Source organism: Rhyacophila brunnea, unplaced genomic scaffold (assembly GCF_057557595.1).
Source record: "Rhyacophila brunnea isolate RB1 unplaced genomic scaffold, BYU_Rbru_1.0 scaffold_11, whole genome shotgun sequence".
Lineage (NCBI taxonomy): Eukaryota > Metazoa > Arthropoda > Insecta > Trichoptera > Rhyacophilidae > Rhyacophila > Rhyacophila brunnea.
The window spans coordinates 34726684-34870862 of NW_028232763.1; the positions used below are offsets into that span (position 1 = coordinate 34726684).

The 144179-nt window shown below is 35.2% G+C and overlaps 5 protein-coding genes across 8 annotated transcripts in view; 3 read left to right on the plus strand and 2 right to left on the minus strand.

Moving 5' to 3' along the window:
• The window catches only part of Alg7 (Alg7 dolichyl-phosphate N-acetylglucosaminephosphotransferase), a 7849-nt gene extending 7712 nt beyond the window's left edge, over positions 1-137 (plus strand). The window contains exon 5 of the mRNA XM_085960314.1: positions 1-137. This exon is cut by the window's left edge and continues 1452 nt beyond it. The gene's annotated coding sequence lies outside the window, so the exon portion shown is untranslated.
• A 6227-nt stretch (positions 138-6364) lies between these two features.
• Positions 6365-30192, minus strand: crp (transcription factor cropped). Its single transcript, XM_085960320.1, has 3 exons — positions 29757-30192; positions 7852-8014; positions 6365-7684 (listed from the first exon to the last, which is right to left on the minus strand). The coding sequence occupies exons 1-3, from the start codon at positions 29840-29842 to the stop codon at positions 6773-6775; spliced, it is 1161 nt and encodes a 386-aa protein (XP_085816446.1). The 5' UTR covers positions 29843-30192; the 3' UTR covers positions 6365-6772.
• Positions 30193-31727: 1535 nt separating this feature from the next.
• On the plus strand, positions 31728-37166 carry Dpit47 (DNA polymerase interacting tpr containing protein of 47kD). 2 transcript variants are annotated; one of them, XM_085960319.1, is made up of 4 exons: positions 31728-31879; positions 32845-33038; positions 34859-35244; positions 35986-37166. In XM_085960319.1, the coding sequence occupies exons 1-4, from the start codon at positions 31868-31870 to the stop codon at positions 36426-36428; spliced, it is 1035 nt and encodes a 344-aa protein (XP_085816445.1). In that variant the 5' UTR covers positions 31728-31867; the 3' UTR covers positions 36429-37166. The 2 variants fall into 2 exon arrangements, with proteins under 2 accessions (XP_085816445.1, XP_085816444.1); XM_085960318.1 differs by having other exon boundaries at positions 31728-31874.
• Positions 37167-37300: 134 nt separating this feature from the next.
• Trim9 (E3 ubiquitin-protein ligase Trim9) lies at positions 37301-68041 on the minus strand. Of its 2 annotated transcripts, XM_085960317.1 has the most exons (9): positions 66990-68041; positions 63142-63237; positions 61769-62002; positions 59725-59884; positions 55832-55971; positions 54860-54998; positions 54557-54781; positions 53508-53680; positions 37301-45365 (listed from the first exon to the last, which is right to left on the minus strand). In XM_085960317.1, the coding sequence occupies exons 1-9, from the start codon at positions 67704-67706 to the stop codon at positions 45246-45248; spliced, it is 2004 nt and encodes a 667-aa protein (XP_085816443.1). In that variant the 5' UTR covers positions 67707-68041; the 3' UTR covers positions 37301-45245. The 2 variants fall into 2 exon arrangements, with proteins under 2 accessions (XP_085816443.1, XP_085816442.1); XM_085960316.1 differs by lacking the exons at positions 53508-53680; positions 54557-54781; positions 54860-54998; ... (3 more) ...; positions 63142-63237; positions 66990-68041 and adding an exon at positions 46329-49297 and having other exon boundaries at positions 45247-45365.
• Positions 68042-68557: 516 nt separating this feature from the next.
• LOC147078671 (uncharacterized) lies at positions 68558-79142 on the plus strand. 2 transcript variants are annotated; one of them, XM_085957564.1, is made up of 6 exons: positions 68558-68692; positions 71431-71558; positions 72127-72242; positions 74501-75220; positions 76301-76438; positions 78909-79107. In XM_085957564.1, exons 2-6 carry the CDS (start codon positions 71507-71509, stop codon positions 78972-78974), a joined length of 1092 nt encoding a protein of 363 aa, XP_085813690.1. In that variant the 5' UTR covers positions 68558-68692; positions 71431-71506; the 3' UTR covers positions 78975-79107. The 2 variants fall into 2 exon arrangements, with proteins under 2 accessions (XP_085813690.1, XP_085813697.1); XM_085957571.1 differs by lacking the exon at positions 76301-76438 and having other exon boundaries at positions 78909-79142.
• Positions 79143-144179: the final 65037 nt, after the last annotated feature.

Sequence of the window (144179 nt, forward strand, 5' to 3'; positions counted from 1 at the left end):
TCCAAAAAAGAATTCTCGAGCTATGGAAATTGAAAAAAAAACCTGTAAAAATCCTAAAATCTGTGTAAAAAAACAGACGAATTCCAAAAAAATATGATTTTTTTTTATTTATGTAAGAAGACAAACAGAATAGAAGTAAAAAAACAAAAATAATTCAAAACATTACATTAAAATGGAATTTCAAAAAACACAGACTGTCAATCGCTGCATCTGACAATCGCGTACGCTTTTGAGACACAAAATTCCCTGATGTTGCAAAAATTGCGCTCATTTTGAGTCGACGTTGGGTTAATTGTGTTAAATGCCCTGATCAGTCTTTGAACGTTTTGTGTTTTCTGTCCACTTTTTTCATATAGAAAATCGTTTTTTCAATTAATATTTGATAATAAAGAAATCCCGAGAAAGGAATCTCGAGATCCGGGATTTTCCGAAATGTTAAAAATTTCAATTCTCGAGATTCGGGATGGAAAATCTCGAAAATTTCTCGAGAATTCCCGAAACCCAACTCTAGGCATGTCCAACTTCAAAAGTAGGCTATGATCTATATACTTATTATCCAGTATCAAAACCGGCAGTGATCTATGTACTACTCTCCTATTGTCATTCTTCAACAATAAAATTTTCTTTTGTTGACATTTTTTTATAAAAGCAATCGTGCTGGGCCGCAGGTTGCAATGCATCTATTTTGATAGAAATAACCTGAAATCAATCATGTTCAAACCTCTGCAGATTCGGATATTAAGAGTGTTTTTATATAAACCATATAAAAACAAAAGTATCAATGTTTTTCACATACCTAGTAATGGATGATCTTTTGATATTCTTTATTATTTTTAACTTAAATCTCTTTTGAGACCCATTATTATGAACAATTTTGTATTGAATTTGTAATCAACTATTTTAATGCAATTTGTACATCTTTAGTATTTCAATAATTTTATAAGAATGTCGACATAAGTAGCCTGCTATCTGTGGATTTTATCTTTTTGAGTGTTTGTGTTCTTTTTAATTACATATCTACAGCAGAACCTCGAATATCCAAAGTAATTAGTGCTGAAGACTGGGTAAATGATAAATCGGAATAAATAAAATTCTTTTATCCAGACAACAAAGGTTTCACTGTAGTGCGATTGTGTTCATCATATTCCGGCTTACATTAATATTAAATGAGAGAATTATGATCTGTGTGTATTTAAGTGTTGTTTTTTAAGTTTGGCCATAATTTATATGTATAATATTGTAATCTTAAGAAAGTCCTATACAGTATACTCGATTATCGGAGCATAAAATGACGTAAGGTTTTATACTGATAGCGGCGTTACACGTGCGTAAACTTACTTATTGTCGACAATACTCATTGTTGCGATAAAAATGCATATGTATATATATTTCTGCATTAATGCATAAAATGCACTAGCGCCTGTACATGTCCATGTTTTTACTTTGCACCAACAGTGTGTATTTTATACTATCACGATAATACCTGTTAACACGTAAAAGTGCTGACCGTCTCGTCAATCTCATTCTTCAAGAGTAAACGAAACGCAATGTTGTCATTTTATGGTACTATTTGACAGGTAGTAAAAATTGGTTAACCTCAAAATGAGTGTTTCCGAGGTGTCATTAATTTTTTTGCTAGCAGGTTCACCTCTATTCTACTGCGCAGATATCGAACAAATCCCAACTGTCGCGTGAAAATTTAGAAGCTTCCCGACTTTTGATTTATGCATGCAATCTTGCTACTTGCAGGATGATACATCGCGATTGGAGAACTACAAGGTCCTAAGTGTTTGTCCTTGGAGAAACAAAAGTAACAATGAGGCAGCTTAGAATACTACTTCTTTGTTGGGTTTGTTTTTTCAAGGACGAACACTTTAGACCTTGTAGTATTAGGCTCACGACATGTTTACACATGCATTTTTTTGTTATGGCAGCGATAATATGTACTGTCAGCAGTAAACCCATGCACGTGTAAACGGGGTATAAGTTTGAAACCTTCTTAGTTATTTACTCACAAAAGTAAAATGTAAATTGTCTATAAATGGTTCATTTTATCGACAATGAAACTATGTATGTGTAAAGGGGTGTCATATAAACCTGTATATCGTATTATCCGTGCCCCCACTCCGATAATCGAGACTCTATACTGTACATAATATTTTATATAAGTTTATTAATTATTGTAAGTTTTAGCCTATGTACCTTACATTATATGTTTTAAGCAAGAGGAAATCTGTCTTACAATAATATTTATTAATGTTTTCATGACAAGCCATTTCATCGGCATGGGATTTATCAGATTCCTTAGCCATACGCCGTGAAAATATATTTCTACTGTGAAAACAGTGCATACAGTGTATCACTATGAGTTCCTGAACAGGGTATGTTAATATTTTTATGTACCAATTCTTTTGTTTTCGAAAAAATTACCAAATGTATATTATTATATAACCAAAGCCTAAAAATTATGTCTTGACAAGCATATTATTTTGTCTATAGATTTTATTAAAAAAATAAAAAATATATATTATCAAATTTTTTAATTTTTTTTTTCAACCATGTCCGATCCTAATAGGATTATAATATATGGGCCTCCACAGAGTAGAGATTTGTATTAACAGATTCTGTTCTTTACGAGAAATGGATGTCAGTCACTTGCTCAACCTATTCGGTCCACGCCCTGACTCACACAAATTGAAAAACAATATGTGTACTTGCCAGACCCCAGGATTCGAACCTGGGACCCACGGTGTTATGGTCCAACGCTTAAGCCGCGCGACCACCGTGGGCGTTTTTAATATTAATTACAATTTTATTTCATTTCCTATTTTGCAAACAAAATTTAATAAACGTTTCAACCACAACATTTTCAAAGGCACTGAATAAATTGTGTATGAGTAGCAGTGGCGAGGGGTGGAGGTAGGCTGTTAAGATTTGTCATAAACAGTGCACACTAAAGTTTGTCAGGCAGGGTTTAATTGAATTTTAAAAACTAACCAGCACCATCCGCAATTTTTATTAGTTGTGATAACAATGAAAACAAATAAGTACGACAAAAATATTGAACACCTTTTGTCATATTTATTTGTTTTCATTGAACTAATAATACATACAGATAGTGTTGGGTAGTTTTTTAAAACTCATTAAGCTGCCTAACCAAATCGTAATCGATAAAAGAATATTTTATGTATAAACAAATATTTTTTGCTAACCTAACCCACACTATCAACACATTGTGGTCTTGTTCAATGAAAACACAAATACACAAGACTGACAAAGTTTAGTGTGCACTATCTATGTCAGATCTTGATAGCCTACCTCCACCCTTCGCCACTGAAGAGTAGATAATGGATATTTCCCAATGATCTTTTACTATAATACTAAATTAAATACTTTGTTTTTCTTTAGTCCATGTTAGCTTCTCTGTCAGAACATATGGACAACAGGCAGCACCGCCAAGAATCTCTGTTGCTCATCGGTCTTCCTGTGTCTTCCCAGGTCATTCATGCAGGCATCTTGTAGTTACACCATATACACCTTGTGGATGGTATTTAGCAGACTTCCGGGATGCCGGAATTCGGTTCACTTGAAGAATAAGCAGGCCAGGTCAAAATTATCTTGAGGCAAGTGTGCGGCCGAGCCGGCATACTTTGTTCTGGACAATGGTATTTATATCTGTTCTTTGGCTACGAATCAATGTAACTCCATATATTAAACATACATAACTTGAAAACACCTAAGATACCCACTAGAAGAAATCACATTTGAAAAAAATACAATGCTCGACGGGATTTACAGGGACGTATTTTTTTCAATTGTGAATTTTTCTAGTGGGTATATGAGGCGTCTAATTACAAAAGGCGACAAGTCCACAATTCAATATTTTCGGGAAAAAACGTTTTTATGTTTCAAGCTTCAATTATTTTTTCCGTTGTATTCCATGTCGAAATTAAACCAAATGGCAATTTGTTTCAGCCGATAAACCCGAACGTGCCCTTAGAATGCTACGCAACGATATATCGTTGTTTTTGATAATGGCCAGAAATGCTAACAATGATCGTCGTTTTGCTTTTCATGCCTGAAATGTTAAGTTGATTTGGGAACATACTACTGCACCAGTGGTACGAAACTTTGTTTTACCATCTATTTAGTTGTATTGTTGTGTAATATATCCCGATTTATATATGTTTTGTGACTGGGTAAGTTTTGAACTTATAACTATTGTATTTTTTTCATGGCATCACCCTTTTTACAATAAAAACATTAATTCCAAATACAAATTACAGTTTACAATGTAAAACTTTGTTTACAGTCAAATTCTTGGTGGAATGACAATGTTTTATTTTATTTTATCCATTTGAAACAATGGGAAAGTCTTTTACTCAACTCAGTGTTTAAAGTAAAGTGGATTTGTGCTATATAAAAAAAAGTTCATTTAGGTATAAAAAAATAATGAAATAAAGTCATTTGCAATACATATTTTAAATGTTCCAATAAACAAACACCATAGCAGCCAAAGGGTAAATAAAATAAATAAAATTGGACGTAGCGCTATTTGTACCTCACTTTTTAATTTACTCCCCATAAGGCACATATTTCCGTGGCACTCTCATGAGTTTACCAGATGCTACAGCATGGGAGACACCGTTTTCAATATTGAACGTTCCCTTATTGGTTGACTTAAACACGCGCGAAATCAACCAAGCTTTAAATAATATGAAACACGGACTTGGCGCTTTTTGTAATAATTCGAGACTTAAAATATTTTTTTTCGTAGGGTTATGTAGCGTTTTGGAATTTATAGATCAATACATATTGTGTAAAATTATACAAAGAATACGTGAGTTTACCAGATGCTACAGCATGGGAGACACCGTTTTCAATATTGAACGTTCCCTTATTGGTTGACTTAAACACGCGCGAAATCAACCAAGCTTTAAATAATATGAAACACGGACTTGGCGCTTTTTGTAATAATTCGAGACTTAAAATATTTTTTTTCGTAGTGTTATGTAGCGTTTTGGAATTTATAGATCAATACATATTGTGTAAAATTATACAAAGAATACGTGCGTATTTTTGACCAAATGTGGACTTATCGCTTTTTGGAATTAGACGCCTCATATATCTGATGTGTTTTCAAGTTATGTATGTTGAATATATGAAATATTACATTCCCAAATCTTGTGAATTATTCATTGAATAAAATAAATGGTTTATTCAATAATACAGCAAACATATGAGGTGTCTGTTTTCAATATCTGACCAGTCTATATAATATAGCTGAAATCTAGCAAAAAAAATACATATATACCACCAATACGTGATATTTTGATAGCATAGTGGTTTTATTAAAATTGCTGAGGGGTCTATTCTATGGCCGGTATTAGACTATCAAAGACCTCTTCTGAAGAATATTTTACAGTGTAAGTCTATATTTAATAAATATGTTTTTCATAAAAGATGGCACATTACCTTTTATCAAAGATTACTCTACGGTAAAGTGTTTTCATCACTTTTGTTTTGACAACTCATTAGAAAACACAAAAAATATGAAATGCTTAATAATAATAATCAGTAATCACCATCCAGATTACAAAAATAGAAATGAAAACATAAACGTACAAGCCAAGTACATTTTCTACCTAACCTTTATAAAATGTTTTACGCTTAGTGTTTTATAAAAGAAATGGTATAAAGCAGGGGTGTGTCAATAGGTTCGATAACAAAATGATTTTTGGTCGATCGCCAAAATATTTTATTTATTTATTCATAATATAAGATAAAGTATGAGATTATATTTATTATACATATTTATTATCCAAAATTTTAAATTATTTAATTCAATCAACACAATAATTCCGATAAAAGGAAAAACACGAGGTGAAGATTTATTAACCAGTTTTAAAAACTTCAATAAGACTGCTCAAAAATTGTAGACAATCTTACAATGTAGGATAAGTAATTCAAGCTCTGTAGTTTTCGGAAGCTCAAGATAAAATATATGTATTCATAATAATAACCACAGTTATGTAAATAATTTTTTTTTATGTACATACAATGCTTAATTTAATTTTCTTAATAAGATTCTATTTTGGTTTAAAAATATATCTATTATAATATACTTATGGAAACATTAGTTGACACCCCTGCTATAAAGCTTCTTTGTCAATCTTTTATAGTGTAATACCGGCCTGATGGACAAAAATATTATATTATAGAATTACATTTCTGAATTTTGCAGATGTAAGTCTATTTTCGACAAATTTGACAGAAATTCATTGTATACAGGGGTAACCCCGGATGAGCATGGTGTGGTGTTCCTTGCTGTTTGGAACCTATGGATTTAATAAAACACAGGCATCAGACTTTTTGGGTATTTTAATTAAACCAGTCATAATCATAAGCATAGATACTAAAGTCTCCAGTCAATATCATACATTCTTGAGTCAAATTATAAAATTCAATTTTAAAAGCTAGAACTCGATCACTTAGGAAAATTCTGCAAAAACGCGAGCGACGAAACGTCCGCGGGGCGACAGGAGGGATTCCACTCTCCCCTGACCCCGCTCGCTGACGGCCCGCGTCCTAAACAATAAAAGGTAGTACAAGCACTATTATCGCAGAGCGGCCAATATATATAATATATATATTATAATAAATTTAAACAGTCACGATTTCGAATTACACGCGAGGACCGTCCCTCGACGGCGGACACAAAATAAATACGGGCGGTGGCTCACTCGACGCGGGCGTCGCCCCGCCCTCCGCATCACGAGTGTTTCACAACTATCACACCCGGCCGACTCTGGCGGTGGAACTTGAGTAGGTCGTCCATCTCGAGGCCGCACGAGTCCGCCTTTCCGGTGGTGAGTGCCAATGGCAGCTCCTGCTGCTCCTCCTCGAATAGGTGGTCACCCTCTAGGTGCCGGATGGCCTCCACGATGGTCTCCAGGTTTTGGCGCGAATGGCTGGCGCCCGCCAGGTACAGTCGTGACCGCTCGCCGGGGGACACCGGCCCCGGCAGCGTCTCCACTTCCACTTTCGGCTCTGCTTTCATGGCCGCCTCCAGCAGCGCGGGTAGGACGAGGGGGGAGGGGGAACGCTCGCCCTTAATGACCATGTTGACAGGGCTGAGGGCGCGCGATGAAGGCTCTGACTCGCTGTGGGGGTCCTCGCCAGCGTGGCTGACAGGGGCATCCAGGGAGGCAGCATCGAGCCGTGAGTCGTCATCGCCCCGCTCGTCCTCGGTGGACTCGTCGGGGAGGAGGGCGAGGGCAACGGCATCCCGGAGCTCATCGGTGGGGTCGGCCGTTTCGTCATACTGCAGGGTGATGTGGGAGTGGACGCTCTCGGGATAGAGCTGGGTTTCGTAGGTGCGCACCGTTTCCTCGAGCTGAGCGCGCTTCCGCCGCTCCCGGTCTAGCTGGTTGCGGAGTTCTCCCGCTTCGGATCCCAGCCGCGCGAGGTCATCGGTGACCGCTGCTAGGGCATCGGGGGTGTCATCGGCCGTCTCCGTTACGACAGGACAGTCGACGGGTTCTGTTTTTCGTTTCTTGACAGGGATGTCTCCTCCCTCATGCTGGTTCAGCAACCGTTTCAGCTGACAGTTCTGCGAGAGAAGTCTGGTTTTTTCCTGTTCGAGGGCATATATGTATTCGGCGGTCTGTTGTAGTATAGCAGCCTGGAAAGAAAATTGTCAATAATTATCATCATTAGTCAAGAGTAATTTTAATTCGCATTTACACAAACGAGTGTTGTGATTTTGTTGAATCGGATTTGAAACAGAATACATTGTATTGTATCATCATAGCCAGGGTTGATAAAATAATAACAAGTCAGTCAAATCACCTTGCTGAGTTTTTCTCCTTCGTGTCGCGGCAGGAGAGTCCGCAGGGACTGGAAACCGGCGTTGATGCTCTGCATCCGCCGTCGCTCATTACTGTTGGCGATCTCTCGCCGGATTCTTTTCTCCGCCTCCATTGTGCTGCCTGACGACTCCTCTCCGCCCACTCTGTGGACAAAAATAACAACGGAAGGTGAGCAGACGAATAAGACATCTAACACAAGAATAATTAGGTGAAGAACATGGATATTAAGATAAGATTCATTTTCTACTTACTAACTAGACTTTGATGTTTAGTTGATTTTGGTTTCAAAATAATAATTATTGAATTGTGGAATATTAATCTATACAAAATAAACTTAGAACATTTTTGCCCGAAAAGCAAAGGTTGTGTCTTTCCATTCCATTCAATGAACATAATTCATAACAAATACCTAATTTTTAATACATGTAAATGATAAAATGATAGGTAAGTCACGAATCATGAATTTTAAACTAATAAAACCAAATAAAAATATTTGTCATGCCAAAGAGGCTAAAATAAAAGACCATTATTATTTAAATTGACAGCTTGGAGTCACAAGCCATTATCGGCAACGTAAACAGCAAAAGAGGAAGAACACCTGCTGGATCGAATCAAAAAGGATTTTTGAAATTAAGAAACTGCTCACAAAGACTACAATTCTCAGTGATGAGACAATGACAAGAAATCCACAAGACTATTTACTTAATTCAATATTAGCAGAACTATTTCATTTTAACACCATAACAGGCCATGAAGCCGCAATGACAGTTTGTTAGTAGAAACAGTAAAACAATCGCAGAACCACAGACTTTTAGAAAATCACATAATTAAATGTATTGTGACCTTACTGGGAATTGAAACCCAAACCACAGATAAAAAGTCAGTGCCTTACAATTTGGATTACGAGGGCTGCCCATAACCCGACAGTGAATCCGATATGTCGTATTCAGGCAGTTAATTATCCCGGGAAGTTAACAGTCAAGCGTGATATTTTTTAAACACGGGACTAACCATGAGCTGTCAAATGTCGTTGACTAACACAGTTAACACGTCTTACTTAATTCCAAATGCATTATAGATGTGCAATAGTGTGTGTACTACACCAATATTAAATGAGCGTCAATGCATAAACCAAGAGCAGTTGTCAGTATTCAACATATGACGTATTCTTGACACGTGTTTAAATTTATCCCGTATTCTTCCTTACTCGAAATCGGCAACATGCTCCTCCTTACCCGTTAGGTATTTCAGTTACCATTATTTCTGAGTTCCGTGTGCATCCCATTAGAATCTCTAATTGGCCTTATACTAGGATGCATTCGGAATCAAGTAAGACGTGTTAACTGTGCAAACAGTTATTATAGATAGCCGCCATACCACTAAGGTTAAAAGTAGCCTGACGCTCTACAGTGGCGTTTTCTAAATGGTGTTCGAGGTCAATAAAAATGTTGTGTATTTTTAGCGATTTTTAACACATTATGGAGGCGAATTATGGATAACACACGATAACTAAAATTGCATCACACGACCTATTATAAAATGGTAATAACTTCAAAGTAAAATAGCGCCGCAGGCAACTTTTTTACTATTACAGCAAATTTAAGATGTCAATTATGTGGTCGACCCGCCACGCCGGGCCCCCCCTTAACCGGGCCCCTAGGCTAGAGCCCTGTCATCCCCCCATTTCTTTCATAGGCCGTATTTCCATTGAAAATGTAGTTTTACTTTGGCTCGTGAGCCACAGTTTGTCGATATGTAGTCCAATAAGACCAAAATACGAAATGGCGCTAAAGCATTTCAACGACATACGTACCAAAAAGAAAGTGGACCTAATAAGAGTAAACTAATTAATTTTGATGAAAATGTGTGATATTATTATATCCAGCTGTAAGTGTAAAAATGCGGAACCACCCGCGCCCGCGGTCGCCGAATTCTTTGCGCGTTCCGATAAATAGGTCCGCGAATTCCGGCGCGATGAGGCCGCGCAAAAATATTTCATTTTCATACTTTGTTCGTTCAATTGCATGAGGTGGCGTCACCGGCTTTTGCTTCGGACGTTGCTACGATCACCTCTTTGCGATTACTCTCGCTACCCCGTTGGCTTACATCACGGTTACATGTAAATTATGCGTAAAACATTTCACCGTGAGCTTTCTTATCGGAAAGAGATGACCGTATGCTATACGGTCTCCAATTTTATTAGATTCGATATGAACATTAATTTAATTTTCATAGCTGATTTTGGCAAAATTCATGAATTCAAGAATGAAAACCTAACCTAACCTATAATCCAGTATATCGGCTATTTTCAAAATTAGTTTGCTGCTGGATTCCTGTAAAGTGTAAACCGACATGAATCGTGTTTTATTTAGACATGAATTTTATCTCAGTACTATACGACCCAGAGGTTGGACGGTCTTTAATATACGGCCATATTATATTTCCGATACAATATTTCACGGTGAAGTGTCGTCGCTGTAGGATTGGTTTGTCGAATAGACCAAATGTCAAATGTTCAGAAGACGAAAAACAATTTCATTATCCTATATTTAAATACATGACTGTATTTAAACTGTTGTTTTTACATCATATGAATGCTGTATTCATTACAAAGTAATTTATAGAAAAGGATGGTTCTGGTCCATTGAGATACAAAAAATCATTCAGCATTAAAAGGTCGATTTCGACAAAACGGATATTCGACAAACCAATCCTATAGCGACGGTGTGATACGGCGAACTGCATATTATTATGTACAAATTTCCGGACACGTCCATCACGACGCTCACATATAAAATCTCACATTATTATTCTAGTACTCACTCCTCCACATAGATTTCATACGCTTTAACAGATTTCAGGTAACTGGTCATTATTAAATTATGTGAAAGAAGTATTATAATACATTGTTTTATTTTCAAACAGTTAATAAATAGGCTGGACACATGGCTGGCTCGAAGAAGGGACAATCGCTGGACAAATCTAGTCATCCAGTGGTACCCAAGAGGTACAAAACGTCCGCAAGGTGGACCTAGAGACCGCTGGATCGATGAAATGATTAAGTTCTGCGGAAGTACGTGGCAACGCAACGTACAAGACCGAGAGAAGTGGAATCAGCTTGGATGATGATGATAATGAGTTAATAAAATATCCATGCTTTTATATTGTGCATCCACATTTGCGCTAATGCCACGAGCCTTGAGTGCTGCTGTAATCTTTGCCTCCTGTCTGTATTGACCTTTATAAATATTATATTATTCTAATCTACGGCCCTTTGTATTAAAATAATATGGCGAGTAGTATAATTCGTAATGGTAAATAATTAAGTACATCTTTCCTACAACATATTTTTGACCTGCATTGACTTATTTCATGATAACAATCATTGTTATGACTGAAAAGATATTATATGACTAAACTTGACATCATCTGTCGGGGGCCGGTCCACTGGTGGATGAAGACCCCCATTAGCTCGTTCCACTAAATATTCGCTGCCTCGTACATCCACAGCAGTTAATGATTTCTTATATCCATCGGGTCCATATGGTCGTTTAGTGCCCCTTAGGTAGCACCACAGAACGGGTTAATAAACAGAAATCCGATAAACTATAGGTACCCCAGTACGCTGCATTTTTGACGCAGGGTTTTGAATGTGTGAGTGTCCTACGAATATGAGGCACACATTATAGACGTGCAAAAGTGTGTTGCGACCTTCAAATACACCAATATTGAACGAGAGTCATTGCATATGCATAAACCGAGAGCAGTGGTCAGAATAAAAGACAAACGTATACTTGACACGTGTTTAAGTTTATCCTATGTTCCCTGGATATCACTGCATGGTGACATTTGTCAAGTGACTCGTCCAGCCCATTACCATACTGTGATAAAATGGCCTAACTATAATGATGTATTATTTTATTAATTATAATTTACCATGCCATTGGTCAAGAGGTCGCAGATAGGCGTTTTTTCAGTTTGTTGATAGGTATATTTTCGTGAATTTTACATGTCATTTACATTACATTGCTTTCAGAGAACAAAATTGTGCCTAACTACTAAGAAATGATGTAAAAAGATGATAATATATAGAATAGCCGGACAGAAAATGACACACATGACAAGCTATAGTTTAGGGAAAATACAAGTAAGGTGACTGGTGATGGTGTGCAATATCTTTACATAATATTGGTGACTACATGTACTCGTAGCCGTCAGACAGATATGATTTTTAAGATGTTAAAGAAGAAATCTAGAATTCTAAAATGACTGTTACATCAGAAAGCCGTTTTTATATAATTAATTCAGTTTTTAAATGAAAGAAAATCCATCCAGTGACGTATTACTTTAATATGGGTGAATTGATATCACTTGATAATATAAACTGTATCACAACCACAGACGAAAGTGGTATGCATAGATGCGCACAATATATCGGTTAAAATATAAGCGATGTAAAATAACAGTTGATAAGTGAGAGGTAAAATTAAAATATTTAAAAAAAATGTTGATGTATTCTATTATGCTTCAATGATAGAAATACAATCTGTATGTACTTCCTTGCTATAAAAGCTTGAATACAGCGCAGTTCATTGGTTGTGAGAAACCAAAAATAGACTAGCCTTTGTAATGCTTAATTTATGTTATCTTAATTATTGTACCCTATGTGTAGAGTGAATGGATACGTTCCTAAAAAATCAGATATTATACCTAACCTCCATTCTGCAGACGCCCGACAAAATTTGGGTAGAGGCTTACTGCTATTTCCATAATGGAAATAAATACCTACGTAGTTTCGTATTGTAAATTTATCCAATATGAAAGTTAAAACCGAGAGCGGTTACCGCGAAACCGCAGCGCCGTGATCGCAGCGACCGGCCGGCGAAATTATTATTACGGGGCAGAATTGCGCGCGTGTTTATTTACGCGGCGAAATCTCCAGCGCGGCTGCTCGCAAAGCAGAAGCGAGGCGAGCGAACGGCTGGCTGGCATGACGTCGCCGGCGCCCGAGACGGTCAGCTGATCCGCCGCCGCGCCGGGCCGATTACATCGCGAACCCCGCCTGGTTCCCGCTTCCCACCTCGCACACAAACAAAGCCGTCTCATGCACACACACAGTTCTTCCGATACTGGGTCGGCGCTGTTTTTTGTTTTATTATTTTTTCATGTTCTTTTTTCGAATTTGAATTCGTATTTCGAACGAGCTGAAAACGTGGGCGTGCCGCTCAGCCGATCCGGCGCGCATGCAGCCAGCGAAATTTCAATAATGGCGGCGGGGTTTTTTATCTCTCTCTCGCTCGCTCACTCTCCCTCGATCGGCTGATTTGCAAAATGCATGACAAATAGATAATTTTCGTTCTCGGAATGCACTTCGTCAAACGGATACAAACAAATACCTCGGCTTACGCAACTACGTAGTAAATAATAATAAAAAATAACACCAAATCGAAAAACAGCAAGACACATTTTTATGCAATCTTTATTATACCTACTAGTCCACACACAATATCTGGGAATTTATCATCATCAGGCTGGATCACAACTTTCCAAGCTGATTTAATTTCTACTTTTGACCACTGAATGACTAGATAATAATTTTGTAGTCCATCGAATGATTTTTTTTAAGCCACGTGGGAAATGTGCATTGAAATTAAAAATCGACTATGTTTACTACATTCGAATTCAGAGAATTTACAAATAATTTTGTCAGAATTTCGGCGATATTGAACAGTCAAATTCATTAAATACGACAAAAATATTTAATGAAACTTAACTAAGTATACAATTCTACACCTCTAATAATTATTATCGTTCCTCTGCAAAATACACGAGGTTGGGTCTGATAGAGGGGTTCTCTACCTACCGATGGAAATTGCATGTCATTGCCTATGCTCCGAGACTGGAACTGTGATAGGGCGATATTTTTATAAATAAATTCGAGGTCCAATGATTAGAAACATAAAGCACAAGTAGTAAAATTGCAAAACGGATTTCATTATAAGACTCCTATTTACAATCTATACAGACATCTCGAACGAGTGGGCTCGCTCGATAAAGAAATCCACAATCAGGCGTGCAGTGGGCGCAGTAAAAAAAATCAATCAGGATTATCGCAGAATTGATTTGCGATGTGACATGTCATACGCGGCAGCCAATCGGCGCGAGGGGATATCAGCTGTCGAGTTGAGCGGCCAGACGTCACGTGACATCCAGAAATACACCGCCGTTTCACGAACATGTGTATATTCATTCGGATCGTGTGTAGTGTAGTGTGTACCACTCACTATCGATATTTTGATTATCCACCAACGGCTAGGTGTTATTTATTAATACTACGATGAGTACATACGCATGCTTTAATAATATATAACTGGTTACGTTAATCATATTATTGCCATAAAAACACTAATAAATACAATATTGTACACAAGCGATAGTCTCCAATTTCAACGAAGCAACAAATAAATCTAGGTAGGTATGTAGAAAGTTCAATGAACAATGTCAATCATGTTCACTGTTCCAATTTTAAAAATACTACAATCTGAAATAGTTCCAAATATACCTACATTCGACTTGTACAGTAATTAAAATCAGGTCAACACCAATTGACATTTTGTTAATGGGCATTTTCGCCAAAGTTTGTACATGTTTGAAATTTGGGTAATATTATTTTTTCACTCAAATTAACCATTTTTATATAGCTAGCAGATTCCTTGTTCTATTGCTGAATTGGTGATAGCAATTTTTCAGCAAAATATTGATTAATACAATATTTATATCATTTTTATTATGAAATTGGGCATAATAAGTTTCCGTTCCGTGACTACGAAACTTAGCTTTTAAAACATGAATGAAACACTTTTTATCACTTAAAAGAGCTCTATTAGATTAAAAAAACCATACACTTCAAAATAAAACTACAAATAGTCAAAAAATATTATTGAATTTTAATTCTTGGGCACATTTCGTTCCCCTCCGTTACCCTATGTCTATAATGGCAGAGCATTTTTCCTTTAGTATTTGAAAAAACCAATCAATGTTCGTTCTGCTATTTTTTTAAAGACAATAATCACTTTTACTAAATTTTATTGGAAAAATAAATAAGTTTCGTTATTTAATAATCAAATGAAAAATAGTTAACGTTCAACTTTTTTGGGGACATTTTCGGAATGGAACGAAATGGTAACGGAGTGTAATTTGTAAAGCTTAAGTTACATGTTACCATAAAAACAAATTTTTGTTTTATGAAATTTATTTGAATTTTTTGATAGACAGATAAATATTCAACGTGCGTCAAAATAACAAAACAAATCAAACTTAATCACTAAAATAGATATATTTTATAATAAATTTCACAATACTTGTAAAATAAGGTAGGTAATAATTTTGACACACTATACATTACCATAACTTTATTTGGCATTTATATTATTTGTAACTCAGATAAAAAATATTTTTAAGCAAATTAACAATATATGAAAAAAAAATCAGCAAGGGATTCAGACGCGAGTTCCTAGCGCGGCACGGAGTATATAACTTTTACGAAAATAATTATAGTCAAACTCGGTTATTACGATCTCGGACATAGCGAGATCTCGGATGTAATAACGAAACATTTGTTGACAATTGGTTTATGATTTTCGCCATACATTTAATTTTTTCACTGTTATAACGAGCAACTTATCGGATATACCGAGCTAAAATACTGTTAATGTGTCGACCGTTTTAAAACATTTCGACCCTAAGCAATAAAATCCGATTGGACAGGATGCCGCCGGGGTCGGATTACGTTTATGACACTAGTAAAGTGTCTAAGTACCTACCTTATTGGTGTTTCACCGACAATAATAAAAAAGTATCCACGCATATGGTTGAAAAATCCAAGGTTTGTGAAGTCCGTAGGTACCTACCAGCGTTAATTACAATAAACAACTTCTTTTGTAGTTTATGAATGCCATGCTCGTTTCGGGGATTTTTACGATGGTTTCCAAATTTTTTATTTTCGACTTTTTGTGTAATGTGACATGCTCATTTAAAAATACCTATTCTCTGATATAACGAGTAACGCTTATAACAAGCAAATTCAGTCGGTCCCATCTTCCTCGTAATAACCAAGTTCGACTTTATGTTGTCTTGAAATTTAATTGTATTCATCAACATAAAATGTAGCTATACAGGTTGATTGTAATCAAGACGTACTTTTCTGACATTTCGTGAATACCTACAGTTCTAGGTATTAAATCTAATCGAGTACACATTTCTGTTAAACGTGACAAAAAAATACTTTTTCATACATTTTTATAAATTTCTATGCCTAAAATGTATGGAGAAGTTTTAAAATTTTGGTGGCGTATAACAGAAAGAGTATGACAGAGCCAGTGCCTGTCTCGCAATTATTTCAGTCTGGTGTTTTTTCTTTTCCTTCTGTTGTTTTTTTTTATCTCCATACTTTTATGTGCGCTATTTTTGCGTATTCAGACATATCACATACTTTTTTAATCTTTATTATATTATTATATTATAGTCAGGTTATTTTCTATATTTTTTAATGAAAATATTTTTGTTTTTCATACGAACAGACAAAATAAAATTTTTATAATCTATGAAGAACTAAACACACACTGTAAACCCAACTTTATGCATGCCATTTCGTTACTTTTACATTCCACATATACGTTACCACCAATATAGTTTCGGAATGGAAGTAACGGATTCTGTTTCAGAAGTGTTTGAAGCCAAAATTTAGCTTAGTTTTATTGTTAAACCTGCGATATGTTTTATTATATCTGTAGTATGAAAGATAAGCTCCATATGTGTAGTATGTGAAATAGAAATATGTGTTTTCTTACCTTATAAATCGTGGTAACAGTAGTGGAACTTCTTAAATGACCAACCCAGAAAGCAACCTGTTCCGATAGCGATACCGACACACACCAACAATTTAAAGTGTACATGGCGATCAGTGTTATACAAAAATGTTGCTACATTAAAAAAAAACATATTTATAGTGAAAATTTTTCGCCTTCATGCTAAAATCGTGGTAACGGAATGTGGAGTTCCACTTTTTCAAATATCCTGGGACACACTTTAAACGTGATTTTTTTTCAATATTGGTACAAATTTACGAAAAAACTATATATTTTCCAAAAATATATAATGTAAGCTGTTGAAAACACTACGAATTTAATTTTACACACTCAAAATTAATGACGAAATCAGACTTTGTTTATTTGAATTTATGGGTGGGACATGGTAAAAACGCACTACCTTTCGATCTAAATAATCAATTAAAAATATATACAGGTCAGATAGTTGTATTTAACTGATTGAATAGAGTAAATTAATAAATTTGCATGTTAAAAGTACATAACTTTCCAACATTTTATAATATAATAACTATGAAAAAATCAATCAAAGTCATGGGACATGCCAAAAACGCAATGTACAAACTTTGGCGAAAATGCCCTAATACACATATTATGTACCTATGTAGGTATAAACGTAAATTTAAGTAGTGAGTTGCAGTGACGCAATTAAAAAGAAACGTATCAATTTTTTAAGAATTTATACCAAGTGATCATCACGTCTTCAAAATTAATCGAAAAAAACAATACATAATATCAATTGGATTTTTTAAAAAATATAATTCACTTGTAAGGTTTTTGTGTGAGTTTTAGAGATTGCTAGGGTTTCAACAAGGAGCATGCTGAAACACCTGACGACCTCCACGCCACGCCACCTCCAGTGTGCTTTGCCTACATCAGATGTCCTAATTTTATTTATTTTCTCCTAGCAACCTTGAGGTTTTCTAATAATTTCAATTAATGCCAATGCATTTGTGTTCTCTGCCTCTTTTACTTGCCAGAACTGTATGTATTTTTAAAGGTTTTCAGGTCTTCAGCGTTTGATGTATCTAAAAAAACTGTACAGACAAACAGAATAAAGTATTCTACAGATGTTCAGCTATTGTAATATTGATCTATCAGTTCTAGTTCCAGTCCATCCAACCATGCCTTCAGTAAGCCTTCAAAATACTTCCGATCATTTGTATGCCATAATAAAGCAACGATTTTAACAACAACATTCTCGTCGTACTCTGACGATATCTGATAGAATGAACACATTTATCAGTCATTTGCAGATGGTGAGATCGAAAACAATTACAACGCCCGGCGGGACTCGAACCCGCATCCACTGGATTCGCGCCAATGTGCCAATCAATCGAATTTCAAAAACTAACAAATTATTTGCAATTTATATTCTAAGTTCAATAAAAAGAAAATATAAGTGTGACTAACAAAGTGTGTACTATTTACGTCAGATCCCCATAACATACCTCTACTCTTCGCCACGAATATGCGGTAAAAAAACCCCGTGGAATTAAAATTTCATTCGGTTTCTAGTAGGTATGTGGTCAATTGACGAAGCGGTCAATTATCCGCAGACAGATTCTCATAGGCAGGTTCTTATCTTGTGGTAAACACAATAAACAATCTCTATCACAAATAAGCGTATTTTCCTTATTTTTGTAACAATTTTACGCAACCCATCCCACATACCTATTTTAAGATTGTTAAGATCAGACATAAATAGTGAATTGTCAGTCAAACGTATTTGTTTTCATTTAACCAAGTCTACAATGTGTAGATGGCGTTTGTTAGTTTTCAAAATTCAATTAAAATTAAACCCTGCCTAATCCAATGCCATAATTGATAATAGTAAAAAAATATTCGTATTTCAATTAAACCATACATAATTTTAGATATTATTTATAGATACAAGACTATTTTTTATCGATTATGGTCTGGTTATAAAAAAAAACTAACCAACACCATATGAATTCTTAATTCAAGGAAAACCAATAAGTATGACTGAAAAAGTGAGCACTATTTTATCGGATCGCCCATAGCATACCTAAACTACTATGGTTTGGTTTAGGCAGGGAAGGAACTGACCAGCACCATCTGCAAATTGTATTTTTAGTTCAATGAAAACAAAATGAGTATCGACTGACAAAGTTTAATGTGCACTATGTATGTCGAATCTTAACAGCCTATCTCCACCCCTTGCCACTGCCAACTATCTTACAAAAAATATTGCTCGGTTGAAAATAATAGATACTATGACATCTAGATCGAATGAATAATTAATTACTATGCACAATTTTATTGTAAATTTGTGCAATTCACAATGTTAACATAATTGAAAACAAAATAAGATAACAAATGCAAAGTATATCTGGCACGCTTCGACGTTGTTAACCCGAATACAATATAAAACCCAGGAAAACAATACAAGCTGAAGTTATTTTCAGTTGAAACTGTATTAATATAAATAATATACACCACGGCGATGTGACACGATTTATGCTAAGTATGAATGATTATAATAATTTTATATCGCGATAAATTCAGTATGTACCTACTTACATTTTATTTTACTCATCGAAATAATAGTATGGCAAATGAATGAGTAACGCCGGCGCAAGGGCATGCCGTGTTTACATTCTCACTACAAGTGTGTCAAACGTTTGATGTCAACGCCCCCTGAGCCGACAAATACACTATGTTTTATTTGTTTACCCCTGGCTTTTTAGAGTTGAGAGTTTTCAGGTATTGGGCATTCAACAAAACATTCGTGAGACAAAAACGGATTATACGGGTAGAAAGAATACCAGGATAACCTGTATCCGCCGGATTACGGCTAGTGTGCTTTATCAATTTAGCCACCAGCGTTCTACCTAATTACGACGAAATTAACTAATAGTCATGTAACGGAGTCGCCTACGAATTTCGCCGATATTGGCGACTAACTTTTGTGGTTTGAATCAAGATACGAATAATAGGTAACTTGCTTATTAGCCAGCGTCAGGGATGTCAGGGATCTCCTGAAATTTTATTCTTAACGTACTTGCACTGGCAATTTAAAAAACTATTTTGTTTTATTCAACGAATAATTCATAATATTTTAGAATGTCACATTATTAATTATTGGGAAACACCTCATACCTCCGAATCAAACATTTACGCCTGGGAATGTCTCAGGAGCAGTTACCCAAGACTAAAGTCGCTACGCACTCTAGTGTGCTGACCATCGAGGTATTGTGCCAACTGAGTTTATTGACTTATATAATAAAATGTGCCCATAGGAGAGAGGAGCACGAAGAACTAACAAAAATAAAAAATATAGATACCAAATAATATAAAAAGTACTTATTACAAAACAAAGCTAATTCAATACTGACTAAGATTCTCTATGAAGAGATCTTTACGTTCGCAGTAAGCGCCGTAAAATTTCGATCAGAGACAGGCGAAGCTCAATGTAATCTGGAGAATTGACATATTGTGTCCATGTGTGTTTGTATCCAGACCATGGGTTAATAGGTCAAGGTTGATGATCCTCCCCGGGACTTTGCACAGAAGTTCTGCGAGGAAGACATGATAAACAAATAAAGTATTTTGAAGTTTAACTTGGTTACATAAGAGTATTTGTATTTATTATTTTAAGAATTGAAGACAATGCCAATGTTCATGTATATAAAAACAATCGTTAAAAATAATTCGAATAGAAAGGGAAAAGGGCGTAACCGAAGTTTTTCAAAATAGGCTTAATTATTGCACAATAACGTTGTACACGACTAAATACGTAATGTTGTGTCCAAGGATGTAAGCTGTAAATGCCGATTGATTATCTAAATTTAGCTAACAATAAAAAAGTGGCGTGAGAAAAACGAATTAACAATCATTTTTGTTGGTTTTTTGTAATTAACTGAAGATTAGGGATATAAAAACCAAATTATTAATTATCACGCACTTCAAGGTAATGTATATTTTGTATTTTAACTTTGACCGAAAACAAAACCATAATAAAAACGTTTTTGTGCCTCCTGTAAAATTTGATTTGTGTGGATTACGCCCCTTTTCCTTTCCAGTAGAATACTTATATCTCAGTAAGCCAGACACACGGTGAAAGCGAAACGTATTTTTTATCCCTTCGTCAAACAGGTAGGGATTCCCCGAAATTTCACAAAATGTTTCATGGGTTCCCACATCTAAAAAAAGGGAATCACTGTGCCAGACACTAGACAGACTGGCATTGAATTTTATTAATCTAAACCACGTAAACATTATTGAAGACTATTTAGCATTATAATTTTGCTTAAAAATAATGCTGGACAATTGGAAAAATATTTACCTACTTACGAGGTATGATCATTATCATTTTGTATCACGTAAGTAATCTACATAATATAATTATAATACATACGAATTATGTATGAGAATAAGGCGCCAGAAGATAGTGATATTGAATTTACGTAATTATTGCGATAATAAAAATTATATATGTAGGTATTTTACATTTTCACCAGCTGTGATTAATCTAATCAATATTTAAAGCAATTATCGGAAGTGTCACGATCGGCAATATAATAAATAAAACATGTAGGTATGGATTATTTACAGTATTCTCTATAAAACAATGAGTACAGCATAAATTTCCATACCACATGAAAAGGTACAATCATTAATCATAGAAACATGTACACTGCAAGGACTCCATCCGAAATAAAATAATAATAAAACCATCAGATCAAAACAGCTCGATTCGGAAACGTAAAGAAAAAAATGAGGTGATAACACGCACTAAACCTAAGGCTTAGGCCACATAGACAGGTGCCTTGCTTGGTGGCTACGTGCTAGGTGACATAACCTAGTGAACGAACGCACACTATTCTATCGCAATGGCCACACTGCACGCTTCGCGCCTCGCTACGTGATTATGAGTCACCTCGTGAGTCTCCCGGCGAACAAACGTGTTGATTATTTTTATTGTCACCTGGTGATTTTGCCAGTGTCTATGGATTTTGCAAGATGGCGGACGTTTCTTCAGTATGACAAACGTCAAACACCCTATATTTTGAGGTTATGAATGGGCCGTAGTATGCCCATAGACGACAGAATATTGCGAGGCAGAGAGATGCAAAAGGATTTACCCACCTTAATGTTACAAGATGTTCCTCAGGTGTTATAGAGCACCTGAAATGCGTATCAACCTTTTGTAACGTCTCTTTTAATTTGGTCAACAATAAGTCAAATGTTTCCTGGTTCATACTCAAATAACCAAAAAGCTTTCATCGTATTGCCGAAATTCTTTGTAGAGAAGTTAAAACTCTCCCAAGCTTCGAGATGCATTGCCATTATGCACCCAACAACTTCGAATTTGCGACATTCGAAATTTTTAACTTAAATTCTCTGTGAGTGCTTTCTGGTTAGTTTTAAGTGACATAATATTTTTGTTGACTTGAGCGCTCCTAAATGTCAAATGAATTTGTACCTAAGCACGTAGCGTGCAATGTGGCAGTAGTGTTTTAGCACTAACGAAGCACCTGCCTATGTGGGTATGTTTTAAGGTATGTAAGGGTGGAGGAAGACTGTTATGATCCGGAATATATAGTGCACATTACACTTTGTTAGCCAGACGTATTTGTTTGTATTGAACTAAGACTACAATAATTCACAGATGGTATTGGTTAGTTTTTAAAAATCAATTAAACCCTGCCTAAACCAAACCATAATAGTTTTGGTATATTTTGGGCGATACGACAAAATTGTGCAGTTTTTCGTCCATACTTATTTGTTTTCGTTGGATTAAGAATACATACCTATTACATATTATATTGTTAGTTATTTTTTTTAAATTCATTAAGCATAATTCATTAATTATATAATTTTAGATATTTTATAGATCGACGAGTATTTTTTTTACTATTATCTATTATGGCTTGATTTTCGCAGGGTTTAATTGAATTTTAAAAACTAACCAACACCACATGTAAATTGTAGTATTATTTCAATGAAAACAAATACGTATGACTGACAAAGTTTAATTTGCGCTATTTATGTCGGATCTTAACAGTCTACCTCCACATTTCCCCACTGATCTCTGGACGACCCGACGCATACGACTGAAGATTTAGAATGGCATATTATTATCATTGAAGGCCTACATCCAACAATGTATGATAACGCGATAATAGCCAACCCGTTCATTTGTAGCTATCAAACAAACTCAAGCAAACGGCAAGTTAGTAAAGTGTCTACGTTGGCAGGCATAGATGGAATGATCCAAGTCAAAACCACTCGCCGCTCTCGCTGGCTGAATGAATCCTTTCCGCCGCGTCACCGCACACGAGCTAGCATGGCATCCACCGGCTGTTTACGAGTCGGATTGATGACGTGTTACATTTTTTTTCACGAAGCGCTGATTAGGGATTGACCTTGCCGGGCGCCCGACGAGACGAAACCTCAGAACAGCTGAGCGGCACCGTACGGTTTTCAATTCAATAATAAAACCTTACCCACCGACCACCAATAGCGCAGCGCCAATAGTGCTGCGTAGTAAAATATTATACCGGAAGAGAAAAACTTACAATAATAAACAAAATAGTAATGATTACCATATTATTATTATTATACGCTGCGGGCCTTTAGCCAAACAAGGAATTTAAACTAGTAAATTCATTCGATACCTCATACGATTTGATACGTTACGTTATATTCGTATTTTTAGATTCATAATAATATATTTTCAGAAGATTCAGTATACCTACTAAGGTTCCCAGACTTTTTTTTTAGATTAATGTCCGTGTCTAGTATCTTTTCTTTATTTTTACTAATTCTTGTTTGTTAATAAATATAATTAGGTATGACAATACGTCTATTCAATTCTAAACTATCCTAAATGCCAAATCATAAAATGTGCAGGAAAGCGAAATTTAGAAATTAGGAACCTATACTTAATTCGATTTAGTTCTGTAATATCGAAATATTAAAAAATCGTTTTTTGTGTTTCAAATTAGAATAAATTTTGGGGAATTTTTTCCAATTTCAAATTTATGAAAAATTCAATACATTGGCAAATAATGTCACTTAGGATACTTAAGTGGCATAAAAATAATTGTTTCTTAAATTCAGTATAATCCTATGCATTTAGGTTTATACAGAAATGTTGGAAATTTCATAGAGAATCATCGATTGATCTAAAAAAACGTATTTCGAAAAATTGGCGTTTAGGATAGTTTAGAATTGAAAAGACGAATACATGATTGTAAAATAATTACATTTCGGGGTAAATTATGGAGATTTAGCAATTATAGGCATACCAGTGGCAAAATACAAAACGGAAACACTCAAAATTGAGAAAAACACATTTATGTATTCTGCGATCATCGGGAATCGAACCCGGAGGCCCCGTAAGACATTGGACTATGTGGCGGCCGCTAATTATGAAATATATTCTCTTTTTATCATTGTAAAATATGGGAACCCTAGTATTTATATGATAATATGTAAAATAAATCAGTCACTTTACCATTTACCAGTTGCGTAGGGTGGAGGTATGCTGTAGAGATCCGACATAAATAGTGCATACTATATTATTTGTCAGTCATACTTATGTTTTCATTGAACTAAGAATACAAGTTGCATATTTATGGTATTGTAGAATATTTTTAAATATTTGAATTTTAAAAACTAGCCAATACCAACTAAAATTTATACGTTTAGTTCAATGAAAACAAATAAGTATGACTGACAAAGTTTAGTGTGCACTGTTTATGTCGGATCTCAATAACCTACCTCCACTCTTCGCCACTGCCTGTTCATTTCTCACATTAGGTACACAGCTCTTTAGCTCACACAATGTGACAATAATAAATATGTACTTTTCTTCTTTCGTTATGTCTGTTTCTTCTGCACTACGCGTCGTTTCCAATAAACCTGTGCCGTTTTACAGTGTTCTTGGATCTTCCCGTCATGCCAGTATCCCGTAGCTCCGCCGTATGCCTAACCTAAAGATGACATTTCGCGGCCTTTCAAGACGCCGGAATCTGGGAGACTCTAGTATAGGTTTTACCCAACTCTACAACTGACACGTTATTGTCTATGCTCATGTTTAGAGCATAGACAATAGCGAGTCGGAAATGACAGTGTTGTCTAGAGACATTCAATATATATTTTAGAGGTTACGAGGGCACTCAGCCCTTTTCGAAATTATCAACTTGAAAAGACCATGATAAACCTTTACACGTAAAACACAGTTTAATACCTATAACTTCATGCTATCTGCCGTGTAATAACACTAGTGTATTTGTACCATATAAATAAAAGACAACACACGATATAATATGTTATATATACCCACCAACGCGTGTTTTCCTTGAACACTGCCCATACAATATTACATGTCCCATACAAAAGCAACCGTCTGAATATAGGGTAGTTGACTAAACAAATAACAACTACTCCCCTTATCAGTGGCGAATGGTGGAGGTAGGCTGTTAAGACCGACACCTCCACCCTTCGCCACTGCCCCTTATACTCTTTTAAGGCTGAATCGTCCGATTTTTTTATCTTCTCGTTAATTGGGTTTTCCCTACACCATTTCCGTTGGCATCTACTGGAGTTTGGATGATTCCTAATCTATTATCGCCAAGTCTTGGTGTTAGAAGACGTCGCCAGCCAGTAAGTCGCCGCACACTTTTAGAAAGCTGAGAAATTTCCAGATAGAACTGACTTGAGAAGTCTTCCCATTTCAACTGACACATGGGGACACTCCCGGAGGATGTGATTGGAATCATGCAATTCGCGACGGAAGCAAGTGGAAAATTTTTCACAAGGCTTTATAAACATAATGAATCTGTCCACCATCACTAGAAATTTCTTGTATTGAATCTGCCAATTTCAATGAGAAATAAGTTCTGCAACCCTGCGAAGTCTTGCCCTTAGTAAGTACTTATGCCTGCATGAAGAATCTGTATTATATAACTAAGTTTCTACATCGCAGTAATGATAAAGGGGTAGTTATTAGTAATTACTAAATATGTTAGATATTAAACGACTTCCTCTATAGATATGGAGCCAAAACATTATGAAAATTAAGCAATAAATACCTCCAATAATTTAAGAGCGTACATAAGTAAAACGGCAAATAATTCTTAACAGTATGTGGAACGAAATTTCGCAGTCGTCGCCAATCGGAAACTGACAGTCGAGGTGTGAGCACGTCAATTTGTTTTGTGATGGCGTCGGAGGAATATATTCTTAAATCGTGTAAAGATGACTAAAAAACGTTCCGCATGTACTTGAAAAAGAAAACATGCCAATGAATATACTATTATTATTACGAATATAATAATAAACATAACATTAAAAGGGCGCATGTTGAATTTTTATGACAAATTATATTTCGTTCGGCTCGCGTCATTTGCACAATCCGCACATCGCCTAGTCACGATATTTTTGGACAATGCATGAAGTATAAGCCTTAATACTAATTTTCATACGGAAACCACGGAAGGTCCATCTAACTATCAATAAAATGTTTCTTCATCATCTTTGGTAATTATGAACTGCGAAGCTATATCGAGTAGATTTCTGATGTAATACACATAAAGATACATTCGTTTTTTTGTATGTAACTAACTTTGAATAAAAATGCTTGATAATGGTGTAAAACCCGATATAGATATTGAGTCAAAAGAAATCTGTAGAAGCCAATCTAATTCACTGAATTTATTAACAAATTGATCTTTAAATCTATAAAAATACATATTATTATTAACTATTCGGAATGAACCCTACCTACATTGCAATAAGCTTCCCACAAAATGTTATTGTACAAAAAAATACGCAAGTAGTTAAAAATGAACTCTAATCTATGTTGCAATACGGGTGATTATGGCAATGTTCAAGTCTTTGATCTGCTCTTCTAACGTGTCTAGTTTAATATTGAGATTTTGCATGTGAGTGATTTTGTATCCTGGTAACTAGGTACCTATATCAATGTTCGTAACATTTCCACTGTACCCTATCTCACATTCTGACAGAAGGCTAGGCTTACCATGCCATAACCATAACGCGAATATCTTGTGCGAATTGTTGTCACAGAATGCGCTATCCACCTTCGGGCACCGCATTAAAATTCCACCAGACACCCTCATTCAATATATTGATATATTCCACTTGCGTGAGTGTGAGTTGAGCTTAGATGAACATTGATTTATAAATTCTTAATATAATATGGTCTACTTAGCTCACAATATGTACTTGTATATAATTTTGTATTATAATAATATGTATGTACGTATTTATTTATTACGCATTATTATGTACGTATTAACACACTGATTTTTAAATAGTTATACGTATTACTATATTTTCACTATTTTCATTGTAATACTTATTTCATTATGTTACATATCATGTCATGAATGACTTAAGGCTATATATACCTCAGTTGAGGCACGGTCTAAAAAGATCGTGGCTAGGCGATGCGCGGATTGCGGGTGCAAATGACGCATGTCAAACGAAATATAATTTGTCATATAAATCCAACATGTGTCCATTTAATGTTTTGTTTATTGTTCTATCAGTAACAATAATAATATATTCATTGAAATGTTTTCTTTTTAAAGTAAATGGGTAACGTTTTTAGTCATCTTTACACGATTTAAGAATTAATACGCCCGTCGCCATCACGAAATAAATTGACGTGTTTCCAGCTCGACGTTCTCTCTCCGAATGGCAGCGATTCCAAAATTTCGTCGCGCTTATAGTTGAAAATTATTTGCCGTTTCACTGATGTTATCACCTTTGTTCAGTCGTACACATCAGTCTACAAATAAAATAACGATAGTGGTAAAGCTCTATCCCGATCAACATACGTCTGTCCGTAAACAATATTATACCTACAAAGATTTTTAACCTTTGTAGTAAAGGGTTAAACATACACTCTGGCTTGTGTATACATAGGTATTATGAAGGTCAAAAAACAAATATGTATTGTGTACCTAATTAGGTTGCAGATACCTAAACTCATTGTGGAAAATAATATTCACAATATTTAAAATTACTATTTACAACCCATCTTAAAGTTACGGTCATCGTTGCCCTTGCAATCTGTGGGTCCGGATCATATTATTATCACACCCTCAGTGCAGAATAATAATAATATTTGTAATGTATAAATTATGAGTTTTGTATGTGGGTATTGCTTATTCTACGTACAAGGTTAGCCTGTATAATATATCATTAGCGAAGGATTGAGGTAGGCTTTTAAGATCAGCCATAAATAGTGCACACGTCATACATATTTTTGTTTTCATTGAAATAAGGCTAGGTACAATGGACAGACGGTGTTCGTTAGTTTTGAAAATCAAACCCTGCGAAACCAAGCCATAATAAATAATAGTAAAAAAATACACGTACATACCTATACCTATCTATAAAATATCTAAAATTATACAATTAAATCATACCTACATAACTTATACGATATTTTATAGATAGAATAATAGGCAGGGTTTAAAGAATTAAAAAAAAAAGAACCAACAATATGGGTACTAAATATTATGTAATAGGTATGTGTTCTTAATCCAACGAAAACAAATAAGTATGAATGAAAAAACGTGCACAATTGAGTATACCAAAACTGTTATGGTTTGGTTTAGGCAGATTTTAATTGATTTTTAAAAACTAACCAACACCATCTGTAAATTATAGTCTTAGGTACCTAGTTCAATAAAAAAACAAACACGAATGACTACAAAGTGTAATATGCACTTTATGCCGGATCTTCAGCCTACCTCCACCCTTCGCTAGTGATATAATATATTATACACAAAAGTCTGAAGATGCCTAAAGACGAAACACGTCACTAAAACCGATTCTAATGGAATAGTGGAAAACATCTGTAAATTAGAATTAAAATTTAATTTACATTAAGTAACATCTGTATTTACGGTATTTTACATTAAAATAATGTTACATAGGTATCACAGGAATCCACGGCGTACATAGTCCTTATTCTTACCACTGAATTCGGTTAAGAGAACGGCTAACAACCGATATCCGTAAAAACTCTGCTAAGAAACTTCCCATATTACAGAGAAATAATAATATTATGCGCATTTAAAATAATTATTTAAATTTAATTGAAACGATCTATTAATAAAATTCAAAATATATCAAATAACATTCATGTTTAAAGTCAGGTAGGTATTATCTAATAATACAGCGCAGTTGTAAGTAAACAAAAATGCATTTGGCTATTTATAAACATTGTATTAGTCATCGCAGGAAAAAAGTTTGTAGGTACTTCGTTGTTATGATGATAATATCTATTCGGAAAACTGAATAAACTCGGCAATCAGTCATATACTCAATAGATTATGAGCGAGTCATACAAAAACGTGATTGGCAATGAGATATTATAGATAGCGCGTAGTATGCAAACAATGTTTTATAATACAAACTCTGTAGAAATACATATCATCGGTTGTTTATCACAAGGGCCCTAGGTTGTACACACATTCCTGTAGTGTACGGGACACGGGTTGGCGCGAAATAGTACTCGAGGACGGTCGCAGCGCGGAATTTCCTCGAGTGTATACGTGCCGCTCTGTCGTAGGCTTTGCATGTAAGCACTATGGCTTAATTCATTCAGTAAATGGGCGTTATACTATGACGCGCTATGTAAACATGCTAAGATTACTAGTTATTGCCGTAATGCAATGAAACCGCACAGAATTATCGGAATTCACCAGATTATGAAACGCTCCCGTGCCGCACATGTTTATGAATGACCTACACTCACTACAAATACGGCAAAAGCCGACATCTAAACATGGCGACTCAACAGCTGACGAACAGACCGGTAATTAAACGCATCACCAAGTCGTCAAAACTGACACTTTACCCGACAAAAGCGACGTAAAAACGTCTCCGAAGTAAGGAGTTATGCGATACGTAGTGTATTGTATTGCGAAAGCTTCATATGTGTGCATATAATACAGCAAAAACGGCGAAGCCCGCCGGGAAAATGTACCTGGAAATCCGATGATCTCCACCGCCCTCGCTGTCGTTGTAGTCGTCGATCTCTAGGAACTCGATGCCACCGCCGTGTAATGACATAACTATGAATTTATGGGTCCTCAGTAGTCGTAATTTTTACACAAACGACAGTCAAACAGTTCAACACTACGATTCGACATGAAATTCACATAAGGGCCAGCACCCACAATGGCGGGAAACAACAATGGATCCAGTCAGATGACGCTTGTCTCAAATATGAGCGCACACACTGTAATTTACGAAGTAACACGGTAAAACACTTCGACACTGATGTTAGGCGTTTGAAAAATATGATATATTCAACTCTGCACTTGTTTTAATACGATTTTCACACAATTACCGAAATAAACATCAACGATACAGCAGGCCCCACACCATTGCTCGCAACGTAACCATAGATTCACTAGATTGCGCAAATCATAGATGTGGCACACCACTATTCTGTTTTGTGTTCATCTCTTAATACTTAAACATACGGTATATATGAACCAAAATTAATTAAGCAGGGGTTACAAACAAATATTTTTAAATCTTTTTGTTTCTCGATTATATTACGCAGGTAAAACTATTTACACTAATAAATATTCTCTGATATATTTTATACACAAAATACTATGAAATAAATAAATATAATGATATAAAGTGAGTTAAGTTATATTAAAAAAATCCCCGCTTTAACGGTAAATCTATATGAATTATATAGGTAATATTATATTGCTGGTTATAATGAATCCTTTTTCCATTTTATTTCACTTATAGTATACATCATGGCCCCCACATCTGAAACGGGCCCCCAGGCTAGGATCTTTGAAGCAGTGTGACGCTCCACAGTAGCGTTTTCCAAATGGTGTTCGATTTTTATATGTTTAATACATCCACTTGAATTATGGAGTATCGACACACAATTATCAAACATTGCATTGCACAACTACAAATAAAAATATATTTACAGTTTTTAAGTCATTTCACAGTCATCAGGCGACTTTTTTTATTATTGCAGCATTTTTTTATGTGTGTGTTTATCTCACTTATCTGATTAATCCGTCACGCCGGCCACCCTATAAGCCTGGGCCCCAGGCTAGAGCCTTGTCAGCCCCCCTTATGGGGACCATGATCTACATAGAGTCTGTATTCTATAAACTGGCATACACATCACGTCGTTTGCCTACGGAAAGCATTGTGCCATCGCGTTTGACTCTTGCAAGTGTGAGAGAACGAGAGGGAATGCAGTGCTGAATACTGAAGCGGAGGGGAAACCGCACGCCAGCTTATAGAAGACAGACCCTACATATTATAGTGCTCTGTTGTATTGTCCAGAATTACGTAGATATGTACCTATGTTAATATGAGGTTGTTATAAATTAGTCTACAATTTATAAAGTAATAACGTGGATTCAATTGTAATAATTTACAATGTAGTAGGTATCTATTGCGGGTTAATCATTGTGTGGGTCCTAGGAAAACCGAAATTATGACACCAACATTGAATTCGTTAATCTGCCATAATTTATTATATAGTGATTTTGTTAAAAGTGCTGTTTTATTAAAAAAAAAAATGTTTTAAGTTTTATTGGTAAAACTATTTTATTATAATATTAATATGAAAATTTTATTATTAAGTAATTTTTAAATCAACTTTAAATATATTGACATACAAACTCATATAACCCTTATTATTGAAAACTCGATTGATTTTTTTTTTTATATCTAAAATATTTTTTTACCGTATTAGGATAATAAAAGAAACTTAACTTTCTGTGTGATCTTTCTATCTCTTAGAACAAATACCTAATCTTTCGCTTTCTTTTCGGTACAGTGTACTTCGAAGTTAGTTTGAGCTTACCAGTCTACGTTCCCATCTATGGTTTTTACACCATGATAGGACGCGTGGTTGCCATTTTGTTGATTACGTCATTGGGCTTTTTGTGTGCTTCCAAAACCGCGTGCCATCAAAATGGCGTCGCCGCAACCAAGTATGTCAGATGAAGACAGAGTGGCTCTTGCAGCCAAATTGGACAAGGAACTCGAAGATTTTATCGATGGTTTGGAAAAGAAACGATACACCGATGGCTGGCCAGAAGATCGATGGGAGGTTGGGTGCGAGAACTTATTGTATTATTTACATTTAAACACATGTGCCAAAAATGTCAAACTGTCAAGCCATCAATAACATTGTAATAACGTGTTCTCAATAATATGTTCAACGTATTTTTTTTTTACAGCATATTTGTTTAGAGACAATTTGCTTGGATAAAACCGCTAATCAGATATTATAATCTAATTTCTTTACTTGTTATATATTTCTAACAATTTTAAACAGCTACGGTTAACACATTGCTAACCAGCTGTTTTTGGCATTTTGAATTTGAATGTAAAAAAATAACTATACATATGTGAAAGAAAGAGGAATACTTACACCACTTAGTTGCTTGAGATTTACATATTTATTTAGACATTATGATTATTTTATTTATTATCTGATGAAAAAAATTATAAAAATATTTTTGATGTTGGTAAACAAAAATAAGCCAAGAACCTTTTTTTATTACCTACTTCAACCATTTAGAATTATACCCCGTTTACACGTGCATAGATTCACTGTGCACAGTAAGAAAATGTATGGGGAAACATGTATTATCCTGCAGTTGGCAAGATTGCGTGCGTGAATCAAACAAGTTTGGAGGGTTCCAAATTTCAGCGCGCAAGTAAGATTATTTTCGATCTGCGCCTGCGCAGTAGAGCGATTGGGGTGAACATGCTGGTAAAAAACGAACTACTCATTTTGGGATTAACCGATTTTCAATGCGACCTATCAGATAGTAGTATAAAATGACAACCTCGCGTCTCGCTTACTCTTGAAGAATGAGATTGGAGAGACAGTCAGCACTTTTACATGTAAACAGTTATTGTCATGGTGGTTTAAAATAAGCATGATTGCTGACAGTAATTCCATGCACGTGTACAGGCGCTATTCGATTTTAATGACTATTTCTGATCACCGCAGTGGAAGGTGGGTTACAGGATTGAGTATATTATAATCCAATCACGTTTTCATATATCAGGAGGAGATGGCGAAGCATCCATTCTTCATGAAGCAGTCTCCGGAATCATCTGATGAACTGTCACCACTTATGGAAGGTTTGCAGCGTTTAAAATATGACCCCGAGGAAAATACAGCGACGGAGCTCGCAGTCAATTACAAGGAAGACGGGAATTTTAATTTTAAACACAAAAATTACAGAATGGCAATTCTTGGGTTCGTAACCTTTTGCTATATCGTGTATTTGCTAATATTAAATATAAATCTAAAAAAAGCTAAATCTGTCAGACCTTCATATTTAATATTCTTCTTAATACTCTCAAACTTCTTAATACTAGCAACCAAATTCCAAAAAATCTCCCTATCCTCAGCCAGTCATATCAGGCCTTTGACATGGAACTTGTACATTGAACCCACTTACAGGGTTTTCTTAGCAAATACTCTTTTTGTCCACATCTCAACCTCTCCTCGCATTTAATATTATGTTTTGTTATATTAACAAAGAAGTTTTACTCATTAATTTAATGTATGTAACAAGCAAGGCCTGAACAAAAACGAACCGTGAGTGCGAATGAGAAAGAATTTGGTACGCTTATATCTCCGCAATGTGCGTTGAGTAAGATATAATTTCTACGGCTGAATTAAATATTTTTTGGAAACGTAGCTAGTAAATATTGATTTGAATGATATTTAACTATGTTGTGTTTAAATTTGGTAGCCGTACTGAGAAGCAACATGATGGTATAACGTTTCATAGTTAAGTTAATAATAATAATTGAGGTTCTACTGTGCGTTATATGCAAGAAACACAGCTTCATTTTGCTGAACAATAGCCATTCTCTTTATATTATTACAAAAAATGACACTCACTTTATGTCAGGTCTGGCCGAATGGCATAATCTGTTCTAACGCCATTACAATAAAGCAGTGGCGAAGGGTGGAGGTAGGCTGTTAAGATCCGCCATAAACAGTGCACATTAAACTTTTTCAGACATAGATATTTGTTTTCGTTGAAATAAGACTACAATTTACAGATAATGTTGGTTAGTTTTTAAAATTCAATTAAACCCTGAGAAACCAAGCCATAATAGATAATAGTCAAAAAATACATGTATATCTATAAAATATCTAAAATTATGCAATTAAAGCATACATAACTTTGAATATTTTATAAATAGAATAATATTTTATATATATTATAGTTTGGTTTAGGCAGGGCTTAATGAATTTAAAAAAAATAACCAAGAATATGTGCAATATGTATTTTTAATCCAACAAAAACAAATAACTATGAATGAAAAAGTGTGCACAATTTTGTCATATTGCCCAAATTAGACTAAAACTATTATGGTTTCGTTTAGGCAGGGTTTAGTTGATTTTTAAAAACTAACTAACACCATCTGTAAATTGTAGTCTTAGTTCAATAAAAACAAATACATATGACTAAAAAAGTTTAGTGTGCACTATTTATAGCGAATCTTAACAGCCTACCTCCACCCTTCGCCACTGCAATAAAGGTGATATTGCTATAAATTCCCGATGCGTGATATCGCATAATGGAAATTGCGAAATTTTGTCACATGACGTCTACCTGTACATGTGCAAACGTCGCTATGCGCGAATTTACTTGCTAGCTACTGTACCTAGTGCGTTGTCCATTAATAATGTCATTGCTCTGAGGTAACAAGTAATTATGGTTATTTCATGTATCGAAAAAAGTGAGTTTGGTTTCAAAATTTTTTTATGTTCTTAAACTCAGAAACAATGGTACCCAAGAAGCGTTAATTGGTCATAAGACTGCACTAAAATCCAGCATTTAAAAAACCTTTGAACATTTAATAATTATTTGAACTAAATTCGAAAATTATATTGACGGAATTATATGTCATTCAAAAGGATCCTATTATGGTTTATTCATTAGTCGTTTTTTATATGTAAATCGGGGTCCAAATGATACTATTATTAGTGTTTCAATGCAGCTTACTCTTGATAATAATTGGAGTTGTGGATTTGAAACATTATGTTTCTATTTACAGCTACACAGAAGGCATAAAAATCAAATGCAACGATCCCGAAGTGAACGCAAGTCTATACAACAACCGATCAGCCAGCCATTTTTTCCTGCAGAATTACAGATCGAGCCTCAATGACTCGCAAAAAGCGCTCTCATTTAAACCGGATCACCAGAAAGCCAGATTGAGAGCAGCACAGTGTGCTCTCCGAATATCTCAGTTTGACGTCTGCATTAAATATTGCGATGAAATTCTTGCTGAAGACGCCGCCGATGAAATTGCGCTGAATCTAAAGAAGGAGGCCACCAAAAATAAGGTTAACCACGAGAGAGATTTGCGGAAGAAGGACTTTTTGGAGAGGAAAAAAGATAATGCGGAAAAACAAATTTTTGAAGCCATCAAGGAGAGAGGTTTGTAATAATAAATAATTTTATTCTGAAATTGATAACCAGAACAGAAGATCCTAAATAGTAATGAAGATGTTTACAGCTGATCAAGTATAACTAATTATTGAATTACATACAATACTTATTATTTGGCTACACAATCCAATGTGTATCTCGGCCGCCTCGCAAAGATGTTTCGTTACATTTTTTTTTGCAAGAAATTGATGTTAGCCGTTTGCTCAACTTATTAGGTGCATGCTCTGGGCTCAAACACAGTGATAATCAATATTTGAATTTGCAAGATTTAGAATACAAACTTGAGACCCACGATTTAACAAGCGGGCACGTTACCATTCAGCCATCGTGGGCGGGGGAACAATAATTGAGGAAGAAAATATAATTAGAAAGTGGCATTGCAAGATCTCCGGTCACGTGAAATTAACTGATATGTAATGAAAAAGCGTCATAGTTGACTCGGAGAGAGAAAAACCCTCCGAGTCAACTTAAATCACCAACCTTTCGATTTCCAGTCTAATGCTCTTATCACTGAGCTCTATCCGAAACTACCGTTTGAATCTTGTTGTTTTATCAGAATTTAAAAAAATTACTTGTTTTTACCACCTATTTGAAAGTTTTTTTATGACGTTTGAAATGGTAGCTATATAATTAGACAGCTATGAACACATTGTTTTTAAATGAAACAGAAAATGGGCTATGTTGTCATTTTGCTTCAGTGATTATAAAATTTAATATTTCATTTTGCAGGAATCAGGCTAGAGTATATTCCCGGAAAACCTACCTTAAGCGTGTCAGATCTGGAGCCCGCGTTTCCTGCACTTGCCGGTTGCCACGTCCACTTTGACAATGCCCAGAAACAACTCATCTGGCCGGTCTTGCTCATGTACCCGGAATACCACGTCACCGATTTCATACAGAGCTACGAAGAAACCTCCATTCTACAGGAACACATCGAAGAAATACTTCAAACTACTCCTGAATGGGACAGAGAAGGATCTTATAACCCAACGAGTGTCAATATCTATTATGAGGGAGCCAATAAACGTAGCATACACAAAGTCAATCCAAATCAGAGTCTATTAGATATAATGAAAGATGTGAAGTTTGAATTGCGTTGTGGGACACCCGCGTTTCTTGTATTTGTACAAAATAGTAGACCAGAAGCGTGCATGTTAGCTACATATTCTTGAAACATTGATATGATCCGCTAAAGCTAAACAATGAAGACTTTGAAGAAATTATAACTAAGGAATACATTTTGCTAGGAATGTGACGATTCGGTGACACTGACTTGCTTCCGGGACAATGAGACATCTGGATGAATGAAATGAGCTAGTAAATGTTATGTTTTGAACCAGCAAGTAGACAAGCAAATGTAATTAAAAATATCTCCTTATAATAAAGCGTGGTTTATGGTTGTTGTAAAGACAGACTCATTGCGTTTATGGTGTGTAAAGTTTGTTGAATTATGTTGTGCAATATCGGCCACTCTGTAAATGTTATTGCACAATATCTCTACAGTTCAGTGAAAGATTGTAATATAAAAGCACTCCATTGAATACATGAGTATGTGCAATAACTATAATCATCGCTTTATTGTATTGCTGGTTAAAGAGAGATGTCACATACATGTATTTTATTATTTTGTCCATTGTGAGTGGCGCTGAATCATCCTAGACTCCATTTTGCTAATGAACTAAAACTATATGATGTTTTTGGCGGTTAAACTATATTGATGCTTGAATTGTGGGTTATGCTGTAATATGTTATAATTTAATTGTGGAAATAGTCATTCCATACGTAAATATCAACTCTACTATACAGCTATCAAACCAGGCTAAATATGTATGTTTGTTTCTTTGGATGTATTTTATGGATATTTGTTATTTTTTTATAAGTGTGGGCAAATAAAACAATATTTTATAGCATATATGCATTTTATTTATTAGAATTTTGTCATTTTCCGGAGAGAATCTAATGATTCAAATGAATTCATTTATAAATCGAAACCGCTTTTAAGGAATATGGGATCGACGATATTAAAATAGACATCAAATAATGTAAAAGTTATTTATTAGAAACCTTATTATACAAGGTGCAGTCTTGACAGTAAGTTTACCATACACACTAACTAGATTATATTTTAAATAATATTTCAAAAAACAACACAAACTCATATTTAGAAAACATCTTTTAGCTACCCTAAAATAATAAGAGATCTTTTGATTTTGGTTGTGGAAATTCTTTTTTAATGGATAGCTCGACGGAAACGGAGACAGATTGCAAAGCAAAACTGATCATTTACAAGCACCTTTCAGTAATAGATTCAAATTTTTAAAACTGATTTTCCAAATCGTTTTTTTTAATCCAAAACAGCAGCTATTCAATTCAAAGCTTTCGTGGGACTAATAAATCTGTGTGCAAAAAGAAAAGGGAAGTCTAAAAAAAATAAATAAATTGTATAACGACTAGTATGTGTAAATGAGAAAAAGGATGAGTCTAATCAAGGCTGCTAGATTAACAAATTTCATAAAGAAGCAGTTCTTATACAAAGTTGTGTGATACTGAATCTTCTTGTGATTTTAGACTTACCTTTCTTTTTCTTTCACACACATCCCAACAAAACAATGTCTCATTCCAATGATTACAATTAAACTACTCGGCAAGAAAATATATTTAAAGATAGATAATAATTAGAATTCATAAATTAATACATAATTATTAATCTAGTGCTGCCTAAAATAACTTAAGAACACAACTACATACATTATCACGGATATAATATGATAAACATAGCCTACAGAAAATATCAAAATGCTATATTATTAAAAAAACACAAAATAGGAATTTCATATAGAAAAATTGAATATCATACCAAAATCAAGTTAGACAAAATTTTACAATAACTTTAGGACGTATTCCACTTTAAATATTTCATATAAACACACTTCAAATCGTTGTTTTCCTACAAAATAGAAGTTAATAATTTTAATATTATAATACCCTATTTTCATAGTATGATTCCTTTTGAAAAATAAAAAGTCGAAATATCAAACGGTGATTTAAAACTAGTGTCATTGGTGGGCGCACCAGAGAATATAATAAATCCCTATAATCATCACAAAACAAAGTGCAATTTACAGCAAATTACTTAAATAAGAGAAAAATAAATTATCATAGTTAGTATACGAGGCTTGGCAAACAATAATATTTGAAGTTATCCAACTTTGCTGGCAAATTATGTTCTATTATAGTACTCATTAACAGTCAAAGTTTAGTAGAAACCTGCAATTAAAATGCAATATTTGAGATATACCGGTGTTATCATCATCAGCCTGAAGCCTCGTAATTATATCCATTAAATGGAAAAAAAACTGCGCACCTCATAAATACCAGGAATAATCACTTTATATTGTTTTATTTTTCAAAGCCTAGGTGTTTTACTTCTGCCATTACACTACTGTCATTGGGCCTCATGGTCGTAGTGTTAAAAAAAATAATATCTGCTCAACTTGCAAACTGCTTATCCAGATTTTAGAAAAACATTCCGCAGGCCTATTCATACATATCACTTAACATCCAAAAAGAGCTAATTGTGATAAATATATCACATTTATCACTTGACATATTCTGGCAGTTAATTATGTAAATAAGTTAACCGTTTAAACTGTTAAAAAGTGCTATCTTTTAACAGTCGCTCTCTTGGCCGTGTTAACATTGAGAACGAGACAGAGTACGTCAAATTTACATATTGAAAATTGAGATGCGAGATCCGACTGTTTTGAAATGTGATTATGTCATGGCTGCCGTCTTCATTTATAGTTCCCTGCGAGCTGTCAAATATCGAGTGGCTAGTAGCAGCTAGTCGGAACATAATATTTGTTTTACAATCGCAATGACATGATTAATAAAATTGCTGAGTCAATACAAAATTCTTGTGTTCAGCTCATTACTGACTAGATGGCGCTGGTTCGGCTTTATCTGCTTGTGTTCGGCCGTAACTGGCAGCACGAACATATATCCGAATTTAACTGACATGTCTATCAACTGAATAAATTCGGTGTTAAGCAATATTTTCCATTTAATTTCACATTCAAGACTTAACGATAATTTTAACGGTACCCCAAAAAAAGTTCTGATATGAATTATTCTCTCTCTCCTGCCAACATGGAGTTAAGTTTGAAGATAAGCAGTTTGTGAGTTGAGCAGACGATGTACATATTTTTTACAATAATATGTAAACATCGGTGTGTAAAAATAAAAAAATATATCAGTACCGATGTTTCAGTTATTAAATTTTAATTGCAATGTGCTACAAGTTTGCCTCATAGTAATTTAGTCAATATATTAATATTCATGGATGCTTTAATACAAAAATTGTAAGTCTACTAAACAGCATTAGTACGGCATATAAGTTGGTATTGTTGATTACAGTTTTACGACTTAATTAATAAATGTTAACAACTCTTTAACGATTTAGTACGTATACGCTAGTTTACAAAACAAATAAGTTTTTAAAAATATAATATCGAAGTCCTTAGAATTAGATGTACGATGGACTATTCACAATATTTAATTTAGTATAATATTAAGCACTACGGATGCATGGTAGCATCACATCACGACATAAAAGGTAAAATAAGCATGAAAATAATATAATAAATAATTGTTGGTAATAATTACAAGACCCGATAAAAAAGTTACATTCTTCACTTATGAAAGTCGGGTTCACAGTATTGTGATTCAGCTTTCAGTATGTGCGCAAGCACTCTTAGAAACTAGCGTTGGATGATTAGAATAACAATCAATTGAACTGCAGTGGGCATTAATAGACCGAGCAACTTATTCATGAATCATCGCACAAATACTGTGTACAGTTTTTTAATTTTTTTACATACAAAACTGGACATAACATTTTGTGTACTAACCCATTGAAAAAAAATTCAATACGAATACCATCTGCTGGTATAAAGTGCATTAGTAAATTTTAAGTAGGAGAAAATATTGATGTTACTTTTGAGTTTTGAAATGAACTGCCAGCTTCGCGGGCATGTCTTAATTTAAACACTCTGCGCTAATCAATAGAATAAAATTGTAGTCCAGCGATGGTAAATCTTTTTTTGCCCAATGTGCCAAAAAAACCAATTTATAACAGTGGGTGGCGTGCTAACAGTTAATATTTATTTTATTAGCGATCTCACCCCCCCAATAAACTAATACTGAGTAAAAAAACTGTGGTGCTTCTTATGTGGGCATTCATATGTGTTTCAGAGTCACATAAAATTATACATACATGCCATACACAAACCAAAAAATAAGCGATATTTGTTATACAAGCAGAAGTTTTGTCTACTTAAGATGTAATGCTGAAAATCCATTTAAATGCAATGTCTTTTCATATACAACAAGATTTATCCACTTAAAACACAAGAAATACATATCCTGAGGAAAAAACCACAAATGCGTGTTTGTGCATATACAAGCAGAAGGGGTATGAATACCCAAAAATAATTACTGGTGAAAAACCATTTAAATCAGATGCTTGTTCATAATGTAATGACGGTCATTCGGCCCGCGTCGTCACGATAACGCAGTATTACCAGTGTAACGAAGACTGAACATTCTTTTTAAAATATATAATTATATTTTATAATATTGATTTCATTATCTAAAATGTTGAGTGCTGCAGGTAGCACGTGTACCCTAGGTTCGCCATCGCTGTTGTAGTCTACCTTGCTCACCCTGAAACAATGCTATAAGAGCGATCTATATTGCAGGGTCAACATGGAAAGTTACGTAAGGTATAGTGCGACTTTTATACAGTGTCCGACACAACAGCGCTGTTTGCACATAGTATGAAAGGATGTGAAAGAGCGAAATGATTTTTAATTCCCTAATTGACAGTTACTATGTGTCAGCCTCTAAATATTATATAGAAGTCGTTCCACAAGTAACAATTACGAATGCATACCGCAGTTCAATTAAAGGACCGTTTAATCGTAATATCATTCTAAATATCGTCACGGTTCTGGCAGAAGACACTAATTCGAAAAAATGACATATTGAGTTAGTTATACCAAAATGTTTCTTATTTCAAACTTTACCGTCTGGAAACCTTCGTAATAAATAAACAGTCTTTATTTTAAAGTCATCCTTTTTACGATTACTTAATAAACTCACATGATAGACCATTTCAAACATTTTAACAATTTCAAAGTCAAATTACTCAAAACTAGTATTCTCCAGTTAGTGTGTTCTGCCAGAACAGAGACGATATAAGCCAATTTCTTTATCATTGTACCAAACAACGATCGATATTTAAAAAAAATTTGCTTAGTTAAGATATTTCACTATTTTATGTGTGCAGTAGACGGATTAATTGTTACTAATATTAATTGTATTTAATACTACAAGAATGGTCCAGTGACAATGTGCAGAAAATACAAACCACATGATTAGCAAACCATCTTTCCTTGATTATTCGAAGCCGAGCTGGCTTACGGCAGTATACAAACCCGAAACATTTTTTCTAAATATGTCAAGTAAACTATTTTTACAACATAAAAATAAAACATCTTCGTGAATAATGTAACATACATTCTTATACTACAACTACGGGGTGAAAAAGCTACCGAGTGAAACGATTACCAACTCTTTATAATGTATATTAGCAGTACTTTCTCGTATGGCTAACTCACGTACCAGTCTCATAATTTACCATGACTCATATAGACTACAACCATTTTACCCATTCCCAAAGTAAGGCTATCCCGCTTACATTCTAAATTACTGCATAATCTTAAATAATCAGAAATGTTTGCATATACATTGCCAAATTACACCACCAGTCTCATTTATATTTATATTCTATAGCTAAGAAACCTCGAGTTAAATATTGTGGTGTTGCTGCCAAAAGTTGGTAAGTCGACAATTTAGGTATTTAGAGTTAACAACGGATTATATGTCTATATATAAATATGTATGCTAGAAAAAAAATTCAAAACCATCCATTGTATAAAACATATACATAAAGCACAGAGGAATCAGCATTGTGCCTGATTTTATAGGGCATGTCAAACTTTCAAATTGCAATTACTCCATAACATGATTTCGAGACTTACCAACTTTTGGCAGTAACCCTACAATATTACGTTTTTGATAAAATATATGCCACCTTTACATCCCATTTGATCAGTGATAAACATTTCAAGCAATATTAATGTTAATACGAACACATTACAAATGAGCAAAATACGTGGATTTAAGACTAACAATATAAATTTATAATTCAAATAGAATTTAATCGAGACTGAAAGATTCTTGGACCAAGTGGGGTTCAAACACATCTTCGATGAGTGCTCGGTCTAGCCACTGATGTATCGGCCAAATCGACATAACTTAAAAGAATTGACAAACACTGCTTTAAACGATACCCATTGGAAATACAGCTGATATGTACTATTAAATCAAATTTTCAAACACTATATAAATAAGCTTAATTGTCAGCCATATTGATATTATGTAGTTGGGATGCGTGTCCGGAAACTTGTACGTATGCAGTTCGCCGTATCACGCTTCAGCATGAAATGTTGTATCGGAAATATATGGCCATGACATAAAATTCATGTCTAAATAATACACGGTTCTTGTCACACTTTTACACTTTACAGGAAGCTAGCAGCAAACGATTTTTGAAAATAGCTGATATACTGAATTATTTGTTAGGTTAGGTTTTCATTCTTGAATTCATGAGTTTTGCCAAAATCAACCATGAAAATTGAATTAATCTTCATATTGAATCTAATAAAATTGGAGACCGTACAGTTACGCCATACGGTCATCTCTTTCCGATAAGAAAGTGTGAAAGAAGACTGTGCCACGGTGAAATGTTTTACGTACAATTTACGTGTAACCGTTGGGATGAGTCTGGAGGTATAATTCAGCTACAATATAACACGTCTGAACCCGAGGGAATACTATTATAATAATGGTGATATTATGCTGTTCCCTTCAAAGAACCTTACAAAAACTAGTTACTCCTGTACCCACTAACACTTTATAATACTATGATTATGTCTCAAAAAAAGACTAAACATTCAAACATGAGAAAAATAAAATATATCACAAAAATGTAGGCGGGTGACAAAAAGGCTCTATCAAAATAATGAACTAGGTAGTAGATATAGACATTTTTTTTATGCTTCCACTGCACTTCCACCTAATAAAATAAGCACAAAGGCTAGAAATACTGCGATGTTTTGGTATTTACAGGTTTTATTACTGGATAGTTAACCAGAAATGAACTCATAATATCAATGGATAGTGTGTAGATATTTTATGTCCAGTTTTTATTGAAATTTAATTCTGTACCTGAGTCAGTGTACCCTATCTTCAAAATGAAGACTTGTTTCTGCCGTTTGATTGTCGGAATTGTATTGAATTTCAGGTTTCTGTTATGAATTGAAGCAAAAAGTAAATTTGAGCATAATTATGCAGAAAGCAGTCAGTTTGTGTAAACAGAGAAATAGCCAATTATCAATGATTATTTTAACTACACACCCCATACACGGCATATTAGCTTGTTTAATGATAAATACCACATATGAGTCGCTAAACCTGCTCTGGACGATTTTTCAATAAATTAGTTTTGAATGAAAGTATGTGCTATATCATCGATAGGTCTACCAGCCTATCGAGGTGCGAGTTTTAAATTCCACCCTGTTTCGACAAAAATTCAAAATGAATAATGACTTGCGTCGCCAAATCCGCTCTAGGATAAATAACATGTTACTAAATCCGCTCTACATAATCAGACGTCGCGATTTAAGCCATGATTTTTAGCATACGTTTGTTTAAATCGCTATATAAACATAAACGTCACCACGACTAGCATCAACATTATGATAAATGCCCAAAATAGTTTTTTGTGATTTACTCAAAACCCAAAAAAACCTCCATAGTAGGTTGAGCGACTCATACCATATTTATGAGTGTGAATAACTTATAAGGAATACCTATTTATATTTTTCAAGTGCATTTTACATTATTTAATGTAGTAATGTAATCAAACAAACAAAAATGTTAAAACAATGGACACATGGACTGGCTGCTTTCTGCATAACTACAATCGCTCAATTGACCGAAAGATGATAATATATGATATATAAAATCATCGGCTCTGAAGTAGAGTGATTATGTATACGGTATTTGAGATGATATTATTGTCTCATTCAAATTCATACTATGGCCCATTTCGCAGACCTTCGTTCGATTTGAATTAATCAAATTCAATTTTAATCAAAACTTACAAAACTGGACATAAAACGTCTGTGTACTTACCCCATCGAAACGTAGCTATAATTTGAAATAGTAGATTAATTACGTTTAATTATGAAATTAATTATGTTTTCAATATGAAAATGTTGAGATAAGCCATCGACAATAAAAGAGAAAGAAATAACTCTAGTATTGTCAACTTATTTGTAATAGAGGTGTTGATTACTATATAATCAATTAAATTATTATAATATACGCCATATGACAACCGACTCTGTGTTTTACATGTTTCAAGTAGAAGGTTGTATGCGACATTAGAATGCGAAATATTGTACAGGTTATGAGAGATAATGATAAATAATAAATTAATTAATTCCAGATTACACAAATAAAATCCAATGTTAATATTTCTATAGTTTCATATGGCATATTTAGACGGTGTAGATTGTTAAAACAATCTATATGCACCTGTAGAAATAAATAAAATCCTCAACGGCTCGAGACAGTACTTGAATAAATTGTTAAATATTAATCGTACTTTCAATAAAAATCGTGCCTTAAATAAACTAAATGCATTCAGGGAGTTGATATGGAAAAACTCTCGCCTGAATCATTTCTGTTTTACCACATGAATGTAAAATTCCATCAGGAAGTCTGTAAATCGGCGGTAGACTGTTCAAATGAACGTCTCGCCATCGTGATTAGACTTCCTGAGAAGCCGGTGGTAACTGCTAGAGGTCCTCGGAATCGCTGGGCGGTTCGAGGGCAGGGCACAGGGTGACTGCGACACCGCGGTTCAGCGAAACGGCCGGGTAGAATACTCCGTAGAGATCTGTGAATGCGACGCCGCCCTGCAAAGAGAAAAAATACACTACTTGAGACTTTTTAGATATCGTGATTGTAATCAGTATGATCGATTCATCGGAACACAGTAACAAAAAATAGAAATAGGAATTAAAAATGTATCATGCATGATATATGGTCATAAGAGTAATCTACTGTAGGCAGTCCTCGACTTTCGTACATATGTAATTGGTTTGTAGCAATGTAAAAAAAAAAACATCAAAAAGTGTATTTAAAAATATTTTGGACAATGAGGAAATAAATTCATTTGCAACATTTTTATCTACACTGACACCTTCTCCGGTGAATTTACTATTATGTAAAGAATGTCTCAGTTAAAATTTGTCGAACCAGCTTTTATCTTTAATAAATAGTATTAGTATTACATAAAAATAAATGAAAAACTCAAAGGCACATCCATTCTATAAATTTCATCCATCACTAGGCTGTGTCTTTTGGAAACAATCAAACAATATATACGTTTAGAATATTATGTGCGACTGTCACTAGCTAGATGATCGCGGTGCGGTCTTCATATGTAACACTGGATAGACGTTCTTGGAAGGTTTGATTTATGGCTGTGCGGCAGACGAGGCGAGTTTAGATGTGACAACCGGTCAATGTAGCTAATACACATGCGGGTGTGTTGCCAAACAATGATCATTTAATTCTGCTTATGTTGCATAACTGTCGATCATTTCAATGAGTGTGGGTTGTTAGAAATTTGTATGGCACACTGGGAGGACACTGAACCGGTTGAAAAACACTGGTTTAATATGCGAGTTGATTTATAACAAAAAAATTGGGTACTGTTCGGTTATCAGGAATACAGCGGAAAACACATTTTGAAAATATATATAGAAAAATAATCCAGTTTATAGGCTATTTTCAAAATGTGTTTTCCGCTGTATTCCTGATAACCGAACAGTACAAAAAATTGTGTATAGAGCAACACTGGACATTTTCATCACCTCTTTCACTGCTAAGCTTCTTTCTTGACCGGGTGTCGATTTTGAATGCGCCTTGGTCCTATGAATAGACTTTTTTTTTTACAGGCGACAGTGGGCTTGGCTTCGGAGGGCTGCGGCTTTTTCTTACAACTCTTAAAAGCAATCCGTTGTGTGTCGGCGGTCGTATTAATTTTTTTAAATGTCTTTATGAACCGTTTCAACACCGCGGTGTCAGAAGGGGAGAAGTTATCTTCGAAAATATTTGTAATTCGAGAAAACTCGTCTCTCAATTCCTGAAGATGCGATTCGTGCTGGTGGCGACCTTGAGTGTCATTCCTTGATATATTCAAAGGATCTCCAGCGATACTGATACATTTATCGTATGCGTTTAATTGAAGAACTTCTGTCGGCGGAGCCTCCAATGGCTCTTCTTTTACTAAATCTAAATTTGGCAGTTCAGAGAAAAAGTTATCAGGTATATCGTCGCCTAAAGCCAGTTTAGTCAACTCCGATTGGTCTGCGGCAGTAATTCGTGGAGACATTTTATTAATTGTCTGTGTAACTTTCTCGATGGCGCACAGGTGTTCGCAGTACGTGCCGTTTTGTCCGTGGCGGCAATCGCAGCATGCGATGTCTGTCAGTACCGTATACAAAGTGTGGACATCATTATCGCACCGGATTTTAATTTCATCGTCGCTCAACTGGTAACTTTCTTGAATGACAGTCGATTCTTCTAAAAACGGCAAATATGCCAGTAGGCTACTGCGTCCTGAGTGTACAAACTCCAACAGTCGAAGCCTGTGATATGTTTCAAATTTTCCGCAAACGAATTCCACCAGAGCGCTGCGATTGAACGGTCTGATTCGCTGCACTACGTCTTTGAAAATTCTCAACGATGCTTCGATATAAATGTTAATATTATTCGATGCCGTGAGTAAATGCGTTCTATACGGTAGATACCATTCTTCGTGTCTGGACCACAATATTTTTATAAAGACCTCCAAACCTGTGTTATGCATAACTATGCTACTCGTTACTATTTTTTCGAAAAACTCTTCTGCTTGTTCGATATTTTCAGAATATAAAATCCTAAGAAAAGCCTTCATTACGATTGACCTATCGCTTACGTCGATATTATTTTGAAATTGCCACAACCATTGCCACAGTGCTTGCCAGACGTGAAAGGTGGACAGATATATTTTGGTTTGCGGGAAAACATTTTTTAAGGCTTCCTGTTCTGCGGGCGAGTCGCTTGTCATTATTACTTCTGGCGACAGTTTCTTTCCTGTATCGACTTCCAGCGCATTTTTAACGGTCCAGAATATGTATGAGTAGTTGTCTTTGGTTTTGGCATTGTGCATCACGCATGCCAGCGGCGCGATACCAATCTTGTGGGAAGCGAGAAGGAACATAATACGCGTGTCTCGATCGCACGAGCCGCTCGAGTCGACGTAAACAATTTCATCGCTGCACTCGTTCAAAAATAATCTTTTCATTATCGGCGTAATGATAATGACTACAAATGGATTTTCCTTGATGAGCATATAAATTCCGTCCTTCAGCAAGGTATCAGCTTTCTGTTTTAACATAGATAACGTATCAGTATTGGCTGTGGAGTCAGGATTTGTTGTATTCCTCCATTTATCGTAGAGATGTCTCACTTGCCGCATTGTTGGGTATATTCGGGGGCTAGTAGAATCGTTCACGGAAGGTTCTCCCTTTAATTGGATCATGTTTATTTCATGGTAGCATTTTGCGGCGGAGGGTGTTAAGCCTTTTGCAAAGTACAGCGGGAATGCGTGTCTAGTTTCATCGTCGCTCCTCAAAAGGGGCACTTCCATGGGATGTGAGTGGTTAAAATCAATACGAACAACAACGTCCAAACCAAGTTTTAATAGTGGATCGTTTTTAATGGTGTTTCTGTTGATTTTTTTAATTTTAACATCAATCTTGGCGTTGCAAAGTGGGATAGCGTCGGCACCCGTTATCAATTTTTTCCTGAGGGGATTGCTTAGTTTACAGCCGTACATTTTTCTATACAGCAACCGCTGTGGCGGTGAGCATGTACTTTGCACAATCCAATTGCTGGAGGAAAACAATGAAAACTTTTTAATGAAGAATCTGCATTCGTTTTTCCTCGTGTCGCGCTCCAACAGCTTACACTGTACTGTCGTATTAAACGTATGTCTATTGACACTTATGAATTTTAAAATACGAAAATCGACACAAACCGTTGAAAGAAAACTTTTAAACATGTCATCAATGGACATTTTTTATTTTTATTTTTTAGTTATTCGTTAAATACAAGACTTCATATACCCTACACTGCTACTATTTTTAGAATGAAAGAAGTCCCAAATTGTGAGGGAAAAAAATACAAAAACACGAATTTTCTGTTTTGCGTAATAAGTTTTTTTAATGCTATTTAAAAGATGGCAACATTCCGTCGTACTCCCGCCGCTTTTTTCGGAGTCACAAATTTCATCAAAAAATACGGCAATTTTTAAGTTTGTTATTTATTATTCAATCAATGAATCCAGACCAACTGCATTTCCACCCACAAGTAAATTTATTATTATCCGAACACAAACGATTCAAATAATATGGATACAATGTTATTTTCTCTTTTGTGTTGACACTACCTACAGCGATGGTTATAGCGTGTTATGGCAACTGTAAAATAGATAAATATGGAAAAAATAAAAGTTCCGTTGGTATTTTTAATAAATATGCAGTTCACAGAACATTACACCCACTTATTATTTCATTAATCGGCGCGACGTGAAATATTATTTCCGAATTCACTTTCCTAAAATAACATCTATTTTGTGACGTAACCACATAAAAATGAATTCGATAACTCGGCCCCGTCTTTTTTAATACATGTGGTTAAAAAGCACTCCCGTTTATGTTTAGTATTTATCTTTTATCTCGAAATATATCGATGCATCCCCACAAATTATGATCTTCCTACACGTACAAAAAATGACATTTGTAATTGGTGTTGCAAACTTCTGACTTATGAAACCCTATTCCCTTCCCTAATATCGAAAAATATTTTTATTAATTTCATCCAAGCAAAAATAAAGGGACCGCAATAATAGTGGCGCATTTACTGCAATAAATTTTACTGATCTAAAACCATTCTTTACTATTTTTTTTTTTATATTTATATTTTATAAAATCAATTTTATTTTTAACTTTTTTGAAACAAAATTATAATAAGAAGACTGGCAACACAGTCTATGAGTGACTAGGGATGTTCAATACGTAAAAGATCGATTCGATAAAAATCGGAAGCATAACCTTTTTTTAACCCTTTAATTGGCGAATTATTATTTAGCATACACAGTGGAACTGATTTAATTTTAGAGTTTTTTTAAGTAGGTATCTTTTTGTTACTATTATTACTTATACACTGCTATAATGTATTACACAATTACATTACACAATACATTATAGCAGTGTTTCCCAACGAGTGTGCCATGACAGAAGGTCAGTGGCTCCCAACATTTTATAAAAATATATTTTTCATTCTCATTCATTCCCACTTTTTCTATTAATTATTATTATACTTTTATTACTTGGATAGTAAAGGGCAGATGATCTGGCAAAGGAAGCTGGCCATTCAGGGGTACCATATCAGTGGATACCAGAAAACCTGGACTGGAATGAGGCTATAAAGAAAATGTGCCGAAGTATGTGGATAGATTTTCACCATAGGGCATCTTTAGAAAAGGGGAAATGGAGTAAGTCTATTCTACCATCACCACGAGAGGTGCCCTGGTTTGTAGAGTCTTCTTTGACGAGGAATGAGTTTAAGTTAATACTGAGGCTAAGAACAGGGCACACCATGGGCAAAAGATTTGATGTCCTCATGGGAAGAAGCGAATCGCAGCTCCGCGATGAATGTCATGTTTTAGAGGACATTGTACATATAGCACTACAATGCCCCAAATATGAACTTCACAGAGTATAGCTGCGAATTGCGGATATCTATGAGAATGTCGACGAATTGAAGGGTGTCCTGGCGGTGGGTAAGACGGAAGAGCTAGGCAAAATTGTAAAGTTATTTAACAGAATAGGAGTGAGGACCTGATCGACGGATCCCCTTCTAGAAGAGAAGAGGCGATATGACAGCGAGTCGCAGTCAAAGCCTCGGTAAAATCACAAAAAAAAAAAATACTTGGATAGTAAACTATAGTGCCTACAACAAATTAAACAGTGGTTCTTAACATTTTATATTTATATTCATTCTAAATACACCGCAAATATTTTTCATTGATTGTTTTCTACTATAATAACTATTTCGATTATATAATAATCGATAGAAAATCATCGGTTCTCACATCGGTACATGTACGGCAATACCGCATCTGGCTCAGCATTGTGCGGTCATACATGTACTGTCATATTCATCAAAAGGTTAAATTTTAATAATAGTCACAGAAATCATTGTTCATATAAAATTTGCTCCTGATACCAATATGTTGGCTAAAACGTCGAAGGTCTTAAAATGTTGCCTGATTTATTTCTATAAGTTGTGCAGGTTTCATAAGTATATATTAGTCCAGACATTCCAATATTGCTTCCTCAGGAGTATAAATAGCTTTTCGGTTACATGTAAATTGTACGTAAAACATTTCACTGTGGCACAGTTTGCCCTGACATCGGAAAAAGATGACCGTATGGTATACGGTCTCCAATTTTATTAGATTCAATATGAATATTAATTCAATTTAAGAAATGTGTTGTATGGATACATTACTAACAATATATAGGTATACCACTACATCTACTTTAAATGCCATCTCTGATTCTATAGACAATATTGCGAGTCTACGATTTCAGATAGGTACATTTAAAAATACACCTGACAACTTCCAAAACTCACGAGTGACTGGCAAACATATTTGGATAAATTTTAAATTAGGTATGCACGTGTCATTGCTGTTCACCAAGAACGTGACGTCCAAGGACAACGGAAGTAAACTAGACATCGCGAACCCGACAAAATAAATAACTGTTAAAACTTTTATTGTAGGTACCTAATTAATATATTTTGTTTCCAACCAGTGAGCTGATTTTTTTAATGGAAAGATATTTTCGTTATTACTAAGTTTAGGTAGCTTTCTATGTAGGTATACCTAATGATTCTCCTCGATTTGCCGCCCTTTGGATAACTCCCCCCCCCTAAGCGACGCTCAATCTGCCTACCTCCACGGGACGTCACTGGCTTTTCTCAACAGGTGTCAGGAATTCAGAAAGCGACGTAAGTCTTTGTTAAAAAAAAACCTCTTAATGCTACGGTAACAGAATTATTTTTGCTCCCTTTAATGTTGACATTGGCATTTTTGAAATGCAATTGCTGGATTTAAAAAATGAAGAATTGTGAAGCTCTAAATTTCAACGTCTCAACGGAGAAAAACAAATATGAATGTGGTTCATAGCACAAGTAGTCTACTTTGAAAGACCTGGAGAAGGAAGACATTATGATTTTTAACACCTGGAATAGTATTCCTGACTCATAATATGATCAATTGAAAAAACTAGCGTTTGCTGTTCTTTCCCTCTCCAGTTCTACATATTTATGCGAACAATCTTTTGCAAGCATGAACCTTATCAAGAGTAAATTGAGAAGTCGTCTTATTGATGAAAACCTGGAATCGTACCTAAAATTAAAAACAACAACATACAATCCTGACTAACCCAAACTTTTCAAGGAGATGGAAGGCAATTTTTAATTTAAAGAGAATTGATGTAATTTATATCTCTATAGACTTTTATATACTTTATTGATTTATGTTATGGATACCTTAGGTACTTACAATTTAATTTTTATCGATAAATAATATCATTATTAAGTAAGACATCAAGTTTTTTTAGTGTACCTACCTATAGTTTAATTAAGACTTAAAACTTTAATTAAAGTTTGTTGAGTTAATAATCAGTGTACCTACATCTATAGTTTAAGTTTAAGAAATTTGGCTCTTCAAAGAAATCGCAATCGTTGTACTGTTGATATTTGGCTCTCTTGACTAATGAGTTTGTCGACCACTGACTTACACACTATCAAATCCACATCTTTGGGACAAATGTAAAGAAAGCCTAAGTGTGGATATTTTTGCCGAACAGCGCAGAGCTAACCCCATCATGAACTAAAAATCTTTTCCCATCATAAACACAAATATTTCTTTAGAAAATATGTTTTTTAACTGTGCCCACGTGCATGGATTTACTGCTGGCTGTACGTATTATCGCAGTCACAACAATAAAATGCAAATGTAAACACGTATTATCGTGAAAGTTGCCCGAGCCTGTAAAATAGCTATGCAGCGACAACAAATGTGTTAGCTTATATTTTAAGAATGACATTGGTGAGACAGTCAGCACTTATGTGTGTCATTGTTATTGGTACGATAGTTTACTTTACACACTGTTGTTGCCAGTAAATTGATGAATGTGTACAGGTGCTATTACAATCAATCTTCATTTTACATATTGGGCACAGATATTTATTAAAATTTTGTCAACGGTATGACATGTTCAGCCCATTGCCATTTTAAGAGATTGGTGACATTTGATTTTATCCGTTGCCTTGTTTGCTTCTTTATTCATGCAATTCTCTTGTTATCCGTTTGCAATAACGATTTTATTTATTAATATCAAAGTCCAATTTATTACAAAAGGTGACAAATTTCAAGAAGAGGTTCATGTCATCGATGAACAACAAAAATTTAACATTTTTAATGACCATTGCTGTCTTTTATAAAAATCGTGAATCGTGGCATGTTTGAGCCCTAAAGAACACCACAAAATGTTTTTAATGTCTGACTGATAGACGCGTACGATACGCGTTGTTGACGATTCCTAAAATAAGCAGTGAATAACTTCAGAATTCAATTAGTTTGAGTTTTTCCATCAGGATGTCGTGATTGGCTCTCAGGAAGTCAACCAACAGTCAACTCAATGACCTCTATCTAGTGCTGACGATACATAATTGGTAAGTACTACCAGGTCAGTTTCTGTTAACAGGAAGTTATGATTCTCTTAAATTTTGGATTTCTCTACATTGAGGGTACGTGCGGACACTGGTAACACATTTTGGTTTTGACTATATTACATTTTAGGAATAATGGGAAGTCTTAGTAGGTACTTCATGGTAGTAATCCTTGACTAGTTAAAAAGAGAAATATTTACCTGAGGCTGTCCGTCGACAGTGAACCGAAGTGTGTGAGCATCCAGATCGAGGATGACACCAACTTCTGAACCGGTTGTGATTCCTCCCGCCTCCCTCGAATGATGAGCGCCTCCGTGCTGGAACCACGAGCGGCTTCCATCGATGTACATCGCCCACCCACTGCTGTCTTTACCTGTCAAAAAAGAAATAGTCCATGGATATTTTGATGACACGGAACTCCTATAATTCTCTAAAGAACAGACTTGACTCCAACATTCATTATTTCGATCGAGAGTATAAAATAATTAAAATACTTAGGTTAGCATGCTCGAATGTTGATCAATGGGTCACGGGTTTGAATCCTGGTTGTTCGGTTAAATATACATATTATATTGATTTTTCATACTGTACATTTTCTATGATTTTTTTCAATAGGTATGTTTCTGAAGTTTTTTTTATATATTTTCTATAATAAAGAATCCAGCATTATTAAACCTTGTGTAATATTATTTTCACCCACGGTAGCCGAGCGGCTTAAGCGTTGGACTACCACGCCGTGGGTCCCAGGTTCGAATCCTGCGTCTGGCAAGTACACATATTGTTTTTCAATTTGTGTGTGAGTCAGGGTATGGACCTAATAGGTTGAGCAAGTGGCTGACATCCATTTCTCGTAAAAAAGCAAAATCTGTTAATACAAACCTCTACTCTGTGGAGGCCCATATGATCCTATTAGGATCGGACATGGTCGGAAAATATTATTTTCTAAAAAGTGCAAAGAGATATGAACCATTATCCAGAACATTGATTATTCATTTAGATGCTGTTGAAAGTGAGAGACTAAAGGTAGAAATACATTATTATTATTATGTCATGTTACGACACGTAATTTTAAAGTTCACACAACTGGCAAAAAGTATCACATCAAATAAACGTATATTTCACGGCGTTATCTCTTTATAATGGCTTCAACAATGTAACCCAGAACTGTAAAACCAAATGAAAGGAATAGAATAAGGTAACATTACCAATTTGGGATACCAAAATACAAAATGAAAAATGTGAAAATTACCTAGCATTTTATCTCTGGCGACATCAGCTCGGGCGATACCGAAAGCCGGATCGGCATCTGCGTCATATCGATCGACGGTCAGCCTCCAGTGATGGACTCCTCGCGAAAGGCCGACTCCCGCGAGAGCCACGCGTTGCTCCCAGCCTGCCACGCACGCCCCCAGACCATCGGCGTAGACTGCGAGATCATCGGGACGGCCTCCTTCTTCCCAGCAGAACCATGCCACTGCGAAATATTAATGAGTCATGTAAAGCACATAAATAAATAAAGCAGAAGAAAAGGACAGAAGGTTCAGGTATTTACCGGGTGCTGTTTGAAGGCCGATGAGGTCGCTGTACATTCCTTCACCGGTCGCATTGAAGGCTTTCACTCGGGCGTTGTACAAAGAGTTGAAGTGGAGACCATCGACAGTGCACATTGTTTCTTTGCCGCAGTAGACTTCCTAAAAGAAAATCAATAACATAATATTAATATGTATTATGGAACACCGTCATGAGATTATGTACACTTCAATATAAATACATCATTTTTCGTAACAGATCAGCTGAGGCTATTCTAAAGCGGGGTACTCATTAACGTGCCGTAACTGTGACAGTTGCACGGACGCCAAATAATTAATTTGCGAGCAGCTCGAGGCGCGCTCACAACGATCGGTCGTTGTCGGTTTTTGCCGGAAATCAAAGGGAGGCTCGCAGTCACTCGTAGACGTTGAATGTGATACCCGTTGCTCGCCGCGAACAGTGAAAATACTTCGATACTATTGTTGTACATCTTTTTACGTGAACATCGCTGCTGACTGGGATGAGGAGAAATGCCTATTTTTATTTGATGTTTACAAAAAATAATCCCAAGACCATAGGACCCAAAAGACAAAAATTACTCTGACATGATTCAACTCAGAACGAACACTGCGGATACGGCGGCTCGCCATCGGTTACATGTAAATCATTGAAGTCACGTCCATATCTAGAGTTGGTTACAGTATCTACAATGGTCACAGTTACGGCTCGTTAATGAGTACACGGCTTTTTAAATCACTTTATAAATATTCAGGCAGTTAATTATCACAAGAAGTTAACAGTCAAAAGTGCTATCTTTTATCACCTATGTTAACTTTTAGAGCGAGATTAGAGTATGTCAATTATATATTGAAAGCGAGATTTAGAAAAATAATCTATGTCGAAAATATAATATATATAAAAATAGATGCTTAGAAAACAGTAGAAAGTGATTTACAAAAATTATAGATAAGATGTATTGAATAAAATGTCTTACCCTGAAATCACCTCCATGGCCGTCATCTAACTCGAGGACATAGCCTTCAACATGACTGTGGAGAGGAGCTAGCCAAGCCACTGTTACAGAGTTATTCTCCGCTGCACACGATTCCGGTGCCAGACCAGGAGCGGCAGGCGCTGTAGAAGACAAAATAAAATCAACAATGTTTTACGACACAGTTCAGCAAGGCATTACATAACTAGGTAGCGATATTTAATAATTCTTGACATGCATACCTAACAAACAATTTATAAGTTGACTTTTGATTTACTGGGTTTGGTTAACGGGGCGGGGCGGTGGATTAGTAGTGATGAAAGAAAGTAAAGAATAAACCTTTTGCATATTATAATCACTGTTTTTGAACTATGAACGATTACATTCGGAGTGGGAAAAATAATTTCATGTACATACAGTCGAACTTGGTTATTACGAGGAAGATGGGACCGACTGAATTTGCTCCTTATAAGCGTTACTCGTTATATCAGAGAATAGGTATTTTTAAATGAGCGATCACATAACACAAAAAGTCGCAATTCAAACAAAAATACACAATTAGAATTTTTCCCCGAAACAAGCATGGCATTCATAAACTACAAAAGAAGTTGTTTATTGTAATGAACGCTAGTGGGTACCTACCGACTTCACAAATCTTGGATTTTTTACATGGAATTTCAACCACATGCGTGGATACGTTTTTAATATTGTCGGCGAAACAACCAATTAAGTAAGTACTTAAGACACTTAACTAGCGTCATAAACATAATCCGACCCTGCCGGCATCCTGTCCAGTCGGACTTTATTGCTTAGGGTCGAAATGTTTTTAAACAATCGACACATTAACAGTTTTAAGAAAATTTTTAACGATATTTTGGGTCGCTATATCCGATAAGGAGCTCGTTATAAAAGTGAATAAATTTATGGAGAAAATCATAAACTAAAATGTGAACGAATGTTTCCTCGTTATATCCAGAGATCTCGCTACATCCGTGATCGTAATAACCGTGCTCGACTGTCTTTGAATTATTATCGCATTGTATCGATTATAAGACATAACATTTTTTCCTATTCCGGTGTCTAACAATCAAAAAATTTTATGTTTATTTTCGAGAATTAAAACCAAGCGATTTAGCCCGGTAAGGGATGAGATTTGAGTGCCCTTGTTTGCTATTTCCGGCGCACAGCATTACTTGAGCCTTGATATCTCAGAATACAGGGCCAAGTAAAATGTTTGTCACATACCTATTTGGGCCAATAATTATGGTAGTGCTAATCCCAGACAAAATTCCTAACCTACCCACAGAATGATTGTAGTGCGTCCATCCAGGCATGTTATAAACAATTCAGTTATCTTCAGACCATAAGCTTGTCAAGACGTGCAATCGTTTGACCCTAGTGTCATCAAAGAAGTAATTCAATTACGAATTACGGTTTGTCCAATGCCGTGAAAATCACCGTAATTCATAAACTCATTACCCAACCATCTATTCAATAAACTATAAAGTGACTTAACAAGAAGTTATCGCGTGAGAGTGATAGTACTAGTACGTGAGTGCGGGAGCAAGGAGTCAGCCCAGCGCGCCCGCCTTATCAACATTAAAGGTTAGTGCCCGGAATCCCTGTAAAACCACCCCTTAGCATCCAAATCATCCCCTACTTACTAGAGTCCACTAAAAAGCGCCGCCAATACCTTTTAAGCTAATTTTGGACATTTGTTTAAATACACTAAATGTCTGGAATGCAGCCAATTCCTTGTTTCAGACAGAAGCCAGTTTCGGACTAATCCTCGAAGCGGGGTCCATTTAGTAGATGATGCTAAGTAAGACAATTAAAATTAGAATAAAACGTATGTTCAGTTGATTATACCTGCAGGTTGCCTTTCCTCGCCATTTATCGCAGCTTGTAGATGAGACAATTTATAAGTTATTATTGCTCGTTAGAAATTTATAAATAAGTAAAATTGAACTAAAAAGCAAACAATGTTCATGAAAAATATAATGTTTTCAATGACTATGGGCCATAATTGAATGCCGCTGAATGTAAACTAGTGACACAGCTAAATAGTAGCAGAATTGAGAAATGCATGTGACAACTGTCAAAATAATCAAGTATATCTAACTGTACACAGAATTTAAGTGAATATAGTATTTATTTAAGTTGTGTTAGTTTAACAGCGACATCTCTGCATGTGGCCCAATATTTTTGAGCGATGTGATTGACAACAATGGTGCAAATATAAAACTCACAAAGAAAGGTGTTGAATCTTTTTCCAAATATAGCTTTCTGTAATTTCTCTAAAAAATCAATGAAGGTAATTTCGGTTTGATATAATGTCACTTTTGTTTGCAAAAAGTTATTAGTGCAGTTGTCCTTTTTTACCATCATGTTCGTATGTTTAGACTCAATCTCAACAGAAGAAGGTATTTTTCAACATCTATGGTCCCAACTATATATGATTTACAATTTGTTTTACCCAAAGAGTTTAGTCTATAGTCTATACCTAGAGGCAATTATGTGAACTTATCTATTACAATATTTGATAGGGATTCCAAAAGAGTTTTAGTATGGTTAAATTAGTAGGTAACATATAGGTAAAAGATAGAATAATAAATAATCTTGCATGTCCGGAAATTTGTACGTATGCAGTTCGCCGCATCACACTTCACTGTGAAATGTTGTATCGGAAATATATGGTCATCCAATCTTGGGTCGTATAGTACTGAGATAAAATTCATGTCTAAATAAAACACGGTTCTTGTCAGTTTACAGGAAGCTAGCGGCAAATAAATTTTGGAAATAGCCAATATACTGGATTATTTGTTAGGTTAGGTTAGGTTATCATCTCTTTGCGAACTGTGCTACGGTGAAATGTAATACGTACAATTAACATGTATGTAACCATAATCTTGTCTAATAGTGGCATTCAATGAAGTCTTTTTGGTTTGGTCACTTTAAGTACTGTTATTCGATATTTTATGTGATTACTCATTTAGATAATGATGATTTATTGGAAAAAAATATAGGTTTATAATACTGGGCATTTTGATTTCAGCGTGGTCCTGGTAAATAAATGTCAGGGCGCAATAAAGTGTGCAAAGAGAAAAGAGAGACAAGTAAAATAAAGTAAGTGAAAAATTTAAAAAAACATTTGATCAATAATGCATACAAGCGTGCATGAGAATTAGGTAAGTACTTACTATAAGGAGTACTGGTAGATTTTATTCACTCGTTCCTTATTTATATTGAGAAGTCACAGATTGTGATTAAAGTTTACAATGACAATTAATATAAAGTTTTTGATCAGGTACTTAGCTCAATTAGCTAGCTTGCTCGACTCTGATAGGGCTTACTGAATACAGCGTATCCATAGTGAGAAGTTTGCGCAAGGCTAATGTATTGAACTAGGCGAGCTAGATACTAGACTGAGCTGAATTCAATGATAACTGAAGGTCGAGCAGTGCTTTATATAGCTGAATAGGTGACCTCTTCTCAGCCTCCAGTGTCATAATGTTTCCGCGCACTGTAGTGGGAGCCACCTGGGCGGAACTGTATGCGACGTCAGAATGAGTGAGTGAATATTCGAATACCACATGCTGCGTTAGTATTAAATTCCACACAGTAACAAAGGAGTTCTCATACAATGTTTAAAAGTCAATTTTCTTTTGTCTCCCCAAATTTGTAGTGATTTTTCTTCAACATCTTTGATTCGTCACTGTACAATAACCACAAAAGGTACTTCTGAATTTGTGAAACCAAACTCAGCGGTTTATTGATTTTACGAAGAGAAACCACGGAGAATATAATGTTACATTTGTCAGTATTAATAATATATTTGTTACCATAAGGAAATATAAAACTACATGTATTCCGCAACAACAAGCTAATATACTTACGTTTCATTTGTATGAAATTAAGATGTTGAATGGAGGCGAGCAATGGACGGTCGTCGAGGGTGAGATCAGGGCGCGCGGGGGGTGGACGAGGGGCTCCTTGGAGCGTACGGGCGCAATCCACGCCCACACTCGCTGCCCGGCCAGCCAGCAGGGAGCCAACCTACAAGAATAACATTATTACAGTGAGAGTCGATTAAAAAAAATCATATTGAATCTGGAGCTCGATGAAGGAAGTGATAATGGACAAAATTTCTTGCTCTAAGACAATTCATTCGTTTTTTAGCCATTTTTATGTAAAGTTATATTATAACTCAAGACTGCTTTCGGCTGCTACGGCAGCTATCTAGGGTAGGTTTGTGTCGAAGTATTAGCACTTATTGTAACGTGTAATAAAAATGAATGTCTATTAGTCACTTAACCTTTCACTAATACAGTTGTGATTGTGTCCATACTTTACTATTAAGCCGTTTGTAAAAATATATGTATGGACAGTGGCGGCTCGTGGTTAAGATATTTGGGGGAATTGACAAACTTATCTGAAGAATGGGATGGGGGAGCCACTGTCAAAAACTACCCAATCAAGACTCGTAACTGGACAAAATCTGACATTAGAACGATATTTTCAAAATGGCGTCCTATGGTAGTTCGTAGTTCCATTTTTGGCCATTCTACAGATAAGTTTCTACGCCTGTATCTGTACGTATCTTGGTCGTAAAGCAAGGGATATTAGTGCACATATTTAGAATTCTTACATAAAATATAAAATAGTAAAAATAAGCGTAAAAAAGTAACATTTATGAAGTCTTTAAAAAATTAAGCGTCTAATAGGTATGGGTTTTATTTAATAACACAGCGAACAAGACGGCATTACAATTATTCAACTTCTTGACTAATGGACTTCTAAATGAGCGGATTTGTATGAAACTAGATTTTATTGTGACTATTAAAGCATGTCGAGAGGTCTACTATCAAACCCCGCCAACGTATAATAAGGCGGTGCTAGCGAATTCCTCCCGCTTTCGTTTCTCTTGCACGCTTTTTAAACCGGAGTACCATCAACATGGAAATGAAGATGGTACCAGTCTTGCGTGCGACAACTAATCAGAGTTAGTATAAAATTAATGTGGTATAATATCTATTATTTATTAGTATTTTGTCATCGAAAAGATAGGTGGCACAGGAATCGTACATTTTACCTTTATGCTGTAAAAATATGAGTTCGGAAAATTGTACGCTTCTAGTCGGCTATGTGGAAAACAGCGGCAAACACATTTTGAAAATACCCTATTACCCTGGATTATTTGTTAGTTTGGGTTAGTTTAGGTTAGGTTAACCTAACAAATAATCCAGTATATCGGCTATTTTCAAAATGTGTTTGCCGCTGTATTCCACATAACCGAAAACCAACAGAATACAAAGGAAAGAAAGAAGAAAATAGGAAAGTAAGTAAATAAGAAATACAATCATATTGTATGATATATTTATATAGAATTCCGAATGCTTCAAAAGTAGGTTAGCAAGTAGATGCTCGTGAAATGCTCTACAGACAACACGTCATTGTTCTCAATGCTATACAGTCATCGGTACGACAGTTCACAGTGAACTGTGTTACAGCGAACGGCATACGTATAATTTACACATAACTGTAAAAATATAGTACGTCCAAATAGCGTATTTAAAAAAATATCTCATTCAAATACATAAAATATTCATTTCATTCTCATTTAATTTTTATTCGATTGAAATCATTCAAATTTGATTTTCTCAAAACATACAAATCATCGATATGTACTAATGAACAGATGTATTTTACCCAATGCGCTAAAATAATTGAAAAAACGACACATGAGTTTGACCCAGCTGTGGAATTCAAACATACGACCCACGCATCAATAGGTGGTTCTACAATCAGTTTGGCAATGCGTATTTTGCAATATAAATCAATCACATCATATCCCAAAGGTAATGTAATAATTTAATGCTGGAACTGAGATAAATGCCTAACACAAGCTCATCATCACAGATAAGATAAGGTAAATCGAACCTGAAGAAACGCGGCACTGTCGGTCTCCTTCAGGGCTTCGATGCAGAACTGCAGTAATCCGGTTGCGCTCTGAAGACGTCTGGTGCAGGCGCCCGCTTGCTCTCTCAAGGCTTTCACTCGGCTGTCTCTGTCATTTCTTATCGAGTCCAAGAGCACATCCCGCCGTTGCCTGATGGCTTCGATGAGTGAGTCGCACTGTTCCGTTACGATGCTTTCAAATTCGGTACAAGAGTCCTGTAAAAAGTATAAATCTTAGTGCAATCCATTTAGCATCATTTACAAATCGTCTCTGTTCTGGCAGAACACACTAACTTGAGAATAATAGTTTTGAGTAATTTGACTTTGAAGTTGTTAAAATGTTTGAAATGGTCTATCATGTGAGTTTATTAAGTAATCGTAAAAAGGATGACTTTAAAATAAAGACTGTTTATTTATTAAGAAGGTTTCCAGACGGTAAAGTTTGAAATAAGGAACAATTTGGTATAACTAACTCAATATGTCATTTTTTCGAATTAGTGTCTTCTGCCAGAACAGTGACGAAATATTGTAGTAAACAAAGGGTCCAGAGTGTAACTGGAGGGCCAGTATTGTTGGTGTATTTAACCATACCACATTGAAATATTGAATTAATATTTAACGACTGTTAATGGGTTAAGTTAGATAAGTAAATAATAATAAAACTTGGTATTGCGATAAAATATTTGCATTGCATAGATAAAAACGGGTTAAAGTAATCTTTCGAAAAGCCATTAACATTATTAATGGCCATGGATTGTATGGAAAGCATTATACAGGAAATGAATAACATGATTGGTGAAAAATATTTACAAACTATGTATTTAGTTATTATTACTAAAGTAATTTACTTGATGGTATCAACATTAATGTTATGTACATAATATGTATGTATGTCAGTGATCATTGACATGATGTGATAGTAATAATAATCAGTTTTGTCCTATTTATTCCGATGTCCCTTTAAAGCAGAATCCAAAATGAATGGAATTAAGTAGTACTATATAATATGTATTGTGTTCTATTGTATTTAATACAACTATACAAATACATTTAACACCATAGAAGAAAATAAAAATATTAATAATGAATGATATTGATGGCTAAATGCAAAGATGTCACTATTAAGTTAGCCTAACTAGGGACTTAATGCATAGTAATATTTTTTCAAATATGTGGGCTTATCCATTGGTTAAATAAGTATTCTATTCAGAATGCATGTTGCCTATGCAATAATTTCTTCTCTTTATTAAATTTTCAATGTTATTTTCACTGTTAAAGGAGGAATTCAGATATACGAAATGGTTAACTGTACTTTAGTAAATAGCAGAATAATACTAACTAACTTATAAACTTACATTGACTTTATCGGCAAGATTTTTCACTCTCTGTATATAATCAGTCATGGCGAGAGCTTTTTCAGATAGCAGCTGCAGGTTATGAGAAAGTTCAGTCTGAAAAAAAAGTTATAATGAATTTATTAAGCAAAGCTGAAAATTTCATTGTCGGTATAGTTGACCCTCATTCATTGCCACTACGGTGAGTGCGAATTCGTTAGATATTATCATGATCGATTTTTAATAATATTTTTTATCCCACACTTGTTTTGACATGACCACACGCCAGGAATCGTCTATTGAATGGAATCATGAGCGTACAATCTTTAATCGATAAAGTGAGGAGCGCGAGTGAAACAAAAGTAAACCGAGACATCACACACAGGCCAAGCAGGGTAGACCAGATTCTATTTTGCGATGCAGAACAAAATGAATGATTTTTTCATATTCTTGTAAAGTTTAATTACTTCTATTTTATGTTTTGTTATTTAGTATATTAATAAAGTGTTTTTTTTTAATCCCCATTTACTTAAATCTTTAATTTCGAGATACTTGTTTTCATAATATCAATAAACCAATATATGATTCTATCAAAAGATATAAGTAATATAGGTACTTATGTTTATGTGAATATAAAGTATTTTTCTTGGGTTATTTTTAACTCAACACAAACAAAACATCAAAAGTTAAAATAAAGGTATTTGAAGTTATACTTCTTTTGGTGCGTTTGGGAAAACAGATCAGAGTGTATTTTTGGCGTGTGACGAAGTTGAGCGCGCCGATGTAACACAATTTATTATTATGATTAAATTCATTTTGGTCTCAGGGGTACATGCGCATAGTATCATTTAGTTAGTCATTCAATACAACCAAGTAAACAGCATGTGTTGTAAACATAACCAATATTGTGACATATAAATATAGGTATATGTTTATAAACAAATTTCTAAAGACTAACATTCTACACTGTTAATTTATATTTATAAAACATTATTTATATGGGAGTGTATATATATCTTTCATAGTAAAGATTGTGTATCAAGATTTGAGGCTATATTTATGTAAGTATTATTTATGAGTAAAATTATATATCAATAAATAAATAAATTTTGTGAATGTTGAGTTGAGTTGAGTAAATAATTCAAAAAATATATTAAAAATTGATTTTTTATTAATTCATCATGGGCACTTCTGAATTGATTATAACAGCTGTATGGCAAAGATGAGTTTTGGTCCAATACAATAATTAAATTACAATTATCATGTGCTATATGAGACACAGATGAATCGCGTACGTTTTCGTAAACCTAATCCACTGTATTATTAATAGACTCAGGTAATGGCTTATTTTGTTTTTTATACCTGTCATAATATCATATTTACGTAACCATTGATAATCTATTTTGTTTTTTGATTTTCTTTGAAATTTGATAACTAAATATAAATTATTGCATAATTATACTGGGACTATTTAGAATTAAAATACCACTCTGTCAGATGTCTGTCATATAGTGTCAGGTCAAATTCTTCAGACATGGGACGACTCTCTAAATGGCATGTCGTTAATTCCGCGACAGGTAGTCATTATAAACTAGATTCTTACCCTTGGAAAATAAATCAATCCAATATTTATTTATTACAGCACGAAAATAGTAGCGGAAAACCACAATACGATTCTATTTAGTTAATGAAAATTCAATATTAAGGTATCAAATTGTGTATGTTTGCATCGCCAGACCACTTTGTGACTAATATACAGTCTTAATAAGACCCGGGAAAAAGGGTTACTGTCTGTGGTGAGACAGTGTAAAATGGCATGTTTTCGTCACATCTTGATAGGTAGTGTCTACTCGACGGTAATAAAGGTGGATAGGCCTGGTGAGACATCAGGAGAAATCGTGGTAGGCCTTGTTCCAAAAGCAATTTTTATTGGATATTGTGCATAATGCATGTACATATTCGTTTTGGAAAGAAATGAAGGCCTTTGCTAAAATGGTTGTATGTGTATATGAGACAACAATAAAATTGGATGTCAATGTAGGTAATTGGGTAATATATTATATAAATTTACATGGCCACCATAAAACATGTTGAATTGATTGAGTTTGGGAAAAAGACATGGCACTGAAAAGATGAGTGAAAGAGTCAGTGGAGTCCTTCAGTCATCAGGGCATCAACACGAGCCATAGACGATGGCAATGAATATATTATTTTCTTTAATAATGATATCAAACATTCATTGGGTATGCATGTAGGTATGTCACCATTGTGATTTACTACAGGAAATAATATAAAAGTGATGCTGAAGGTTTGGCCAGGTGCCAAACTGGTGGAAAGTTAATTTTACTTACTTAATTCCAAGAAAAAGAAATTAAAATACAATAAGCATACAAGAACAGTTGCAGCTGCCTTTCAAATTAATTTATTTTTTGTTCTGTACAAGTCCAATAGCAATAATTATTTGGGTCAAAAGCTGACACTGAAGAAAATTCACTATTGAATTTCTTCGAAGGAATGGTTTATTAACATTTAAATATCAAAACCTGCCTATATTGAAGACTCAAAATGTTCAGGATTAATTATTAGGTATAGTGGAACAATTTTATTTATCTTTGAACTTGCGCAGATTGCGGTTTCTTCTAGTGTGCACGAATTACATCATGGGTGGCCAACACGCGGCCCGGTAGGAAATAAGTAAAAAAAAATAGGTTGTGCGGCCCGGTAAGAAATCTCATTTTTTAAATCTGGCCCGGCTGCTGAAAAGGTTGGCCACCCATGAATTACATGAAGCCTATTCTATCAACTTCTCTTGCTCGGCATAGCTCCAACTACGTCATATTTTCTGTCAAAAATATAAAAACTTCTCCTTTTTTGCGAGAGGTTCCTCGTTACCATGGTTACTAACAAAATAAAAAATCTATAATGGGTCGATGACATTGAGCTACTTTACAAGCTGCTTGGTGGCGAATTTACAATCTGCTTATAAACTCGCCCAGTGTCATCATCGAACAAGCTAACAAGCAGATTGTAAACAATCTACCGAGAAAAGTTGACATGCAGTAGAGCGATAGTGGCGACCTCCCGGTAAAAAAACGAACTACGCCCTGAGCAAGTGGAAAGTTTTGAGTCATCATTTGAGACTCGCACGGTTTTAAATTCGCCAACAAGCAGCTTGTAAAGTAGCTCAATGTCATTGATGCTTAAGACACATTTCCTTTGTTGGTATTTGAGTTAAAAACCACTTTTAACAGATATTTGAGGGAGTGTGCTAAAGTAATAATGTTAGGTGTATGAATATGTAGACTGCTCAAAATAAATATATTGTTGTGACAAAGTTGAAATTTTACAAGGAAGTACACAATCATGAAGGTAGAAGTCAATGAATATGATGTATCTAAATAACAGGTAGTAAAGAATCGGGCTAATTCTACCAGTAATAAGTATACTCCAAAACCTAGAAACAGTTGACAAGTTTGTAGGTATATTATCTGGGATCGACCATTAGTGGAAAAGGGGGATGTGAAGCAGACTTAAGAAGGTTCACACAGATTGCGAAAAATGCGATGACATGTTTGCTCACTGTATGGAAGGATCGGGGAATTTCAACTGCCATAAAAATGATGCTTGTGCAAACATTAGTGTTCTTTATATTTTTATATGGGGTCGAGTCATGGACCCTAAAGGCAAGGAGGTGGAAGGCAATTGATGCCTTTGAAATGTGAAAGTGAATGAAGAACACAATATGGTGACCCAAATATTAACAAAATACCTATAACCTCAATTAAGTATACGGAGGCCCATATGACATGAAATTATGCATCACACCCCCTTTTTTGGGCATATTGGTGACTAGATTTTGATGTGTATACCTTTTGAGTTTTGCAGGCCACTGCTAGCTGCTGTACATCATGGGCAACGTGTCGTTCTTGCAGACAACGGGAGCATGCTGGTTGTCGACATGGCGTGCAATGGGCAACGAGAGGGGCTCCATTATGTTCAGCGCAAGTCGCAGTGGAGCCCCTTCTCTTAGCAGGACTGAGCGTATGTCTGGAAAGCGGTCCTCTGGAGGGATGACAAGCCTCCCTACAGCCCTCGCAGTATAAAATTGCACACTGTTCACAATGCACACTTGCAACATTCGGAGGATCGCCTTCGCACATTTGACAGTTCTGTGCGGACTCATTTTTACCGCACGATTCGCCGAATTTATCAATTATAGTTAGCATAACACGGTACTTCGGAAGATTATTCGCCCCATTCTCGTCGAAATATACCGGTTTCTGGCACATGGGGCACGCTAGGAACAATGCCGTCGGAGGAAAAACTACCCCGTTGACGGTCGATCCGACGTAGCTGCTCGGCCGAGAGCTGCAAACCACCCCGCTGTCCGTTTCGCTCAGGATGGAGACCTTATCGGCCTCTTGGTAGTCTCCTGAGCTGGAGGACGCGACGCTGTCGGCCTCGCTCCCGGACACCGGTTGCTGCAATCCGAGGGCGCACGTCAAACATAACGCGTGACCGCAGGGCAAAAGAACTGGTTTCTCGAAAAAATGTTTACACGCAAAACACCGTAATTCTTCTTCCATTTCGAAAGATTACGCACTAATTCGCAGCGGACATTCTGACACACTTTATTTTTGTAACTTACAACGCCGTTTCTACATCTTATAGATTATGGAATGGTTTTACTATAACATCACTTTACTATCGTAACACTGTAAACACACAATAATACTACACGAGCAGAGATTCAAAATAGTATCAAAAGCTGCGCGACGGATTATAAATGGAGGGATTGAATGGTCGTGTATTATAAAATATATAAGTACGCTTTACAAAAATCTAAATGTCGGAGTTTGAGTAATTAAAATTATCTTAATAGCTACACAAAACATAAATCACAAAGGGCGGGTCAGCGACCCTCGCCGTCAAACAGCACGAATAAATTTTTACTCAAATTGAATTTCAATATTGCCAGCCCCAAATTTTCTGCCAAACGATGTATCTTTGCATAAGCATCTACCTACTATTATTGCCCAACATTCTAAAAATAGATTGAACTAGAAAAATATTATTATGCAAAGATGGTTTATTTATAGCAGTGTTTGATCGGTTATTAACTGACGTTTATCAATGAAAGTTCATATACCTAATTATTTTGAACATCATATTTTCGTACTTATTGTATTTTTAATATTTATTGTGATTTTATATGAAACATTGATCAACTACCTACTAATGAAATTGAATGTAAATTATCTATTAAAAATGAAATTTAAAAAATTCACGAACATATTTTACGTAGGTACAGTATAAAACTATAGTCATAAAATTAAATAATTTCGACTATCGTATTTTCATATTATAAAGGTAAACTATGTGTGAATATTTTTAAAGTGGCATCACTAAGTTTAAAAAAAAGCAATGTTTATGTTCTGTACTGTGTTTCTGTAGCGCCCAGTGGATGACAGATCGAAAGAAAGTTTTTTCATTTTCATTTTAGCCACTTCGGTGCAATGGATTCGTAATTTTACATCGTGTTTTCTGAATATCCACGGATTTAATTATTAGGGTAAGCATCATCGTCATTTATTCATACACAAATTTGTGATACTATACCAACACCCGGCACAAGGAAAACGCGTAGAAAAGTTAACATCTATGAATGATTATAACACTGTGTATATTGTTGTAATTTGTAAATTTTCAAGCTAAGTATATAATTTACCCTATTTTATTTTGGTAAATGTGCCGCAGAGGTGGACATGAGATTTTACAACTTTCTTTTTAGACCAAACCAAACCTAACCTAACCTAACCTAACCTAACCTAACCTAACCTAACCTAACCTAACCTAACCTAACCTAACCTAACCTACCCCAACCTAATGTTATTACCTCATATCTTATAATCTTAGTTTGTGATAATAGTGTATCAAAATGTTTGAAAATTTCAAATTTTCAATTAACGATTACTGAATCGAAAAGCCGATGCGCCGACAGAAAAAGGTATTTATTATAATTGTCTACATGGAATAAACTGTTTTCATAAAAAAAAATATAAAACCTTGTGTCCACCTCTGCGGCACAATTACCTTTTTTTTTTCAATTTACCTTATTTAATTATCCTATAGGTGATAAAAATTGATAAACGGTTTGAAATAATAAATTTATTAAAAAAAAAAAAAAAACAATCTACTTTTTTTATAGGTTACAGTAGGTAGTTAGGTTGTTTGGGTATTGGTTTATTTTCAGGTCTTAAATGACTATAGCCACAAAACTATACGTTAAACTTTCTGTTATCTTCAATACTAAAGTGGTACTAAAACATTAGATACAACTAAGTACTTATCTTTCTCACCATCATGGTTGGGTATACTTATTTTTATTATTTACTAGCGAGTACCCGGCATGCGTTGCAATGCCACTCGAAAGAAATAAAGTGTTTTTGTTTTAATTCTGTTTATTGAAGTGCTTTTGGATACACAATATCTTTTGTTTTTCCGTCTGGTGCATACACAAATAAATCAGAAGGTTTTCCAACGCGTAAGCAGACCACATACAGCTGTCCATGTGAGAAGCATGGATTTTCCAAATTTGGTATAGGAACGCATACGAATAGAAGAAAAAGAAGATAGTTATACTAATTCAGAAACCTTCGCGGGCGTGCGTACAACAACTGACCAAAGTTTCATAACAATCGGATGAATGGTATAGGAACGTATACGAATAGAAGAAGAAGAAGATGGTTGCACTAATTCAGAAACCTCCGCGGGCGTGCGCACAACAACTCAACAAAGTTTCATAGCAATCGGATGAATGGTATAGGAACGCATACGGGACAAACAAACATTCATTTTTATATATATAGATATCAGAGGCTTCCAAACTATTTCGTATCATGGCGCTTTCAAAAAATGCGTGCAGGGGGCATACACAGAAGAAGTTAAACTTCAAAATAGGCGGTGACAAGAATAATAAAATAATAATACATTTGGACAAATATGGATTTCTGATATAACACGTAAAACGTAAATACCTATTATGAAATATATAAGTTTGGTTCTTGTCGGTTTAAGGGAAGCCAGCGATAAACAAATTTTGAAAATAGCTGATATACTGGATTATTTGTTAGGTTAGGTTAGGTTTTCATTCTTGAATTCATGAATTTTGCCAAAATCGGCTATGAAAATTAGCACGGTTCCCGCCTGGCTTCCCCTAAACCAACTTGTACCATAAATTTTAATTCTACGATTTCCATCGATTTGATTTACATAGTTTGGAATGCTAGAAGCAGACATAATGAGAAAAAAGTGTCAAATGTTGTTTTAATTGTTATTTATAATGTTATCAGTCATGCTCCCATCCCGTAGCATATTTTGAGCTGAAAACGAATAGTTTTATTTAGCAAAATGTATTAGAACCACATTAAGTTCACTTCTCGTGTAACACGCCACACCACCAACCTGACACGTGTGCACTGCAGTGCAGTTATTACAATAATTGAATAATACATCTTTACACATACATTTTATTATTTCGGTTGCGATAAAACGTACTACCAGCAGTAAATCAATGCACGTACATGTAAACGGGCTATTATACCATTTTTATTAATAATTCACTAATGAGTTGTGGTCCAGGTAATGGAAATGGAAAATAAAACTTATTTATACAGTAGTTCAAAACAAATAATATTTACATACTCTCATGCCATTCTTGTAACTGTCCGGACCTAAGTAGTTTCCTTACGATTTTTTTTCTGGTACACAATCGACACTTCAGAAAAACAGATTTGTTTTTTCTCTCCAAGTGTCCATGGGTTTGCAAAGTAAAAGTAGCTGATGGCAGCTGCGATTTTGAAAGTAGATTTGCGACTCTGCTTTTGTGATTTCATGAAGGTTTCTTAGATTAGGTAGCTTTATAGGGGGACTTTAGACAATCTTTTCCTGTTGTTTTACATTTTTTGTTATGTTCCTGTATTATACACAGATGCCAGCATAATGTTTTTAACCTTTTCTATGTCTCACGATATTACTATGGCATTATCTGACACACAGATGTCACTGTGTGTTTAATTTTTTAGATTATGCAAATCAATCGATAGTGGCTAGTAATTTGAGTTTAAAGACTGACAAGATAACTCGCGAAATTTGTATGTGTGGCCAGTCAATCACGGCCTCATAGAGCGAGAAAACTTGCTGAAGGCATAGAACCGGTTAATAATTATTAACAAGATTTTAGACATTTTTTCGTACATCATTGGAATGGGCTTCTGCGTTGTTAACAATAAGATTTTGATTCTTTTACAGATCTTTGAAGTCAAATGATTTTCAGGTGCATACGTTAAACACCATAAATCAAGGAGGAGAGGATCAATCTCAAAAGATGTCTAAAGTCTCTGCAGCAAACATAGACAAGATGCGAAACACATTAACTGGTAAGTTGGCCCTATAATTTGAAAATGGTGTAACCAGTGAGTAAGTCTCAGGAGATTATAATTCATATGAATGTTGAAGCTCCACCATAAAGCAGTGGCGAAGGGTGGAGGTAGGCTGTGGAGATCTGATATAAATAGTGCACATTAAAGTTTGTCTGTCATAGGTGCTTATTTGTTTTCATTGAATTAAGAATACAATTTGCACATGGTATTGGTTAGTTTTTAAAATTCAATTAAACCCTCCCCAAAGCAAACAGTAAAAGATATTAGATAAACAATAGTCTACTATCCATAAAATATTTAAAATTACCAAAGTGGACAACTAAGAACTTAGGTGAGTGGAGGGAGCTAGGGGAGGCCTTTATGCAGCTGTGTATGATGGTGGTGATACATATATTTTTACGGGCACAATATTATTTGTCGATGTGAAAAATATGAATGTTCGAAATTGTGCTGTAATTAACGATGGCCGGAACGGATAGTGGAAACCGTGTAAGGAGTGGCCATATAATGAGGTATAAGTGTGTTATGTAATGTAATATTGTTAATTATCTTTGATTTTTTTCAGAATTAGGTATTTACGAAGTTGGAATGGGTGTTAAAGATATGGAAGATCTTCTAGCCGCAATACAAAATTCACAAGCCTCTGCACGCGAAGAGGAGCTTGTGAGGGAAACTCTCAATGTAAATAATTTTACTCTATATTACATAATTTAATCTCTTATCTTTTACTCATAGTAATACTCATAGAACGTAACATTCTTTATTGAACATACATAATTTGAAAACACCTCAGATACGCATATTTTTTTCTTTTTTTCCGACCGTGTCTGATCCTAATAGGATCATATGGGCCTCCACATAGTGAAGGTTTATATTAACAGATTATGTTTTTTACGAGAAATGGATGTCAGCCACTTGCTCAACCTATTAGGTCTATACCCTGACTCACACACAAATTGAAAAACAATATGTATACTTGCCAAACCCAGGATTCGAACCTGAGACCCACGGCGTGATAGTCCAACGCTCAAGCCGCGCGACCACTTAGACCCTATAGACTTTCAATTCTTCAATTGAGTATTTTTGTATTAATCCATGAAATTTGACATGTTGATTAGGAATATTCTAAGAGTAATTATTAAGATATTTGGACGCTTCAAATCGTATCCAGGAACTCCTGCAACCCAAAATGGTGAAGAAAATTTAAATTTTATATAGTCACCGTCTGATTTGATTGATTTTTAGTTGGCACATATATTTTATGGTGCACTTATTGTAACAATAATTACAATAAGTTGTTGTTATTGTTGCCCTAAGTGCAATATTTTAACAGCACCTCTCTTGCTGCTGTTAAAATATAGCACGTATTGCAACAATTGCAACAACTTATTGTAATTGTTACAATAAGTGCTAATACTTTGATACAAACCTACCCTAAATTTGATAATATTTATCACTTTAGCGGTCGATAAGTATAGAATAGATCCACTGGACTGTCAAAACTGTCTATCTCGGTGTAAAATGTATCACAGACAAGAGAGGTGCTATTAAAACATAGTACTTATTGTAACAATTATTATAACTAAATTATTGTAATTGTTACAATAAGTGTTAATAATTCGATACTTTCCTACCCTATTTAGCTGCCATAGCAGACCGAAAGCAGCCTTGTGTATAGAATAGACCCGCTGGTCTAGTTAACTTTATACCATTTAACTCAATCTTTTATCAAGACTATATAAGTATAAAATTTATAATGTTGTTGTACTATAATATCATGATTATTTATGTTAAATGTATTGCGGTGAATGAATCTAAGAAATTTTCCAATTTCATATTCTGTTGTTCCTGACGTTGCACGATTGATACCCAAGCACGAATCAAATCGCGAGAATACCTTTTAATAATATTTTTATATAATCAATGACATCTGACACATTTGGTTAGTTTGATTAGTTGCAAAAAACACCGCCACTATCTAATTTGCCCAATGCATGAACTAGGCAGAAAAATTACTGACGAATTCGCGCACTCGGCAGATAATTTGCCTAATTCATGAATAAGGCAATGGGCTTGCATTTTTCATGATTTAGGCAAAATTTTGCCCATTTCATATGGTAATAGTCAATTTCGCACATTCGGCGTAACATATACATAATTGTAGTATTTCTGAATAAACTATAGTACCTAGAGGAACATTTTTCGTCTTGAATTCTCTAAAATTATAGTATTTTACTATAATTATAGTTGGAAGTCTATGAAAGAATGACTGGATAACTTTATTCTGTTGGTATATTTTGGCGTATTATCTATGAACTGTGACAGCACAAATAATTCCATTTTTAAAAATATTATAATGGTGATCACTTACAGAAACAGATGAATGTTGTGTATTGTATAAGTGCAGGTGTGAATAATTGTTTTGATTTATGGTGAATGGTTTACAATCTATTATTAAATTTTATTGATGGCATTGCCAGGTTAGATGACTTGTATGTAGGCATTCATATACATCAGGCATGTCCAACACGTTGATTGTGTTGAGTTGAGTTTGGTGAAAATGTAAATAGAATAATGAGGCAGTTCGTGTGCTCTCATCGTATCATTTAATTCTTATTCCATCACTCACGGCTTGCAAAAGGAGTGAGAGATAGAGAAAAACCGAGGCATAGTTTTTTTACCGTTGCGGAGTAAGCTCTTTGTACAGTAGGAGGATAATTTGACAATGAGTGCCCAAAATAAGACCAAATTTTCACGACAAATGGGAAATTCACTATTTATTTGTGATAGTGAAAGACGGACTCGGGCAGACTAAGTTTGTATAAGCATGGTCGTTGACGAGGGGCTATTATTTTTCACACACTGCGTCCATCTAATATTATATCAATGCATGCAGGCATCTCTCATTTTTGTAGTAATAGTGTATGATTTCTTTTTAGGAAAGTGCATCAGAACCCCTTAAAAAGGGCATGCAGAGGAAATATATAACCGCTCTGGAGCGCCGTATGCCTTGGAGCCTGTTCCCGATACCCGATCAGCTCTCTATGGAACAAAAAGTCCAAGTATTGGCCGCCTATAAAGAACAGCAGAACATCTGCAGATACCGCAAAGCGAAGACGTCGATTGTATTCGCTGAGTGGAATTGCCCCTTTAGTATTCAGATATCGAAGCAAAGTCAACTCGTTGACGTTAAATCTGGCATGCATCACACGAGAAGCGGGAGAGTAATAAGAGCTGCCCCGCATTACACGGACGACGGATCCGATTCAGAGGCCGGTAGCGTCATGAAGAAATGCAGAAAAAAACTAAAAATGAACACGAGTAAAGAATATATTATTGCAAAGTCCAGTCTGTTTCGCGATACCGTCTCCCCTACCGCCGTAAAAGATGCAGTCATGGACGACGCGGAAGCGGTGGCTAAAGAGAATGGACAGAAGCTGTCGAAGAAAGTAACCGGTAGTAATTGGAATAAGAGGGTGTCTGATGATACGGTCGAGAGCACCGAGCCAAACGATGCAGTGATCAGGGACTTATCGTCTTCTCCCGAGATTACCTCGTCCAAGATGACGGTCGTTGCACAGGTTCATAGGGAATTTATGACCCCTGAGAAAATTGTGGCCGTCAAAAATACTCACTGTGATAATATGGAAGATGATCAGGTAATTCCGTCAGTAGTAATGATGATAATACAGTCGAACTTAGTTATTATGAGGAAGATGGGACCGACTAAATTTGCTCGTTATAAGCATTACTCGTTATATCAGAGAATAGGTATTTTTAAATGAGTGGTTATATAACACAAAAAGTCGCAATTCAAACAAAAATACACAATTAGAATTTTTCCCCGAAACAAGTATGGCATTCATAATCTACAAAAGAAATGGTTTATTGTAATGAACGCTGGTAGGTACCTACTGACTTCACAAACCATGGATTTTTAACATGCAATTTCAACCATATGCGTGGAAACTTTTTCAATATTGTCGGCGAAACACCAATTAGGTAGGTACTTGGACACTTAACTAGTGTCTTAAACGTATTCCGATTCTGGCCGCATCCTGTCCGGTTGGATTTTATTGCTTAGGGTCGAAATGTTTTTAAACGATCGACACATTAACAGTTTTAAGAAAATTTTTGAGGATATTTTAGCTCGGTATATCTGATGAGTAGCTCGTTGTAAAAGTGGATAAATGTATGGAGAAAATCATAAACTAAAATGTGAACGAATGTTTCCTCGTTTTATCCAGAGATCTCGCTACATCCGTGATCGTAATAACCGCGCTCGACTGTCTTTGAATTATTATCGTATTGTATCGATTATAAGACATAACATTTTTTCCTATTCCGGTGTCTCTTATAATCGATGGCATCTAACAATCAAAAAATTTAATGTTGATATTCGAGAATTAAAATCAAGCGATTTAGCCCGGTAAGGGATGAGATTTGAGTGCCCTTATTTGCTATTTCCGGTGCACAGCATTACTTGAACCTTGATATCTCAGAATGCAGGGCCAAGTAAAATGTTTGTTATATACCTATTTGGGCCAATAATTATGGTAGCGCTAATCCCAGACAAAATTCCAAATGGAGAAAATCATAAACTAAAATTAATGTCAACGAATGTTTCCTCATTAGATCCGAAATCTTGCTAAATCTGTGATCGTAATAACCGAGTTCGACTGTATTAAGATTACTATGGTCAATGATTAAATTAAACTTCAAGTTGTTTTAAATTGTAGCTAGTTCACATGACGTCTTCTCCCGAGATTACCTCGTCCAAGATGACGGTCGTTGCACAGGTGCATAGAGAATTTATGACCCATGAGAAAATTGTGGCCGTCAAAAATACCCACTGTGATAATATGGAAGATGATCAGGTAATTCCGTCAGAAGTAATGATGATAATACAGTCGAACTTGGTTATTACGATCACGGATATAACAAGATCTCGGATGTAATGAGGAAACATTCGTTGACATTAATTTTAGTTTATGATTTTCTCCATACATTTATTCACTTTTATAATGAGCTACTATGGTCAATGATTATATTAAACTTCAAGTTGTTTTAAATTGTAGCTAGTTCACACGTGTCTCCTTAGATTTATTTGCTAGGAAAACTCCACTATTCCAGTTTAACGGCCCACATGCTCAGCGTACGTCAAAATGGAGCTTTTATGCTATTTTCAAAGCATAATCCTGGACATTCCTTAAACGTTGTAGATAATCTATTTACATAATTTTGAAGCCTTATTATCCATTATATTTATTTTAAACATTTGATGACTGCATAAAGTATTTTTATTACATAAAATAGTATTCTTTTAAACCTCTCGCTCTAATGTTTTAGAATATAGTCATATTTCAGTACGTCCATGTGAAGTGGTGTTAAGATTTTTTATGTTTATTAATTTTTAAAACCATTAGTAAAATTTATGTCGACATTATTATAGTGAAATATTTACAATAAAAAATTATATTGATAATCTCTGTGATCCCAAATTTGACAAAAATTATGCATTTTATTATTCAAAAAATGGGCAAGATTTACACATTTAAAGATACTGATTATAAGCTATGTCTTTGACCATTCAAATGTGATAAACATTCTACGAATAATGTTTGCTAATACGCCATTTCTATTGGCATTTCCCAGTGGCTAAGCTACAACATACGGCCGTGGCCATAAATTGACAAACGATAAATGAAGTAGGGAGTAAGATCATGTTAACGTGAGTGTTTGACATGTCACATGTACCTAATCGAATTTTTTTTTTCCGGTTTGGTACATGTTCAAACACGCGCGTTAATATGATCTTACTCCCTACTTCATTTATCGTATGTAAATTTATGGCTACGGCCGTATGTTGTAGTTTAGCCACTGGGAAATGCCAATAGAAATGGCGTATTTCAAAAAAAAAAAACCTTATTCTTAGGTCAATAATTATTAAAAAGCAAACATTATTCGTAGAATGTTTATTAAATTTGAATGGTCAAAGACATAGCTTATAATCAGTATCTTTAGAATTATCTTAAAATGTGTAAATCTTGCCCATTTTTTGAATAATAAAATGCCTAATTCATGTCAAATTTGGGATCACAAAGATTATAAAATATAACTTTTTATCGTAAATATGTCACTATATAATGTTAACATAAATTTTACTAATGGTTTTGTAAATGCGTTAAAAAATGAATAAATCTAAAAAATATAAACACCACTGCACATGGATGTACCGAAATATGACTATATTCTAAAGCATTAGAGCGTGAGGTTTAAAAGAATACTATTTTATGTAATAAAAATACTTTATGCAGTCATCAAATGTTTAAAATAAATATATAGGATAATAAGGCTTCAAAATTATGTAAATAGATTATCTACAACGTTTAAGGAATGTCCAGGATGATGCTTTGAAAATAGCATAAAAGCTTCATTTTGACCTACGCGGCGCACGTCCCCCCTTAATGATAAATAAACTAACCAATTATACGTTTATACCCAAATTGGATAAATAGTTTATTTTTCAATGCTTTCATAAAGCAATACTTACCTATCAAATTCTGAAAAATGTAATTCACTGTCCTTTTTTGAGAAGAATGTTTTTTTAATCTCAATTTCTTTGCAGGAGCTAATCAAAGAGGTGTCACTTATAACGAGTGGAAAACTTTTTCAAGAAACCTAACATTTTTGCCTCAATTCTAATCAATGCTTATATGTAGCTTTTTATCTAACTAACACTTGAGGCGTCTAATTCCAAAAAGCGATAAGTCCACATTTGGTCAAAATCGAGAAAAAAATACGCACGTATTCTTTGTATAATTTTACACAATATGTATTGATCTATAAATTCCAAAACGCGACATAACCCTACGAAAAAAGATATTTTAAGTCTCGATTTATTATAAAAAGCGCCAAGTCCGTGTTTCATATTATTTAAAGCTTGGTTGATTTTGCGCGTGTTTAAGTCAAAACCAATAAGGGAACGTTCAATATTGAAAAGGGCGTCTCCCATGCTGTAGCATCTGGTAAACTCATGACAGTGCCACGGAAATATGTGCCTTATGCCGAATAAATTAAGAAGTGAGGTACAAGTAGAGCTACGTCTAATTTTATTTTGCCTATATTTATTACATTTAAGAGTTTATCGGCTGAAAAAAATTGCCATTTGGTTCTAATTCCGACATAGAATACAACAGAAAAAATAATCTCACGTTAAAACAAATAATTGAAGCTTGACACATAAAAACGTTGTTTCCCGAAAATATTGAATTGTGGACTTGTCGCTTTTTGTAATTAGACGCCTCGCTTCATGTTTATTAAAATTGTTTTTTCCGTCTGTTGCAGGATTCTTTAGGTGTGAGCTCAAGAAAAAGACCAAAAAGGCTAAAATTAATAGCAAAAGATGAATAATACGCACAATTATTATTTATATCATTATCTTAATTAAAATGTTATGTTGCAAATTTATAGTTTTTAAAGTAATAAACGCATAATTATGTATAGAATATAAGTTTATTTTCACACATCAAGACAATATAATATCAAAAGGAAATTAGTTATGAATGCCATCCACTGGTGAAACTATTTCTTTTATTCAACAAATAATTCACAAGATTTCAGAATGTACTATTCTTCATATTGAATTTACATAATTTAAACATAAAGATCAGTGACTTCCCGTGGGGGTAGGCAGATTGAGCGACGCTTGGGGGCGGCAGTTACTCGAAGGGCGGCAAATCGAAGAAAATCATTTGGAATATATAGAAATAGGAGAACCTAAACTTAGTAATAACGAAAATATCTTTTCATTAAAAAAATTAACTCACTGGTTTTGTCAGGTTCGCGATATCTAGTTTCCTACCGTTGCCCTTCGACGTCCTTGGTGAACAGAAACGACACGTGCAGATTTGCGAATAATTAGTCTGATGTTTTGTTAGTAATGTATCCATAGTCATTACAACACATTTCTTAGATATTGGACTCATGAACGGATGATAAAAAATGAGGCGGCATTTTGGCGTAGCCTAGGGGCGGCATTTTATCTAGGAACGTCACTGATAAGGATAAATCAACCTCAGATATATACATCCTAGAAAAAATCTTTTTTGAAAAAATACGTTGCCCAAATCGCGTCAATGTGCTTTACCAATTAAGCTAAAATTTGGAATGACTCGGACGTCGGTTAGTAATTAGGGCAATTAATTGATACCTTGATTTAACACGTTGATCGCCATGGGGGTCACCGGTGACCGGCAAAGAAGACCTGCCTTAGAGTTGTTCTACAGCGCCGGCGGGCACGCGCGCAGTGCATTTTTCAATACGCGGTGACCGGCATGGCCCTTCTGTATATTACTGCCACTTGGCCTGGAAATATGTCTTCCCAGTCACAAAATATAGGCTCACTATAGTAAAGAATGTACATAATGAAAAAAAAAGTTTTCCTTTTAAATTATAAATGTGTTTTTGTTGATATAAAAATAAAAATTAAATAGATTATAAAAATGTAAGTTATAAAAAATATGTAAAAATAAAAAAAATAGAATAAAAAAAATGATTATAAGGTATGTATACGTATATTTCCAGTTTATGTGTATCCAGGTATTATACTACCCAATTTGAAAACTTTTATTCCGTATTTGTGCCTTTTCTGTTTATTATACTATCTAAATCTAAATATAATTCGACCGCGAAATGGCACCATACTCTCGTCAACACATATGGACAGGCGACCGGCGAAGTGGCCGGCCCGGCGCAATAGAATAAATTAACTTGTTGGCGCCGCGACGGACACATGTGGCCGGCACATCATAAAAATCTATATTTACGTAAAAAAATCATCAAAATGAAAAAAAACATTATATTCTTTCATTACCTATCAAATAATACCTTAGAGACTAATAATCATTTTTTAACTATTTTATGTAAAACTAGTTGGCGATCAATGTGTTAAACTACAAAACACAACAACCGATAGTCAATGTTAACGCAATTTGATAACATTTTCATGTAAGAACTACTAGTTAATTTCGTCTTAATTGAGTAGGACCCCCGTAGCTTAATTGGTGCGAATCCAGTGGTTACAGGTTCAAGTCATGTCAGGTGTCATATCTTCCCAAAAAAGATTTTTTCTAGTAGGTGTTTCCAAATTATGTATATTCGTAATATAATATAATTATAATATGTAATATAATATAATAATATAATGTAATGTAACGCAATCATACTGAATTCAGAACATTATCGACCATATTAACAATTAATATTAATTAATGCCTGCTTCGATTTTTATTTGTATTTGAAGGATTTACTAGAAAATGGCATTTGTAAATATTTTTTTAGGAGGTACATATTATTATTGTACTCTTAACGGCCCACGTGCTCCGCTTAAAAAAAAAAAGATTTTTTTTTCGGTTACATACATGTTCAAACACGCCCGTTAACATGATTTTACTCCCTACTTCAGTTATAGTTTGTCAATTTATGGCTACGGCCGTATGTTGTAGCTTAACCACTGGGAAATGCAAAAAGAAATGGCGTATTTCAAAAAAATACTACCTTATTCTTAGTTTAATAATTATTATAAAACAATCATTATTCGTCGAATGTTTATAACACTTGAATGGACAAAGACATAGCTTATAATCAGTGTCTTTAGAATTATCTTTAAATGTGTTAATCTTGCCCATTTTTTGAATAATAATATGCCTAATTCTTGTCAAATTTGGGATCACAGAGATAATCAATATAATTTTTTATCGTAAATATTTCACTATAATAATGTCAACATAAATTGTACTAATGGTTTTATAAATGCGTTTAAAAATTAGTAAATGTAAAAAATCTTAACACCACTGCACATGGATGTACTGAAATATGACTATATTCTGAAACATTAGATCGAGAGGCTTAAAAGAATACTATTTTATGTAATAAAAATACTTATGCAGTCATCAAATGCTTAAAATAAATATAAAGGATAATAAGGCTTCAAAATTATATATATATAGATTATCTACAACGTTTAAGGAATGTCCAGGATCATGCTTTGAAAATACCATAAAAGCTCCATTTTTACCTACGCGGCGCACGTTAAGTGAAGATAGTAATATGTTCACAGGGGCCTAACTACAAAAATGCATGTTTTGAGTTAACAGTTTTGATAATGCCATAATCGTATTTATTGGTCACACAAAGCTCTATGTCGTACATATATCCATTTACAAGATATAATTGAGTAAAGTGTGCTTTAATTAATTTCATAGTAGCAAATATTTATTTGCGTTTATCTAGAAACTGTGTTTTTGTAGATAGGCCCCTGCGATCCTAAACCCCGGATATATCACTAGCAACTACAATATTTTTTCCTCCCGAATTATTGTCATTATAATACATTACATCTTGTATAATCATGATTTGAATAATGTTAGTGAGTTACCGAGGAAAAAATATTAAAATGTAGTTGAAATTACCTCAATCACCGAGGGCTGCTGTGTCCGCTCACGAACTCGAGTGTTTATAGCGCGGTCGTACCAATGTACCCCTAAGAGACGCTTTACGTGGCTGGGACATGTGTTTCGGATGCCGCCAGAGAGTGCGACACTTCGTAGCCTTGTGGCACAGCCTCAAGGGTTCCGCCGCTGTGGCCAGTGACGTCCCGTGGGGGTAGGCAGATTGAGCGTCGCTTGGGGGTGGCAGTTACCCAAAGGGCGGAAAATCGAGGAGAATCATTAGGTATATATGAGTGGTTCACAAGGATAGTGAACCAAGTTCATTCTGGCTATTTTTGAGTAAGCTAGGTTCAAACATAATATTTAGTATGTATTTCTAATTCTGTAAGGGTATGATTGCAATTCTGAAGTGTTGTTTTGAGTACATTAAGTTATTATGTAAGGGAAATCGTACCCTAACAGAATAAGAAATACTCAAATATTATGTTCGAACCTAGCTTACTCAAAAATAACCAGAATGGACTTGGTTCACTATCCTTGTGAACCACTCATATAGAAATAGCTACCTAAACTTAGTAATAACGGAAACATCTTTCCATTAAAAAAATCAGCTCACTGGTTGGAAACAAAGTGTATTAATTAAGTAAGTATCTACTATAAAAGTTTTAACTTGACTTTCTTTCTTTTTATCGAGTTCGCGATGTCAAGTTTACTTCCGTTGTCCTTGGACGTCGCGTTCTTGGTGAACAGCAATACACGTGCATACCTAATTAAAAATGTATCCAAATATGTTTGGCAGTCACTCGCGAGTATTGAAAGTTGTCAGGTGTATTTTTAAATGTAAGTACCTATATGAAACCGTGGACTCGCAATATTGTCTATTGAAGCAGAGATGGCATTTAAATTAGATTTAGTGTTTTATATATTGTTAGTAATGTATCCACACAAGACATTTGTTAGATTTTGGAGTCATGAAATGATGATAAAAAGTACTTGTAAAAAAATGTGGTGGCATTATAAGCCAAAAAATAAAAAATAGGACGTCACTGGCCGTGGCCGACCCTCCCTCACCCTGTAGCGGTGCTACAACAGTGAACTATGCGCTGCAGGTCTGGCATGTTGGGAGGCGTAAGAGTTGGTTATCGACCGAGGGAAGTGGTGCGAACTTGTGCTTGCCCTACAGCATCCGACGAAAATAATTAAACTTGTAGAGATGACAATGACACCAGTACAATGCCGGGTAAAGCTTCAAGCGGAAATATCCGAGCCATTTATATCACTGAATGGCCTCAGGCAAGATGACGCTCTGGCATGCCTTCTTTTCAATATTGCGCTAGAAAAGGCGATACGGGATGCAAAGATTGATGCCCGTGGCAGCGGTACGGTATTTACTAAGCCTGTGCAGCTGCTGGCGTATGCCGATGATATCGACATCATTGCCATATTAGAATTGGCGCTGAAAAAGGCATTCATAGCACTAGAAGCCTCTGCCAAAAAAATGTGATTACAAATAAACGAGGCAAAAACTAAATACATGCCTGTTTATGTCACACCACGAGAAGGCGCACCATAGTTAGATATTGGTGCTTACAAGTTTGATACGGTCGACAGTTTCATATACCTTGGTTCACTTGTAACTCGACATAATGATATTACAGAAGAAATCAACAAGAGAATCATGTCTGCGAATAAATGCTACTTTGGCCTGTTAAGACATTTTAAGTCCCGCATACTATCTCGCCGAACTAAAAGCACTCTTTACAAGACACTTGTAAAGCCAGTGCTCACCTACGCATCGGAAACCTGGACATTAAATCTGCGAAATGAACGAGCCCTGAACATTTTTGAAAGAAAAATTCTCCGCCGTATATATGGACCGACCAGAGTCGGCACCAATTGGATGAAAAGATATAATGCTGAGCTCTACGGGCTATACGAAGATTGCAGCGCAGTTCAATCAATTAATATTGGGAGACTGCGATGGCTAGGTCATGTGCACCGTATGAATGACAATGCACCGGCAAAGAGAGTGATGTCCAGCAATCCAATAAGGCGTAGAAGAAGAGGCAGGTCAAAGATTCGCTGGTTGGATGGAGCTGCCAGTGACTGCCGTATTATGGGTGTACCGAATTGGAAAGCGGCCACACTGGATAGGGACAGGTGGAGGGAGCTGTTGGAGGAGGCCAAGACCCACACCGGGTTGTCGCACTCCTGATAATGATGATGATGAGACAAATATCGAAATGAATGTTAATTTTTTTATGCAAGCTCGATGCTTGCAGTTGAGATTATAATTATTTCCTGACACTTGAAAAAAATCTAACGGAAGAATATTTTAATTTAATCTCACATTAAAATAGTCAAGCGCAAATTATGATAATTTATGTCAGTGGTGTAGCAAGGTGTAGGCGAGCGGGACAGCCCAAGTTGCCCTCCAAGCAGAAATGGAGTTTCGTTGATCGTGCATAAATACAATTTGACAATTGTCGTATGATGAGAACTAGTTATAATTTAATAGATCATTGGTTAACGAAACGTTTTTCATAAGAATATTAGTAATTAAATGTGTACATGAAAATGTTGAATAAAAGGTGATAATAATAACAAACGTCATTCCACACATTAAAGCCAATGCTTCTCAAACTGAGGACGCAGACCACTACCCTACCACGCAGTGGCGCACCCAGGATTTAATATGGGGGGGGGGGGCAAGGAGGAGAATGTAAATTAGTCACATAGGCTCTTTTTCTTCTTCACAGCCTAATTTCTCGTTTATCGGGCTTTTGTCTATTGCACTCGCTGTACCTACACCATGGTCCCCACATCCTGAAACGGGCCCTCTGGCTAGGATATTTAGCGGGCCCCCTACCTACCGCTAAGATTAAAGGCAGTGTGGAACACTGTGTGTTTAGTTCAAATTAAGGGTACTTATACAGTGAATTATTGGCGATATTTAATACATCTACTTTAATAATGGAGCAGTCGAGTATCGACACATAATAATCAAAAAATATATTGCACAATTATATAATTAAATATGTTTATGGCCATGAAGTATAATAGCGCTGCAGGCGACTTTTTTACTATTAAAGCTAATTTATGATGTGTGTTTATTTCACTTATCTGGTCAACCCGACACGCCGGGCCCCCAGGCTAGAGCCCTGTCAGCCCTCCCCAGCCATGACCTACACCACTACGGAATTCGGGTGGACACCGAGAATTTTTTGACAGTTTCATTAGGGATTGGGTTTCTAAAAAAACCTGACATTAGTGTTTCGAAATTTTTGTTTTAGAAATTAAAATCTAAGAATATTTTCTAAAAACGGTGCTGGAGAATTACAAATCATTTTTTTGTCGTGTTTTTATTTGTCTGAGCCCAAAGATATAGTTTATTGGCTTTCAATTTCAATGTTAAAAATCATCCTGATAATTTTCATGTTTGGGGGGTGCCAGGGCCCCTTAGCCCCCCCCCTGGGTGCGCCACTGATGAGAACTAGTTATAATTTAATAGATATTCAGAATCATTGGTTAACGAAACGTTTTTCATAAGAATATTAGTAACTAAATGTGTACATGAAAATGTTATAGAAAAGGTGATAATAATAACACACGTCATTCCACACATTAAAGCCAATGCTTCTCAAACTGGGGACGCAGACCACTACCCTACCATGTTTATAGTTGTGCAGTTCGTAAATAAACAAAATAGGTAAGTCGGGTTTTCGTGTTTAGTGAAATCGATTTATATAGAAGAAGAGTTTAATATTGCCTTTCTGAGGTTGACATCCTTCCCATGCTGTAATAAATTCCTAAACATCAGTGCGGTGTTCTCAGATCGTATAAGAGAACAGTAAAAGGGAAATTTCATCACGAAATTACTAAATTGGGGAGAAGAACAATCCTTATATTTATGATAACAATTAATGGTAGGTATTATCTGTAACAGCTGAAATGGAGATGGGCGGGGCACATTACTCGCCAAAAGGACGGCCGCTGGACAAATGCCGTCATCCAGTGGTACCCAAGGGGCACGAAACGGCCACAGGGTCGCCCTAAAAGCCGCTGGATTGACGAACTGGTAAAGTTCGGCGGAAATACGTGGCAGCGAACGACACAGGACCGAGAGAGTTGGAAGAAGCTTGGGGAGGCCTTCATCCAGCGGTGGATTGACCCCGGCTGATGATGATGATTATCTGTAAAAATAGTTGGTAATTGTGCCGCAGAGGTGGACACGAGCTTTTGTATTTTTTTTTTACGAAAACAGTTTATTTCACGTAGAAAATTATAATAAATACCTTTTCTGTCGGCGCATCGGCTTTTCGATCCAATAATCGTTAATTGAAAATTTGAAATTTTCATACATTTTGATACACCATTATCACAAACTAAGATTATATGAGGTAATATTAGGTTGGGGTAGATTAGATTAGGTTAGGTTAGGTTTGATTTGGTCTAAAACGAAAGTTGTAAAATCTCATGTCCACCTCTGCGGCACATTTACCAAATAGTTTTCGATTATTGTTTAGCAGTTTTGTTTGTTTATTATACTTAGATATTGAAGTTTTACTGTATTTCCTTTATCAGTAAATATTTATTATAACACATACTTTTACGACTCCACGATGGCCGAGTTGTTACCGCGTCGTGAACCTGGGTTCGAATCCCGTGTCTGCCAAATTCACATGTTGTTTTTCAACGTGTGTTTGGACCAGAGTATGGGCCAATAGGTCGAGCAAGTGGCTAACATACATTTATATTACATTATTATGAATGTTGATTTAAATTTTTTATTTTTAATTAGCAAATTCAAAACAAAATACATTCGAAGATAGCTCAGTATTATTATGATATTAATTGTAGATAGGTAGGTAGTATAGAAAAAAACATACACGTGCAACAAACACACAAACATGCCGCTTTCATATCACCGATATTTAAAATGTTTCATATAATGGCTTTCAAACTTTTCAACATTTTTGAAAATAACAAGAAAAATCGAAAATATATTTAGTCACTATTTACGTTAATATCTATCTATTCATTAGCATTACGTATAACCTAGATGTTTTTTTTTAAATGGACAATGAGCTCTCGACATGTTGCGATTTTTGCAACTTCTTTTTATAGAATTTCACATGAAGATTCAGAAATGATTACGATCATCAGTTATCTGTTTCATCGCATCTATTCTATACACAAGGCTGCTATCGGCGGCTATCGAGGGTAGTTTATCGTATTTATGTATTGAGGTATTATAATAAATTGTTACAATAATAAGTGCTATGTTTTAACAGCACCTCTCTTGGCTATGTTAATTTTTAGAGCGAGATAGACAGATTTGACATTTTAGACGGCTTGCGTATAGAATAACTGATGCGCATGATCTGTTAACAGTGGCGCACCCAGGATTTAATATTGGGGGGGGGGCAAGGAGGAGAATGTAAATTAGTCCCATAGGCTCTTTTTCTTCTTCACAGCCTAATTTCTCGTTTATCGATCTTTTGTCTATTGCACTCGGTGTACCTATACCATGGTCCCCACATCCTGAAACGGGCCCTCAGGCTAGGATATTTAGCGGGCCCCCTACCTACCGCTAAGATTAAAGGCAGTGTGAAACACTACATTAACGTTTTTCAAATTGTGTATTAGTTCAAATTAAAACTTAATTATACAATTAAATTACTTATACAGTGAATTATTGGCGATTTTTAATACATCTACTTTAATAATGTAGCTGTCGAGTATCGATACATAATAATCAAAAAATATATTGCACAATTATATAAGTAATTGAAAGTGTTCGACTTTTTTACTATGAAAGCTAATTTATGATGTGTGTTTATCTCACTTATCTGGTCAACCCGACTAGCCGGGCCCCCGACAGTCCGGGCCCCCAGGCTAGAGCCCTGTCAGCCCTCCCCAGCAATGACCTACACCACTCCGGAATTCGGGTGGACACCGAGAATTTTTTGACAGTTCCAATAGGGATTGGGTTTCTAAAAAAACCTGACATTAGTGTATCGAAATTGTTGTTATTGTTGAAATTGTTGAAATTAAGAGATAATAATTTTTTCTAAAAAGGGTGCCGGAGAATTATTACAAATCATTTTTTTGCCGTGTTTTTATTTGTGTAAGCCCAAAGGTATAGTTTATTGGCTTTCAATTTCAATGTTAAAAATCATCCTGATAATTTTCATGTTTGGGGGTGCCAGGGCCAGGTGCCACTAAGACTACAATTTACAGATGGTATTGGTTAGTTTTTAAAAATTAATTAAACTCTGCCTAAACCAAACCATAATAGTTTTGGTATACTTTGGGCGATCCGAAAGAATCACGCACACTTTTTCATTCGTACTTATTTGTTTTCGTTGGATTAAGAATACATAATATTATTACACATGTTGTTGGTTCATATTTTTAAATTCATAAGTCCTGCCTTACAAAACTAAAATATCCAAAGTTATGTATGATTTAATTGCATAATTTTATATATTTTATAGATAGACTTTTTTGACCATTATTAATTATGGCTTGGATTCAAAGGGTTTAATTAAGTTTTAATAACTAACCAACACCATCTGTAATTAATTGTAGTATTATTTCAATGAAAACAAATACGTATGACTGACAAGTTTAGTGTGCACTATTTATGGTAGATCTTAACAGCCTACCTCGACCCTTCGCCACTGACTTATGGTGGCACGTGCTGTATACGTATGCAAATCACCGTGAACTGTTGCATTGGGAAAAATGGCCGTATAGCATTGAGATAAAAAAAAATGACGCGTTGTTCGTGGAGCATTTCACCATGAAACAATTTCTTCTAGAATTTTCACCTAGCTTAAAATAATATATATATCGCATTTAAAAAAAATGTATTAGACTCGCATAAGATCCTGCAGGTAGATTGTTTATGAAGAAATGTCAATGTCTTCTAAAATTTTCACCTATATTAAAATAATATTCATATCGCATATTTTGAAAAAAATGTATCAGGCTCGCATAGAACCCTGCAGGTAGTTTGTTTTTAAAAAAATGGCAATGTCTTCTAAAATTTTGACCTATCTTAAAATAATATTCATATCGCATATTTTGAAAAAAAATTATCAGGCTCGCATAGAACCCTGCAGGTAGATTGTTTTTAAAAAAATGGCAATGTCTTCTAAAATTTTGACCTATCTTAAAATAATATTCATATGGCATATTTTGAAAAAAATGTATCAGGCTCGCATAGAACCTGCAGGTAGATTGTTTTAAAAAAATAACAATTTCTTCTAGAATTTTCACCTAGCTTAAAATAATATATATATCGCATTTAAAAAAAATGTATTAGGCTCGCATAAGATCCTGCAGGTAGATTGTTTATGAAGAAATGACAATGCCTTCTACAATTTTTACCTATTTATTACTACGCTAAAAATAAAATTGATATTCCATATTTAAAAAAAATGTATTAGGCTTTCATAATATAGATACGGTAGATTGTTTGTGAACAAAATATAAAATCATCATAATGTTCTATTTTTCAAATATTATCGATGCACTGGAAAAAATGTATTAGGCACTCATAAACTTATATAGGTATATATTGCTTTATAATCAATTAAAGACAATTCGTTTTTGATTATTGTTTAGTAGTTACCAGGGTAATTTCTTTTAGAATTTTCGCATTCTTACTAAATTTAAATAATGAATAAAGATATTTTCATACTAGGCGAATGTATTAGGTTCTTACAAAATCCCCGTATAGTGTAGGTAGTAGATGATGGTTTATGAAATAAAAAAGTAGGTGTCATGATACTATTTACTTTAGTCTACATTCTTATAAAAGCACTGGAAAATGTCTAGGCACTCATACAACACAGGTGATGCTTTTTTTTGAAGTTATACTTATATTGGCGCGTTTAGGAAAACGGATCAGAGTGTATTTTTCGCGTGTGACCAGCCGCGATGTAACACATAATTTTTATAATTTATATTGCATTCTGGTTGCGTAATACTTTGAAATATTTATCGCTGTGTTAGGCGGAATAAAATAATTTTAAACCAGCGCTACTCAAATAAGGGCCTTTTTCTGACTGTGTAATTTAACAAGATAATTAATATAGTAATAGTAAATAATATTAATAAACACGGAATTAAGCAACAAGATAATTTTAAACCAGCGGCACTCCAATTCAACTTCTTACTAATAAGAAAAACAAATAATTTGGATAGTTCGATGAACCAAAGAAACACTTTTATTTATTTTGTGAACCTGATTCTAAATCACCACACCAGAGCTAGCCGAAGAATCTAGGTTATTACAAGTTTTGTTTTTGTTTAGACGCCAAAGAAGAATAACTTCTAACGCGCGTACATAAGTACACACACCGATTTTTGCAATATTTTTGTTTGTTTGAAACTAAATACTGTAATCTAAGCTCAAATTTTGTGGCGTGAATACGCAAAATATATGCGATATGGTTGTCTGTTAATTTTGATCTTAAGTTTGATTTATTAATGCTCATTGTAGAAAATGTTTTTTCACAAATATAGGTACTTCTAAATAAAGAAGCGTTTTTAACTATATTTGGATATACGAGTACCTCAAGTAAAAGTCCTTTGTAGAATTCAATTAAAATCTTATCATGATAAGATGTTTTTTTACTTCCACGTTCTCTTGCAAATCTATTTATTAAAACTGCATATTTACGGAAACAGCGTCTGTTTTACATAAAAAGGGATCTTGAAAAATAGATCCTTAGCAACCAAGGAATTTCCAGACGCTACATAAACATATTTAAGTCAAACGGTCGGCCTAAAGATAAACGTCTCAAAGACAAAAGTGATGAGGAACTGTTTTTCGGACCCTGCTATTATCTCTATTAATGGCACCCAACTCGAACAAGTCAGCAGCTACGTCTATCTAGGACAGCAGGTGTCCATAGACGGAAGCATGCACGATGAAATTGCTCGCAGAACAAAGCTGGTATGGAGTGCTTTCGGACGTCTGTAACGACGGACTGTAACCGGACGAATAGTATCTTCAAGAGTGAGCTACCATTATGTCTTAAGCGTAGGGTGTTCAACCAATGTGTGCTACCCGTGCTCACGTATGGCTGCGAGACGTGGACCCTCAACACGAGAGATGTCCAAATGCTAAGAGTCGCACAGCGAGGCATGGAGAGGTGTATGTTGGGCATCACGCGAAAGGACCGTAAGAGAAACGAATGAGTTAAGAAGTAGACAGGAGTACGCGATGTAATAGACGTTGCCAAACAGCTGAAATGGAGATGGGCGGGGCACATTGCTCGCCGAAAGGACGGCCGCTGGACAAATGCCGTCATCCAGTGGTACCCAAGGGGCACGAAACGGCCACAGGGTCACCCTAAAAGCCGCTGGATTGACGAACTGGTGGCGGAAATACGTGGCAGCGAACGACACAGGACCGAGAGAGTTGGAAGAAGCTTGGGGAGGCCTTCATCTAGCAGTGGATTGACCCCGGCCGATGACGATACATATTTCATATCACAGAGTCTGCCGAGGCGTTTCAGGACCAGGGGAACCGACTGGGTACGTTTTGACCGCGAGTTTTCTGAGGGTTTGGACAGGATGGCCTCGCGCCCTCCGCCAAAGGATATGCACGCTGCGGCTGAGGACCTCACGAATCTCATTATTGAAAAAGTGGAGGGCACTATCGGAAGGACGACCCCGACACCACCGAACCTCGCACCCTGGTGGAAGCCGAGACTGACAACACTGAGAGACGCGATGAGGAGGGCCAGAAGGGCCTTACAAGCAGCGCGAAGATCGCTGGAGGGGCCGCCGCACGCGGACCATCCGCTTGCGGTCACCTACAGGACCACTAGAATCAAGTTCAAAAAGGCAATTAGTAAGGCTAAGAAGGTGCACTGGAGAGAGTTCATCACTGAAATGGGTGGCAATGATCTGTGGGGCCCCCTCTTCCGCGTGATGAAGCTGGACTTACGGCCCGGAAAAGTCATGTAGGCGGTACAGCGCCCCGACGGATCGTTCACCAATAGCTCTGAAGAGTCCGCCACAGTCCTGTTGGATGCTCTTATCCCGCAGGTCAACGAGTCGCTCGACATTGACAACGACCGATTTAAGCAGCTTCGCGTCTATGCGCTGCTCCTCTTAAACACTCCGCGATCCGCAGCCACTACCATGTCCGAACTAGGGATCCTGTTTGCCAGCCTCCCGATTGGCAAAGCCCCGGGGCTTGACTGCATAGATAACGCGCTAGCGAGAAGGGCGTGGTCTCTTGCCTCACACGAGATCACGCAACTCTACAAAGAATGCATGAGTAGTGGCATATTCCCCGACTGCTGGAAGAAGGGTCACCTCACGGTGATCCACAAAGCTGGCAGTCGCCCTCCTAGACCGATTACGCTCCTTCCCGTCTTCGGGAAGATATTGGAAAGATTGATGAACAGCAGGATTGAGTCCCACCTGTCGGAAAACTGTCCAATCTCGCAAAGACAATTTGGGTTTAGACCCGGAAAGTCCACCGAGGATGCGATTCGCTTTGTGATCGATTCTGTGGGCGCGTTTGATACTGCGTGGTGGCCCTTGGTTCTGGCAAAGCTTCGGCTGAAACAGATCCCCGTGGACCCCTTTGCCTTGGTTCAAAGCTACTTCAGCAATAGGGAGATAACCTACGACTCCGGCTCCAGCCTGATTCACAGGAAGACCACCATGGGGTGTCCCCAGGGCTCCGCCCTGGGACCCCTTCTGTGGAACATACTGTTTGACGACGTTCTGTCCCTGCCACTGCCTCCGGGCTGCACGCTCGTTGCCGACGACTTGCTCCTGCTTGTTGGGGCGATGAGCCGACCGGCACTTGAGCGTGCAGCCACGGACGCCCTGGGCAGAATCCTTAATTGGGGGTTGCTGAACAGGCTGAGTTTTGTACCGAGCAAGACGGAAGCTGTCCTCCTCAAGGGTAGTTCTCGGGTCAACATAGCTCGACGGCCGCCCACGGTTCGTTTTGGCCAGACCTCAGTGCGTTTCTCCGAAAGGGTTACGTATCTGGGAGTAATTCTTGATAACAAGCTGTCTTTCGTTCACCACGCCAAGACGGCCGTCTCTAAGGCCAATTCGGCCTATCAGAGAATGGCCCGAATGGCGGGCAGTAATTGGGGACTTAAGTCTAGAGCCCTTAAGGTTGCATACGGCGCAATTTTCATGGGAATTGCCGGTTACGCCTCCAGCATTTGGCATTCCCGAGTAAACTCTTTAACTCTCGTGAGACGCGCACTACTAAGCGGGCAGCGACTTGCGCTGATCTCGCTTACCAAAGCCTACCGCACAACTTCTACTGACGCGCTTGCCGTACTCGCGGGGGTGCTACCCCTCGACCTGCACGTCCAAGTCAGAGGATCGATCACCCTCCTCATGAGGGGGATCAGCACAACACTCGCCGGTGTCCATCTGACACCATCGCAGAGATCCGAGGACGTTCCTTACAGGAAGACTGTAAGTGACATTGTGTACAAGACCGCATTTGCGGCATGGCAGGCGAGGTGGACCGCCTCCCCCAAGGGGCGGCACACTTACCGTTTTTTCCAGACGTATTCTGCAGGCACCAAACTAGAAGACTCCAACCTTCGCACTGGATTAGCCAGTTCCTCACCGGCCATGGCAACTTCGCCGCCAGACTCCACGAGTTTGGCTTGATAGTAGATGGGCCGGGTTGTACCTGCGGGCATGACCACTAAGATGTTGAACACATCCTCTGGGATTGCCCGCTTATGGAATTCGAACGAGCGGAGCTGTTTGCCAGGGTCCGTCTTCACACGGGCCCGATTGGTCATGGGGATCTGGTAGCAACCGAGGCTAACTTTGCGGCATTTGAGAAATTTGCAGCGTCGTATGGGGAGCGGGATAGTCCCGACTCTTCTGTAGACTCATCCATTTCAATTCGTGACACTCAGTATGCGGGTACACAAAGCGCTTAACGTCAGCGGACAGCAGAGCCAGTCCAAAAAACAAAAATTTTCTTTCTTAACTTTCTTCTTTAAGCACTACGGTGCATGGTTGCAGCATGAGTCCCGTGCGGCTCCGTCTCGGGACGGAATGAGCACTTAAAATCACTTCTTTCAGACACGTTTAAAGCGTCATAGAAAGCGGCCGTGCATATCCACGGTTGTGCATATATGACGGGTGGTGGTGGGCACTTTAACGTAGTTCATATCACAGAATAGATTAATAAATATCATTCCGATAGTCTATTCCCCAATACATTACATTTTGAAGCAGGTTTTTGAATGTGTGAGTGTCCTACGTAAATGAACCAAACATTATAGACGTGCAATAGTGTGTGTTGCAACCTTCAATACACCAATATTGAATGAGCGTCAATGCATACACCGAGAGCAGTTGTCAGTATTTGACGTGTGACATTCTTGACACGTCGCGTTTAATTTTATCTCATATTCTTCCAAACTCGCGATCGGTTGCCTGTTACTCCACACCAGCACCGTCTTTAGATTAATAAAGCCTGAGCATATCTTTTCGCACAAGCAACGAGCGGTCCACTGTTTAGCTGTCAATATCAGATCCCAGATTGCTTGACATATTGATTCGCCCTTTCTCGTTTCAAATTGAATTATACAAAAATCTCAAATCAAAATATATTAACTATCAGTGTTATTTATAAATAATATACATTCCTGTTATTCATCACTAGGTCAAAGTCAGACTAGTATTTCACACAAAAACCGTTGGTAATATCGATTTCCAAAAAATATGTAGCATTGATCTATGCATTACATTTGTAGAAGGTGTGTTAATGCTAGTATATTATTTATCATGTAACTTATATATTCACATCAAACCATTCCCTGTGTGAACACGACAGACGCGTCAGTATGAGCACTATAGAACAATGACAGGTCATCCATAGACAACAACGAGAGGGGCGGAAAAAGTAGGACCAGTCGTTGTGAATGTATCGGCTTTCTACTTTAGTCGCCAATGTCCACACTCAGAGTTCCCTGATAGAGTATATGCTTCATAACTTTGCACTCCAGCTCTAGGATGAAAATGATTTAAAATATTCTAAAAATATTTTTTTTTACATGTATTGTTTGTCTATTTATTTATTAGTAAATAATATATTATATTAATACAAGTAAATATCATTTGATCTAATTTTATGCGAGGTAATTACGCAGAGGCTTATCAGTATAGTAAAGAGTGCAAAAAAGTGCAAAGTTATAAAACGTTTACTCTGGCAACCCTTCGATATGCAGTATTAACTAAATTAGCCGTACAATTTTAGAATATTAATGGAAGGGGTTGCATTATTTTATTCTGCTTTAGGGCGGCACTTTACCTAAAGACGTCACTGTGTCTATGTGCTTGGTCAAACGGAATCTACTATTAATTGTTATTGAATATAAACAATTATAGTTGATTACAGTGGCGCACCCAGAATTTATTATTGGGGGGGGGGCGAAGGAGGAGAATGGAAATTAGTCCCATAGGCTCTTTTCTTCTTCATATAAATATTTTTACATACTTTCACAATACACGGCGATATATTTGTACAGTTTCTCCTAATTTTTATTAAATTGGAGGCATAGTGGCGGTAACCGTTGAGCGTGTCATCAGCGACTGGCGGATTGGAAGTGAACAGCGACCATGCTGGACATGTGTACCTAGTATGCTGAAACATTACTTAAATAATATCGACTGTACTACCCGCTTGGTCTAGAGCAGTGTTTCCCAAAGTGTGGTACGCATACCCCCTGGGGTACGGGAAGAGTTTGGTGGGGGTACGTGCTGCACCGGGTTATGGCTACGCCTGGTGCAACAAGCATTAATACAACATCCATGCTAGAAGGTTTATCGCATGCGGAAGAAGAGCAATTGTTGGAATTATTAGCTTCAGACGGATTCTTGCAAAATAAATATAAGGAGTGTACTTAAACATCATTTAGGTTGCAAATGCAACATGTGTATCCAGTTTTAACAGAGAAATTCCTGAAATACATTGCCTTTTTCAACTTCATATCTATGTGAAGTCGCTTTTTCAGCATTTGTAGACATTAAGTCAAAAAAAGGAACAGCCTTTGGGTGTGGAACCGCATCTCAGATTAAAATTAATAACCAGGGAACCAAATTATGATGATCTGTCGTTTCAACATAAATAATTTCATCCTTCTCATGGTTTATAATGAATGTTATTTTTTATAATATAACTTTTATTTATATTTTATTATGAATGAATTTTATTTTTCGTTTATTATTATTTTGTTTATGTACTACAAAAAGAATATATTTTGATTGTTATTAAAGTACTTATATGCATTTTTCTTTGACGAAGAGTACTCAGTGTTACGAAAATTATAGAAGGGGTACACAGATGTCGAAAGTTTGGGGAACACTGGTCTAGAGAGATACAATATTTATGCCGAATTCCACCGAAAAAAATGTTCTTTTGATTTACACCACCACCGTAGTGGGTGTAGTCGTTCTTTTCGCCGAATGTTTATCGCAGATTTTTGGTTTTTTAATATTGAGGTTTCAACATATTAATTGAAAATGGACAAAAAAGTATTATTGCTTTTAAATTATACACAACCTACTCAATACAACACAGCCTAATATCTCGTTTATCGGTCTTTTGTCTATTGCACTCGGTGTACCTACACCATGGCCCCCACATCCTGAAACGGGCCCTCAGGCTAGGGCAGTGGTCGGCAAACTGCGGCTCTTTGGCCCCTTGAGCGCGGCTCTGCCACAGAGATGCTCTCCGCCATATTTGATATGGCTACAAAGAAGAAGCAAAGAAAATGGAAGAGGATAACCGTAAATGTAATGTTGAATAGACCGAGACTTCGCATTTATTCAAAACTTAAATGGCTTACCGACCTTTATTTATGTGTCGAGAAAAATTAGCGCATTCAAATTTAGAGAGATACTACAACCAAAAACTCATAATTTTGCGCTAAATATTCTGTCGATGATGCAAGGAAGAAAGCAGCTGAGGAGATGAGTCAAGAAAAATAAAGTTCTGTACATATTTAATTAGGTATTGAATAAAATCTTTCAACAATGTTAATATTGCAAGTTTTGTGATTAGTAAAAAGATTTCCAAGAGAGGAAATCACGAGTAAATTGAGAAATCGATTTATTGATGAGAACCTGGAATCGTGCTTAAAATTAAATCAACAACATACGAACCTGACTTACCCAAACTTTACAAGGAGATGCAACGCCACTATTCACATTGAGTTTGTCAGTCATTGTCATGATTCAATTTTATGGATACCTGACTTACAATTTAATTTTTATTAATAAATAAGATCATTATTACGTATGATATTCAGTTTTATTCAGTGTACCTACCTATAATTTAATTAGGACTTAAAACTTTAACTAAAGTTTATTAAGTAAATTAGCAGTGTACCTACTTACTACCTACGCATATAATTTCAGTTTAAGAAATTTGGTTTTCAAAAGAAATCTCAATCGTTGTACTGTTGATATTTGGCTCTATTGACTAATGAGTTTGCCGACCACTGGGTTAGGGTATTTGACGGGCCCCCTATCCACCGCTTAGATTAAAGACAGTGTGAAACACTACATTAACGTTTTTTAAATTGTGTTTTACTTCAAATTGAGGGTACTTATACAGTGAATTATTGGCAATTTTCAATACACCTACTTTAATAATGGAGCTGTCGAGTATCGACACGTAATAATCTGAAAATATATTGGACAATTATATAATTTAAAATGTTGTGATGATGTGTGTTTATCTCACTTATCTGGTCAACCCGACACGCCGGCCCCCCACAGCCCGGGCCCCCAGGCTAGAGCCCTGTCAACCCTCCCCAGCCATCACCTATACCACTTCAGAATTCGGGTGGACACCGAGAATTTCATTAGGGAACGGGTTTCTAAAAAAACCTGACATCAGTGTTTCGAAATTTTTGTGTTAGAAATTAACATTTAAGAAATTTTACTAAAAAGGGTGCTGGACAATTACAAATCATTTTTTGCCGTGTTGTTTGTCTAAGCCCAAGGTATAGTTTATTGGCTTTCGATTTCAATGTGTAAAATCATTCTGATGATTTTCATATTTGGGGATGGGGGGGGGGGCAAGTCCCCCAGCCCCCCCTGGGTGCGCCACTGTCTGTTAATGTATGATAATTAGAACCAAATACAGATAAATTAAAAAATTGTTATGGTACGGTATGGTGACGATTATACAGTATAATATTATAGTTTAGAATTGTTCTGTTGCTTAGGCAGCGAATTTATTACTGTCGGCCATTTGCAATTCCTTACGTAAACAAACGATTAAACGTCAGAGTGACAGTTGCTACTTTAAATATAAAAAGAACGAGAAACCATTATATAATTTAGTAATATAAGTTAAAGTGTATAGAAATAAAGTAACGGCGTTCAAATAAGTGGTCCCTTTTCTTGAGTGTGTAATTTAACAAGATAATTAAGAGCTAGTTAAAGAATCTGGTTTATCACAAGTTTTGTTTTTGTTTTGTTACGCCAAAGAAGTATAACTTCTAACGCGCGTACATAAGTACAAACACCGATTTTTATTACCTTTAAAGGTTTCCTACGTGAAAATCATTGATTTAAAATAATAAGATTTATAATTATAATAAAGGTCACAGTTGTTTATGGTTATAGTTGTTTCCAGGAAATGTCTCACCTCTTTTCGTATTACAGTTCAGAAAGAGACGGCCGTATATCATAGAGATAAAAAAACGCGATGTTCGTGGTGCATTGCAGATTTTTATAGATTCACTAAGAACATTGATTTCATATTGATTAGTAGGTATCAAATATAAACGCTGTCATTATTATAAGATATTTGATAGGTACCTAACTACCTACGATTTGATACCAGAATTTTATGTAAATAATGTAGGTATATGATATGATCGTATTTCCAACTAACCTACCTATTTTCTTCTGTCTTTCCCTTGTATTCAAGTGGTTTTTATTACGTATTTTTAAGGCTATACTTCAGCTGGGGCACGGTCTACAACGATCGTGACTATGCGACGCGAAGATTGTGCAAATAACAGTGACGTCCCTAAACAAAATGCCGCCCCTAAGCAGTGCCAAAATGCCGCCACATTTTTTATACAGTACTTTTTATCATCCTTTCATGACTCCAGTATCTAAGAAATGTGTTGTATGGATATATTACCAACAAGATATATACCACTAAATCTAATTTAAATGCCATCTCTGATTCAATAGACTATATTGTGAGTCTACAGTTTCAGATAGGTACATTTAAAAATACACTTGACAACTTCCAAAACTCACGAGTGACTGGTAAATATATTTGGATAAATTTTATATTAGGTACCTATGCACGAGTCATTGTTGTTCACCAAGAACGTGACATCCAAAGACAACGGAAGTAAACTAGACATCGCGAACCAGACAAGAAAAATCCTGTTAAAACTTTTATAGTACCTAATTAATACATTTTGTTTCCAACCAGTGAGCTGATTTTTTTAATGGAAAGATATTTCCGTTATTACTAAGTTTATGTAGCTATCTCTATATATACCTAATGATTCTCCTCGATTTGCCGCCCTTTGGGTAACTGCCACCCCCAACCGATGCTCAATCTGCCTACCCCTACGGGACGTCACTGGCAAATAACGCGTGCAGAACAAAACATAATTTGTCATAAAAAGTCGACATGCGTCCATTTAATGTTATGTTTATTGTTCTATTACTAATAATAATAATATATTCATTGACATGTTTTCTTTTTCAAGTAAATGGGTAACGTTTTTTAGTCATCTTTACACGATTTAAGAATTCGCCATCACAAAACAAATTGACGTGTTCACAGCTCGACTTTCGCTCTCCGATTGCCAGCCAGTCCGAAATTTCGTCGCACCTATAGAAGTTATATTAATTATATTGTAGTTGAAAATTATTTGCCGTTTTACTGAAGTACCGTCTTAAGTGTTCTATTTGGACAGGAATTCAATCTCAATACTATTATACGAGTATACGGTCATCTATTTCAGATACAACTGCGCACAATGAACTGTGATACGGCCAAATAACTGCATACGCACAAGTTATAATAGTGTACCTAAATCTCGTTTGAAGAAGGTTTAATATTAAAAATGAATTTTGATATTGAATTTGGCATCATCAATATCTTTTACAGTTTAATTTTTCGTGATTGGTGACCTCCTAGAAAACACCCATGGGGTGGAGTGACCTTAACAATCCGATGGTCGTAGTGAAGAACCCATAACTATATAGCTCAAGAATGTATCAATGATTTGAAAGGTTTACAGTATTATTTTGTAATATTTGCTAACTAAGCGTTTTTGTCGTCAGATCTAGCATTTTAATTTTCAATAATCACGTCTTATATGTAGCTTGCAAAAATGTTTAGAACCACACTGCATATTAATATAAACTTACTTCGCAAGATAACATAATAATACAAGATTCCACTAGTGGTTATAGCTGCAGGCTGTTCATTGCTAGAATCAAAGTGCGGGGTGTTTAGGCATTGGGAATGCACGAGAAAAAGTGCACGGCTTCGTAGTGGAAGCGACGAGGCCCGTTAAGATAATAGGCGGTCTATGGAAGATCTTCTGGCGAGGCGGCTAGCTGTGATCCTTCCGAAATATGTAGCGTAGCGAGTCAGTATGAAGTAGTCCGTGACGTGTGATTACCACCGGTTGGTGGATGTGGCTGCGGTCACAATAAATTAGACATCTTAGAGTTACCTAATACCACGTTCTCACGTGGCAATTTTCGCCTTTCAAATGTGTAGAACAGTGACGTCCCTAGACAAAATGCCGCCACATTTTTTTATACAGTACTTTTTATCATTCTTTCATGAATCCAATATCTAAGAAATGTGTTGTATGGATACATTACTAACAAGATGTACACCACTAAATCTAAATTAATTCCCATCTCTGCTTCAATAGACAATATTACGAGTCTATTGTTTCAGATAGGTACATTTACAAATACACCTGACAACTTCCAAAACTCGCGAGTGACTGGCAAACATATTTGGATAAATTTTAAATTAGGTAAGCATGTACTTACCTATAATTCAAATATAATTCGCAAATCTGCACGTGTCATTGCTGTTCACCAAGAGCTTGTCGTCCAAGGACAACGGAAGTAAACCAGACATTGCAAACCCGAAGGAAAAATAAAGTCATCTTAAAACTTTTATAGTAATTAAAACATTTTGTTTCCAACCAGTGAACTGTTTTTTTTTTTAATGGAAAGATATTTCCGTTATTACTAAGCGTAGGTAGCTATTTCTATATTATATACCTAATGATTCTCCTTGATTTGCCGCCCTTTGGGTAACTGCCGCTCCCAAGCGACGCTCAATCTGCCTACCCCCACGGGACGTCACTGGTGTTGAATGACAAGTTGCACGTGGATTGATAAGTGGGAACCACATTTTAACAATGTTGATTGGAACAAAGTTTGTCGTCCTCTCTACTTTTTGTCGTTCATCATTCGCGTCAACTGGTTGCCTAGGCAAGTAACCAAGGTGATAAAAAACAGAGCGTTGGAGCGGAGCTCGGAGCAGTGGAACAATGGGGTTTTACCCGGAGCACCGAAAATTTGTAGTGCTCCACTGCTCCGGATGTTTTTATTATTATTAAATTTTCATCCTAAAATCCAATGAAAATATTATATTTCACACTTTGTAACACTTGAATTATCTGAAATACGGCAACATTGCCGAGTGATAAATAACTTCACTTTTTTGACAAAAGAGGCAGATAATGAAAAATGATTTGCTGTCGCCAATTCTGTTTAATATAATTATTAATAATGAAAATGAACCTTATTTCAAAACAATTTATTTTTAATTTTTAACAGTTGTATAAGTACATATAATACCTATTGAAACTTTTTATCTGGAGCGGAGCAGACCCTGGAGCGGGTTGGAGTAAGTATTAGGTCCCGGAGCGGAGTAACTCAAAAAAGGATTCGCTCCAACCCTCTGATAAAAATTCACATCGACACGTCAGCCTTGTCTTGACTTGCACACTTGATACCTACTGTTGTAGTTGTTAAACAACGTTTTTTTTATTGTTTTTCAGCAATATTTTCCCTAGTTCGTCACTTAAAATAGGTACCAGTAGGCAATTATGGAAATAACAAATTCACTTGACGCCATCTTTGATACGATTATCGATAAGTGAGAATATTCTCTTCGATTTCTGGTTCAATATTCAGTTTAAGACAGATTAACTACAAAAATCGCTATGCGAGAACGCGTCATAAGGGAAATATTAGAAAATTGTCATTTTAAACGATGTCATGTGGAAGCAGGTAAAAACTTTCTTTATATCCTGAATAAAGATACTTTGGAAAAATACTCTAAATTTAATTACCAATGCTTTTTTTAAATTTAATGTAAGTATCTATATATTTCTGTACTTGGTGCTTGATTACCACCGGTAACATGGCCCCCACATCCTGAAACGGGCCCCAAGGCTAGGGTCTTTGTCGGGTCCCTCTACCTATCTCTAAGGTTAAAGGCAGTGTGACGCTGTACAGTAGCGTTTCCCAAATGATGTTCACGGTAAAATGAAGGGTGCTTAGTGTATTTTTAATACTTACATCCACTTGAATTACGGAGTTGTCAAGTAATGACAGACCTAAAAATCACATCGCACAATCACATATTTTAAAATATAACAATTAATAAAGGAACGACTTTTTTTACTATTAGAGCAAATTTTTGATGTGTGTTTATCTCACTTATTTGGTTGACTCGCCACGCCCAGGCCCCAGGCTAGAGCCCTGCCAGCCCCCCTTTGTGGGAGCCATGACCGGTGGTTGCAGTCAGTGGTCGTGTGGGTCTCCGGGCAGTACCTATAGGTATAATGGGGTTGCCATCGCATAAAATACCTACCTAAATGAATTGCGCGGGAAATAACAGAATATTTATTTCTGTGTGCCTTACCCACACGCCTGCATTTATATTATTAATCTGTATCCCGCGGAATTTTGCCGGCATTTTTCTCGAGGAATTCCCAATTTACTTTTGTGCGTTGCGCGTCTTGTAGGTAGGAGCGCAGTCCAACAAAGCGAAGGGGTGTTTCTGTTACAAATGAAATCGATTTGTCGGTGATTCCGTGCAGAAATGATATCAAACATTTTTTTATTCTTCTTTCATTTCGCGTGCCTCGGATTCGGCATTATTACACCGACGCGTGAATGTTGAGGGGAATACCAATTCAAATGAGACGAGGTGAATGGTTCCCAAACTATTACTAGTGCGACTTTTATGATTTGGCCGACTCGTGACGAGCACAGGTGGCGGTTTTACCCGAAGTGTACGGGGCAGGGGGCTCGCTTCGTTCCAAGGTTTGAAACAGTATCCATACAGTATCCTAGCACGGCGGCGACCTTAGCGCGTGGACTTTAGCGCGCAATTTATTATTTATAAGTATATAATATATTCATGAAATGTGTTATATTTTATTATATACATAAAAATGAATATAAGATATTTTTAAGACATTGTATTTATAACAAATAAAAGTCGCGTAAGCCTTAGCTTAATTATTTTCCCATAGAAATATTTCTTATGCGCTAGAGTCCCTTTAGACTCTAGCTTAGCTAGACTCTAGTTTAGAGTCCCTTTTAGGAACTTTAGCGCGCTAGAGTCCCGCGCGCTAAAGTTGGGTGCCGTCCTAGCCGTAGGTTGGTGATTCCAGGCTCCCATAGACTTTTCGTATACATACATAATATGCGGAACTCATTCTGACAATTGCTATAGGTTCCAGGGGTCACAAATATATATAATATCGATGTTGCCAGAAAATATTAGTGGTCAACTAAAATGGAAAAGTTAACGAACCGGAGCGCTCGACAATTTTCTGAAGGTATTAACATAGTTATCAAGTTTTATGTGTATTTTATAAAAATAAGCCTTGGATTTTTTGTTATAATATGACAGACGGTCAAATTCTACTTTTCTTGGTTTTCCACGAGACGGAGCGATAATTTTACCGATTTCACGAACCGAAACGACGCTCCAGTGCGCTCTGGTCCATTTCGAGCCCTGTCTTTGCACAGTGCCCGGAATACGATTGTTATGGGTTCAAGAGAGTCCAAAAGAAATTTTTGAGACTCCTTTACTTTCGGCTGTATGGATATTATCCGTGGCTCTATCCGACTGACTTTCTCTTAGGTATGCTTACATGCTGTAGCTTAAAATTTAGAAGGGATCTTTATTTAGCTACAATTTTTTTCAGACTTATACGCGGCGTAAATGTGAACTCTGCCATTCTTGGTGGTGTTGGCTTGTGTGTCTCTGATAATTACCTTAGGAATCGAGGGCATCCGTTGTTTGTTCTCCCAAGGTGCAGAACTAACCTGCCATTAGTGATGCCAATTGGTAGGGCAATAACCATGTTTAATGAAATCGCTTCGGATATTGATATATTCCACTTACGTGAGGTGAATTTAGGTGGACATTGTTTTATAAGTTTTTAAGATAGGGTTTATCGATAGTTCAGCCTGTGTGCTTCCATCTACTTTTATTTTTATTGCTTTATTTTATTTCTTTTCTTATTTGGTTTCTTATTTTATTACTTATTGTATTATTAAGTCACATCTCTATGTATTTTTATTCAAAAAATTGTTAACACTTATTTTATGTCATGTCGTGAACGCTTTGAATTTGTAATTTGTTATGTTCATTATATGTAAAATAAATAAATTTGATTTGATTTGAAGATTTGAAGAAAAGTCCCATTCCGTGCAAATATTTATAAAAATAATAGGTAGACGTTACGTACCTATCTGTATGACGTATGTATATAAATTAATTTCAATTAAAAATATTTGGTTCCTCAGTACTGAACGTATTGGGACAACTGGGCTAGACGAAGTTCATTTCTTGTAGCAGGCATTCGACGAAAAAAATATATGGCACGCATACCGTACAAATACCTACCCACCCACCTTGTTTTGATTTCGTTATTTATGGGCTTTGTCTAATATATTAAGAAATACATTTTGCAGGCTATTTCTGTGCTTATAATACAACAGATGGGGACGTTTTATACCTATGTCCTATTTAGAGTTTTTCCCTACATTTAGGGTCAGTACAATATTATTATTATCATCGCTGTTCACACACACTTATGGACACTGAGCAGAGTTTCCAACTTCGCGATTTTCTTACCCCCCTGACCATGTCCGATCTTAGTAGGATCATATGGGCCTCCACAGAGTAGAGGTTTGTATTAACAGATTTTGTTTTTTACTAGAAATGTATGCCAGCCACTTGCTCAACCTATTAGGTCCATACCCTGACTTACACACAAATTGAAAAACGATATGTGTACTTGCCAGACCCAGGATTCGAACCTGGGACCCTCGGCGTGATAGTCCAACGCTTAAGCCGCGCGGCCACCGTGGGCGTGTTTCTTACCAGCGATTTCGAGTGCGATTTTCTTACCAGCGCATCTATACTGTACACAAGACTGCTATCGGCCACTATCGGTGACTATCGAGGGTAGTTTTCATATTTTTGTATTGAGGTATCATAATTTGTACAATAAGTTAGTTGTAATTGTTACAATGAGTGATATGTTTTAACAGCACCTCTGTTGGCTGTGCTAACTTTTAGAGCGAGATAGACAGTTTTGACTGTTTAAACGGCTAACTTATTTTAATAATTATGATCATCACTATCATCACCAGCCTGAATCTATCCACTGCTGGATGAAGGCCTCTCCAAGGTGATTCAACTTCTCTCGGTCATGTGCGTTGCGTAGCCACGTACTTACGAAGAATTTTATCATTTTATCGATCCAGCAGCCTCTAGGTCTACCTTGCGGACGTTTTGTACATCTTGGATACCACGTCATGACTAAATTTGTTCAACGATTTTCCTTTCTGAGAGCTATACAAAATATGATAAACTACCCTGAATAGCCGCCGATAGCAGTCTTGTCTATGGAATAGATGCGCAGAGTCTCCGTGACATCTCTTGGTTTAGCGTGCATACTTCCATACCATAGAAAAGAATTGAGAGAACATAACAACGTACCATACGCAGTCTCAGACCTAGGTTAAGATCTCGATTGCTAAGGAGGCGTCTCATTTTGAGAAAGGCGCTCCTTGCGATCTCAATTCTAGTTTTTATTTCCTGAGACTGGTCCCATTTCTCATTGACCCATGTACCTAAATATTTATAATGGGTCACACGTTCGATTGGTTCGCTGTTAATGACAAAATTTGTGACACATTAATAACAAAATATAATTACCACTAAATCTAATTTTATTTTAATGCAATCTCTGCTTCAATAGACAATATTGCGAGTCCACGGTTTCTGATGCATTTAAAATACACCCGATAACTTCCAAAACTCGCGTGTGACTGGCAAGAATATCTTTGGATAAATTTTAGATTAGGTAAGTATGTACCTACCTATAATTCAAATACAATTAGCAAATCTGTACGTGTCATTGCTGGTCAGCAAGGACGTGACGTCCAAGGACAACGGAAGTAAACTAGATATCGTGAACCCGTCAAAAAAGTTACAGTCCTGTTAAACCTTTTATATTAATTAATACATACATTTTGTTTCCAACCAGTGAGCTGATTTTTTTAATGGAAAGATATTTCCGTTATTACTAAGTTTAGGTAAGTATTTCTACATATACCTATTGATTATCCTTCTTTTGCCGCCCTTTGAATAACTGCCGCACCCAAGCGACGCTCAATCTGCCTACCCCCACGGGACGTCACTGTGCGTTCGGGCTTGGAGAATACGTTTACCACCCTTTTGTCTACAATCCGCAATAGTGGAGAACACAGGTCAATTAGATAATACTGTAATATCGTGGATTATTACAAATGTAATATTGTCAAGAAACATACCATATTAGAGTGAAGTTAGATAGTTTTAACAGGAAATAAGTCATAGTAGGCGCAGCGATTACCCAGTCCAGTGGTCGGCAAACTCATTAGTCAAGAGAGCCAAATATCAACAGTACACCGATTGAGATTTCTTTTGAGAGCCAAATTTTCTAAACTTAATATATAGATAGGTACACTGTTAACTTGACATCATTCTTAATAATCATAATATTTATTGATATCAATTAAATTCTGTTTCTGTTTTCCATAAAATTATACATATTTATACATTAAATTAAATCATGACAATGACTGACAAACACTTAATGTGAACAATGGCCTTGCATCTCCTTAAAAGGTTTGGATAAGTCAGGTTTGTATTTTGTTTTTAATTTAAGGCACGATTCCAGGTTCTCACGACTTCTCAATTTACTCTTGATAAGGTTCATGCTTGAAAAAGATTGTTCGCATGAATATGTAGAACCGGAAAAGGAAAGAACAGCAAACGCTAGTTTTTTCAACTGATCATATGAATCAGGAATACTATTCCAGGTATTAAAAATCATCATGTCTTCCTTGTCCAGGTCTTTCAAAGCAGACTACTAAACTTGTGCTGTGAACCATGTTCACATTTGTTTTTCTCCAATATGTCCATATCAGTACAGAGACGTTCAAATAGGTATTAAAAATCAGCATGTCTTCCTTGTCCAGGTCTTTCAAAGCAGACTACTAAACTTGTGCTGTGAACCATGTTCACATTAGTTTATCTCCAATATGTCCATATCAGCACAGAGACGTTCAAATTTAGAGCTCCATAATTCTTTATCTATAATGGAGTTGATAATCTTAATCACCAATTCCATAACTTTGCAAATTTCTTCTGGAAAGCTCTTCTTGACGATCTCGTGATTTTTTTTCCCTTTCAAAATAGCGTCAGGGTATGGACCTAATAGGTTGAGCAAGTGGCTGACATTAATTTCTCGTAAAAAACAAAATCTGTTAATACAAACCTCTACTCTGTGGAGGCCCATATGATCCTATTAGGATTGGACATGGTCGAAAAAAAAATAGCTCAATTACAGCATTTGCAATATTCTCTCCACGTGTTTGACATTTGAGTGGCAATAATCCTACAAGTTATTCTTTAGGACCTGTAGATGAAATAAATCGTACAAAACGTGAAACTTGTGCTGTATCATTTATGTCACAAGACTCGTCAACTGCTATTGATAAAGCTGAAACCAATTTAAGATCTTCGACTTGCTGGTTGGTTATATTCGAAGACATTTTGACTGTTCTACCTTTGACTGTTTTAGCCCGTACGTGGTCATTTGTGGCAAAGCCACATGTGGCTCGCGAGCCGCGGTTTGCCGACCACTGACCTGGTCAATGAAAGCGTTGCAATATGTTTGATGTAAAATTGTAAACAGTTACTTCGTGCGCACTAGTAAATGTTAGAATGTTCTACTCTAGGGGCGGCAGGTTATATGAAAGTATGGTGAAGCCGGCTAGTATGGCGAAAAAGTATGGTGGGGCGGGCTGGTAATCAATTTGTGGCAAAATTTGAATGTTAACATTATATTATATGGGTACATTATAATGACCAAAGTAAATCCTCTGTGATGCCCTGATTTTTTTTTATCGCGTCGCTATTTTTCGCAAGTTATCGGCTATTGTTGGCCTGCTTCATTCAGCTGTATGAGAAAGCCGATTCCTTGCCCCTCTTTTAATTTAATACCTCTATGGTTCTACTATAGTTTCAGGTAGCTGTTATTTATTTTTGCCATTCCTAGATTAAATTTAACAGATTTTTTTGTTTGTTTTCTTAGGTATATAAGTACCTATACTAAGTGCGATTTTGAAGAGCCGCTGTGTTCTCCAGTACGATGCCCACTACCCGCTGAAAAAATGTACTAATATAATATTAATAATACAAAAGTACACTTTAAAAATAAATTTATTACTGTTTTATACATTATTAAGTACGCGTACATTGAAGTGCCAAGTATTAGGTAATTTGTAGATAGGTGATCTGTCAAATTTGTTTTATTTTTTCCCCTTTGAATGATGTTTGAAGGATTCATCGAATGTTTTATTGTACCTACGCTCTACTCAATTTCAATGGGAATATTTGAGAGTAAATGATTATAAAGCGAAGAAAAACGTTGTTATTTTTTTGAGAACAATGTCAATCATCCAATTACCATGATCATCCATCATAATACCAATTTACGCGTTTTCGAAATTTCCATTTTCGGCGGGAAGAGAGGAGATTTTCAAAACACAAGTGACTTCGATCTTTTTTGTCTATTTGCTAATTTACTCTCTTGGCAAAACCAACTTAACCCTTTCACCGCGCCGTGAATCCTTTTTTAGCGAGGATAAATAATTTGGTTTACTCGCTCTGAGCGTGCCTTCCTTTCCTTTTTCAATAGAACGCCATACGCAAGAAGATTTCTACATGTTCCACAGCCAATCAAACATAACATGTATAGTCATTGATTTCTTTTAGTGTGTTTACTGCCAATACATGGTGGAACTGCATTGTATTATTGATTAATTTAATAAAACGCATTTTTTTTAGTACTTATTCCACTTGTATTATTTGATAAATTTGAACCGGCTTCGTCCGCCTCAAAAGTTGAAAATGTCCCTTTAAGGCGGACGAAGCCGGTTGGTAAAAAAACTGCTGATGATTCATATCCAAACACAGGGCCTCGTGATACGCCTGATCAAGACCGGATGTGGTGCGAGGTGGTGGAGTGGATTGGATACGTCCTGTATCTTTTCTCTGGGAGGTTACATGTAAGTTGTACGTAAAACATTTCACCGGCACAGTTCGCCGTGAGGTTTCTTATCGGAAAGAGATGACCGTATATTATACGGTCTCCAATTTATTAGATTCAATATGAACATTAATTCAATTTTCATAGCTGATTTTGGCAAAATTCATGAATTCAAGAATGAAAATCTAACCTAACAAATTATCCAGTATATCAGCTATTTTAATTTTTTTTGCTGCCGGTTTCCTGTAAAGTGTAAACCGACAAGAACCGTGTTTTATTTATACATAAATTTTATGTCAGTACTATATGACCCAAAGAGGTTGGACGGTCTTTAATATACGGACATATATTTCCGATACATTTCACGGTTAAGTGTGTGATAGTACGGCGAACTGCATACGTACAAGTTTCTGGATACGTCTCTGGGAAGGTACCGATACTTCTCTAGTGTTGTTGTACTGTTGTATTAAAGTGATTTTGTATTTTCCGTTTACTTTTGTTTGTTAATCTCTATAATGCCATCTATATCCTGCCTCTATACTACTGAATGAATGCATCATCGCCTACTAAATGTCGATGTGGGTTTAGAGTCATGGAAAAACAAAAGCCAAATCCACCCATGTATAGTTGGCTAATGAAACATCAAGCGGCGAGAATTATTATTGCCAATTTTGTCTCTTCTCCTTCGAGCATCTTTTTTGTTTCCCAGCTTTTCCCCTTATTAACCAAACTGTTTATTTTTGTCCTGATCTGTTGGGGGTTTTTTTGTGCCTAATTTTGTTCACTGCCTCGCAGGGCAGGGCTATAATTTGGACAGCATTCACGAATTTCCAGAGCATATTTACTGTCACACTTTCGCTGAGAGATGGACAGGAATAAAGATAGACTTGTTTCCGGTAATTGTACCTAATATGAATCCAAGAACTCATGCGTAGGAAGTAACAGACAATAGGAAGAGATGTGGCTTTATCGGAGAACTACGAAGATATCGTGGGATAATCACATTACCAATGAAGAGGTTTTAAGATGAACTATAAAGACAAGAGAAATAATTATAACTACCAAGCGAAGAAACGCGGGCATATTTTTACACAATGAAAAGTATGACTTACTCCAATAATAAAGGGGTAACCAGATAAAACATAACATGAATAACAGAACACAATAAAACAGAACACGAATAAACTGAACGGTGACAAAACAGATCAGCCAGGGGAAAAATAAAACATTAATTTTTGTCGTACCTATCTATTTATTAATAATTAAATACTTATAAAACTTAAGTTTATAAACGAAATATATTTAAATATGTATTGTTGTTTTAATTTAATAAAACGCTATTTTTTTGTAGTACTTATTCCACTTTTAATCAATAGATTACGACCGGTTTCATCCGCTTCAGAGGGACATTTGACAACTGAGGCGGATGAAACCGGTCCTAATCTATTGATTAAAAGAGGAATAAGTACTACAAAAAAATGCGTTTTATTAAATTAAAACAACAATACAATGCAGTTCCACCATGAATTGATAGTTAACAAAATAAAAGAAATATAAATATGTAATATTATATAAAGTTGGTCATCCGGCGTAAAAACCTCAATTTATCTGGTTGATTTTGATAATCATGCACAACTCCACAGAATTATTAAAATCATTATTTCGTTATTCATTTTGAACTTATTATTAGATTGATTAAGACGAGATATACCTAGCATGCCTGCAATACCGATTTTCGTTTAATTGAGGCTTTCCAACAATTAGGAATACAGAAATTATATTTTTTTTACGGCGTATTGAAAATCTGTGTTATTAAAAATCTATATAATATAGAGATACTCGTGCAACAATTTAAATATTAAATGTTATATTTTTCCTGAAAGGTCATAGTTCTATTTATCGCTGCTCTGTTTTGTCACTGTTCTGTTTTTTCATGTTCTGTTTATTCATGTTCTATTATATTATCATGTTCTGTTTATTTATGGAACTAATACAGGGGAAGGTAAAGGTCAGTAGAAGCGTTTTAATTCTTACCTGAGTATTTTATTATTTTTTTTATTTATTATTATGGTTATTACCACGTTTTTATTAGCTCGTATTCTTGTTTGTCCAGTATATTTTTTTCTTGTGTGTCCAGTCCTAGCAACAAAATTATTAATATATACCTACGTGCATTACTATGGAAATCAATATGAAATGTCAACATGACATTTCAGTATTCTATATTTATTCAGTATTTCTATCAAGTACAAAAAAAATATTTATTAATACATATAATTGTCAAGTTTATATGATTCAACAGAAAATTTAAAAATGTGGTAGGTATATAAAAAAGTTCTTTTTATCTTGTAATTATTTTTATCATTAAAATGTAAGTAGTTTAATAAGTTCTCTCGAACGTTGTTGGGAGATTTCTTCAATGATAATTTATAGTTTTAATGTATTTCTTTAAATTTAAAAATTACATTTTGCCAGAAAATAAAAATGTGTATAACTTGAAATCATTTTTATTTATGTCGAATCTGGCTTTCACGGGGGGGTTACAATACTACAAAAATGTACACTAACTAACGAGATTTTGTATGTGAAAAAGTGTCTTGTTATACGCAATGTATTACAAAAATAAAATTACGGTTTATAGAGTTATTTTGATGGGTTATTGATGAATGGAAATACAAGTAGATAGATATATCTTTTGAGGAGATTCACTTTAGCTATTATGTATTTATTGATAAGTTAACTAGTTGTCGCTTTGAGACCGATGTTGGTAAAAGTTTTCACTGAATTACTGGCGAATGAATAGAGCCTCCAGTGACGTGCACGCCACCTACAACAATTTTATTATTATTTAACTGTATTAATATTTTATTAATACAGTTTTGGCTGTAATAACAATTTTTTTTTCTCTTGCCACAATGGGTCTAATATGCGTCTTGGCCTCCTCCAGTACTCACCTGCATTCAGATTGTTCCATAGCCGTTTCTACCTAGTTTTGGACATCCGAGTCTTAATTCTGATGACGTTGCCCTATTCAACAACGAAATCTAGGGCATTCAACGCATTTATTCTATACACAGACTGCTATCGGCCGCTATCAGCAGCTATCGCGGGAAGTTTTGTATCAAAGTATTAGCACTTATTGTAACAATTACAATATGTTAGTTTTGATTGTTACAATAAGTGCTATGTTTTTACAGCACCTCTCTTGTGTGTGCTAAATTTCAGAGCGAGATAGACAGCTTTGACTGTTTAGACGGCTAACTTGTTGTAACAATTATAATACTTCGATATAAACATATGAAAAACCACCATCGATAGCTGCCGATAGCAGTCTTTTGTATAGAATAAATACGCAAGAGATAATCGACAGGCTTCATGACAACTCGTCTCGCGTTGGTTTGAAAATCAACACGAAGAAAACCAATGTTTTGTGCAATAGCACCTGTCCTGATCCAAATTTCCCTCGGATTAGCGACGGGCAAAACATCGAGAGCGTCGACAGTTTCAAATATCTGGGGGGTACACATCACAGTAGATGGCATTTTGAAAAGGGAGCTCACCATCCAGATGGGAATGGCTGGAGCATCATTTAACTCGATGCAGACTGTCTGGGACTTACGACTGTACTTGGTCAAAAACAAATGTCACCTATTCGATGCTTGCATTCTGACGGTTATGCTTTACGGTAGCGAATCATGGCACTTTACGGAGGCTAAGAGCAACCGTATACTGAACTTTGAGAACAGATATTTGCGACGAATACTGGATGTGCAGGTTTGACTGAGTAACGAGGAGATAAGAGAACTAACCAAGCAGCTTCACATCACGCGGAGTGTGAAGAGGGGATATTGGATCTGGCTCGGCTACGTGCTGCAGATGCCAGAAGAGAACCTCAATCTGGCTTGCCTGTCCTTCGAGCCAACAGGATTCCGGCATCCTGGCGCCGAGTAGTGTCAATATGATCCAGCTTAGGGACGGACATTGCCGAAGAAGGTACTTTAAATCTGACCAAATACTATCACTCCATCTTGTATGTGTTCGACTAAGTCTCATTTGACTTCCAGCTTCTCAAATATTAGTTTTGTGTCATATATAACCTGACTATCGTATATTACATGGCCCAGTCATATTGATATTCCTACCCTATGATGTGTGGATTCTCGTACAAAACGTATAGTAGTTTGATAGATCTGCGTCTCCACTCTGACTGTGTGTCCGGAGATACTGAGTAGCACGCTCTGATTAAATGAGTCGATCACTGGCTTTGACGGTCTTATTTTGCAACTTTGCAACTTGTTGCAAAATGTGTGTAACAAACATTTTACCTAGTCTCGAATTCTGAAAACGCATGTCCATGTCCGGCCCACGCTACCTAACACGATGAGATTGGTAATACGTGGCGAAACTTGGATCATACGGGTACGAACTCTTGCTGAAGATAATCGGACTAATGTTATGCATAGGTAGTGAAATTAATCTAAAATGTTGTTAACTGTACGCGATCTGTCTTAATTTAAAAAAATCGGCGTGTGTACTTATGTACGCGAGTTAGAAGTTATACTTCTTTGGCGTAACAAAACTTGTGATAACCTAGATTCTTCGACTAGATCTTAACTATCTTGTTAAATTACACACTCAAGAAAAAAGGCCGCTTATTAGAGTGCCCTTGGTTTATTTCTATACGCTTTAACTTATATTACTAAATTATATAATTATTTCTTGTTGTTTTTATTTTTAAAGTAACAACTGTCACTCCTGACGTTTAATCGTTTGTTTACGTAAGGAATTGCAAATGGCCGACAATTATAAATTCGGAACAATAATTGTACTATCAAACCTGCATTTGTATACAGCTGACTAATTCGCAGCTAACTTCATACTGTCGCGCACTTTCGTAACGGTGTGCGCGGGCAGCTCTCAATTTTACTCTCTACCAAACGCCCCAAAAGAAGTATAACTTCAACAATAAATACCGTTCTCTCCGTCAAGTTTACTATCAAGATAATTTAGGTACCTACCATAAAGAATTTCTATACACCATGAAGTATTCTGTACGTACCTAACAGGATTGATCAGAGAACATAAATGCATGGTCGACGAATACTTATTTAGTACGAATTATATAAATTTTTTATGGGTACCGTAGTTGTTGTGTGACGTCACTGAAAATAGTAAAATGGCTGGAGCGCGGAATCACGTACGAGTTAAAACCTCGCCTTTCGTCTATTCAACGACACCAATTTATTTCTGAAGAAGCTTTGATTCAAGTTTCCTTACCTGTGTAGTTTATCCAGGTGCGAGAAATTCGAAATGTGAATATTATGTTAAGAAATACTCGTATATTCCGAAATTGAATTATCATTAGTCCACTCGCTATCGATTTTACGCCAGATTCAGTCCTGTAAATATAACCCATGATGGTCAAGCAGTTATCGCGTCGGCTTATGATGTCAAGGGTCCCGACCTCGAATCCCAGGTTTGGAAAAATTCATATATTGTTGTTCAATGTGTGTTTGGACCCAGAATATGAACCTAATAGGTTGAGAAAGTGGTTGCCATCCATTTATCGTAAAAACGAAAATGTGTTAATACAACCTCCGCTCTGTGGAGGCCCGTATGATCTTCTTAGGAGCGGACATGATTATATAAATTTTACTTTAACTGTGTTCACTGCATTATTTCAAATGAAATACACTATTTAGCAAATGTTTCATAATATAATTATTTGACAATGGTGAGGATGGGTTTGGTATGATATTCTCAAATTCGTTTAAATTTTTCTGGAATCGGTTTAATTAATATTCTGTAACTTACTATCAATATGGTATATTTTACATTCCTATCAGGATATCTCATTAAACCAAGGAAACCGGTCCTGATCATTACTAAATGATGTAGCATAAGTAATACATACATATTGTGTTTTATTTTAATGAATTCTGAAAATATGGAAAATACACTTTTTTTATGATTCGATTAATTATTTTTGAAACAATTATATTAATCTGTTAGGTGTATAAAAAGATTTTAAACAATTTAAAACTGTCTATACTTTATTGGAAGTTGTTTTTAATGACAATGTAGTAAACTGCATTACCGCTCGAGCTTTCATTTATTATTTTCACCAATTGATGTCACTACACACATAAGAAATTACCTTTAGTGCAATTATGTTTGTGGTTGCCAATACTGTCCCGGCTTGGCCAGCATCGTCCTGGATTTGTAGCCCTTGTCCAGGATTCCGGTTAAAGTATACACGGGACGCACACTATCCCAGTTTTTAGAAAAACGAACCAATAAGGAGAAATTCTTCAATTTCTCTAGAAAAAATCGACTTTCACCCTTAAACATACCATTTTTTGTTCGAAAACTAGATAAACACATACATACATACAGATAAGATCCATATTTTGTTTTAGTCATAAGGTGATTGTTGTAAAAAGAAGTGTCTCGAAACATATATCATATCTTGTACCTATGGTCGTTTCTTCAATAACAACTATTACGCTATACGACAAAGCAAAAATAGACCACAGTAAACTTTTCCCATTATATTAGGTATTACGAAGGATTCAAGTAATATCAGTTTCGCAACGTCTCGTGGTACCCCTGACACAGCTAAAATGTTCCACGGAACACTGTTTGGGAACCACTATATAAAACGAAGATCGTCCTGATGCTGGACGACTTCTGATAGAACATTATTGTTATGCCTTAATATTAATGTAGGCCAGTGGCGAAGGGTGGAGGTAGGCTGGTAAGATCCGACATACATAGTGCACATTAAGCTTTATCGGGCGTTCGTATTTGTTTGTATTATACTATTATTACAATTTACAGATGTTGTTGGTCAATTTTTAAAAATCAATTAAACCTTGCCTAAGTTAAACCATAATAGTTTTGGTATGTAATGGGTGGTTCGACAAAAAGTACACAATTTTTCGTCCATACTCACTTGTTTTCGTCGAATTAAGGATACATACCTATTATTATACAGGTTGTTTAGGTTTTTTTTTAATTCACTAAGCTCTGTCTAACCAAACCAATACTAATTACAAGAACTTTCTATATTTTCTGTTGAATCATATAAACTTGACTTGACTAGCTTAAACGATCAAAAAAATTTGTACTTGATAGAAATACTGAACAATAAAATGTCATTTCATATTGATTTCCATAGTAACGCACGTATATATTATTTAATAATTTAGTTGCTAGGACCCCCTAGGAACCAATAATGGTATCGAAATAACTTTTCATACAAAACAGAATTAACCGAAAATGAATTCAATTCTACTTGAAGAAGAAATAGAAAAATGCATTGGCATCGTGTTCTGATATATTCTAAAAGTTTCAAATATCTAGCTAGTCGGAAAGTTAGTTAAAAATTGATTGCAAGATTTGTACCGGACAAATAAGAATACCACCTAAGAAAAACGTTATAATAAAAAATATTATTGTATCTACAAAATATCCAAAATGACGTATGATTTAATGGCATAATTTTAGATATTATATAGATAGACGATTATTTTTTGACTATTATCTATCATAGGTTGGTTTTCGCAGTGATTAATTGAATTATAAAAAACTAACCAACACCATCTGTAAATTGTAGGGTGCACTATTTATGTTGGATTTCAACAGCCTACCTCCACTAGTATGCACATACTTAGTGCTGGAAACTTGTTTATTTAACATTCGTTAATATTAATGTTTACCAACTGATATATTAATTAGTATTTTTAGACGGACAGTCAAAATGTTAAACAAATGAAGCATCGTATAATATTATTTAGTATTAATTCGAACACTGCAGTAAAATAATTTGCTGCAGTGTTACAACTTTTGGACTTACATATTTCTGGACGCATGTGCTTTAGGGAATTTAGCTTGTTAACACAAGTTGCGGCAACTTCATGCAGGTTTATCATGTGGCTGTGCTTTCAGTTTTTACAGTTTAAATATGACGCAGAGGAAGTAATCAGAACTAATTATGTGTAAACAGATTGGTCTCTTATTTTATTTTCATCCACACCATGTAAATAGGAAGATTTACAATGCACTTATCATTCGTATTGGCGACAATTTTCCTAACCAAGTTATCGAGCGTTTTGCTTTGGGTATTTTTATTATAAGTGTCTAAATGAGTTGCCTAGAGTCATAACTCACATATTCCAAAAATCGAGTTTTGAGATAATCGCAAAAAACCAATAGAGCACTGTTTTTTTGTAATTAAAAGAAAAGTATTGAACTCCCTTGAATATTAATGAGTGAGTGAGTCGATTTACATTTTTTTTAAATATACATAATACTCCTAAGGCTGCAGACACACAGTACACAATTAGAAATAGAGCTCCCTGATTGGTTAGAAAGGCCTTGATGACAGAACTCTCATTATTCATTGAAAAATGTGAGTTATGACACCAACAGTCAACTTTGTCAACGATTTTTACATGGTTTAAAATGACTTTTGATACCCAACTATTTTTCTTTATAGAGATTAATGCCTTTCAAATCACTTGGTATATTTAACTAAAAAATGACAAAATTGCAAAGTGTGTGTGAGTGAAGAATGTTCATGTTACGTAAATTCTAATGACGGCCAATACATTCAAATAGAAAATATATATATTAGGTAATGCATTGACAATTCATAATTGTCTATTTTTTACACTTCCATGTAGCTAGGTATCTACTTATTATAATATATCTATGGTCTTGATTTAGCACACGTGTTAAATAATAATTTTCATTATAAGACTAATGTATTTCTATAAACCGGCAAATCAAACTATTGCTTCAATATTTTAGATTGACCAAACGAAACTTCACAAAACGTAGAGACTAGGCACTGTTAAAGTTTGACCTCTGGGTATGTTGATAATTTCATGGATGGTCCAACGTACCAATGACTCCATAATCACCGAACTTCAGATTCGAGACTCTCGGATTGCCTTTGCCGGACTCTTCAATTATTTGCTCATATAGCCCGATGACAATCTGGAAATCATGTGATATTTGGTTAGGTCCACGGAAAGGGTGAGGAAAAGCTAAATGCGATGGACAGACTTAGTTAAAAATTCCACAGGTGTCGTACTGACAACGGCTTTGAGTATCGCTGATTGCTGGGAGGGATGGAGCCAACATTGTTGAAACAAGTACCTGAATACATAAATTAAAAGAAAAAACAATTTTTACGAAGTTTACAAAAAATCCTTTTTTGATTTCTGATATTTGCCTAAAAATCAACTAGGTACTTAAACAACATTTGAAAATGGAATAAACATTATTTTATATAAATTATTTCGATGATGCAATAACCATAGATATTTTTGTATTGTATTGTGAATATGACTCCCACAAGGGGGGGGGCTGAAAGACCTCTGGCTTGGAAGCCCGGTCTTAGGAGTAGCCCGGCGTGATGGATCGACCAGATAAGTGAGTAAAACGCACATTAAAATTTGCTTATAGTAAAAAAGTCGCATGCGGCGCTATTTTACTTAAAAAATATTAGCATTTTAAAATATGTGGTTATGCGATACAATTTTTGATTATTATGTGTGATACTCGAGAACTCCATAATTCAAGAAGACGTTTTCAAAAATACAAAAATCGCTAAATAATTTTACCTCGAACACCATCTGGAAAATTCTTGTAGATATATATCTATACGTATAGTGTCACATTGCCTTTAACCTTAGCGATAGGTAGGGGGGCCCGTTTCAAGATGTGGGTGCCATGATTGTGGCTGTTCGAAATTAAAATTAATTTCGTAATTTTTCTCAATTACATTGAAATTAGGGATTGCAATACCGGTATTTCAAAACCGGTATTCAATTATTTATCGAAACCGACCGGTTTCAAAAATCCAAAATACCTGTATTTTCGGTATTAAGAAAGCATACGCATATATGTTATTTTTCAGTACTTACTACTGTATTGTATATTAAATTAAGTTTTATGCTGCCAAAACGCAAATATACTGACTGGAAACCAACAAAAGTTAAATAAAATTAAAACAAAATCCCTCAAATATACTTATAGAATTGTAGTGATGAATTAACATATTTAGAAAAAGAAAAAATTTGTGGCAAATATTTCCAATTATTATATAACTATTGATACAACGTTTATAGAACATCCAACGGGACTTATAGTATTTATAAAAATTAGCAGATCTAAAATATTATGATCTATACATATTTACAAAGGTCAACATAATAATGTAGGTAAGTACTTTAGGTTGCTATAAAATGTTTTAAATATATTTTAATAGCTATGTTTATTGATAGGTACAGTACAACTTTCTTAGTAATCCGCCACCTCAAAAACCAGACAAAGTGTCCAATTAGTGAAAGCAGCGGATTATACTGCATAAATACAAAATGTGGTAAAAATTTTGACAGGTACATACTTCTTTTTTCTGTAATATGTCTCGACGAATACCGGTATTGATATATTCATTCGGTATGGCAATCCCTAATTGAAATGACATAATTTTGAAATGTCATGAACGTAGATTTCCTCTTCTACAATCTATAATGTAAACTGCAAAGCATCCGAAAGAAGGGGTAATGCGAATAATTACTACTGTATTACTTTAGACAGGTTATATACCGAATAGGTAAGATAAGGCACGCTCGCTTAATTTAAACCGGTGTATTAAATTTAAACTTAAAGGCTTGAGACTTCGCTTATGTTGGCATCTAACCAACTTTTAAGTCTGAAAAATTTCTTCAGCCGTAAATAAGTCCTGAAGGATTGTGCGCGAATGCTGATAAATGGATGCCCAAGTCCATAAACTTAACTATTCGCGAGTAGCTGAAAAGAATTTAATAAGCAACATGTTGCTGTTCGCTTTATTAAAGACAGTACCTACACCTTACCTACGGATTTTGTGAATATGTGTTTTTGTTTTTGAAGCTGCTTACTTATTCATCTCTAAATAGCGCGATTTAACAGATAACAGAGAGAATGAGTAAATAGGAAATATTCTTGTGTGTTTCAGACCATCTAACAATTATTTGTAATTATAAAAAAACTTTTTCCATATAATTAACTAGTTGAAGTACCCGGATTTGCACGAGGTCACTTTATTGATCGATATAAACTTATCTTATTAAACAAAATAATAATAAGTTACAAAATTCAATATTCAAATAACTGCTTCTATGCATACAATATGTCAACATACGCCTGTCCTATTACGGCTGTCATGTACATTTTCAGTTGTACTTTTAATTGTATTTCTTGGTTTTCGTTAGCTATTTTCTTCTATAGGTATTATACCTATATTAGTGACTTGATATTAATAATATATTCACGCATTTGATTAATCTTTACCGGCGTCAAAATGGAAATCGTCCAGTTTGCATTACGTCCAGATGGCGGCGTCAAATCATTTATTTGGTCATTTTAATGTGTATCGTAATTTTGGCTGTAAGCTCGGTCATTACCTGACTTTTAATTATTTTTTGTTAGTCAACCATTGATGAATTTTAATGGGATGCGCCATCAAGTCAAAACGTAAAAGTCTTTTTACAAAAGATAAAATTAAGTGCATCGCAGACTTATTTTTACGATAGTAGCTACTTGCACTTTATTCGTAGGTCATCAAACTTTTATTTTAGTAGGTTGTGAGACTTTCATTCTCTTGAGTTGGTAGTAGTATGAATTATTAGTCCAGTGTATTCCAACCAGATTTTCGAGATTTAGTGTCACGGGTATCGAGAATTTTATTTAGGTTCTTCGTCAATTATTTGTAATAAATTAAAATTTTGCTGTTCCGACGTTATTGACTGTATAGGAAATCTATACAAGACTATGACCTAACCCTAACCTAACAAGAGTTGTGAAAATTCATTTATCATTATTCCTCGACAACAAAGTTTGAATTTTAAATTAGCCGTAAAATAACTTGACATCGTCTACATCAGTGTTTCCCAACGTGTTCCAATGTTTTGGGGGGCAATAATATTTGGTACATTTTTTTTTGTTAAAAAATGCATTTTCGAAAATATTTTTTCGATATTGCAACCATGACTTTCCGAGAAAATTACTGTTGCCATTCCCATCATAATGTTATTTAGTTGAATGCAGTGCTTTAGCACTGTAAGTAAATGATTTGTTACTGAAAAAAGGAATCGTTTTTATATCACAAACTGTGGAAATTTAAAATTAAAGTTGACCAAATTAGTAACTCACATAAAAACTCTCTACAGCTCACACAAGGATCGCACTAATTTTCTTCCGACTTGTACATCTAATATAATATACATAGGCATTTACCAGGGAACTCAGAAATAATGGGAACTTAAATATCTAACGGGTAAGGCGATAGCAGGTAACCAACTCGAGTAAGGAAGAATCCGGGTTAAACTTACACACATGTCAAGAATGCGTTGTGCGTCGAATACTAAAAACTGCTCTCGGTTTATGCATTTACGCTCATTTAATGTTGGTGTATTACACACACTATTGCACTTGCATAATGCGTGCTCAGTGACGTCCCGTGGGGGTAGGCAGATTGAGCGTCAGTTACTTGAAGGGCGGCAAATCGAAGAGAATCATTTCGAATATATAGAAATAGGTACCTAAACTTAGTAATAATAAATATATCTTTTCATTAAAAAATTCAACTTTCTGGTTGGAAACAAAATGTATGAATTAACATAAAAGGTTTAACAGGACTATATTTTTTTGTCGGTTCGCGATGTCTAATTTACTCAGTTGTCCTTGGACGTCACGTCCTTGATGACCAGCAATGACACATGAAGATTTGCGTATTATATTTGAATTATAGGTAGGTACTTACATACTTACTTAATAAATTTATCTAAATATTTTTGCCGGTTATTCCCGAGTTTTGAAAGTTGTCAGGTGTATTTTGAAGTGAATCTGAAACCGTGGACTCGCAATATTGTCTATTGAAGTATAGATTGCATTTAAATAAGATTTAGAGGTATATGTTTGGTAGTAATGTATCCATACAACACATTACTTAGATATTGGAGTCATGAAAGGATGATAAAAAATACTGTAAAAAAGATGGGCCGGCATTTTGATGTTGCCTAGGGGCGGCATTTTGTCTAGGGACGTCACTGTGCGTGCTTCATTTTTCGTAAGACACACACACTCAAAACCCCTGCATCAATATGCGGCGTATTGAATATAGCCTATCGGAATTATATTTATTATCTGTTCTGTGGTATTTACTTACGAAAGTTATGTTAAAAATGTGCCTATGTGCATATTTTATTTGAAGAAATTTATTTTTTTGGAGATTTTTGAAGCGTTGATGTGGGGCATGGCACAAATAAGGTTGGAAAACACTGGTCTACATAATCCCGGATTTAGTAATTAGGATTAAACTATGATCATAAGTGTTGCCAAAAAAATAATTCTTGATGAATTTATTAATGATATTCGATTTCACCAAAGAAACAATTCGATGAATAAGTGTTGCTACATTAAACCTGTCATTAATAATTTTTAATTCCCAGTGAATGGCACATATAACACAAACACACTGTATTAATAATTGTACTAACTTTTTTTTTGTAATGTCCGCAATATGTTTAAAATATATAAATATTGCAGGTATACATATAAAATAGTTGAAATCAAATAGTTTGCATGAACTGCGAAGTAAACATTAAGTGCATCTTAATTTTATAGCACCCCGTTATTCAAACATGCACAATGTATTCACTAAAAATCAATACGATCGCTGGGACAACGACGATTTAGACTTTTACGACCCTTTAAGGATATATTAGTACTACAATGTGTCTTTTGACTTCAAAAGAAAAGCAATTGGCAAAAGGTCAGATCTATAATTCAGCATATGGGACATTCAGCATATCAGCAATTCAGCATATATAATGTTTTTTTATATATATAAATAACCATGCCCTTGCTTTTTCGTACAAGGTATTTGGGAGGGTTAGTTGCATTGATGTGTAGTTAATTATGTTCCTCCATTTGTAATTTTGTATTCAAAATGTTACATCAACATCACAAATAATCACAATATGTTCAAAAGTAAATGTATAAAGGCAAAAAAAAAACAATAAACGTAGTGAAATAATACACATTTACATTAAAAATAAACAGCATTCTTCAAACAGTTAATATATCTACATATAAAATTATATATTATGAGTACAAAGAAAGCCATTAAATGAGCTAAATATTAATCGACTAAATTTTAAGAAACAATGTTGGCGTAAATTTACCCAATGAAAGTGGACTGTATCGACATGGCGACAATCATAGTCCAATGCGTAGATATGGGGGTTCCAAATTGCCGTAAGACGTTGTTAGAAAAATGATCATAAGGCTTCAGCTAGTAATCGTCTCTCTGACATTGATATTATATCATATATATATATATATATATATATATATATATATATATATATATACAAAATAACCATCTCCACAACATGCCAATCACATGTCATGTGCCCGTATGTTTTGTCAATGTTGACATTTCTTGACATACGACCTACATTGCAGCGTCAAATCAAGACGATAAAACATACGTAAATATTGTAGTTATGTAGATATAAAGTCATATTTTAGGTAAATATTTAAATTCGCACTCTATTCATAGACACAAATAAAAAATATTTAATTAAAACGTATGGCAACTTGAATGTGAGTAGGTACCCACTTATTATATTAAATTTTACGGCCTCGGAAACATTTTTGATGGAAATATTGTAGCTACCTAAACGTGGCTACCACTCTTTAACTGGCAAGATATAATTTCACAAATGGATAACCGTGATTCGCACTTTACCCACAGCCTTTAGTAACAGGGAGACCATACTTTTCTACCAAAGTGGCATGGTATAAAAATATGAAGGCGAGTTATGAGTAGCTTTATAAAATGCAAATTAATTCTCCTTGTGTTCTTGCTCTCGATCAAAATATACACTGAAAAACATGTAGTTCTAGATGTTTCTGAGATGGGAAACTTTCGTTATTTTCCAAGATGTCATGGAGCGGTTTAATATACCTAATATCTCAGAAAATATTATGTTACTAATATTTATTTGAATTTCAATTAGGTTATGAAGATTGAATGAATACAGGTGTATCGGTTTGAGTATATTATGGACTTGCAATCTTTTGTAAATAAGGTCTCGTTTTTAAATAATCCATTATTACTATTAAATGAAAAAAATGTGTTTAAAAAGGACAAGTAATAAATTCTTGGTCGTACACTCATGGCTGAGGATCGTGACCACTTTTTAATTTTGCCATCCTTTGGGCGATCAAGACTTTCCATCCTTCTCGATCTTCCGCTTCTATTCCCATGGTCGCTCCAGCGCGCAGACGTTCTTCCTCTGCTTCGCCTTCCCTGGAGGCCACCCAAAACCACCAGTTTCTCCAGGTTGTCCGGTCCGCGCCAGACAATATGTCCAAAAAACTGTAGAATGCGTCTCAGAAATATTGTCGAGAGCCGTTCCTTTATCTGCAGGCAGTAATAACAAAACATTAAAATAACACACGGTTGCTATTCAAATAATAACAACATCACACCTATGCTCACGGGATATACTCCAATATTGGTAATAACATGCTTTTATTATATTTTCATTTTGCAGTTTCATGTTTGAATCGTGTTTCTCGAAAATACGTATGCAGTCATGTGAAAACTCATGTTTTAATTGTACACCACATGTACTTGTTTCATCCTCAGCCATAGTCTATGCTCAGCACCTTTCTTTCCTTATTTCATACAACGTAGAGAATCGTAACTATATTCTAATGAAAGAATCACCAGTCCTTCTTTACTTCACCCTATCACGATTCTGGATCAAATTACAAGGCGAGCACAAGGTCATACCATTTCCTTCGATCCGTCGCCACTTCCTGCGCCCCTCGCCATGTGAGCCACTTTAAATCAATTTAGAACAAAAATAATTATATTATTAAACTGCATATTTATCAAACACTATTCTACATTCACATCATACCGAGTTTTATATTAAGTATAATAAAAGTATATATTTATTTCGGAAACTATTTTTTATACACCTGTGTTTTCCAATCTTTCCGTGTCATGACACACTATTCAATTTATAAAAAAATTTAGGTATACTACCATAGGTATTTTTTTTTTACAATGGATGTACCTACAACCCGTGACGTGTCTTGTTTTTTTTCCGTTACTTTCTCCATCCGAACAGTCAAACATCCCCGATTTCCAATTATTTTAACATAGCATCTTCAAACCTCTTGTGGTAAAGTCTAGCCAACTTAGTTTTGGCCGTCCAAGTATTTTTGTCCTCAGGAAAACCGGATATAGCCCGCTCTCTAAAAACAAGGTCAAAGTAAAATGATAGTCAGATAATCTATTAATTAATTGAAATATTCACACTTATTTTAAAGTACACATCTTTTTATATCTGGGTAGATGCTTCAAAGAGCTAGACGTAATTCTTGGTCAATGATTAAGGGCACCATTCCGAATTTTTAGTAGTGATCATCATTAAGAAATATATCCAAGATATGTGGCGGCAAAAGGTAAAATAGTCTTTATTGTACACAATCATATCTCGTGGCATGATCTGTAAATAAGTAAAATATATTCAAATACAATGTCAAATTGGGTAGAGTGATTTCGACTTTCAGGATTTTGATCCAAGGCCTACTATAATCAGGAAATGACATGCATCGTAAACTTGCAATAAGGTAAATTGCTTGTAGAAAATGATGATTGTTGCATATTGAAATAAATTATAATAATTTTAATGAAATATGCAATCTAATATATAAAAATTAATATTTGTTTGTTTGTTTGTTCGTATTTAATGCGCTGTCATACCGTTCATCCGATTGGGATAAAACTTTGTCAACTTATTGCTTGCACTTTGGCGAAGAGTATAGGCTATATCTTATATATAAAAATGAATGTCTGTCTGCCTGTCTGTCCCGTATGCGTTCCTATACCATTTATCCGATTGAGATGAAACTTTTGTCAGTTGTTGTGCGCATACCTGCGAAGGTTTCTGAATTAGTATTATATAAAATACAAAGTTTGTTGTTTGTTTGTTCCATCCAATTTTGATTTTTTTTTTACTACATATTAATAACATTAATAACGTTTTCATATTTTGGATTCGATTTTAATTTAGTGTTCTTTTGTTTGACCTTTACTCCTATTAGAATTATTTTCATATTGCCATATTGTATTACACAAATATTTTAATATTAAAAAACTAATTACCTCTTATTATTTTTTAAATATCTAAGATAAATATAATACGAAGCGACCCTGTGCAAAGCCGGGTACTTCAGCTAGTCTAAAATAATATTCATTTATTGCGAATAGCTTATCGCATTGGATTAAAAGATAATCAACAACTAGCACCGCCATCGTAATTCGCAATTCAGTGGCACAGTCTGAATATGGTCCGTCTTGAATTTGGTCATACGTGATTTAGGATTTAGTGATGCGGGATTTCAACTCTAAACCATTCTTAAATGCTCGAAGCACACAGGTCTGCAATGACGTAACAGCTGGGAAGCCCTGTAATATATTATGAACACGAGATTTATAACAAGCAGTAATTGAATGATTTGATTAGAAATACTATATTATTATTAACTACCATTAGTAAAGTATGAGTCTGCGTTTAATATGGTCGCCCCTGTATATTCCCCCCTTAATTCCCCGGCCACTAATCTCTTTGTCGTTCTTACGGGGGTAGAAAAACAGGGATGGGGCTGGTCTACGGGCCTCTACGATCCCTAAAAAGTCCCGGACGGGGCTCTATGGATTCTGCTCACGTCCCAGAGTCCGAGAAAAAAGTTTCCAGTGCAATTACCTAAAAGCTCAGCTGTCAGAAAAGACATTGGGTTTTGTTTCCCCCTTGTAACCGATAGTTGGCGCGCCGAACGCAGGTTTTTTTGACATAAACATTTGTTTTCGGCAGAGGATGTTTTCCCAATGCAGAGGTTTGGAAAATGTCAAATATAATCTTTGATTTGTTCTGACAAATATGATAAGAACATGCAGCATGTTTTTGGATGTTGTAAAAGTTAAAAATTTTAAACGAGTAAACGGTTTTTTATATAATTTATATCATTACGCGATAATTTGTATAAATATATTATGTGGGTAGGTAGAAACATACTTTACTAAAAAAAAAAAAGAATAATTATTGTCTTATAATATTATGAAAGGTGTCGTTTTTTTCAGTTGTACCCTCATGGTTGAGGATTGTGACTACTCTGAAATGCATTTTCCAAATAGTGGGAAGACTTGTCATTGCATTTTTTTTAAATCTGAGCACGCCTTCTTATTTAAAATAAATAAATATAGGTATGGATCATATCAAAATATATGAAAATTTAGTGTTTTTTTTTATTAATTAAATTTATAATTTAGATGTATTATATCTAATTATAGCGGTATTTAGTTATTCTTCTATTCTTTCCCCCAGCCTTTGGATTTGTTGGGACAATAGCCGAATAGTAGAAGTTAGATTTAAGCTTACTTACAATAGTAAGTACCTTTGTATATACTATGGTCTTAGAGAATGGAGAAGTAGCTAATATGGCCTTAATTTTTTGTGATACATTTTATTTTTGCACTTATTCGTGCATCCAGTCGTCAAACACCGAAATTTAATTAATTAAATCTTTTAAAAATTGTTTTCACACAATCAGCCACCATGGTAAAAAATGTAGAATAATATATATCCTTTTATTAAATTATTGATAAATGAGATTTTTTTGACCATGTCCGATCTTAATAGGCCCATAATGATCCTATTATACATCCTATTGACAGATTTTTTTACGAGAAATGGATGTCAGCCACTCAACCTATTAGGTCCGTACTCTGACTCATACACAAATTGAAAAACAATATGTGTACTTGCCAGATCCAGGATTCGAACCTGGGACCCACGACGCAATAGGCCAAAGTACATAATGTATTAGTAACTAGGTATCAACTTTAGTGTTTAATAAAATTTCGGTAGAAAATGACAAAATCTGTCACTTCGAATATAAAATTCTCTTTGAAAAACAAAGGAACATTGAAAATCGTTTTGTCTTTAAAAAGTTTTATTCCATTTTCAAAAATATTCACGATCAATCACATAACCAGCCAGGCAAAAGTATACAAGATTGTCAGATTACGAATTCGATATCTATTCAATCCAATTGGGACATCGGAAATACTACTGCGGGGTAGGAGATTTCACGAAACTTTCTTTCTAAATTCTCACCAGAGCGTTCACTTTACAAATTGTTTTTGTTTTGGTGAGTTATTATTCCCATGGGGAGTGAGAGGTGGCCGCAGAAGCAGTAATTGCGGAAAGGGGGACCGAGGAATGGTCTGCAGATAGTGACCACATATGTTTGTCTATGGCTGTGGGGATATTTTGAATCATGGTAATTTGCAGGTTTCCGGATCATTTTTTAATTCATATAGAGCTTGAATGAAGATGATGTTTTTACATATTAAGTACGTGACTGTTGTAATTATTTATGACAATTTGAAATTAGAAATTTTTAAATCAGAAATTGGACAAGCACAAATAAGTTGGAGCAACTTTAAGAAAGATACATGTTTTGTCCCGAATGTGTTCCAAATTATAAAGGTATAATTAAAGTTCTAAAAAAAAATGTTGCAGTCTCAAACCATTTAAGTACTTACCTATATTATTTTTTAAATAAAAAAATAAAACATTTTCTATCACATATTTTTTTCAACACGTGCATTATACATTTCTTCTTTTGCCATATCCGTCCCTTAATTGGAGCATATGGACACCACGCGGCGCCTCCAAGAATCCTTGTCGCTCGCCAGTCTTCTTGCTTCATTCCAGGTCAAACCAGCATCCCGTAGCTTCGCCGTATACACTCTATAGATAGTTTTTAGCGGCCTTCCAGGACGCCGAAATCCGGTCAGCCTGAAGAACAGGCAAGCCAGGTTGAGGTTCTCTGCTGGCATCCGCAGCACGTGGCCGAGCCAGGTCCAACGTCGCCTCTTTACTCTCAGCATTATATATCATTAATTTATTGTTAAAATTGCATAGGTAGTTGGTAATTAAAATTCGGAGTTTGCAATTGGAGAAAAAGAAATAATAATCTTTTTAAAGTGTATACCTAACCACGGACATCATTATACTCAATTTTAAAACAATGACGTTTATGATAATAAATACTATTTTATTAATTCAAATTTGTTTGATGTTTGAAATAATGAAAATTTGATTATGTCGAGTATATTATGCTTCATAATTTTTCACTCCCGGCTCTAGGATGAAAATGATGTAATATATTCTAAAAATATTTTTTTTACATATATTATCTGTCTATTTATGTATTACTACATATATTAATAAAAGTAAATAGCATTTTGATCTAATTTTATGCGAGGTAATCAGGCAAAGAGGCGTATCAGTAAAGGAAAGAGAACAAAAAAGTGCAAAGTTATAATTTATAATACTCTACTTGTCTTCCTCTAAACACATCTTTTCATTGAATAATAATGCATAATTTAAAAACGAGATCTCATTTAGAAAAGATTTAAAAAGACCTAAGTATGACATAATTATATAAATGTCATATTAGTATATTCAGGCCCAAATATAGTCGAAATTATTAATTGTAGACCGTTATACGGCACATAGGCCCTTAAGATCGGTTTAAGTTTAATGGAATAGTAAAAATGGTTTTAAATTAAAATTTCAATTAAATTTCTAACAAGATCTAAATACCTATATACATAAATGTATTATGTAATATATGAGACAACAACCGGGTGTGTGTGGTATTCTTGCACTCAAAGCTTGTTAATTATTTCTGTATGACTTTCAGTTTGCGCTTATTACAAATTACAAACAACAATGCTTCGACGCGATGATAAAAGGCGGATAATGGCGTCTCCGAATACTCGGTGCCATATTGGATTCCATTCCAACCCAATGGATAGCTATTCATTTTGACATATTAATTAATAAGGAGACGTTTAGTAATTGTTGGTTATTGTATAACAATCTCGTGATAAATGAAATTGCTTCTGTACTTACACGCTAATGGATGATGTCGAAATACCGTCATGCCGAGATTTAGGTACAATCAAATACGCAAGTTTTAGATGAGAATAAATTAACAATAATTATAATATGTAATTAATATAGAAGATCACTTACATGTAGTTATTGTGAACCGATATAAAGTCTTTACCTGAGAGCTGATATATCGTATGTCAAAATTATTGATATCTATCACTGATTAATAAACTTTTATTAGACTTTAGAGATTACAAATTTACATTATGTCAAATATTGACAAGAAAAGAATCAATCGATATGTATTTGAAACAAAAGAAGGTAAGATTTGAAAAAAAGAAACAAAAGAAAATACATTCTTTAAAGCAGTGTTGCCAACTTTAGAAATTGTCATAGAGACAATGTCAGTGTTTTTTCAACACAAAAAGAAGGTCATTTTTCTAAAATAAAGAAACTAAGATTCTCTTCTTCTTATTTGTATAATATATTCAACAGGTATTGAATAAAAAAAAATATTTTCATTATTCATAAGTACCTACAGGAGGGTCAATAATAAATCTTGGCTTGCGCCGAATGTCGGTTACGATTATTTTGTGTTTGCTGGAATATTAAGTATCTCAGTTAAAACGTAGTTTTACGAAATAATTCACATACATCATAGACGAATCTATTGCTTAGACGTGAAAGCATTCCCCCGGAAACTGAAAGAGGTGAGTTCTAGTCCCACACGGTCGAACTTTTTTCTAGATATTAATATTTTTGTAAATTTAATAAAAAAGTAGTTGAAACATACGTTGAAGATAATGGCCCCACCAAGCTACATCGGTATTAATGAAGCGTATCATGAAACTCTACTTTTGGTTGTGGAGCACTAGTATTTTTTATAACCGAAAATGTCTCAGGAGCAGTTAACCAAGACTGAGGTCGTTAAGCACTTACTTTAAGACTTGGGCATCTGCTCCTGAGACATTACCAGGCGTAAACAACTGCTGATGCTTCACATCCAAACGTAGGGCCTCGTGATACGCTCAATTAAGACCGAGTGTGAGGGAACTATTGCGTAGTCCAATCTAGAGTCAATCTGCTTGCCTCCATATGCCACTGTATTGAAAATAAAAACAAGTAAAAAACCCAATAGTGTGAAATAAAATATTTTATAATCAAGAAAAATAAGTTTAAAAAGTAAACCGGTGATTTTTCGCATATATCAGTATAACCCTAAGAATTGCAATCCCACTCGACGTAATTGCTCTCTAAATCTTGGGATTGAAAATGCTGTATTAACGGGGGGTAATAGGTATTTATTTTCATCACTGATATAGCCTATTTTTTGACAACTACAGAAATGTTAACCTAAGAAAATGTGTACCTAGATTTATGTTAATAACACAAGTATGTGGTTTAAAAATATTAGCCTTGTGATTAGAATTATTTCGATATCCACATAAGCAAAGCATTGCAACTAAAACACTACAGAACTAGTACATATTGATGAAACTTGCACAGATTATACATTATAGATATTATTGGTAAAAATAATAGAGTCAATATGTCAAAAGTATCTAAAATTACACGATGAAACTCCTCGAAAATGAAGAAGTTGCAACAATTCATCACGAGTAGGTATAGTGCTCAGATAGCAGTGATGGAGTGGTGAGGTGAGGTGCGGGTAGATGAGCACTCTAATACATTCAACCGTTGTCAATCGCGTGGGCCTATTTGAGTGTAATACTTACATGCAGGAATGGTTGATTAGAGGGGCGTGCGCCTAGATCTAACCATTGCTCATTGATTTTACAAATAATAATAGGTTGCTAAATTAATTACCTACCATATTTTTTCATTGAGTATGTGTATTTGATTTATTTTCTTTCCGTGTTCTACGGAGACTTCCTGTGTGTATTTTTTATATTAATTTGACGTTAATAACTATAAAAAAATGTTCAAGTATAATTTAATACTGTGTTGCCAGTAGTATAAATACACCGGCTCTTCGAGAAAGTTACAATAATAATATATATATACGTAATATTATTTGTTAATCTCTCAATATCTTTACAAATTCAATATTGCTCCTCCTATCTAAACATTTATCTTTGACAAACGTTTATCGGATAGCATTATCTTCCTCATTCTAACTAAATAAAACAACACGCGCGCCAATTCCATTGTCAAGAATCCATAAGATGTATTGAGAATAAATAAAATTGAACAGCGTATATTGAAGCAATTAGGTGATTGATTTGTGAAATAAAAAACTGCGCAAGTACCCACTCGTATCTGTCAAAATACACATAGACAAGCTGATGTTCTTGGTATATTATAATTTATAAAGTTATTATTGATGTTGTATTGTAAAATATATTATTACGAAATACATATTATATTCAAGACAACTTTCTTATATTATATAGATCAACATATTATGAAAACGAAGCTAAAAAGAACCTATATGGCCACTAATTTTCATACTAAATCAAACGAAGATGTGTCTAAAATATTTTTTGTAAGAAAAGCACCATCATAATATGGAAGAAAATTAAACAGCTTAAGTAGTATATTCATACACATTTCTATAGAGACTGAATGGTCTATGCACAGTGGTGAAAAGCATTTTCTGGATGGCGGTAGTCAAGGAATATATACATAACTGAACATTTTCAAGTTTGTGACAATATACAGTGCTTCTTCTCACGATATATAAATTGTTTTTCAGCAAATATCAAAACTTAAAAACTAGTATTACAAATCAGTCGCAATAATGTTCCGTGTGGGTAGGCAAGCCATGTGTTGCTTGGAGGCGACACAACGTAACGGGTTAACATAAAATAAAGTATGACGTGTTTGTCGATGAACATAAACGGAATAAATGGGCTGCCCAAAGTAGTGGTTGCATCAACAGATTTATGTTTTACGATAAATTGATGTTAGCCATTTGATCAACATACATAAGCCCATACTTTGGGTCCAAACAGACATTGTGAACACCACATAAATATGCCAGACCTGAGATTTGAGACCCATGACTTTATAAGACGAAACGTTACCGCTCGGCCATCACACCGACACGTTTAAAGTTAACGTAGGTATAAAAATGGTTATCGTTTAAATAGGGTATGTTATATTTATTTAAATTGTGAAAATGTAAGATATAAAAAGGGTCAACGTGTTGGTTTTCAATTGAATCTGATATAATATTCTAGATTCTTTATAAGAAATTTTAAACTGTTTCAGAGTAAAAAAAAAAAAATTTAACCATTAGCAACAAACTGTATTTTTTTTAAATATATTTTTTGAATGAATGAACTTTTATTTAAAAAAAAAAAAAAACTTAAGACAATGTGCTGACAAAATAGTTATACTTACCTATTTTTTATTAATAGTTGCCACTGTTAAATTATAATAATATTAAACATTAAATGTGATTTATTTGAAAGGTAATATATTATATAGGTACTCACATTAAAGGGTTGCCATCATGTATTTTGCCGAGTGAACTCATCAACGCATGTATGTCGCGTCAGGCCATGGGCGAGTTAACTCGTGCATTTTTGTAAATGTGATAACTTCTGAATAAACTGTTTGTGTGAAAAACATGTCGATTTGGTAAGTTTTCACAAATATTTATCATTCTGTTCCTATTTCATATTTTTAAGGGATTTATTTTATTCCAAAAATAGCTGGACTACAAGTGTCCAAATAGTAAAAATTGGCTGGCAGTGATATAGTTAGAGTCTGTATTATATAAACTGGCGTACACGTCACACGGAAAGCATTGTGCCATCGCGTTCAACTGTTGCAAGTTTTCAATAGGAGGGAACGAGATGGATGCTGAAGCGGGGGGGAAACCGGCACGCCAGTTTGTAGAAGACAGACTCTAATCCTATAGTCTGTATGCATATTTTGCAAACTACAGTTAAAAAATGCTAGATGTGACAAGAAAAACGCCGCTGACTGGCTGTGAGGTTATAGTACATATATAAAATATGTAATATGTCCAACTAATACAGCGAATGAAGATAGCTTTCATCAGAGCAGTGTTGCCCTTGTTGCGATGACAATACACTCGTATATTATGTAGAATGTTTTCTTTTGTTTTGCGAGATTGCTGTAAAGTTCTAATGGCTGACGTTAAAACTCGAACAAAGATTGGAATGTCAGCGTCAGACGTCAAACTATCAATGAAACATTATTAATTTTGACAACCATTTCTATTCGATGAATTAATTAAACTCGAGTCTGCTTAAAACAAAAGCAAGGTTATTGAGAATATTTTGAAAGGTACCTATATCTAAATGAAAACTTATAAAATATACACATTACTTACTGTTTGTGTTTTCAGAAAGAAAACTAATGGGCATCTGCTCTCTTCGTAGAATGCAAGTTACATTAAGATTTCGATTATGATGACTGGGAGTGGCAACCTATGCTAATGAACTACCTATATAGACATTTCTAAAAACTTGTATTGCGATTCACAGATTTACAGTCATATGTTCTGTCCATTATATCATTATGGACGCTTAAAGAAAGTATAATCAACAATTTTTGAAACTAATCTCTAGTCAGTGTTTCCCAATTGGATTCCATGACGGTTGTTGGTTTGAAGATATGGTTTTGTAAACTGTAAACTGCTTCATGAAAAACCGACATTGCTATCAAAAGTTGTAATAGATGTATTCGTTCTTTCATTCACCGCCCATTATAATGTGCCGTCCTCGTGCAACGCACGATATGCCTACCTATACGTAACGTTTGTTTAAGTCAGTATTTATAGCTTGTGAGGGTATTAGGAGTCACGTTTACTTTTAAAGAATCTAGCACCAGCAAAATTTCTCAAAACTATAATGGTTGATTCTAGCAAAACTTATAAAGATCGGGTCATCAAGATATAGGTGTTAACAAACTATAACTTATTTGATTCACAGAGCCGTTGGTACATCAGAAAATGTTTACGGTATATTAAACCGTAGAAGACTCATATTCAGGTGTTATCGGCAAAATTAGTTTTCCCACCCAAAATTAAAAACGATTCGTTTATTTTTTCAATAACAACATTGGATTATTTAGAGTTCATTGACAGTTTCCCATAAATCGTTTGTTTCGTGATAAATTTCCAATACTTTAATAATACTTTTCACATACGAGAATAGAAAAATCAAAGTATAAAAAAAATTGGCAACTTGACTATTGCCATATTTTTAACACCCAATGGCGGTATATCGTACACACTGACGTCCCGTGGGGGTAGGCAGATTGAGCGTCGCTTGGGGGCGGCAGTTACCCGAAGGGCGGCAAATCGAGGATTATCATTATTTATATATATAAATAGCTACCTTAACTTAGTAATAACGGAAATATATTTCCATTAAAAAAATCAGCTCACTGGTTGGAAACAAAATGTATTAATTACTATAAAAGACTTTATTTTTTTTGTCGGGTTCGCGATGTCTTGTTTACTTCCGTTGTCCTTGGACGTCACGTACTTGGTGAACAGCAATGACACGTGCAAATTTTCAAATAATATTTGAACTATAGGTAGGTACATACTTACATAATTTAAAATTTATCCAAATATGTTTGCCAGTCACTCGCGAGTTTTGGAAGTTGTCAGGTGTATTTGTAAATGTACTTATCTGAAACAATAGACTCGTAATATTGTCTATTGAAGCAGAGATGGGAATTAATTTAGATTTAATGGTATACATCTTGTTAGTAATGTATCCATACAACACATTTCTTAGATATTGGAGTCATGAAAGGATGGTAAAAAGTACCTACTGTAAGTATACAAAAATGTGGCGGCATTTTGGTACTGCCTAGGGGCGGAACTTTGTCTAGGAACGTCACTGATCGTACAGGCAAACGATTTGAAATTTGGCTTCTAAACCTGTCTACGATTTGAGTCTCTAAGTAGTTACTATCTACCTATAATCACTACTGTCCGCGGGTGATGTACACTTTGATAACCTCCTGGTAAATAGAATTTATATGTCTAACAACATCAGAAACTGCAACTGCAAGTATACTTAATATTGTGTAAATAATGCTAGTGGCCTTGATTTTTGTAATATGGTAACCCTACGATGGAACACACTAGGCTCGATGGTATCTGCCAATCTCTTACGAATTGTGTGTTTACAGAGGGTGTCTTTCATCATTGTTTAAGATGTATCCTTTTGTTTGGGAATAAGAGAAATTGAATTGTAATTGAAATCTTTGTTTCTGGTTTCGCCGAATCAATTCTTTGTTCTTTTGCACTATGGCCAAATGCAAGCAATATTTCAGTAGGCTTACATGAAAGATTGCTTCAAAATAATTGGTCAAATTATTGTGATTAGATTTATGAGACACTTATTTTATCTTATAATTCTATTAACAAAGTATTATGTATTTGTAATATTAAAACTGACTCAATTACCCTGACTTAAATACATAAATTTTATTATTATCGAGAAAAAATACCTTTTACGTTAAATTTAGTCGTTGGGCGATAGGTTATCAATGACAGAATAAATAGGAAATTAACATATTTTTTCCTAAGCGGAGCATATGGCCTTCAATACTAGGGTGTAGAGATATTATATTAACAGTTTTCTTCAAAGAATGGCTGTTTGCTATTCGCCCAACCCTTCGAGTCCTTACACTGGATCAAAAAAATATTGCTATGCCTTTTATTTGCCAGCCGCGGGTTAAAACCCTCATTCAAGCTTCAGAGACGGCTGCTCTACCTATTATGCCACCGTGGGTTGATTAGGAAACAGTATTATGACAAAACTATTATCATTACATAATTATACCAAAATAACTTGATGTGTATCTAATTTATTTAATAGTAAAATATTTTTTTATTCGACAAAAAATAGTTCATAAGATTTAATAATATAAATTAATTATATATTAATGAATGTTATACTATTTTTAAATCTTGTCAATTATTAACAAGACAAGTGGAAGTACGTTAAAACGAGAGATCATGACGCAAACTAGGAATAAAGGTTAGTATCAATCATGGTTACCTTACTTCAAACTACAGAAGCCGATTGCCAATATTAACGACATTAATTGAGAAACGTTTGACTATAAGTTCATTTTGTTGTAATTTGGTAGGTTCAGCGCGTCTATTCTATACACAAGACTGTTTTTCGGCCTCTACGGCAGCTATCTAGGGTAGGGTTGTATCGAAATATTAGCACTTATTATAACAATTACAATAAATTAGTTGTAATTGTTACAATAAGTGCTATGTTTTAACAGCACCTCTCTTGGCTGTGTTAACTTATAGCGAGATAGACAGTTTTGACTGTTTAAACGGCTAACTTATTATAACAATTATAATACCTCGATACATAAATATTATAATGTGATAATATTTATCACTTTAGCGGTCGATACGTATAGAATAGACCCACAGGTGGGTAAATTGATAAAGCACATTGGTCGTAATTCGATGGATGCGGCTTCGAGTCATGGCCGGCATCCTATTTTTTACAAGATGTGTTCAAGAGTTTGTGAATTATGTATATTAATTAACAATGTTTCAATGTAATATTGCGTTCATTTGGATCACTTTTCGTCGGTAAGGACCTAATTTAGGTAAAGGGATCTCATTCCGAAGATGCCTGAGGCAATGGTTTTTGCCTTTGAATCCATACAACAGTAATGTCTATCTCCTTTGCAGATGTATACTAGATACCATATTGTTATTATACTGGTAATATATTACAAGACTTACTTCAATCTTGTGATTCAATGAGGCTACAAAAACAAAATCTAATTGTAATAATTAAATTTCTATTTAATTAAGACAGGCATGTCCAAATTCAAGTAGAGTACGATTCAGTATCTAAAAGGGTATTGATTTAAGTACCACACTCTTAAATTGTTATTATTCAACTTCAACAAAGCTGATAAAAATAAATACAAATGATAGTAGCTTATAAAAAGCCTGAAAAGTTCGTTATAAATAATTATGTAACATACATAATTTAAAAACACCTCAGATATATTATATACCTACCTACTAGAAAAAATCACTGAAAAAATACTTAAACCCGTTTCCACTGGATTCGTGCCAATGTGCTTTACTAATAATTAAGCCACGGGCGTACCACATAATTACGACGTAATTAACAAGTAGTTTTTACACCATGAAATGCTTATCATATAGCGTTATTTTTATTTCGTTATTTCTTGTTTCTCCAAATTTTAATTATAACCTTTTTCTAGTAGTTATATTTTCAAATTATGTATGTTCAATATAAATGTATTGTTACATTCACAGAACTTATTAATAAATAGAATTCAGATAGGCTATACCCCAATACACTACATTTTGAAGCATGGTTTTGAATGTGTGAGTGTAATACAAAAATGAAACACAAATTATTGACGTGCAATAGTGTGTGTTGCAACATTAAAATACACTAATATTGAATGAGCGTCAGTGCATAAACCGAAAGCAGTTGTCAGAATGAAGGACAAGCTTAGAATTACGTATTGTTGACACGTGTTTAAGTTTATCCCATATTACCAACACTGTTGAGTGATAAATAATTTAATTTTTTTTACAGAAGAGGCAGATGATAAAAACGATTTGCTGATGTCAAATTATGTTTAATTTAATTATTAATGAAAAGGACGAATAATACACCTTATTTCAAAATTAATTATTTTTTATACATATTTTTACCTGGAGCGGGGCAGATCCTGGAGCGGAGCTGGAGCAAGTGTTAGGTCTCGGAGCGGAGCAACTCAAAAATGGGTCCGCTCCAACCCTCTGTTAACAACTGCTTTTCAACTTATAAGAAACAATGAATTATTTCTCTCGTTAGGGAGTTCTTTTGTGATTCAATACTTGGAAGAGTAAATTATTCATATAGGCATAATAAACATTTGACTAATCAATTGATAACAAGGAAAACTTTTAACCCTTTCACGTCACAAACTAACAATTAAAGTGCACCCTAGCAAATCCTGCTTACGACACTGTCAAGATTTGTGGTCCTCTCCTAGGAAACCACATAAGAGATTCGCTGCGTCGAGTAGTTATATACAAATACTATAGGTATACAATACTATAAACTGACTGCTTGTAAGTATACATTATCAGAGTATTACCAGCGAGAGTTTATGTGGACGGTATACAGTGTACACCCATATTTTTGGATAGGTAGATACGAGTATAACATATACCGTTTCCTAAATTTGTACGTATGCAGTTGGTTGTGAAATGTTGTATTGGAAATAGACGACCCTAGGGGCGGCAGGTTATATGAAAGTATGGTGAAGCAGGCTAGTATGGTGAAAAAGTATGGTGAGGCGGGCTGGTAACAATTTGCGGCAAAGTTTCCACGTTAACATTATATTAGATGGGTACGTTATAATGACCAAAGTAAATCCTCCGTGATGCCTTGCATTTTTTTCATCGCGTTGCTATTTCTCGTAAGCTATCGACTATTGTTGGCCTGCTTCATTCAGTTGTATGAGAAAGCCGATTCCTTGCCCCTCTTTTTATTTAATACCTCTATGAGACGACCGGTATTGAGAAAAAAATTATGTCCAAATAAAACACATACGTAATAAAACCCACCGGAGTGCAAGAGAAAGATATAAAAAATAGGTAGGTCAGTAAATTAGAAATACAAAACACAATCATATAATACTATTAACACGCTAATATCTCTAGGATAAAACACTAATTTCGATCCCATACTTTACGGTGTGCACTGTACAGAAGGTGAGCCGTACTGATAACAAGGGGGTGCCGACAAAACCGCTCGTACCAAAACCGTCCGGACATTACCGCCCAGACATTCCCACCCAGATATTGCCGCCAAAACAATTTAGAAATGAGACAATTTTTATTTTTACACAATATTATATTTTAGATATATCGGAAGTGAGATGGAATAGGGAACCGGAGGGTAAGTTGACTCCAAAGAATAACTCAGAATTTGGTGCGTGAATGAAATGAACCTTGGCTTTATTATCTCCTTCCAAATAAATATTAATTTAATTATTACAGGTACGTTTACAGATTACAATTTAGATGCGTGAAATCACGGTTATGCGTTCTGACGAATTGCGAAGTCGATCGGGCGAAGCTGAACGATAACCTTGCGGTTAAATCTTTGATAACTGACTGACATATTCATTTCATGTAAAGAGTATTTTTATAGTGATTCGATACAATAAAAAATGCTGCTATCACTACTTTAATATTTTGATAATCATGCTTATTAGGTTTATTGTGTAATGCATGGCTCGTTTGTAAATAACTGATTTTAATTTGAACAATTAAGCAATTTTTAATAATTAGGCAAGATTGATTTTCATATAAACAACTTTTGTGCATATCATGATAAATCGTTTTGTAAATTATAAATAATTGATTTATTTTTGCTAAATTAGCTTTGTTGAAATTTGATTGATTCACATAAATCGCTTGATTTGCAATTTTAACAATATTATGTTGCAAGACACATTATAATTAAAAATATAAATACAAAGGCATTAACTTAATTTACTTATTAACTTTAAGTCTTAAAAGCTAGTGATTTTAAGTTATTACTCTACTAAAAGCTGCAAATTACACTGATTATAGTAAGTATGTAATATTCTATCGGTACGCAATTCGAAAAACCAATAAAGCAACTTGTTTTATATATCTTTGTATTTTTTGCGGGCGGTTTTGTCTAGGCGGATTCTTCCGGACGGTATTGACGAGCACTGGTACGGGCGCATTTGGCTTGGTGGCAATGTCCGGCTGGTTTTGTCGGGGTGCCGTGGAAATATATCACAACTCAAAATATTATGTTCGCTTTGAGTTAATAATTTTTAATGTCAATGATATCTTCGAAACAAATTAATGTTATAGATCCACCAGTATAATTTGTCCGCTGACTGACGGCGCCGCATGCTAATATTTTACATATCAATCAATACTTTTTATACTGTGATGAGCTTAGTTCTAAATTCGAACACAGTACGATTTATGACGGTATATCTATAGTTGCAACGTTGCTCTGAAGTCTCGCTGGCAGATGTTTACACGCTGACTGTGTACGACAATACTAGAGACAGTTGGAAACAATTGCAGGAGACAACAAGTCCTGTGTCGCATTTCCGCCCACTGCCCGCTTTTGTTCTGTGGGCGGATCTTTTCATTCGGGCCACGTCCTGTGCGCCGCGAAGAGGACTCGCTTTCCAATTGCCCATGGCTACCACACAGGATCTTGGATTATTTTCAATGATGTTGCTATTACAAGAAGGGACTCACAAGCTGGATTGTGCTTGTTGTATATTACCCTCCACGTAGTCTTGCAATTTGGAATAGATTTTTTTGAATTATTTGATCAGCCAATCAGGCGCCTGTCATTTACTAATACACTAATACGCAGTGCGTATTAGGTACACACAAATCTTGTCACTGTGTACAATAATTGCAAGGTTACGTGGAGGATACTCAACGACCTACGTCAATAGACAATGTAATAAGATTATTCTTAAGCCTAAATGTCTATGGTCGAAAAGATGACATTATATTATTATAATGTAATTTTAAGTATCGCTTAGAGTGGCGTAATGGTAAAACATCTCTAAAGCATTACAGGTTTGAGTCCCGCATCTAGAAAGTTCAGTAAATGTTTTTATAAAATCCAAAGCGAGATTTGTTGTGGTTAAGAACTCCTAACTCCAGAAATCTCCTCGGAAACGAGTTCCACCGAATTGGATAGATAATAGGTATAGAATTAATATTTAGTAGATTGTGTTGTATGTTGCTATAAATAGGTGACAATAACATGCACTATGGGCACGAAGGCCCCCACCCACACAAGGGGTGGGGGTGACAGGGTTCTAGCCTGGGGGCCCGGCGTGGCGGGTCGACCCGATAAGTGAGATAAACACACATCACAAATTTGCTCTAATTAGAAAAAAGTCGCCTGCGGCACTATTTTACTTGGAGAGTATAAAATATCTAATTGTGTGATGCAATTTTTGATTATTGTGTGTCGATATTCGATAACTCAAGTGGATTTATTCAACGTTATAAAAAAAACGCTAAAAATACACCGAATACCCTTAATTTAACCAGAAACAACATTCAGAAAACGATTCTGTAGAGCATCCCACTGCCATTAACGCTAGCGATGGGTAGGGGGCCCGCTTCACGATGTGGGGGCCATGATAGGCACTCACTAATGGTAAATACACACTGACAACGAATATAAGTAGTTAATTATCGTTTATATTTCCGTGATTAATGTTTATTCCTTTTAATACCGGACCCGGAAATTTCCGGTTTTTTTTCAAGGCCGTAATTAATCTAATATTTTCAGCCATCTATTGACTTTTTCGAAAAACTTTTGATGCAATCAAGTAAGCAAAGATTCAAACCACTCTTCTGCATCGTTTGTTAGTAGATACTACTATTATCGACTGGAAAACTTGCCGGTATTGATTGTAAAGAAGCAAATGAGGTGATTAATTTAAATAAAAACAAAAATACACTTTACATTGGAAGTATTTTTACTTAATTAATTTAATTTTCTGGGGTTTTTACAACATTATATTATCTACTCACTGACAAAAATGTTGAAAGTTAGTTAGTTAGTGTCCGCACACATGTTTTCATCCCCCGCACAGTCGTCACACAAAAATATTGTAAAAGAAAGTTTCAACCACAACAAAACACAACAAAAACAATCCAACATACAAAAATGATATAGATTTAATATAAATATTAAAACAAACGTTCTGCAAGCTTAGTATTTAATATATTTTATCAACGAATACTTTTTTTCTTTATTTCCTATTTTTTTATTTACTTCAAAAATGATCGTTGTTAGTGATATTATTATATAAAATCACTGAAATTAATAAATACCTTAAAAATATAAGTTTTAATGAAAAATTGTATGTGTGTTTTTGTGGGGGGGGGGGGGGGGTGAGATCAACCCTAGTTACGCCACTGCTCAGAAGCGTTGATGGTCCGCACATACAATAGAAAAATTAGAGGGAACGTTGGTTACGAGATGTATTGACATTGGTTAGACCATCATTATAATCAGTTGTAGGTAATTTATGATCCGTAGCACTTAAATGAAAATAAAAAACAAAAGAGAGTATAGTGTAGAGTCCCTGTCCAGATATCGCTCTCAAGAACTGCCAAAACATGTTAGACAGAGGTTGGTTGGGTCAGTGTTCACAGCGGAGTAAATATTTGGCGCTGCAGTCTGCCGGACCAGACCGGAGAAAAGGCAACGGCGGGAAACGGGATGTGATTGGAATTCATTTCGGGGTGCTTCGGTTTTGCGATTTTCAACTGTTGCTGAAATCAAAAAAACGGGAAAACTACCTGCAAATAGAACTGCCTTAAAAATAGTCAGAGGTTTACGGTACTATGTATACGTCATGTTCATTTCAATTTCAACGAAT

Bases quoted from the DNA above. Each gene is read 5' to 3' on its own strand.
- crp (XM_085960320.1), bottom strand. From the start codon at position 29,842: ATGTCATTACACGGCGGTGGCATCGAGTTCCTAGAGATCGACGACTAC. The intron at 8,015-29,756 runs GTACATTTTCCC...TTTTGTCCACAG, and splicing joins GGAGATCATCGGATTTCCAG to AGTGGGCGGAGAGGAGTCGT. The intron at 7,685-7,851 runs GTGATTTGACTG...TTTTCTTTCCAG, and splicing joins AAGGAGAAAAACTCAGCAAG to GCTGCTATACTACAACAGAC.
- Dpit47 (XM_085960318.1), top strand. From the start codon at position 31,737: ATGGCGTCGCCGCAACCAAGTATGTCAGATGAAGACAGAGTGGCTCTT. The intron at 31,875-32,844 runs GTTGGGTGCGAG...TTCATATATCAG, and splicing joins GGCCAGAAGATCGATGGGAG to GAGGAGATGGCGAAGCATCC. The intron at 33,039-34,858 runs GTTCGTAACCTT...TTCTATTTACAG, and splicing joins TACAGAATGGCAATTCTTGG to CTACACAGAAGGCATAAAAA.
- Trim9 (XM_085960316.1), bottom strand. From the start codon at position 48,577: ATGTCCATTGATGACATGTTTAAAAGTTTTCTTTCAACGGTTTGTGTC.
- LOC147078671 (XM_085957564.1), top strand. From the start codon at position 71,507: ATGTCTAAAGTCTCTGCAGCAAACATAGACAAGATGCGAAACACATTA. The intron at 72,243-74,500 runs GTAAATAATTTT...ATTTCTTTTTAG, and splicing joins TTGTGAGGGAAACTCTCAAT to GAAAGTGCATCAGAACCCCT. The intron at 76,439-78,908 runs GTAATTCCGTCA...CGTCTGTTGCAG, and splicing joins ATAATATGGAAGATGATCAG to GATTCTTTAGGTGTGAGCTC.